The 144,179-nt window shown below is 38.2% G+C and overlaps 1 protein-coding gene across 3 annotated transcripts; it reads left to right on the forward strand.

Annotated features, from left to right (window-relative positions):
- Nucleotides 1-13,965: 13,965 nt before the first annotated feature.
- Nucleotides 13,966-116,206, forward strand: TANK (TRAF family member associated NFKB activator). 3 transcript variants are annotated; one of them, XM_055396906.2, is made up of 8 exons: nucleotides 13,966-14,104; nucleotides 62,951-63,098; nucleotides 84,550-84,661; nucleotides 86,026-86,144; nucleotides 104,961-105,037; nucleotides 105,669-105,784; nucleotides 111,351-111,922; nucleotides 115,349-116,206. In XM_055396906.2, the coding sequence occupies exons 2-8, from the start codon at nucleotides 63,000-63,002 to the stop codon at nucleotides 115,523-115,525; spliced, it is 1,272 nt and encodes a 423-aa protein (XP_055252881.1). In that variant the 5' UTR covers nucleotides 13,966-14,104; nucleotides 62,951-62,999; the 3' UTR covers nucleotides 115,526-116,206. The 3 variants fall into 3 exon arrangements, with proteins under 3 accessions (XP_055252881.1, XP_055252880.1, XP_055252882.1); XM_055396905.2 differs by lacking the exon at nucleotides 13,966-14,104 and adding an exon at nucleotides 33,883-34,019; XM_055396907.2 differs by lacking the exon at nucleotides 13,966-14,104 and adding an exon at nucleotides 33,883-34,019 and having other exon boundaries at nucleotides 84,553-84,661.
- The last annotated feature ends 27,973 nt before the right edge of the window (nucleotides 116,207-144,179 follow it).

Here is a 144,179-nt window from a genome sequence, read left to right on the forward strand (position 1 = left end):
CCCTGGAGAAGGAAATGGCAACCCATTCCAGTATTCTTGCCTGGAGAATACCATGGACGGAGGAGCCTAGGGGGCTACAGTTCATGGGGTTGCAAAGAGTCGGACACGAGTGAGCAACCACTTTCACTTTCAGGTTGAGCACCTAAACTAAGTGACCTTTCCACTCATTCTGATTATTATAGATTCTCTTCTCAAGAAAGAGTATGTTATGTGGTAGAAAGAGCCTGGGCTCCAGAATCAGACAAGCCTCAATTCAAATCCTGGTTCCACTTAGTAATTGTGTGACCTTGCCATCTCTGTTTTTTTCATCTGCAGAATGAGAACAAAATCTACTTAATAGTGTGGTAGAGATGAGTCATTGAGATAATGACATTAATGATAATACAGAGCAGTTAGTGTGGCACCTAACACAACAAAATTGCTTAGTCAATGTGCTTCTTTATCTTCTTTATTAATATTCACTTTTGGCTCTCTTGTCTTTTGCCGTGAATTATTTTGAAGATCTTGGGGGAAGGCCTGGAGTCCTGCCAGTGATGACTCATAATGAGCATTGTCATAAAGTTTCTTTGTTGTATACCTTGGACCATAATTCTTAGAAATGGGTAAGACCAAAGTATTCAATTGTATAGTTTCCTCAAGTTTCTGGGTGGGATTCGATTCCAGAAAAGAAGGAATGTCCAAAGCCTTTCAGTCTCTTTTTTCTGTGAATAAGAGTCTTGTTACTATAGGAAGTTTTTCTTAACATGTAATGCCAATAGGAAATTCTTCCTTTGGATATATCATTAACTCAAATGTATAATTAACCTCATAGGACTTCTGGATACTGTGAGGGTACAAATTATGTGCAAATCATGGCCTCTACTCTCAAAATACATGGAATAATTCTAGAACAATGAAAGAATATATAATATATAGCTAAACTGTGTGTTTCAGAATTTCGGTGCTTAGAAAAGTTCCAAAGAGACAGGAAAGTCTCCCTAATGATAGGGGAAAGTTTCAGCTTAGGGAAAAGGAAAAAGATTTCTAATTCAAGAATAGAATGTTCACAATGAACGTGTCATCAAACACTAAATTAACTATGTTTGTTACCAGTTGGATAATTTCATTTTTTTCCTCAAGAATCTCAGCCTCAGCCTTGCACGCTGGGCAGGAGCCCAGCTCTGCAGCACACCTGCTCTCAGCCAGCCTTGTTCTCATGTGCCTTCCCCACCTTTACCCGTGCTCCACCGTCTTTGCTTCTCAGTTTTCTCCTATGTCCTGTCCCCTCATAAACAAGTTCTGTGTTAGAAGTTTCAATGATGACAAGAAATAGAATGATAAAGTACTGATTGTGTTAGAGCCAGATGTCATTTTAGACATCGTAGATTACCCTTCCCTTCATCCACTGTATACAAAGGACTTTCCATCTTCCACTACTGTTCAGTTATTCATTATTTCACTTCAAAAATATCTAAGCCACCCTACCATATACAAAGTTCCCAGTAACTGTATTTATTGCTAAATCCCATTTTTCCTTAAGAATCTTACTTCTTGCCCCTTCTCTATGTCATCAGTTAGACAAAACTGAGAAATGGATAAAACTCTTTGGTACTCCTAATCTCTTGATTCTTAGCCCACATTCGTCTTCAGTGACCACCCCCATCCTAGTTCCTCAAAAATTTCTCATTTCCCTTATCAATAGTTATCATTAGAGTCTTCAGTTACCCTAAGGTTTAATGGCCCATAACAGTATAACAGTTCTCCCTTATGAATTACATTTTAATTGGGGTAAAAGACTTCTATTACAAGTAAAGGTCTAGCCTATTTTGGACACCAGTCAAGGAGGATTTGGGGAGCCCCAAGGCTTCGGTGGGGAGATGAAAAAACATTTTAGAGCTAACACCTGTTATATCTATCTGCAAGTAATATAGATAATATACTTCAATTAAAGCTACTGTTGAACATTGTCATAAGAAGCTAAAATGAAAAAAATCCCCTACATTCAAAAGTTTCCAGGTTAAACTGTATATTGCCTCCCAGTTCCAAAACCACTCTTTGTTGTATGCCCTATGAAATGGAGCTGAAATGTTGGAATACTTCTTCTTTCAATAAGCGTGATGTCAAGCTTTGTCAGTGTAGAGAACTGTAGAGACACTATGAGAGGAACAGAGCTTCGCCTACTGATTCTGGCACTTTCCATTTGCTTCTTCTTGTTTCCAGCTCATTGCTGCCAGTTTCATGTTTGAAGTTCACCCAGTGGCACTCATCTCCATCAAGTTACTGTGGCACATGTACAGACAGCTTCTCATCAGGTTTCAGCTGCATCCTGATTGACAGCTTCCTAATGAGTCTCATAGGCATCCCAGAAGTCAGTTACCCAGCCTTGGCCCATCTACACTTTGGAAAACTGGTTCCTGCTTGTCCAGTGTTCACAGATTAGTCCTAATCTGGGCAACTGGATTGCAAAATTCTCTGCAATCCAGTGGTCCACAGCCATCCCTTTTCCAATGTGGCCTTAATCTCAGCCTTGGGGAAAAGGAATCTTTTCCACACTTGCTCCCTCTTTGGGTACCCTCCCTGAACCCTAGGCTATTCTTTTGAGTTATCTTTATCCTTTATAAATCACCATCTGTTACAATTGATAATTCTTTATATAAACTTTTTCCTGTTTAAATTACTCTATGGTGTCCATTTTCTCTATTGGCTTCTCACTGATATAAGAAGGGGGAGGAAAAAAATCTTCATTTCTGAGGAATAAACTATCAAAGCATTTGTTTAAAAACTCAAAGAATGCAAAGAATCAGACAGTTTGACTTTCTGCCACAGCAATCTATTGTAAATGAACATAATACCTTGATTATAATAAATGAGATAGAAAAACAACAATGAACATTCAAATCTTAGGGAAAAATTCTCATATTAAGCCTTCAATAAAACAAAGCAAAATAAAAAAACAAAATTAAAAATTCAAACCTAAATACACAAGGGCCCTAATCAATTGTCAAGTTTCAGTATTGTTGTGCCCAAATTATTATGTCCTGTACTTATTTTAAAAAATCATCTGAGGGATCAAGGAAAAGGAAGCCAAACTAGTTAGACTTTTATATTTGTTTTCTGCAAAAATATTAGTACAAAACACGCCACAAACAGGATCTGCTGGAAGCATAAGGCCTACAGTAATGATACTTTGTACATGGTGTCCAGAGTTTCACTGTTTGACTCGTGAGATCCATAACTGTCTCACAGAGTTTTTATAAAGATCAGTACCTAGGACAGTGCTTGCCACATAGCAACTTCTCCAAAAGTCTTTTTTTTTTTTTTTTGATGGCTATTGCTGTTACTCATAATTTCTTTTTTTACTATAACGAGTATTATAGCAAGAAGATTTTGGTTGCCAGTAACAGAAAAGCCAACTCAAATTAGCTTAAACAATTTTTTAAGTGCTATGTAATAGGGAAGTCAAGAGATAAAGGAAAATAAGCTCTGTATTCCAGACCAGAGTTCTGGAACTCACTCAGATTAGATTGACTTGAGTCACCTAATCAGTTCAGTTCAGTTCAGTCGCTCAGTCGTGTCCGACTCTTAGTGACCCCATGAACCACAGCACGCCAGGCCTCCCTGTCCATCACCAACTCCCGGAGTTCACTCAAACTCATGTCCATCGAGTCGGTGATGCCATCCAGCCACCTCATTCTCTGTCGTCCCCGTCTCCACCTACCCCCAATAGCTCCCAGCATCAGAGTCTTTTCCAGTGAGTCAACTCGTCGCCTGAGGTGGCCAAAGTATTGGAGTTTCAGCTTTAGCATCAGTCCTTCCAATGAACACCCAGGATTGATCTCCTTTAGAATGGACTGGTTGGATCTCCTTGCAGTCCAAGGGACTCTCAAGAGTCTTCTCCAGCACCACAGTTCAAAAGCATCAATTCTTCGGTGCTCAGCTTTCTTCACAGTCCAACTCTCACATCCATACATGACCACGGGAAAAACCATAGCCTTGACTAGACAGAACTTTGTTGGCAAAGTAATGTCCCTGCTCTTTAATATGCTATCTAGGCTGGTCATAACTTTCCTTCCAAGGAGCAAGCGTCTTTTAATTTCATGGCTGCAATCAGCATCCGCAGTGATTTTGGAGCCCAAAAAAATAAAGTCTGACACTGTTTCCACTGTTTCCCCATCTATTTCCCAAGAAGTGATGGGACCAGATGCCATGATCTTCGTTTTCTGAATGTTGAGCTTTAAGCCAACCTTTTCACTCTCCTCTCTCACTTTCATCAAGAGGCCTTTGAGTTCCTCTTCACTTTCTGCCATAAGGGTGGTGTCATCTGCATATCTGAGGTTATTGATATTTCTCCCGGCAATCTTGATTCCAGCTTAATAGTTCTCACCAATAGATTTGCTCACCACAATAGCAAAATTCAGGGAAATGTTATATGCTGACTGATTTAAGCCAATCCTAGCTTACCCATGAAATCAAGGGTGGAGTTTTCCCAAACTGCACATAGACTATAAGGGGGAAAAAGAAAAAACAATATGGATGCAACACAGAGATATAAAAAGATCTTGCTTAAATAATTTAATTTCCCTCTGTGTCTAGTTTTCCTGTAAAGCTCGTTTAAATTCACATTGTGATTTTATAGAGACAGTGAATAAACAACAACAAAAATCTCACATAGTCTCATCATGTGCTAAGTGGTTAAATTCTTTAGATACACTAATTCAGAAGACTCTACACATGGACATCACCAGATGGTCAACACCAAAATCAGATTGATTATATTCTTTGCAGCCAAAGATGGAGAAGCTCTATACAGTTAGCAAAAACAAGACCAGGAGCTGACTGTGGCTCAGATCATGAACTCCTGATTGCAAAATTCAGACTTAAATTGAAGAAAGTAGGGAAAACCATTAGACCATTCAGATATGACCTAAATCAAATCCCTTATGATTATACAGTGGAAGTGAGAAATAGATGTAAGGGACTAGATCTGATAGATAGAGTGCCTGATGAACTCTGGACAGAGGTTCGTGACATTGTACAGGAGACAGGGACCAAGACCATCCCCATGGAAAAGAAATACAAAAAAGCAAAATGGTTGTCTGAGGAGGCCTTACAAATAGCTGTGAAAAGAAGAGAAGTAAAAAGCAAAGGAGAAAAGGAAAGATATAAGCATCTGAATGCAGAATTTCAAAGAATAGCAAGGAAAGATAAGAAAGCCTTCCTCAGTGATCAATGCAAAGAAATAGAGGAAAACAATAGAATAGGAAAAACAAGAGATCTCTTCAAGAAAATCAGAGATAAGAAGGGAATATTTCATGCAAAGATGGGCTCGATAAAGGACAGAAATGGTATGGACCTAATAGAAGCAGAAGATATTAAGAAGAGGTGGCAGGAATACACAGAAGAACTGTACAAAAAAGATCTTCATGACCAAGATAATCACGATGGCGTGATTACTGACCTAGAGCCAGACATCTTGGAATGTGAAGTCAAGAGGGCCTTAGAGAGCATCACTACGAACAAAGCTAGTGGAGGTGATGGAATTTCAATTGAGCTATTTCAAATCCTGAAAGATGATGCTGTGAAAGTGCTGCACTCAATATGCCAGCAAATTTGGAAAACTCAACAGTGGCCACAGGACTGGAAAAGGTCAGTCTTCATTCCAATCCCAAAGAAAGGCAATACCAAAGAATGACCAAATTATTGCACAATTGCACTCATCTCACAATCCGATGGATGGAGCAGCCTGGAAGGCTGCAGTCCGTGGGGTCGCTAAGGGTCAGACACGACTGAGCGACTTCACTTTCACTTTTCACTTTCACACATTGGAGAAGGAAATGGCAGCCCACTCCAGTGTTCTTGCCTGGAGAATCCCAGGGACAGGGGAGCCTGGTGGGCTTCCATCTATGGGGTCACACAGAGTCAGACACAACTGAAGTGACTTAGCAGCAGCAGCAGCATCACACGCTAGTAAAGTCATGCTCAAAATTCTCCAAGCCAGGCTTCAGCAATATGTGAACCGTGAACTTCCAGATGTTCAAGCAGGTTTTAGAAAAGGCAGAGGAACCAGAGATCAAATTGCCAACATCTGCTGGATCATAAAGAAAGCAAGAGAGTTCCAGAAAAACATCTATTTCTGCTTCATTGACTATGCCAAAGCCTTTGACTGTGTGGATCACAATAGACTGTGGAACATTCTGAAAGAGATGGGAATACCAGACCACCTGACCTGCCTCTTGAGAAACCTGTATGTAGGTCAGGAAGCAACAGTCAGAACTGGTCATAGAACAACAGATTGGTTCCAAATAGGAAAAGGAGTACACCAAGGTTGTATATTGTCACCCTGCTTATTTAACTTATATGCAGAGTACATCATGAGGAACGCTGGGCTTGAAGAAGCAGAAGCTGGAATCAAGTTTGCCAGGAGAAATATCAATAACCTCAGATATGCAGATGACACCACCCTTATGACAGAAAGTGAAGAGGAACTCAAAGGCCTCTTGATGAAAGTGAAAGAGGAGAGTGAAAAGGTTGGCTTGAAGCTCAACATTCAGAAAACGAAGATCATGGCATCTGGTCCCATCACTTCTTGGGAAATAGATGGGGAAACAGTGGAAACAGTGTCAGATTTTAGTTTTTGGGCTCCAAAATCACTGCAGATGCTGATTGCAGCCATGAAATTAAAAGACGCTTATTCCTTGGAAGGAAAGTTATGACCAACCTAGATAGCATATTAAAAAGCAGAGATATTACTTTTCCAACCAAGGTCCATCTAGTCAAGGCTATGCTTTTTCCCACAGTCATGTATGGATGTGAGAGTTGGACTGTGAAGAAAGCTGATCGCCGAAGAATTGATGCTTTTGAACTGTGGTGCTGGAGAAGACTCTTGAGAGTCCCTTGGACTGCAAGGAGATCCAACCAGTCCATTCTAGAGGAGATCAATCCTGGGTGTTCATTGGAAGGACTGATGCTAAAGCTGAAACTCCAATACTTTGGCCACCCCATGCGACGAGTTGATTCACTGGAAAAGAGTCTGATGCTAGGAGGGATTGGGGGTGGGAGGAGACGGGGACGACAGAGAATGAGATGGCTGGATGGCATCACCGACTCGATGGACATGAGTTTGAGTGAACTCCGGGAGTTGGTGATGGACTTGGAGGCCTGGCGTGCTGTGATTCATGGGGTCGCAAAGAGTCGGACACGACTGAGCGACTGAACTGACTGACTGAAACTACCGTAAGATTTAGGCAAGGAGCTATCCAAGAATGGAGTTAGGATATGGAACCTAGACAATAAGTCTCCATGAACTGTGTGCCTAACACTTCTGCTAGACTACCTCTCAATAAAGCAGTATTTTCCCCATTCAAAGCCTGAAACCCTATGACAAGAGACAAAGCACATAGGCCATTCACTTATAGAGTGATCTAAAGTTTTCAAGTCACCTCCACTCAGCTTCCAAACCTTAATGGCATCCTCATAAAATCAAAGATGATCAGGTACATGGGATCTAGAATCTCTAATTCTTAAAGATAGGAAAGCTGTCAACACTATCAATCAGCTGCTTGATATTGAAAAAGGCAATCTGAATCTCAGTTTCTTCCCCTTTGAAGTAGAGGACTACAACTAGGTCATCTAAAGGACAGCTTGTACACATATACACACAATTGTTCCTACACCTCTAGGACGACCTCAATTTTCCTCCTCAAACAATAGCTTGTGCTTTCACTTGGAACCCATGTTTATTGAATTTTTTATCATGTGTCTGGCATCTCTCCAAATATGATCAAATATAAAAGGAACTTAACTGGTAAACCAAAGAATAAATAACACACAAGAAATCATGAAATCACTCTGCAAGATTCAGCTAGTTAATCCTCCTAACATCCCCCTGGAATCAAGCTAAACCATTTTCAAAGGTCAGATCTTTGAAAGCCTGACTTATTTTATTAAAGCCACAGAAAAATCCAGAGTTTATGGATTATCCTTCCTGTCCCTCCCTCTTTTCTCTTTTCTTCTCACTGCCATCATGTCTTAGAGGTTATAGATGGGGTAAAATGTTTTTTTATTTCCTCATTTATATAGAATTACAAGTTGGAAATATTAATCCTACTAATGTTAGAAACTATATCAGGACTAAATTACTGTGCTGTGTGCTCACATAGAAAATTATTGATGCACCTTAAGCACCTCAGAGCAATTTCAATTTCATAAATTTATAAATCCAAAATAAATATATCTCAGGTAGTGCAAAATTTGCTTTCCACCATTTATAAATTCTTGACCTTCATAAAGAATCCAAATAATTTCTAATTTCTCTGTTCTAATACCTAAACCATTTTCTGGGTTTCTCAGCTTGATAGAAAGTGCCTGTGAGACTCATTCTTTTGGTTGGTGATTCTCATTAACCTCAGACAAGAGAAATCCCAGTACATAGATCAAAATGAAAGGACCAGTTGGCAATAAACTAAATATATTGCTACATTGGCCACTAAAAGAGAAAGTAGAATGTATAATACTGAAACAAACCTTTCTGTGATGAGGTGCCTTCATTCCCTGATGCAATTCTGTCAACTTATAGAGATTTTTTTATGGAGACTTAGATCGTTCACCTTGTATCTGGTAGGAAGTATCATGGATTTTTTTATGAGACTTACTGAGCAATCCATAACAGATTAGAAGGGAAAAAAATTGAAGGCTAAGTAAATCTGCAGAAACAAAATGTGCACTGTCATCTTCCTTAACTAATGGTATTGAATCTGCTCCAAGGCTGCTCTAAATTGACACTTGAGAAAAGGCAGCAAGCCTAAAACCTCCTCCACTTCTCCCCATGATCCCTACTCCTGCCCCACACTCCTTTTGCTGTCTCTAGTAATATCATCCTTACATGCCCATCCTAAGACCAAACTGGTAGATATCAGGCAGGGATCGGCGGTGACACATGCTCAGTTTGTTAACTTCCTGGCAGGCTGGAAGCTTTCTAATTGGACGTGAGAAGAAATAAAAAGTGGTGGAGAACACATCTGAATTTCTTTCTGCCTCTAAGATTTTGTGCTCTGAAGGAATCCGTATTCAGTCAAGTACACTGTAACGGACACCCAGATGTACTACAGTGAAGTTGTTAAAACACGGACTTTAGAGACAAATGTCAGAAAGTGAAAGTCACTAAGCCATGTCCAACTCTTTGCGACCCCATAGACTATACAGTCCCTGGAATTCTCTAGGCCAGAATACTGGAGTGGGTAGCTTTTTCCTTCTCCAGGGGATCTTTCCCAACCCAGGTCTCCCGCATTGCAGGTGGATTCTTTACCAGCTGAGCCACCAAAGAAGCCCAAGAATGCTGGCATGAGTAGCCTATCCCTTTTCCAGCGGATCTTCCTGACCCAGGAATCTGAACCAGAATCTCCTGCATTTCAGGCAGAGGTTTACATTTACTAGCTATGTTGCCGCTGCTAAGTCGCTTCAGTCGTGTCCGACTGTGCGACCCCATAGATGGCAGCCCAGGAGGCTCCCCCGTCCCTGGGATTCTCCAGGCAAGAACACTGGAGTGGGTTGCCATTTCCTTCTCCAAAGCAGGAAAGTGAAAATTGACAGTGAAGATGCTCAGTCGTGTCCAACTCTTAGCGACCCCATGGACTGCAGCCTACCAGGCTCCTCCGTCCATGGGATTTTCCAGGCAAGAGTACTGGAGTGGGCTGCCATTGCCTTCTCCATACTAGCTATGTGCCCTTGGATAAATTAGTTAGCTCTCTTTATGCCTCAGTTTTTGTATCTGTAAGAGAGCACTTTCTTCGTAGGGTACTTCAAACAATTAAATGAGGTAATACATGTAAATCCTTTAGAATTGTGCCAGGACCACAGGAAATGCTACATAGATATTAGTCATTATTATCTTAGCTGAGTCTTTTTATAACCTTTCAATGTTCCCAAGCAGTGGTCATTTATCCTGTGTTGATCTTTCCCCAGACCATGGAACTCATTATCTCCCAAGGTAACTTACTATTTTTCTTTCTTTCTACAGTGAAGCAAAATTGTTATCTTTTTGTCTCCTACTTACCTTGAGGTTTACCTTGGAACTCTACAGAAGAAAGTAATTGATATTTAAATGCTGTTATTTCCTTTCTATAAGCTAAACATCTTCCATTCCTGCAATGACATATACGTAACATGAATGAGTTTATAACTAGTTTGTCTATGGTCTTTCTAAACAGTGACACCTGGAAAGATGGGTCTGGAAGAAGAACTAGTGCTTCCCTCATTCTAGAGGGAATTCAAAGGTCCTATTCATTTTGGAATTTTATTAGCATCCCCCCTATATCCGGGTCGCAGAGAGTCAGACACGACTGAGCGACTGAACTGAACTGAACTGATATCCACCTCAGGTGAAAGTCTTAAGTCTTTTTTTGTATGACTGTTACAAATTGCATCTCATCATCCCTTTCTGACCATATGCAATTTTTTCCTGTTTTTTTTGTTTGTTTATAGGATGGTAGATGGTTGTAGAGTAATGTAGTCTGTAAGTAAAAGTAGTAACTAGACATCTTTATAGTTCAGTTCAGTTCAGTCGCTCAGTCGTGTCCGACTCTCTGCGACCCCATGAATCACAGCACACCAGGCCTCCCTGTCCATCACCAACTCCCGGAGTTCACTCAAACTCATGTCCACAGAGTCGGTGATGCCATCCAACCATCTCATTCTCTGTCGTCCCCTTCTCCTCCCGCCCCCAAATAGTTCATAAGGCATCAGCCTACAACATGAGTTTGTCAAGATATTTTTGGATTTTATTTTTATCAACCTTTATTTCTTTGTACATAAGGAAGTGTCCCCTTTCATTTGATAGCCAAAAATATGTAGCCATCATACAATGAGGATGACTGAGTACTGGGAAAGGTAGAGTCCTACTTTTATTCCTAGTCTTAAAATAACAGGCCTAACATACTTAAATGCTCAGGCTCTCTGGGTACCTCGCAGCTTTGGTTTGTAACAATAGTTACCCAAAACACTAAAATGGTGTCTATCTATCTTCAAGACCGTAAATAATCCTTTAGAATGTTAAAAGCAAAATTAAGATTTTAGAAAATCTTTACTTATAAATCTAATAGAAATGAACAAAAAGCCACAAGGTTAGCCTAAAGGAAATCAGAATGAACTTACTGAGAATATGCAAAAGGTACAAAATTGATTTTTAACCCTTGATCTTTTGCTTGCTTAGTTTGTGGATGTCTAGGCAGGCATCTTCTCATGAGTCGCTCTGGCTTTGAGAACTGCCTCTCTGCCCACACAGCGCCTTGTATGTATCTCTGCTCTCATCTTTGGCAAAGGGCGGAGGAAAATGTTGTTTGCCTGTCTGTCTGTTCCTTAAGATCACGAGTACATCAAGGGCAAGAAAAAGCATTTTAATGATTTTTGCACCCAGCATAGAACCCAACACTTAATAGATAATATATGTTTATTGAATTAGCATGCCTACCTCCTCCCTACTTCCACCAAATCTCCTTCCCCTGGTCACTCTAAGGGCACTTTGATTCTACAAGTCTCTATGACAGAAAATGTACATATCCCTACTGGAGCAATACTTTGGCAGAAATTTATGTTGCAAACTATCCATACCAACCATTCCTCCCAGTGCCGTTTATAGCAATTGAGGTGGTAGTGAGAAAACAGTATCCGTCATCCCCGCAAATGCCAGCCCTGTTGTGGCCATTGGCCAATGAAATCCCAGAGCATCAGCCCACCAGCAAGTAGAGGCTAGAAAATTCTGCTTCTCCCACAAATACCATGCCTGGAATATGGATTTGTACTGCAGGTGTCTTTGTCTCAAGTTTCTCAATTAAACACCTACCCATGCAGCCTGGCTGCCTATCTCCTTGGCCAGAGTTACAGGCACCTGGGTCCCCTCCTGAAGGAAGAAGCCTATCTCTAAATTCCGGTCAGTAATGAGGAACACCAGCTTTTGTGCCTTCCACCTCCTCCAGGGTAGACTCTGCTTTCCAGGAACTCTTCTTCGGGAGGCCTTTCACCCAGACCTGCCTAGAGAACCTTGTTGTCCTATGGTGGCAGTCTCTTAATTCTTTGATTAGCAAACTGTTGGTCGTTCACCTCTGCCTGAATGGGAACCTGACTTGTGACTCCCAACCCCTCATTTGGGCTTGGAGCTCCCCACCCACTGAGTCCCCTCCAGTCCTAAACATAATACTCTAATCCTTGTCAATACCAGCTTGTCTCTCTTGGCTCTCCATACCAATTTGCTCCCTCCTTCCCTGCAGAAATCACTGTATTTCTGTCTGTTCTAGTCACATGGTGTATGACTCTGAGAGGAAAACAGGAGGGGGAGGGAATAGGAAAAGGAACCACTAGAGACAACAAAAACTTCCATCTGCCTCACGTGTTTTGCCTAGAGCCAGAACCAGCATAGGTTCTACATTCCACACACACAGCCAAAATTTCCTCCAAAAGAGTCTCTGTGTCTTCTTTGTCTTGGCCTCAGGACCTTCTTGCAAACAGTGCTCCATCAAGTTGAGACCAATTACCCAGGATTAGCTGGTTCTGCTGTGACTTGGGCTCATATCAAGCTCATACACCAAAGTTAAAAAAAAAAAGATAAGGGAAGGGACCCAGAATGGAGAGATCACTGGGGCATTTCCCAGTTAAAGCATCAATAGCAATTTAAAAACAAACAAAACTATGTTTTTAAAATCCAGCTCAAAAAAGTAAATTCTTGAGAGAAAAGGTTTCCTTTCACCAATGGCTAGTTCACTTTTTTGTTGGCTGTATTTACAGTATTAGATAGGCTTTGTTTTCCCATTACACACAAGAGAGTTTGAGGTTTATATCAGTAAGCTAACTGGACAATGTAAGATGCTAAAGGATATTAATATTTCCTTATATGTTAGATAATTAAATGGAATGTTTTTAATCATAAGCTTATTCATCATTTTAGATTAATTCAGAATTATTCCCTTTTTATACAATAATTTCTTCAGGAGTAGAAATATCTCAGGCTTATTTGACACTTAAGAGAGGGTGGTATTTTAAAGTGGAAAAGAAACTAGACCGAGAATCTGAAGTTCTAAATTCTAGTGTTTTACTGACTGGGAACCTTTGAGTAAGATCTCAGATTTCTCATCCACAAAATGCAGGAGTGGAACGAGGAGAGGGCTCCATCGCCACAGTCCTTTTCCTGTTTAATAACCTGCTACACTGAGAAAAATACACTCAGATTCAAAAAACAGATTTTAATCTGAGTGCTGCCTCTAATCTTCTTGGTGACTTTGAGCATTTGCCCTCTCCTGTTTCCTCATATGTAATAAAAAGGAAATGGAACAGATGGTGTCTAAGGACACCAGCTCTGAAACTTTACAACAAAGAAAAATATCTGGGGTGCATATGTTGCCTTCTATTTGCATGTAGAACTTGATGTTTTGCTCCAAGTAGCCTGAGAAGAATCTATGTGTTTGTAAAGCATTTCCCCAGTGTTCTGGCACATACACTTATCCATAGAAAAGCGAATCTTAATTCCCGGGGAGGAAAACTCTTAATAAAGCAGAAAATTGTGGTCAGACTCTGGAATCCAGCATAAACTTTATTATTATGAGGCTTCATGCTAGTGACCTCTGTAGGCCATGAAGCAAAGATGGCTATACTAAAATCTTGTCTTCACCTGCTGTTTATAATTACACTGCTTAGGTCCAAAAGTGACTTCCTAAAACCTTAAAAAGCCACTTATCAAATAAGCTTTCTTTAAAATTTTCTGACATGAAAATGTGTTTAATCCAAATGTATTTTGGGATTTACAATTTCTGGATTTTTGTTAAAATGTCCTAGCTCTTCAAGTAAAGTATCTTTGCTTCAAAAGGAAGTCAAAGCTACAGTCACGGTGGTTTACAGACATTTCTGGTAGCCTTTGCTTCATTTCAATATCTTGCCACGATTGGCTGTTGATAGTTACAAAAAAGGAAGTCTTCAAGTTGGGGGATTTCTCAGTGGAAGTTCCCAGTTTAACACAAGGGAGATCTCAGGACAGTTTAAGCGACACTACGAGAGCCTGCAGATAAAACTTCCAGACTCTGTAACTGTCTACTTCTGTAAAGAGCAGTAGTCTACGAAGGAAATCTTGTAACCTGCAGAAGAGGTAATCAGAACTTTAGTAGTTCCTACCAATTCACAAACTAGCAAGGTAGCCTGAATGTCTTAAACTGCTGTATTGCAGATTCGCTCTACAATTGATTCTGTTAAGTAATTTATGATATGATTCAATACGTCTTTTGTTCATTGCCATAGTTGGAGATTCAGCCTTTTAAAAAATGTGGTCCCTAGCCAAGATTACGAGAAATTTTTAAAAACTGTGATCCTTTTGCTACTATCTCAACTTTTAAGATAAAATTTATATCTCTATTTGAAATGTTTTTTAAAGTTTATGTCTGGAATACAGCCTTCTCCAGTGAGTGGTTTCTATAACATAAAACTTAAAAGGCATCTATTTGGCATAAGTTAAGTTGTATATAGCTTATTAGGTTGAAAAATAAATACTATATATATATTAATACTTTTTTGGTTAAATTTTAAAAGATCAATTCTGACCTGATTCAATGTGTTCATTCAAGCATTAACTTGCATTTATTATTTTTCCATCTTCTAAGAAATATGTTTATAAATATTTCTTTACAGTGTTTTCCTTATATTAATAGAAAACTTTGCATTACCTATCTTCAACATTTAAATTTACACAATAATAGCAATCCAGTCTTATTTCATTATCAATTGGCCTTTATTTTCACCATCTTTTACTAAAGATTGTGTATTATTAAGAATAAGTTGATTGTTCAAAAAAGATGAAACTACAAGGGTCATCACTACTGTTATATGAACACCTGCCATTTATTGTGTCTGCCCGAGGGAAAATGATCACCGGACCTTCCAACTAGTAACTAGCAGAGCCAGGGCTTAACCATAAATCCATATTACTTCTTTTCTTCTGGCTCTCTGTTACCACTGCCCTGCCTTCTTACAATATTGAAGAATATTTTGAGATATCTTATACAACCTGCAAAAAGATGGGGTTTCGGGCAAGGGCAATACTGGGTCAAGGTCACAGGAAAGCCACGTCATTTACAGAAACTTAGAATTCATTCCTAGGTCTTCCTTGTCCTTACTTGCCCACCCCATCTCCTCACTCCTTCCAGGGTTCGCTTCCACCTGGGCACAGGTGCTCACATTTATCTGCCCCCATGCAGGACAAGGACCTGGGACTGTATTCCAGGTCTAACCTGACTGAAGTTCCTGCTAGCAGTCGACTAAAGTAATGTCCAATTATTTCTCTTAAACACTTGTGACAGTGAAAGAGATGGCCAACTGGAAGATTCAAAGAAATCTCTAAAATTCTTCCCCAAAAGTGTTGGTTGGAATTTCATGAAACTTATGCACTAATTTGAAGAAAACAATCATTCTTAACAGGAAAGAAACTTCCTGGCTGCAAACATTTTTTCTTTCCATGTATTAAGGCCTCAGGAAACAGGTTGTTTATTATAAAATGTATTCCAATGTATTTTATCCTCTTCATGAGGGTAATAGGGATGCGATCTTGATAAGGACATTCTTTCCATTGTATTTTTAACTAAATACTGCTGACATTTAGGAAAGTTCTTGATATAATAATTTTATCTTGCATCCAGTCATTGCATTGATATTTTACTTATTTTAAATTATTCTGGTAATTCACATGCAATGTCCAGATAGGTAAAACATAACTTTGTCTTCTTTTTTTCTTCTGATGGTAACATTGGCCAGAACTTCTAGAACAGTGTTTAATAATAGGAGATAGCAGCCAACCTCATCATGTTCTGATCTCAGTGGGAATTTCCCTAGTGGTTAACATTAAGAATGACGTTGGCTACTGGTTTGAGATAAACACCTTAATCATACAAACCAAATAACTATCAAATATACTCCTAATCCTAATTTGCTAAAAGTGAATCAAGGCTTCATGTTAAACTATATTCATTGTCTTTTTTATATCATTAGAGACAACCGTACAGTGTTTCTACTTTTAAACTATATGGGTCCTGTAGTTATATGATACAGTAATTGCATTTTTTAAAGGATATGTTATTAAAAAATCATCCCACAGTAATAAAAGTAGGTTTATGATTATTAAGTGTATTTTGTTATTGTTCTAGATAATAAATTGGCTGATCAAAATGAAACAAACCAAACCTACACATTTCCTTTTTCTCTTCAGTCCACATGCTTTACGCCTCTCCTCTATTATTTTGGCTTCACAATTCAGTTCACAACTCAAATTAACAGAAAAGAATGAAAACAATGTGGCATAGCCAAGGAACCCTATCAAGGCAGAGCAACCATTACTCAAACAAAGCAGCTGCTCCGACACATTGTGCAAAAAGCTTTCTCCCTATTTCAACAGTGCTATCTGCAGGCCACAGTTCAGCCAACAGTGGTGTGCAAAATGTTTGTCCAAATTGATTTACTGTATGCCAATTTATATTAACAAAATACATACTGAAAAAGAAATGCCTATAATTTATCAAGGGTTTTTGCATTCCTATTTATAAGTGAAATTAATCTGCATTTTTATTTTCTGATAAAACTACCAAACATTTCCATGTTCTAAAAAATTTTCATGGGACTTAGAGGCTCCTTGAGATGTTTAAAGAGAAAATCTTAGCACGTTTGTCCTTGGCACACATTTTTGGAAGTAATTCTTTAAAAGCTTTTCAATGTTTTCTGTTATTGATCTATTCAAGTTTTACGCTTATTTTTCACACAGTTTAGGTTTTTTATGTATTTTATAAGTAAAGTTTTATCAAAGTTTTCAAATGTATTATTATGCAAAGTATTGTATTTCTGATCTTCATAACCATATGCATAACGATTTTCATTACTAAATTTGTCCATTTATGTTTTCTCTCTTTTTTCCCTGGTATGACATGTCAAAGTGTGAATCTCTTGGATGTATCACTTTTATGGTTAACTCTTTTTTAAATAATTAATTTTTGCCTTTATCTTTATTCTATTTTCCTACTGCCCTTCCCTCTTTCTAGACTATTTTGCTTTTCCTTTCCTCAGTTTTAGAGTCAGATGCTTACTTCATTTACTTATATTCTTTCTTATTTTGGAATCAAAGTAAGGCTAGGAATTTTCTGAATACCATTTTAACGACTCTTAAACACGTTTGCTATGTCAATTTCACATTATTATTTCGTTTTTTAATTGCCATTTTATTTCCTCTCTGATCCCAGAGTTATTTAGGAAAACAAAGGGCTTTTTTCTTTAGCTAATAGATTTTTTTAGAACAGTTTTAGATTTAGAGTAAAAGTGAACAAACCCTACAGAGAGTTCCATGTACAACCCTGCCTCTTCCCCATCCTTCCCCTTGCTTCCCAAGACACATAGTTTCCCCTGTTGTTAATATATTAATGTATGGTACATTTGTGGAACAATATTGGTACATTCTGGAGAAGAAAATGGCAACCCACTCCAGTATCCTTGCCTGGAGAATCCCATGGACGGAAAAGCCTAGTAGGCTACAGTCTACGGGGTCACAAAGAGTTGGACACGACTGAGCAACTTCACTTCACATTGATTGGTACATTCTTATTAACTCAGTTTATAGTTCATTTAAATTTCCTTATTTTTTTCTTTTAAAAAATTGAGATAAAATTCACAGAGCAAAATTAAACATTTTAAAGTGAACAATTCAGTGGTATTTGGTCCACTCACAATCTTGTGCAACCAACACATCTATCTCGTTTCAAAGCATTTTTATTACCCCAAAAGGAAACTCTGTACCCATTAAACAGTTGCTCTGCTTTCCTGCTCTCTTAGTCCCTGAGGACAACCAGTCTGTGTTCTGTCTATACAAATATAGCCATTCTGCATATTTCATGTAAGTGAAATCACATATGTGACTTTTTCTGACTTTTTTCACCGAGCATAAAGTTTTCAAGATACATCTATGTAATGTGTATACACAATTTATTAATCCATTCATCTATTGATGGACAAGGTAGCTGAACTGTTTTCCCTTTTTGGCTGTTGTAAACAATGCTGCTATGACTGTGCATTTGCATTGTTTGAGTACCTAATTTCAATTCTTTTAAGTATATGCCTCACAGTGTAATTGTGCATTTGAATGATTGTCTTATGTTTAACCTTCCTTTCATCCCAGGGATAAATCACACTTGATCATGATGTATAATCCATTTAATATGCTACTAAATTCAGTTTGCAAGTATTTTGTAGAGAACTGTTGCATCTTCATCCATAAAGTACTGACTCCAGTGTTCTTGCCTGGAGAATCCCAGGGATGGGGGAGCCTGGTGGGCTGCCGTCTATGGGGTCGCACAGAGTCGGACACGACTGAAGTGAGCAGCAGCAGCAGCAGCAGCCATAAAGAACACTTGTTTTTAATTTGCTTGTAGTATCTTTGTCTGGCTTTGGTATCTCCGTAATGCTGGCCTCATAGAATGAGTTGGGAAGTATTCCTTCCCCCTCTATTTTTTTGAGTTTGAGAAGGATTGGTATTCATTCTTCTCTAAGTGTTCAGTAGAATTCACTGGTGAAGCCATTTGGTCCTGAACTGCTTTGTTGGGAGGTTTTTGGTTACTAAGTCAATGTCTTTATTTGATATAAATCTATTGAGTTTTTTTTTCTAGATTCAGTTTTGGTATTCTGTATTTCTAGGAATTTATGCGTTTCATCTAGATTATCTAATATTTTGGTGTGTGGTTATTCACACTATTCTTTTATAAATAATTCGTTTTTTCTGTTTGGTGTGGTAATGTCCCAATTTTCATTTCTGATTTTAGTTACTTGTTATTCTTTGCCCTTTTCTTAAGTCTAGCTAAAGTTTCTTCTGATTTTTTGATCTTTTCAAAGAACTGACTTTGACTTCATTGATATTATTGTTTTTCTATTCTTTATTCATCTCTGCTCCAATCTTTAATAATTTCCTTCCTTCTTCTGTCTTTGGATTTAGTTTGCTCTTTTTCTCTACTTCCTTGAGCTGTGAAGTTAGGTTACTGATTTAAGATCTTTCTTCTTTTTTAATGTAGATATTTACTTCTATTAATTTCCCTCTGAGCACTGCTTTCACTGCATCCTATAAGTTTTGGTATGATTTAATTTTTTTCACCCATCTCTAAGTCTAATTTCCTTTTTTAACTCATGATTTTAACATGATTTCCTTTTTTAACTCATTGGTTATTAAAAATGTGTTAGTTGACTTCCATATTTATGGATTTTTCATTTTTCCTTCTGTTATTGATTTCCAGCTTCATTTCATTTGGTTGGAGAATATACTTTGCATGATTTCAATCTTTTTAAATATATTGAGACTTTTTGTGGCTTAACATTTGATCTGTCTGGGAGAAGGTTCTATATCCACTTCAGAAGAATGTGTATTTTGCTGCTGTTTGGTGGAATATTCTATTTATATATCTGTTAGATCTATTATTTATGTTACTATTCAAGTCTACTATATCTTTTTTGGTCTTCTGCTTTTCTATCCATTATTAAAAATGATGTAGTGAAGTTTCCAACTGTTAGTGTAGTACTCTCTATTTCTCCCTTCAGGTCTCTCATTATTTGTGTCATATACTTGGTGGAGGGCTCTATTGTTTGATGTGTATATGTGTGTAATTGTTATGTCTTTTTGATAAATGACACTTTTGTCATACATAAGGTCTGTTTTTTTGTCTCTAGTAACAGTTTTCAACTTAATCTATTTTCAGTTCAGTTCAGTTCAGTCGCTCAGTCGTGTCCGACTCTTTGCGACCCCATGAATCACAGCACACCAGGCCTCCCTGTCCATCACCAACTCCCAGAGTTCACTCAAACTTGTCCATCAAGTCGGTGATGCCATCCAGCCATCTCATTCTCTGTCGTCCCCTTCTCCTCCCACCCCCAGTCCCTCCCAGCATCAGACTCTTTTCCAGTGAGTCAACTCATCCCATGAGGTGGCCAAAGTATTGGAGTTTCAGCTTTAGCATCAGTCCTTCCAATGGACACCCAGGATTGATCTCCTTTAGAATGGACTGGTTGGATCTCCTTACAGTCCAAGGGACTCTCAGGAGTCTTCTCCAGCACCACAGTTCAAAAGTATCAATTCTTCGGCAATCAGCTTTCTTCACAGTCCAACTCTCACATCCATACATGACCATGGGAAAAACCATAGCCTTGACTAGACGGACCTTGGTTGGCAAAGTAATGTCTCTGCTTTTTAATATACTGTCTAGGTTGGTCATAACTTTCCTTCCAAGGAGTAAGTGTCTTTTTATTTCATGGCTGCAGTCAGCATCCGCAGTGATTTTGATATCAATTTAGTCACCCCATCTCTCTTCCACTATTTGCATGAAAAATTATTTTCTGTTATTTTACTTTCAACATACCTGTGTCTATGGATCTAAAGCAAGTCTATTATAGACAGTATATTGCTTGATCTTGTTATATTATCCACTCCACAAAATTCTGCCTTTTGATTAAGAGATTAATGTATTAACATTAAGGAATTACTGATAAGTAAGGGTTTACTTCTGCATTTTTATATTTGATTTCTATATACCTTATACCATTTTTCTGGTCTTCACTTCCTCCACTACTGCCTTCTTTTGTGTTTGATTCTTTTCTGTGTACCATATTATTTCCTTCTCATTTTCTTTTATGTATTTTTTCAGATATTGTCATAGTGGTTATCATGGGGATTATAATTTGAAACATTTATAACAATCTAATTTGAGTTAATACCAGCTCAGCCTTAATAATATATAAAGCTCTACTCCTATACAGTTTATTTCCCTCTTCTACATCCTTGTAATCACAAATTTCATCTTTATACATTGTGTGCCTATTAACATAGATTGATAAATTATTTTTATTTTCTTTATATATGTAGGAAATAAAAAGTTACAAACCAAAAACAAAATCATGACAGTCTTTATAGCTACCTAGATAGTTGCCTTAACCAAAGTGTATTTCTTTGTGTTGCTCTGAATTATTGTCTAACGACCCTTTTATCTGAGTGATAGTTGCTCAGTCATGCCTGACTCTTTGCGACCCCATGGACTGTAGCCTGCCAGGCTCCTCTGTCCATGAAATTCTCCAGGCAAGATTACTGGAGTGGTTGCCATTTCCTTCTCCATTTTATCTGAAGGACCCTCTATAATTCCTTTAAGGGTAAATCTATTAGCAACAAACTTTCTTAGCTTTTTTTTTTTTTTTTGGTATCTCAGAATGATATAATTTCTCTTTCATTTTTGAAAAATGTTTTTGCCAGATAGAGAATTTTTGATTGACACCTATTTTTTTCCCCAGCATTTTAAATATGTCATTCCACCATCTTCTGGCCTCCATGATTCCAAAGTGAAATTGGCTGTTAATCCTACAGAGGATCCCTTGTATATAAAGAGCTGCTTCTCTCTTGCTGCTTTCAAGATTCTCTCATTATTGTCTTTGGCATTCAACACTTTGATTATAATGTATCTCAGAATGAATCTATGAGTTTAGCTTACTTGAGTTCATTGAACTGCTTGAATGTGCAGATTCATTCTTTCAACATATCAGGAAGTTTTCAGCCATTATTTCTTTAAATTTATTTTCTGCTCCTTTACTCTCACCTCTCCTTCAGAACTTCCATAATGTATATTTTGGTTTGCAAGATGATGTTTCACAGGTCTCCTAGACTCTATGCACTTTTCTTTATTCTTTCTTATTTTTCTGTCCTTCTATCTGGATGGTTTCAATTATCTTATTATCACATATTAACTTATTCTGCCTGCTCAAATCTGTTGTCAAACTCCTCTAGTGAATTTTCCATTTCACTTACTGTATTGTTCAGCTCCAAATTTCTATTTGGTTTCTTTTTACAATCTTTTTATCCCTTTACTGATAATCTCATTTTGTTCATATACCATGTTCTGACTTCCTTTGGTTGTTTGTCCATGGTTTCCTTTAGCTATTTGGGCATATGTGAGACAATTGATTTATAGTAAGATATTTTTCTACTAAGTACAATCTCTACATTTCCTTAAGGTAAACTTTTAAAGACTTTTAAAATGACAACTCTGACTACTTACTTAAATTAAAAATCAACTACATATAGAACCAGCTACTTAAGTTACAGATATTATCTGTACAACATGGGTTTGAACTGGTGGGGCCAGTAATACATGGATTTTTTTTTTGACAGACACGTACTACAGTACTGCTTCTCTGGTGGCTCAGTGGGTAAAAAAATCCACCTGCAAAACAGGAGACTACCTGCAATGCAGGAGATCTGGGTTCAGTCCCTGCGTCAGGAAAATCCCCTGGAGATGGAAATGGCAACCCACTCCAGTATTCTCACCTGGGAAATCCCATGGACAGAGGAGCTTGGCAGACTATAGTCCATGGGGCCACAGGAGTCGGACACAACTTAGTGACTAAACCACCAACTACCACCACCACAGTCTTACATGATTTGTAGTTGGTTGAATCTGCAGCTACAGAACCATGGATATGGAGGGTTGACTGTAAAGTTATATGTGTATTTTCAATTCCCTAAGGGGGTTGGTGTCCCAACCTTCTGGTTGTTCAACTATCAACCGTATTAGCTAATATTTACTGAGTTCCTCCTATAATTCAGGTCCTGTTCATATATTATCTCACTGTACACACACACATATAGGCACAACATTTGAGGCCAGTAATATTACAATTTATACTTGACAGGAGAAGAAACTGAAGCTTAGGGTTAGTAAAGTCATGTGGTTAGTGAATGGCAATACCAACATATGAACGAGGCAATTTTAATGAGAACTCTCATTTATACTCTGTTTGCATTAGCCTATATCAGCTTGAGTTTGCCTTTGTGAGGGCAATGGCCATCTAGGCCTCAGACTGGTATTGCAAGTTTCTTTAATATCAGTTGTAATAGCCATTCTAACTTCAAAAACATCTAAATATGTGTCTTAGAATTTAAAGTGTGGTGCATATCATAAAGGGAAACGGATAGGGTGAAATATGAACCCATAGTTCTAACCTGGAAGAGAAGTGAAGTGGGGACCTTGCTTTGACTCAGACCATTCAACTGAGGCCTTAACAGACCAAGCAAAATGTGAAGGAAACATGTTCTGTGATGAAGAAAACACACTAGCAAACAGGACAGAATTATTCTGTCTGAAAAGAACAAAACAGGGAGTATTTGAGGTATTGAAAAAAGCCATAAGAGGAGGCAGGATATGAGTCTATAGAGAAGTAAGAAGAAAGTTCATACAATGTTTAGAGTTTGGATTTTATCCTAAGGTTAATAGGAACTGACCTTAGGCGCTAAAGGAACATAATCAAATTTAGACAGTATGGAAAATCATTAAAAAACTAGGAACAAACTACCATATGACCCAACAATACCATTACTGGGCATATACCCTGAAGAAACTATAATTGAAAAAAATACACATACTCCAATGTTCATTGCAGCACTTTTTTTTTACAATAGCTAGGACATGGAAACAACCTAAATGTCCATCAAAAGATGAATGGATAAAGTTACATATATAATATTCCACTGCATATATGTAATGGAATATTCAGTTCAGTTCAGTTCAGTTCAGTCGCTCAGTCATGTCCGACTTTGCGACCCCATGAATCACAGCACGCCAGGCCTCCCTGTCCATCACCAACTCCCGGAGTTCACTCAAACTCATGTCCATCAAGTCGGTGATGCCATCCAGCTATCTCATTCTCTGTCGTCCCCTTCTCGTCCTGCCCCCAATCCCTCCCAGCATCAGGGTCTTTTCCAATGAGTCAACTCTTCACATGTATTGGAGTTTCAGCTTCAGCATCAGTCCTTCCAATGAACACCCAGGACTGATCTCCTTTAGGATGGACTGGTTACTCATCCATAAAAAGGAGTGCATTTGAGTCAGTTCTAAAGAGGTGGATGAATCTAGAGCTTATTATACAGAGCGAAGCAAGTCTGTATCTTACTTCACAGACTAAAGAAAGAGAAAAACAAATATATTAACACATATATATAAGTCTAGAAAGATGATACTGATGAACCTATTTGCAAAGCAGCAATGGCGACAAAGACATAGAGGACACACTTGTGGACACACTCAGGGAAGGAGAGAGAGGGACAAATTGGAAGAGTCACTTTGAAACATATCCATTAGCATATGTAAAATAGACAGGCAGTGAGAATTTGTTGTCAGACTCAGGGAACTCAAACTGAGTGCTCTGTGACAACCTAGAAGGGTGGGATGAGGTGGGAGGTGCAAGGGAGGTTCAAGCGGGAGGAACATATGTATACCGATGGCTGATTCATGTTGATATATGGCAGAAATTAACACAATATTGTAAAGCAATTATCCTCCAATTAAAAATTTTAAAAAGAATTTTTTTAAAAAAGAAAAAAAATAGAATTTGCCAAGATGGAAAGTTAGAGGAAAAGTTAGAAGACAAACATGGTAAATAAGAATTTGATGATGGTCTGAACAAAGAGTGTCAATAGAAACCGTGTGGTGGTGAGGACAGAGGGTGACAATGAGAACGAGTGAAAGTGAAAGTCACTCAGTTGTGTCTGACTCTTTGCGACCCCATGGACTATACAGTCTCTGGAATACTCCAGGCCAGAATACTGGAGTGGGCAGCCGTTCCCTTCTCCAGGAGATCTTTCCAACCCAGAGATCGAACCCAGGTCTCCCGCATTGCATGCAGGCTGATTCTTTACCAGCTGGGCCACAAGGGAAGCCCAAGGACAGAGTATATGCTTGCAAAAAAAAAAAAAACTCAGACTTTCCTGCCAGTCCAGTGGTTAAGACTCTGAGCTTTGACTGCAGGAGGCATGGGTCTGATCCCTGGTTGGGGAACTAAGATCCCACATGCCATGTGGTACAGCCAAAAAAAATTTTTTTATGTTGTAGAGGAATGCTCACAAGAGTTCCTTATTGGATGACTGAAAAACCACTGGGATGAGAGTTTTATATCTTTGTTATCTAAGCAATGTTTTCCTTTCTTTGTTCCTCTATTGAGGAACATAAAAAAATAAGGAATTACCTGGGGGGCCAGTGGTTAGGATTCTGTGCTTTCACTGCCGAGGGTCTGGGTTCAATTCCTGGTAAGGAACTAAGAACCCATGAGCCATGAGACGTGGCAAAAATAAATAAATAAGCAAACATGAAAAAATAAACATATAATTTTCAATTCTATTTGTAATTATTTACTTTCATGTTTTTAAAAAAAACATAAAATAGTATATGTTCAATTACAATGTCATTGTTAGAATGAGAACCTATCATTTCCTTGTTTTCACAAACAGAAAATAAGAAAATGAGGAAATTAGAACTTTCTCCTTCCTGCCACCTCTTTTCCAACCACTTGAGATCTTATTGCTGTAATCAAGAAGTTTAGAACACATTACTACTAAAATATTTATTTATACTTGGACTGTATGTCTTAAAGATCACTTTTAATATTCTCATTATATTTGCAACAAGTTTTTGCCTCATCCAATATTTAAATTATTTCAAATATTTATAGGTATTTCTTTTATATCAGAATTTCATCTTTCTTAGTTTTTGTATTTTGATTTCCTTCCTGACTTACTAAAGTGTATGTTCAATTATTTCTGTACAAAGGTGATATATTTCTGAACTATGAGGTATCTAAGAATGTCTTAGTTTTCCTTTCCTATGCAAATGATAATTTATGTGGGTATAAACTTTGTAAGTCAAATCTATTTCAGGCTACTGTATATGTTATTCTATTCAGCTTCTGAAGTTTAATGTTGAAGATAAGTCTATTTTTCTTTTTCTTCCTTTGAAAGTAGTTTCTTTTTTCCGAATTCTTTTTTTTCTTTTAGCTGCACTGTCTTAGCTGCAGCATGTGGGATCTTAGTTATGGAATGTGGGATCTAGTTCCCTCACCAAGAATTGAACCTGGGCCTCTTTCATTGGAATTGAGGAATCTTAGCCACTGGACCATCAGAGAAGTCTCTTCTCTGGATTTTTATTGAATTGTTTCCATACTTGAGACTGAGAATGCTCTCCCTCACCCACTCTATCCAATGTTTTTTGAACATCCTGTTCTTACCCCCATTGTAATGTTATAATACCACATTGTGTAGCAATTGCCTGTTTCTTATATGCATATCCTCCACAAAAGACACTAAATCCTTTTTTAGGTAGAACTGTGTCTTGGTAGTCTTTGTGAACCTAACGTTTAGCATACAGCAAGCACTCACAAAGTAGTTCCTGAATTAATGAATGAATTGATACATCAAGCACTCACAAAGTAGTTCCTGAATTAATGAATGAATTGATACATCATTGAATAGTAAAATTTTTCTCCGGATAGATCAAAATGTTTGATCTCTTTTTATTGGTATGTTTCAAAACTCACTGAGGTTTTTTTCATCTCTGATTGCCTTATATCAAAGTATTACTTCAGATATATTCTGATATATCTTTAGCTGATAGTTCGGTTCCATTTCCTCAGATTTCTTTTTTCAGAAGATGGAGTATTCTCTCTCCATTATTATTATTTCCATTTAATTGTTTCCATCCATTTATCCTTTCACTGGTAGCTCAGATGGTAAAGAATTCTCCTGCAATGTGGTAGACCCAGGTTTGATCCCTGGGCTGGGAAGATCCCCTGGAGAAAGGAATGGCTACCCACTCCAGCATTCTTGCCTGGAGAATTCCAGGGACAGAGAAGATTGGCTTCTGTCCATGGGATCAGAAAGAGTAGGACATGACTGAGCAACTGACACTTTCTCTTTTTCACTTCATTATCTTTCCTCTAATCATTGATCTAACATTCTGTAGTATGGATTCCTTTTATGTTCAAATAAATATTCAGAATTTGACATTGCATGTTCTGTGTCCTTACAGCCTTAACTTACCCATCTTTGTTATTCTTCCCTTCTTATCTTAGTCTAATATCATGTCTTAGATTTCAAGTTTTGTATCACAGAGAATACAAATCTGATTCTTTCCATTTACTTATGGTTATGGCAAACTATTTTCTAAAGTGTTCAATTTCCCAAAATTTGGGGGGACTTTGTTCTTTCTTTATGCAGCACAATCTTTTCAAAAGGATGCTTTATCTTATAATACACTTATTAATACAAGTTTATCTTATATTTAACTCATTCCAAGTTTTTTGTAACCCTTATAACCAGATGTGTAGATTTTATTTGGTTCTTCTCATTATCTGCCTGATTTCTGCTAGCTCCTCAGCATAGGTCTTGAGCTGGGAGACATAAAGACATGCATAGCTCATATCTAACTTTTGAATCTAAAGCTAACATTTATCAACGTTCTCACTATGAGTACTGGCCTGAGGTGAGATCCCGTACCCTTATTGCCAAGTTATTTTAATATGAAGAAGAGAATTCCTGGTTAATTAGGAAAAAAAATCATCATCTTTTCCTTGACCGGCACCATGAATGAAAATTAAACTCCCAGAGGGTCAAACACACCAGTTTGTCTGCCCAGGCCCTTGCATTTTTTGCTTCACATATCCTTAGATATAGAATATCACATGTGTCTACACCTATTGGAATCATGTTGGTATTCTCCAAACCAGAGCTCCAAACTATCAATAGATAATAAAAAGAAGTACTAATGGGGGAATGATGGGGCAAAAAGATGTAAAAAAAAGGAGGTAACAGATAGTAGTGGAGTTACTACTGTCCATTTCATTAATAGGTGCCTTGAGGCAGATAGCTTGCTTACTATCCTTAAAGTCACAAGTTTGCTCACCTCCAAACTACAAAGCTTCATGTCCATTTTGGCCCTATGGTTCTTGAAAATGGTGAACAATCTTGTCAAATTCTGTCAGTAGGATGCCTGCCAACAGGGTTATATCTACTCTGGAAGACTTAAGTCCCAAGGTAGCAAAGCTTGGCAAGTGAGTGCATATTTCAATTGAGGATCCTGTACTGAGTATAGCTTCTCAGCCGTGTGCAGTGGGTCTGGTCCTCAATCCTGCCTTTTGATGCTATTATGAGTTCTCATATTTTTCTGATTTTTCATAAGGCATTTAATTCAGAGAGTCTGAGACAAACACAGCTAGTCCAGATGTCATCCTAAATCAGAAGTCAACCAGATTCTATTAATAGTGATATTTCACATCAAAGATTTGACTGAGCTCATTGATGCATACCTGACATTCCAAGTTGTAGTAGTATTTATACTGGCAGCTTTCCTTGTTTCTGGATTTATATTCAGAACTCTCAATAAAATACTTAGCAGTTTTGAAAATAGATTCTGAAATGGTTTTAATAAGCCTCCAGTTCTCATTTTCATTTCATCCTACCCTCTAACACTTTCTTGCTAACCTTCAGTTCAGTTCAGTTCAGTCGCTCAGTCGTGTCCGACTCTCTGCGACCCCATGAATCACAGCACGCCAGGCCTCCCTGTCCATCACCAACCCCCGGAGTACACTCAAACTCATGTCCACAGAGTCGGTGATGCCATCCAGCCATCTCATTCTCCGTCGTCCCCTTCTCCTCCCGCCCCCAACCTTTCCCAGCATCACAGTCTTTTCCAGTGAGTCAACTCGTCGCATGAGGTGGCCAAAGTATTGCAGTTTCAGCTTTAGCATCAGTCCCTCCAATGAACATCCAGGATTGATCTCCTTTAGAATGGACTGGTTGGATCTCCTTGCAGTATAAGGGACTCTCAAGAGTCTTCTCCAACACCACAGTTCAAAAGCATCGATTCTTCGGCGATCAGCCTTCTTCACAGTCCAACTCTCACATCCATACATGACCACGGGAAAAACCATTGCCTTGACTAGACGGACCTTGGTTGGCAAAGTAATGTCTCTGCTTTTTAATATACTATCAAGGTTGGTCATAACTTTCCTTCCAAGGAGCAAGCGTCTTTTAATTTCATGGCTGCAATCAGCATCTGCAGTGATTTTGGAGCCCAAAAAAATAAAGTCTGACACTGTTTCCACCGTTTTTCCATCTATTTCCCATGAAGTGATGGGACCAGATGCCATGATCTTTGTTTTCTGAATGTTGAGCTTCAAGCCAACTTTTTCACTCTCCTCTTTCACTTTCATCAAGAGGCTTTTGAGTTCTTCTTCACTTTCTGCCATAAGGGTAGTGTCATCTGCATATCTGAGGTTATTGATATTTCTCCCAGCAATCTTGATTTCAGCTTGTGCTTCTTCCAGCCCAGCGTTCCTCATGATGTACTCTGCATATAAGTTAAATAAGCAAGGTGACAATATACAGCCTTGACGTACACCTTTTCCTATTTGGAACCAGTCTGTTGTTCATGTCCAGTTCTAACAGTTGCTTCCTGACCTGCATACAGGTTTCTCAAGAGGCAGGTCAGGTGGTCTGGGATTCCCATCTCTTTCAGAATGTTCCACAGTCTATTGTGATCCACACAGTCAAAGGCTTTGGCATAGTCAATGAAGCAGAAATAGATGTTTTTCTGGAACTCTCTTGCTTTCTCCATGATCCAGCGGATGTTGGCAATTTGATCTCTGGTGCCTCTGCCTTTTCTAAAAGCTGCTTGAACATCTGGGAGTTCACGGTTTACATACTGCTGAAGCCTGGCTTGGAGAATTTTGAGCATGACTTTACTAGCGTGTGAGATGAGTGCAATTGTGCGGTAGTTTGAGCATTCTTTGGCATTGCCTTTCTTTGGGATTGGAATGAAGACTGACCTCTTCCAGTCCTGTGGCCAGCGCTGAGTTTTCCAAATCTGCTGGCATATTGCTAACCTTAGGTACATAATAATATAAGGAAAATTAGAGTGAAATTATGTTATTTTTAAAGGGTTATTCCTCAAATTCCTAACCTTAATAAAATGTATTTAATGAGTTTATCATTGGGCTTCCCTGGTGGCTCAGTGGTAAAGAATCCACCTCCCAATGCAGGAGACACGGATTCCATCCCTGGTCTGGGAAGACCCCACACACTGCAGAGTAACTAAGCATATGTGCCACAACTATTGAGCCTGTGCTCTAGAGCCCAGGGGCTACAACTACAGAAGACCATGTGCCCTAGAGCCCGGGCTCTGCAACAAGAGAAGCCACCATGATGAAAAGCCATGCACCACAACTAGAGAGTAGCCCCTACTCTCCACAACTAGAGAAAAGCCCACGCAGCAATGAAGGCCCAGCATAGACAAAAATAAAATTTTAAAAAATCATTATAAAAAAGGAAAATGTTTGACACCATTTTAGCACAAAACTCATCCATTTAGCCCAGTATTTATGCATATTTCAGCCATTGGAGAAGTATGCAGCCACTTCTCTTCATGACTACAACATTATGGGAGTGGAAAGATAAAAATATATAGTTAGGAAATGGATATGTTTAATTTTTTCTTTCTTTATTTAAAATGTTTAGCACTTTCATATTTCAAAATGCTCATGAATTCAGTTTTAGATTCTGAGTGTATTATTAAATTCTACTATTTAAATTGGAAATAGTCAAAGTAGCTCCTTCAATTTGCTCAAAAGCAGTGCTGGATAAGTTAGACTTCATTAAAATCAATTTTTTTTTGCTCTGCAAAAGACACTGTAAAGAGAATTAAAAGACAAGCCACAGACTAGTAGAAATATTTTCAAAAGATACATCTGATAAAGGACTATTATACAAAATATACAGAGAATTCTTAAAAGTCAACAATAAGAGAACAAACAATCCAGTTTTAAAATGGATCAAGAACTTTAACAGATAGTTTACAAAAAAAAGATATACAGATTAAAATCACCATGTGAAAAGATGCTCCACATTATATATCATCAGGGAAATGAAAATTAAAGCACAATGAGATACCACTATAATCCTTTTAAAATGGCCAAAATCCAGAACACTAACAACACCAAATGCTGATGAGGATGTGAAGCAAAAATCATTCTCTTTCATTATTGATGGGGATACAAAATGGTATAGCCACTTTGGAATACACTTTGGCAGCTTGTTACAAAACTAAACATGTTCTTGCTCTGCTGCTGCTGCTAAGCCACTTCAGTAGAGTCTGACTCTGTGCGACCCCATGGACTGCAGCCTACCAGGCTCCTCCATCCATAGGATTTTCCAGGCAAGAGTACAGGGGTGGGTTGCCATTGCCTTCTCTGGCTCTTGCTCTACAACCCAACAATCACACTCCTTGATATTTAGGAGTATGAAAGTAGCTGAAAACACATGCAAAAACCTGCACACTAATGTTTATACTAGCTTTATTCATAATTGCCAAAAGTTGGAAGCAACCAAGATGTCTTTCAGTAGGAATGGATAAACTGTGGTACATCCAGACAATGGAGTATTATTCAGCAGGAAAAAAAATGATTTTTCAAGCCATGAAAAGACATGGAGGAAATTCAAATGCATATTACTAAGTGAAGGAAGCCAATCTGAAAAGGCTACATAATGTGTGGTTCCAACATATGACATTCTGGAAAAGGCACAACTATGAAGACAGTAAAAAGCTCAGTGGTTGTCAGAGATTAGGGAGAGGAAGAGATGAATAAGTGGAGAATAGAGGATTTTTAGGATAATGAAATTATTCTAGTACAGTTCAGCTCAGTTCAGTTGCTCAGTCGTCTCTGACTCTGCGACCCCATGAACCACAGCACTCCAGGCCTCCTTGTCCATCACCAACTCCCATCCACCCAAACCCATGTCCATCGAGTCAATGATGCCATCCAACCATCTCATCCTCTGTTGTCCCCTTCTTATCCTGCCCTCAATCTTTCCCAGCATCAGGGTCTTTTCCAATGAGTCAGCTCTTCGCATCAGGTGACCAAAATATTGGAGTTTATGGTACTACAATTATGGATACATGTCAGAGTATATAGAATATACTGGTATCCTCCAGTATAGTATAATACTATAATGATAGATATACGTCATTATGCCTCTGTCCACATTCATAGAATGTATAATACCAAGAGTGAACCCTAATGTAAACTATGGACTTTGGATGACAATGATATGTCAATGCAGTTTCATCAGTTGTGACAAATGTATTACTCTGATGGGAAATGCTGATGGTGAAGAGTCTTATGCGTGTTTCAGAGTAGGGAGTGTATGGTAAATCTCTATATGTTCCTTGCAAATTTTCTGTGAACTTAAAATCGCTCACAAATTCTTTTTTTAAAAAGTACTGTACTGTCATGATTAACTCTATTACTTATTACAAGAAAACTGTTCAACTGGTCACAATGCTCTACCAAAAAGTTTCTGTTTTTAAAAAGACAATGTTTTTAAAATTATGTTTTGGTTTTGACTTAGGAAATAAGCCAAATATTTGAGATAATCCAGTAGAACACACTGTAATTTGGCAAGACTTTAAATCCTTAGGTGTACTGGGCCTAAGGAAGGAAGTGTAAACGTCCATGAATCAGAAGTGTAGGGAGAAACTGAGGCAATCAGAACTTGATCCTTATGCTGTAACAGAGAAAATTATTATCCTAGGAGGAGCAAGATCCTGGACTCCCTTGGAGGGATAGCAGCTTCTAAGTTATATGCAGCAGTACAACTAGAAAAAAAGGAGCTCAAGACTGCAGAGCTAGGCTTGAAACGTTCATAATGAAGAAAGCATCTTGGATAGACTAAAGACCTGTCCAAGCATGGCTTGTCCAAGATCACTAGGACAGGAATGTTCTCAAATTTGGAAATTTCATCAAGTCCGTGAATATAAAGTTATGTTCTAGAGCAGGCTCTGCCTGACAACAATATATAGTATACATGGTCATTTTAATCTTGGTTTTGAAATTGCTATTTTCAACACCCTTTATACACTTGTGCTTGGTGATAAAGTCTTTTTCAAACACCACCAACTCTTATCAGATACATGCAAAAATAGTGACAGTTTTTTAAAATATTGTTTTAATTAAATAGTAGGTCATCACCATGGAAGCTTCTGGAAGTGTTACATGCATTGAGCCAAATTCAGTTATACTTCAATGTGGAGAGTCCCAACCTTCAGTGTTCTCAGGGGAGTCCATATATGTATATGCTGTGGATTTGACTACTCTTTTCCTAAAAGGAATACTGGGAATGAGCTTGATGGTGGGAAGGAGCCAGGATGACATGACTGACTCCAGACAGCCCCTTTCATTTGCAGAGCATTTTGAATTTTACCATTTTTCTCTTTTTTTTGGCTTACATTATCAGTTATCCTGCAACCATCCATCCAGTGAAGTAGGTTATCAATGTCGTTTGCTGTCAGATTTTAGAAAATCATTAGATTAAGCAACTTGCCTGGAGTAGTAGATATCCGAGCTAAAACTTTTCTTGAGGTATCTGTCTAAAATTTTAATCTTGGAAAATATTCAAGCATGGGTAGGAAATGGAATAACGGAGAATCCTAAGTTTGGGGAATTTTTTAAAATAGAGGTCTACTTGCATGTAGCAATCATTCAACTTTAGCAAGTACTTTTAATGATAGGTGTTGCTAGTTGGGGAAAACCCAAATGGGTGTGTGTGTGTGGGGGGTGTCTTTCTCAGCATGTGGACTTTAATAACCCTAATCACATTCACATGAATATCTGCTGAAAATGAGGATTCCTGGAATTCAGCCCAGTTGCTCTTAACTCTTGGAGAAGGGCATGGCAACCCACTCCAGTATTCTTGCCTGGAGAATCCCATGGACTGAGAAGCCTGATGAGCTGCTATCCACTAAGTCTCAAAGAGCTGGGCAAGACTGAAGCGACTTAGCTGCGCTCTTAACTCTGGGGATCTCTAAGGGTGAATCTATATGTTTAACAAGAGACCCTCAGCTGACCTTTAAACTTGACTTCCCGTGCCTTTCCGGGCCTGTGGTTTTCCCCTCTGAGTCCCGGCAGGGCTGCTCTGGGCGGGGCGGGGCTGCGCTGGGCGGGGCTTGGGTGCGGTTGGGGGAAGTGGCGGGAGGGGCACGGTCTGGCTTGGAGGGGTGGAGGGTGAAGGGTTAAGGGATCCACGCGCAGGCGCTGCCCTCTGAACTGGAACGGAAAACAACTTCCGGTTGGAGTCACTCGGCCGGGCGCCGGGCGACTTGAGACTGGAGAGAGCAGTGCGGAAACCCTGAGCTGTGAGTAAGAAACTTCACTAGCGAGTTGCTTGTGTCCGAATGTGTCGGGCACGGCGACGGAGAACCTGTGTGTGTGAGCGACAGGGATACGCTGGCCGTATGGGCGCCGCAGGGAGAGAAGCCGAGGAGCTGCAGAGACAACCAGTTCCCATGGTGGGGAGGGACTTTGAGCGAGAGAAATCACCTGGGCCCCCGTCCCGGAGCGCACCGGGAGGGGCTTTCCGGGCCCACGGCGTCTGCGCAGCAACGACGGCCCGCGCTGCGGCGGCTGCAGGGGAGGGATCCCGCCCGACTCCGCGTCGGCCGCTCTCTGTGACTTGACTTCTTGGCCTGCCAACCGGGGAGGCAGGCCTGTGATGTCAGGGTGAGCAGTGGACCCCGCTGGAGGTCCCAGCCTCCCTTGAGGACCGGGGGCTGCCTTCCAGAAGTTAATACTATCTTTGTTACTCTTTCAAAAACTTCCTAGGTTCTTTCTGTTGATTTTTCCCCAAGGTTATTGCACAGTTTCTCTCTCAGCTCTCCTGTGGGGTGTCATCATAGCCTTGTCAATGAGAAGTTGGGTAACCTCCCCGAGGGTCAAGAAGAAACTGGAAGACTGAGGCGGAAAGAGCAGAAGCAAACCCTGCCCCCAGTGGGAACCGGGCGTTAGGCGGAATCCCTAGCGCGGTGTAAACTGACTAGTGACGAGTTACACGTGTAACAAGCTGTGCTCGTCACGAAGTGAAGCAAGGAGAGGGAAGATAACTCAAACCAAAGAGTCTCTGTGTCTTGCTATGCTGTAGCAAGGAGAAGTAGAGCAGCCTTTGCTGCATAGTGTCATGTGTCTCACACATTCTTTTGACAAGTTGTATCTTAAGAGAGAAATGGTAGTAAAGGAAGTGAAGTGACGCGAAAGTGAAGGAAAATAGCGTGATCTGTTTCCCTACCACGACGGGAACGCACATTTCAAAGAGGGGGAGCAGAGAAGTGAGCTCTGTAGTCTGCTGAAAACATTTTTTGTCCCTCTCATTGGGGAGGAGAAGAGAACCCTCAAGTGCTAACAGTCATGTTTTAAGCAGAAAATGAAACCATCACGGTCCTATCCCCAGCAACAGGTACTCCAACGCCTTGCACATCTCTCGAGATCATGTGTACATAAATAATGTTATTTCGCTTTCTTATGAAAATAAGATTGTATGTGCATACAGTGCTATTGTTTGGTTTTTCAGATAGAATATATACAGCGGAAATCTTACCATATATAGCTCTGCTTTACCTTAATGTCAGCATGGGATTTCTTTGCCTGGATGTTCCAAATATAGTTAAACATCTCTTAATAAGGCCTGTCTATATATTTTTCCCTTGTTCTTCACAATTATTTAATCTATATTTCATTAGGATACAGATATATTAACCCTTTGTGAATTATATGGCGAATATTGTCAAGAACTATCAGTCTTTGGGTTAAAATGCCCAGGTTTTCGCTTAAGAAGATGGTCCTCACTCAAAAACTATTAAAATATTTTCCTGTATTGTTCATTAAATCTTCTTACAGTTTTGCTATGCTTTACTCATTAAAACGTATGAAAATTATTTTTGAACATTGTGTAATACAGGGATTTAGCCGTTTTTGCTGAAATCATTTGCTGAAATTAATTCATTCCCAACTGGCTAGAAATACTACCTTAATATAGTAAATTTCCAGGCATACATGAGTCTTTTTTGGATTCTTGTGTTCCTTTGTTCTATTTGCTTCTTCCTATACAATTACCAATCTCTCTTTAGTTAGGCACTTTGTAGTCACTCATAAAGCAAGTCCCTCCTCAATTATCCTTGGTGATTGTGATCTCTCTCAGGTAAAATTTAAAGTAAACTATATTTCATTAAAACAGGTTTCTTTGGGAAGTTTTGTAGTTGTATAGTTAGTTGCTCAGTCATGTCCGACTCTTTGTGACCCCATGAACCGTAACCCACCAGGCTCCTCTGTCCATGGCATTTCCCAGGCAAGAAAGCTGGAACGGGTTGCCATTTCCTTCTCCAGGGGAGAGATCATTCTAACCCAGGGATTGAACCCGATTCTCCTGCCTTGAGTCACCAGGGACGCCCTTGAGGGGTTTTAACTATTCACTAATATTTTGTGACTGACATGTAGATGATTTATATATCTGTCCAACTTTCTAAAATTACTGGTTTTAATAGTGTCTTGAATTTTCTAGGAAAATAGTCTTCTGAATATAATCTTCTTCTTTATACTTCTTTATTTTGTTTACAAATTTCTAGCTTCTCCAACACAGTGATATATAATAACAGTGATTCTGGCCATCCTTATCATATTTATTCATTTGTAGTTGTTTTTATTGTGTCATCCTTGAATATGAATTTTGTAATAAATTTCAAATGATTTTATTTATCAAAGAAGTGTCTTTAATATTTCTCAGTTCAGTTCAGTCGCTCAGTCGTGTCCGACTCTCCGCGACCCCATGAATCACAGCACGCCAGGCCTCCCTATCCATCACCAACTCCCGGAGTTCACTCAAACTCACGTCCACAGAGTTGGTGATGCCATCCAGCCATCTCATTCTCCGTCGTCCCCTTCTCCTCCTGCCCCCAACCTTTCCCAGCATCAGAGTCTTTTCCAGTGAGTCAACTCGTCGCATGAGGTGGCCAAAGTATTGCAGCTTCAGCTTTAGCATCAGTCCTTCCAGTGAACACCCAGGATCGATCTCCCTTAGAATGGACTGGTTGGATCTCCTTGCGGTACAAGGGACTCTCAAGAGTCTTCTCCAACACCACAGTTCAAAAGCATCAATTCCTCAGCGATCAGCTTTCTTCACAGTCCAACTCTCACATCCATACATGACCACAGGAAAAACCATAGCCTTGACTAGACGGACCTTTTTTGGCAAAGTAATGTCTCTGCTTTTTAATATATTATCAAGGTTGGTCATAACTTTCCTTCCAAGGAGTAAGCGTCTTTTAATTTCATGGCTGCAATCAGCATCTGCAGTGATTTTGGAGCCCCAAAAAATAAAGTCTGACACTGTTTCCACTGTTTTTCCATCTATTTCCCATGAAGTGATGGGACCAGATGCCATGATCTTTGTTTTCTGAATGTTGAGCTTCAAGCCAACCTTTTCACTCTCCTCTTTCACTTTCATCAAGAGGCTTTTGAGTTCCTCTTCACTTTCTGCCATAAGGGTAGTGTCATCTAGCTACTGAGATTTTTGCAGGGAATGGATTTTGGATTGTGTCTGAAGTTAAGGTTTTTTATTTTGTTTTTTCTTTTGCATTGGCTAGCACTTTGAGAGCAGTTTTGAATAGTAGATGTTGAATTTTCATTTGGTGTATATATTTTTTGTTGTTGATGTATTTTCACTGCTACTTACAGGAGTGGAAGTTGAGTTTTGTCATATGTGGCATTTTGGCATCTAATATGGACAATCGTGTGGTTTTCTTCCTTGATCTTTTAGAATGGCAAATTGTTTTAATAGATTTCTACCTTTGTTGTTGTTGTTGCTTTTAATTTTTATTGAAGTATAGTTGATTTATAATGTGTTAATTTCAGGTGTACAGCAAAGGATATGTACATATCAGTTCAGTTCAGTTCAGTCGCTCAGTCGTGTCCGACTCTCCGCGACCCCATGAATCACAGCACGCCAGGCCTCCCTGTCCATCACCAACCCCCGGAGTACACTCAAATTCATGTCCACAGAGTCGGTGATGCCATCCAGCCATCTCATTCTCCGTCGTCCCCTTCTCCTCCCGCCCCCAACCTTTCCCAGCATCACAGTCTTTTCCAGTGAGTCAACTCGTCGCATGAGGTGGCCAAAGTATTGCAGTTTCAGCTTTAGCATCAGTCCCTCCAATGAACATCCAGGGTTGACCTCCTTTAGAATGGACTGGTTGGATCTCCTTGCAGTATAAGGGACTCTCAAGAGTCTTCTCCAACACCACAGTTCAAAAGCATCGATTCTTCGGCGATCAGCCTTCTTCACAGTCCAACTCTCACATCCATACATGACCACGGGAAAAACCATTGCCTTGACTAGACGGACCTTGGTTGGCAAAGTAATGTCTCTGCTTTTTAATATACTATCAAGGTTGGTCATAACTTTCCTTCCAAGGAGCAAGCGTCTTTTAATTTCATGGCTGCAATCAGCATCTGCAGTGATTTTGGAGCCCAAAAAAATAAAGTCTGACACTGTTTCCACTGTTTTTCCATCTATTTCCCATGAAGTGATGGGACCAGATGCCATGATCTTTGTTTTCTGAATGTTGAGCTTCAAGCCAACCTTTTCACTCTCCTCTTTCACTTTCATCAAGAGGTTTTTGAGTTCCTCTTCACTTTCTGCCATAAGGGTAGTGTCATCTGCATATCTGAGGTTATTGATATTTCTCCCAGCAATCTTGATTCCAGCTTGTGCTTCTTCCAGCCCAGCGTTCCTCATGATGTACTCTGCATATAAGTTAAATAAGCAAGGTGACAATATACAAACTTGACGTACACCTTTTCCTATTTGGAACCAGTCTGTTGTTCCATGTACAGTTCTAACAGTTGCTTCCTGACCTGCATACAGGTTTCTCAAGAGGCAGGTCAGGTGGTCTGGGATTCCCATCTCTTTCAGAATGTTCCACAGTTTATTGTGATCGACACAGTCAAAGGCTTTGGCATAGTCAATGAAGCAGAAATAGATGTTTTTCTGAAACTCTCTTGCTTTCTCCATGATCCAGCGGATGTTGGCAATTTGATCTCTGGTGCCTCTGCCTTTTCTAAAGCCTGCTTGAACATCTGGGAGTTCACGGTTTACATACTGCTGAAGCCTGGCTTAGAGAATTTTGAGCATGACTTTACTAGCGTGTGAGATGAGTGCAATTGTGCGGTAGTTTGAGCATTCTTTGGCATTGCCTTTCTTTGGGATTGGAATGAAGACTGACCTCTTCCAGTCCTGTGGCCACTGCTGAGTTTTCCAAATCTGCTGGCATATTGAGTGCAGCACTTTCACAGCATCATCTTTCAGGACTTGAAATAGCTCAACTGGAATTCCATCACCTCCACTAGCTTTGTTAGTAGTGATGCTTTCTAAGGCCCACTTGACTTCACATTCCAAGATGTCTGGCTCTAGGTCAGTGATCACGTTATCGTGACTATCTTGGTCGTGAAGATCTTTTTTGTACAGTTCTTCTGTGTATTCCTGCCACCTCTTCTTAATATCTTCTGCTTCTGTTAGGTCCATACCATTTCTGTCCTTTATCGAGCCCATCTTTGCATGAAATGTTCCCTTGGAATCTCTAATTTTCTTGAAGAGGTCTCTTGTTTTTCCTATTCTGTTGTTTTCCTCTATTTCTTTGCATTGATCACTGAGGAAGGCTTTCTTGTCTCTCCTTGCTATTCTTTGGAACTCTGCATTCAGATGCTTATATCTTTCCTTTTCTCCTTTGCTTTTCGCCTCTCTTCTTTTCACAGCTATTTGTAAGGCCTCCTCAGACAGCCATTTCACTCTTTTGCATTTCTTTTCCATGGGGATGGTCTTGGTCCCTGTCTCCTGTACAATGTCACGAACCTCCGTCCAGAGTTCATCAGGCACTCTCTCTATCAGATCTAGTCCCTTAAATCTATTTCTCACTTCCACTGTATAATCATAAGGGATTTGATTGAGGTCATATCTGAATGGTCTAGTGGTTTTCCCTACTTTCTTCAAGTCTGAACTTCGCAATAAGGAGTTCATGATCTGAGCCACAGTCAGCTCCTGGTCTTGTTTTCGCTAACTGTATACAGCTTCTCCATCTTTGGTTGCAAAGAATATAATCAATCTGATTTCGGTGTTGACCATCTGATGATGTCCATGTGTAGAGTCTTCTCTTGTGTTGTTGGAAGAGGGTGTTTGCTATGACCAGTGCATTCTCTTGACAAAACTCTATTAGCCTTTGCCCTGCTTCATTCCGTGCTCCAAGGGCAAATTTGCCAGTTACTCCAGGTGTTTCTTGACTTCCTACTTTTGCATTCCAGTCCCCTATAATGAAAAGGACATCTTTTTTGGGTGTTAGTTCTAAAAGGTCTTGTAGGTCTTCATAGAACCGATTAACTTCGGCTTCTTCAGCATTACTGGTTGGGGCATAGGCCTGGATTACTCTAATATTGAATGGTTTGCCTTGGAAACGAACAGAAATCATCCTGTCATTTTTAAGATTGCATCCACTTTTTTTGTTTGTTTGTTTTCCCATATAGGCCATAGTCAGTTCAGATGCTCAGTCGTGTCTGACTCTTTGCGAACCCATGGACTGCATCACGCCAGGCTTCCCTGTCCATCACCAACTCCCAGGGCTTGCTCAAACTCATGTCCAAGTCGGTAATGTCATCCAACCATCTCATCCTCTGTCGTCCCCTTCTCCTCCCGCCTTCAGTCTTTCCCAGCATCAGTGTCTTTCCCAGTGAGTCAGTTATTTGCATCAGGTGGCCAAAGTATTGGCATTTCAGCTTCAGCACGAGACCTTTCAATGAATATTTAGGACTGATATCCTTTAGGATTGACTGATTGGATCTCCTTGCAGTCCAAGGGACTCTCAAGAGTCCTCCAACACCACAGTTCAAAAGCATCAATTCTTCAGCACTCAGCTTTCTTTATAGTCCAACTCTCACATCCATACATGACTACTGGAAAAACTGAAGCTTTGACTAGACAGACCTTTGTTGGCAAAGTAATGTCTCTGCTTTTTAATATGCTCTCTAGGTTGGTCATAGGTTTTCTTCCAAGGAGCAAGCGTCTTTTAATTTCATGGCTGCAGTCACCATCTGCAGTGATTTTGGATCCCAAAAAAATAAAGTTTGTCACTGTTTCCATTGTTTCCCCATCTATTTGCCATGAAGTGATGGGACTGGATGCCATGATCTTAGTTTTCTGGATGTTGAGTTTTAAGCCAACTTTTTCACTCTCCTCTTTCACTTTCATCAAGAAACTCTTTAGTTCTTCTTTGCTTTCTGCCATAAGGGTGGTGTCATCTGCATATCTGAGGTTGTTGATATTTCTCCCAACAATCTTGATTCCAGCTTGTGCTTCATCCAGCCCGGCATTTCGCATGATGTACTCTACATATAAGTTAAATAAGCAGGGTGACAGTAGATGGCCTTGAGGTACTCCTTTCCTGATTCGGAGCCAATCTGTTGTTCCATGTACAGTTCTAACTGTTGCTTCTTGACCTGCATACTGATTATGGAGTATTTAATAGATTTCTCTGTGCTATGCAGCAGGTTCATTAGTTATTTTACATAGTGTGTATATGTCCCAGTCTTCCAATTTATCCCTCTCCCCTTTATCTCATGTTAACTGTAAGTTTGTTTTCTACATCTGTGCTCCACTTCTGTTTTGTAAATAAGTTCATTTGTATCTTTGATTTCTAGTTTTTGAACCAACCTTACACTTCATCTAAGCATATAGGTTTCTCTTTGGTAACAGTTTTATTTAAAATCAGTAATTGAGTAGTCATCTTTTTCCCTGTTATTTTGCCAGAGTTCAATATCAAGGCTATGCTGATTTTCTAAAAATAATTTAGAATAGTTCTTTCTTTCTCTGCTTTGAGGCAGTTTAAATAGCTTGTTGTTTAGTTGCTAAGTCGTGTCCGACTCTTTGCAACCCCATGGATTGTGCACACCAGTCTCCTCCGTCCATGGGATTTCCCAGGCGAGAATACTGGAGTGGGTTGCCATTTCCTTCTCCAGGGGATCTTCCTAACTCAGGGATTGAACTCAGCATCTCCTGCATTGTCAGGCTCAGCTCAGCTTGCTGAGCCACCAGTGAAACCTAAAATAGTTTAAGAGCTCTGTTTGAAAGTCTGAAGGAATTAATTCATGAAACCTCTGAAAGTACAGTGGACCCTTGAATAATACTTGGAGGTTAGGGGTGCTGCAGCTCCCAGCAGTTGAAAATCTGCAAGCAATTTATAGTCAACCCTCTGTTTCCAGGTTCTGCATCTTCAGATACAATCAACTGCAGATAGTGTAGTACTGTAGTATGTATTTAGTGGGGGGAAAAATTCACCTGTAAGTATATCCATGCAGTTAAAACCCATGATATTCAAGGTCAACTGTACATTGTTCTTAAGGCAGCAGTAATATTCAGCAGAAAGATCCAGAACTTTAAAAAGCAAACAAAAGCTCTTTAGAGTAAGTCCTTATAATTGAAGGGGTGTGAAGCACCAATAATATAGAGAAGGAAGAACTGCTGTACTGATCCTGGTCATTTCTATTCTCCACCTTTTTTTATTCTTCAGGGAAAATGCTATAGGTAGACTGAGGGTGATAATAAAGTGCTTTACTGTTTTTTCTCTCCTCTACTCCAATTTATAAAGGAAAGGGTATTGCTTCTACATGGGCAAGCTTTTATGCCCTGAAAGAAACAATGAGTGAAACTCAACTGAAAAAGCATCAGTTTCACTTTGTTGTCATCACCTTCCCAATTTTCCCAGGAAATTTCTTGCTTTAGAGGTAGTAACCAAGCTGACATTCTACTCTAGCCAAATCCTATAGGGGAGTTTCAAAATGAGTATGCTGAGAAAATATGCAAGCTCAGCATGCTTTTACTTACTGAATATGAAGTGAAAATCAGTAACAGTCTAGGTATGTACATAGCCTGTGGACACACATAAGAACGAGACTGGCTTCTGAGGCATATAAACCATGTAACCACAGCCCACTGTTTTACTCAGCTAACAAATGGCTTACTGTTAATATGTGCATAGTAGTGTATTATGTAATCTTTGGGAGAGCTATTCACTTTTATAAATGATTATTTGAAATACTTTTTGATTGCTTTCAAGCAAGACTATTACCTTAGAAAATGCAGTTTAGCAATATACATCTGTGAACTGGAGGAAACTTCAAGACACTCATAAATGTTATTTAGAGGAATGCACGTATTCTGTCAGTGTTTGGATATTTGAGTATCTTAACTTAAACATCTGTTAATCTAGAACAAGTGATTATTGGCATAATTTGGGGGCGTGCCCTTCCCTGGTAGCTCACTGGTAAAGAATCTTCTGCCAATGCAGGAGATACTGGTTCCATCCCTGGGTTGGGAAAATTCTTTGGAGTAGGAAATGGTAATTCACTCCAGTATTGTTGTCTAGGAAATCCCATGGTCAGAGGATCCTGGTGGGCTACAGTCCATGGGGTCACAAAGAGTCAGACACAACTTAGCGACTAAACAACAACCTATAACAGACAAAGACTGCATATTTTTAAAAAACATACCAGTTATCTGTCAGGAAATGGTAAAAGAATACATAGCCTCTTGTTGTAAAACACTATTCTAACTACAGTTGGTCCTTGAACAACATGGAGGTTAGGCATGGCAACCCTCTGCTCAATTGAAAATCTGCATATAAAGTTAACCCTCCGTATCCAGGGTTCCTGTATATCTGTGGTTCCACCATATCGGCAATTCCACATCCAGGAATTCAACCAACAACTGATCATATAGTACTGCAATATTTACTCATGAAAATATCCATGGATAAGTGGACTTGTGCAGTTCAAACTGGTGTTCTTCCAGAGCCAGCCATATACTCATGCTTTAGCTGTTGCTACTATATATCCTTTTGTTTTCTAACAGCTTTCTAAGCATGGATATTACTATTCAGTTTCAACTGTGTAATTGTGTCAAACCAAGTTTTAGTTTCTATTTTCTGTAAGGTTTATGTTGTGGCTGCCATTCATCCCATGTTGTCTCTTATGCTCACTGCTATGGTTTTCAATCACGGGTAGAGGAAAAGAGGAGGCTGTTAGCAAGAATAGGTAACAAAATTTCTCTGTAGTCCAAGACCAAGATTCTGAATCATTTTCAGAAAAGGATAACAATATGAATTGAACTCCCTTGTAGGTGGGTGGCAAATTAGCGTATGGAGTCTTTTGAACTGTGTGCATTGTTTGAAAACTGTTCAAAAAAGTTGAGGAGGATTGAAACACACAGTGGTACCAGAGCCTTTGCAACTGAAAACAAGCCTTTGGGACCTATGTTACTGTATATGTTACAGTTTTTCAATACCTAACCTATAAAAACATTTTTAAAAATTGTGGTAAAATACACATAACGTGAAGTTTACCACCTTAGCCATTTTCAAGTGTACAGTTCAGTAGTGTTGAATGTATTCACATTGTTATTCAAGCAAGAAAAGCATTTCTTAAGAGACTTTTTAAATTATTTTAAGAAAACAGTTTGAGAAGTAAATAATAATGATAATTGTTTGTCTCATGGGAGCAGTGTCCTGAACAGTAACCTTGTTTTTTTCCTTTTTAACTTCAGAAATATACTATTTTTAATGGTAATTATCATTACTAAATTATGAGGGTAAACATTTTGACTTACCACCATGCTTTTTTTTTTTTTTTTTGCAAAAAAAGGGTCTATTGAAAATAGGTTGTTAACAGTGAAAACAGTCTGTCTACAAGTCATTGTAGTTATGAATTATTGGAAATTGAGTGGACTAAGAAAAATAATGAGTTCTAGTTTGATGGTTACATAATTGAAGTTACAGGAATCCTTGAGATATTTGCAGTAGAATGAGGTATGGAGACTTGTTCTCTTCAGCGGCAGAATAAACTCGATCAGGTGATTTTGCTGTGAAGAATGATTTGCTCTAAGGACAGAAATCAGGGACTCAAGTCCCTTCAAGATAATAATGATTTAAAAAAAAAATTAACTGTTCTTGTGGGATATGTAAGTGGTTTTACTCTTTCTAGCCAATAAATACATGGCTTTTACCATGATTAATTTCATGACTTTATGTATTTGCTATCCCTAAACTAAAATGCCTTTCCCTTCATATTGATGTTTTTCAGCCTTTTTAAATCTATATTTCCTTTTTTATAAACATTAAAATACCACAAATCCTAGGAGATAAAAATATGTGACCTTTCTTCCCACAAAGTTCTTACACCTCTTCATACTGAATATAAACTTCCCCTTGAAGTTTTCCCCATCCAAGAATGTTCTGTAGAGCCCTACTTTATATGATTTATGAAAGACAGATTTTTTAATATTAGGTAACCATTTTAAACTGGTAATTCTTTCTCCCGCATCTCCAGATTCTAACATGACCCCTACTCAAAGGAAAGGATACCCCTTAACATGGCTAAGCAAGCTAACTGAGCAATGCTTCAGATGGGTAGAACATCACATGTCTAGTTTCCCTTTTGGTGTTACACTATTTAGTTGTGCACTTCAACCCATATAATTTTATACAACTTGAGGGAAAGAGGTGCTGCTGCTGCTACTGCTAAATCACTTCAGTTGTGTCCGACTCTGTGTGACCCCATAGACGGAAGCCCACCAGGCTCCCCCGTCCCTGGGATTCTCCAGGCAAGAACACTGGAGTGGGTTGCCATTTCCTTCTCCAGTGTGTGAAAGTGAAAAGTGAAAGTGAAGTCGCTCAGTCGTGTCCGACCCTTAGCGATGCCACGGACTGCAGCCTACCAGGCTCCTCCATCCATGGGATTTTCTAGGCAATAGTACTGGAGTGGCTTACCATTGCTTTCTCCGAAAGAAGCACTACTGGAGATAAAAAAAGGAAGTGAGGCAAAGCTGAGACGCATGGGTGTGGTCTTTGGCTATGAAGTCTCCTTTTAACTCAGAGAAGGCAATGGCAAACCACTCCAGTACTATTGCCTAGAAAATCCCATGGATGGAGGAGCCTGGTAGGCTGCAGTCCTTATTAAAAAAATGGAAAATGCAAATTCTGACTCTGCTGGATCTATGATATTTAAGTTTCTATGATTTCAGCTACCTGATTTGAAGTGTTACACAGTGTCAGTATAGTGCAGTGTGCTGTGGGTATATCCATAACCAAAATTTACAACCTGGAAAGTGAGAATAGAAATGGAAGCTGTCATTTTGGGGAACTGGCTACTTGTACTAATGGAACTCTCTTAAAAGTGGGAAATGATTGAAAGTAAATGTCAGGAGTGACAGTTCTCTTCCATTTCCTGTTTTCAAGTAAGGAAACACACATACTTTTCAGTGCCGTCAAAGGTTTACCTTAACCATCTAAGACAGAAGATGTTCTTTTATTTATGTGTATATACTACATTATTGACTTTTTTTCTGCTTTTTGCTTTTGTTGCTTCTTGTGGCTGAGGAGTCAAACATAGAGCTAAATAGAAAAGACATGACGTATCTCTCACTCACTCACCTCTTCCTTTGCTAAGATGGCAACTTTTCTGAAGTAGAATGTGAACTGTTATTATTCATACCCCAAGGGGTTGGGAAAAGCAGGTGACTTTCTTTTCTAGGGCAGAGTAGAATAGGTAAACAGTTACTCTAGAATTGCACCATCCTGAAACTGCTTTAGATTTAAACTGGCCTCTTACCACAAGTGTCAACCCTGGTAGAACACTTACCCAGAAGCATAATGATCTCAGCAGTGGGGAAAACCCAGGAGAGGACCCTTTTTCTACTTACTAAATCACCCACACTTGTCTCTACTTGTCCACAAAAAGTAGACCTTGTTAAAGATGCTTTTGAACTGTGGTGCTGGAGAAGACTCTTGAGAGAGTACCTTGGACATCATGGAGATCAAACCAGTCAGTCCTAAAGAAAATCAACCCTGAATACTCATTGGAAGGACTGATGCTGAAGCTGAAGCTCCAATACTTTGGCCACCTGATGTGAACAGCCGACTCATTGGAAAAAACCCTAATGCTCGGAAAGATTGAAGGCAGAAGGAGAAGAGGGTGACAGAGAATGAGATGGTTGGATGACATCATCGATTCAGTGGACATGAACTTGGGGGAACTCAGGGAGATGGTGAGGGACGGGGAGGCCTGGCATTCTGCAGTCCATGGGGTCCAAAGAGTCAGACGTGACTTGGCGACTGAAAAGCAAAAGGGGTGGAGGAAATCTACCTTTAAACGTGATTCTTTTAAAACTTGAAATCCAAATGTGTATAACTAATCAAAGTTGAGCTGCTCTGGTTGAACTGGGCAATTGGTAGTAGAGCATTGTTTGGCTACACACCCACAGCCTCAGTGGAGTTCCAGAAGCACACGATTTTCCTTGATTATTGCTTTTTATTGAGGATTGGTCAGACACCGCTTGTCATCACAGTGCTTGTTGTCAAAGACAACAAACTTAAGATATATGTATCCATGAAGTAAGGGGGTAAATGTTTGTTTAAAAAGAAGGAGGTAGGAGGAGTTCGAGTATCACTTCAGAAAATTTAACATCCTGACAGCAGGAGTCCCAAATAGGCACAGAGAAGGAATGAAATGGCCCAAAAAGTAATTCAAGAAAATTTGCAGCAACTAAAGGATGAACTTCAGATCTTAAGTACAAGAGCAGGAATCAAAATGGCCCTGAACTTCAACAAAAACAAAAGGGAGTGTAGCAAAACTTAACAAAATTCTGAGGAAAAATTACTTCCAACCTGGGACTCTTAACCTGGCGAACTGTCAGTTAAATCTTAGGGTAAAGATATTTTCAGTTATCTGAAATATAATTTCAGCAAGGTCTCAAAAAATTTGCTTTGTAAGCACTTCATCAGAAAGCTACTGGAGGGTTTACCCCACCAAATTGAGAAGTAAAACAGGAAGGGTGGAGATTTGGGATACTGAGAATGAGAGATTCAGCTAGAGAGAGAGAGATGAATAAAGGGAATCACCAAATTCAGGTTGAAAGAAAGTCTCAAGGTGAAGGCTTTCCTCTCTGCACAGAGATGAACAAGTCTAAACCTGAACAAGTGAGAAAGCTCAAGGAGAGATTCTTGTAAGAAAATGAAATTGATAGTAATGTCTGAACTTATTGAGGAGTTGTAATAGTGATAGTAAGAAATAAAGCAATTAAGTTTTTTCAGTGAAAATATTTTTCAGGAAAGGAAAAGGAACCATAGTATATGGCTCAGCAGTGAATACCTTTACACAGTCATAAGAAAGTAAAAGTGGAATGTAAATCTAATCAAAAATAGTACATAACTATTAGAAGGATGAGGAGGATATAAAGGGAGGGGAGATTTTAAAAGAGAGCTGAATCCTTGTCTTGCATAATGGGAAGACAAGTAAAATAGAAATCAGTAGTGACGATACTAGCAAATTATTTAGAAATACAAAGATAAATACCAAAAAAATCAAAAGAGCTGAAAATTGTTGCCAGGGTGAAGCAGGAAGTGGGGAGGGAGGAGAGGAGAGTAAGGTACTACTGTTTTTCTTAAACCTTAAAATATAGATGCACTATGCTTTGATTAAAAATAAAATAGAAATTAAATTACAGTGAAAAGAACTAAGATATTGGTCTTTTCGCATCAAAGAGACCTGGATTTATCTGGGTCTTCCATTTTTCTAATTTGTTGACATTAGGCAACTTATTTAACCTTTTGAACCCCAGTTTCCTTATCTGCAGAGGGAAGATTAAGGTAGTTTATATAAAGTAGCTGGCAAGTAATTTTTATCTCATTAGGTGTAAGACTCTATCCCTGTCCCTAATGTTTCCCAGGAGGAAATAGGGAACGACCACCATTGTTGGGATGCTTACCTTTCAGATATAAGGTTCTTAGTGTTCAGAATCTTCTGGTTCATGGCTGTGTGTGTGTGCCTCTTCAGATTGAAGGCCTGTCACTGGGATCTCTGTCCTTTATCAACTGTCCGTAGATAGAGAATTTAAAAAGAATTAAGATGATTTGGAGTGTTGGTAGCAGGGAGAATCAAGTTATAAGGACTGCTTGGTGTGGGAGAAAAGCTGTGGTCTCAGATTTGTCTTTCAACACGAACTTCAATGCAAATGCCATTACTGGTGTCTCTTCCATTAATAGAGAAAACACTTGTCACATAGACTGGTGAATTGTGGAGATTTCATGAACCAAGATCAGCAAGAGTGTTATTGCTCTGAACCATCTGCCAAAGTATCAAAATACCTTTTTTTTTTTTAAAGAACATCTACCTTAGCAACTGCTGTTTTTGATTCCGAGTTCTATGCACTTCTAGAACAATTAAAAAGCAGATCACTGTAAAACAAAAGGACACTTTATGGAAGCCCATTTCCCTGCCTTGGTACATATTTGTGTAGTATTTTTCAGAGTTCAGTGCTTTCCCATTATGACGTGGCCCTCTGCAGCAGTGATTCGAAATCTCTCACGCTTGTTTCTCTCTTTTTCTACCCTCACCTACTTACCCCCTACTCCACCCCATGCCAAAAAAAAAAAAATTATGGTCCTGGACGTCTTGGACAGGGTTTGCTGATCTGTTTTTTTTTTTTTCTGTCTGTTTGTTTTAACTGCCCTGGATTATTCTGATGTACTGACAGGTTGGGAACCATTATCCTACAGCATGCTGTACCCCAGACATTCTAAACTGGGGCAGATGAGGGAACTGAGGCTCACAGAAAGGTTATAGCTTATTCACTCTCACCCATCAACAAGCGTGTCTAGGTTGGGCATATATTCTGCACTCCAACTCTGGTTTTATCTTTGGTTGACTAGGTTTTTTAATTTTGATTGTCTGATTTGTATTAAGAGAAGCTACTATATTTTACACAAGATGTGGCCTCAGTTAAAAATAAGATTTAGAATTTTTATTTTATAACATCTTTTTATTTTTTCCAGATGCAAAAGGAAATGAAACATCAAATCAAAATTTTTAATAAACTCTTGCTTCTCCACAGTAGGATAACATAGCAAATGCTAGGACTTGCTAGATCTGAGTATTCACATTTGAGAAAAACTGGGGTGGCCCTGAAAAGAGTGGAAATGTGGGTAATTTTGGCACAGAGACAGGTTTGAGAAGTTGCTTTGTAGGGTTCCTCAGAGATTTGGGGTCCTGTATTCAGGAATATATGACAGTAGGAGTAAGAAAGTGTGATACATGGTATAAAAATATTGTATCTGGTTTTAAACTTTTACCATATTATACATTTATAGTCACACACTAAACTTCTTGGGAATGCCTGGATATGGAGATCTGGAAATCTCTGAAACCTTATTTATTTTCTCACTGGAGTTCTCTCAGTTACTTCTAATAAAACAAGTTGTGACTTGGCAAGCATTGGCCCAACAGCCTCTAGGTGTCCTCAGGGAAATTAAAAGCCAGGGTTTGAAGAGTTCTGTGCCAGTGATTAAGAGCACAGAATACAGCTTATAATTATGTAGACTTTTGCCTGTTCCCATTTATCATTGGTAATATTCTCAAGGCTAAATAACTGCTCAGCAATTTAAACTGAAGTTTAAGAGGAAATAGGCCTTTTTGTGAAAAAGGTCCTCTGTCTCCCGAAATTTCATTCTCTTTTCATAGACAAGCTCTCTCCTTTCATAGTGATTATGATTTAGTAAATGACTCAGAGTTGTTGGAGGGGCCCCTAATCTGTTAACTCATGAAATTTTTAACTACTTTTTCAAGAACAACTTTGCCTTTTATGAATCTGGTATGGCCTGTGACATCTCTTATACAATTGTCTTTGGGATGGAGGGACCATTTTTTCAAACTTTTTTAGTTAAAACCAGAAAATAGGTAGAAACTGTTCTACTCCTGTGAAGGATGATTACTAATACTATTTCATTATCATAAGTTTGGTAGAGTAGACTAGAAAGACTTAAGAAAAATCACACATTCAAACGCTCTACCAGAAAATTATTTTTCTTGTTATTTAACAGTGTATAAGGGTTAACACAGCAGAGCACTAGACAATATTCCTACCTATATTTTGGTTTGTATTTGGGAGAAAGAAAGGTGTATATCTTGTGACACAAAGTGGTACAATAATGAGTTTTGCTTCTTTCTCTCTCCACTGTTTTCTTTTAAAACATGTAGAGGTTTTGTTTATTTGTTTTTTGGTAGAAAGATTTTGGCCTGGTTGACTGTCAGCCAGTATCAGAGGACATTAAAAACAGGACTTTAAGAATAGTAGCTGGAGGGAAGGCTTACTTAGCCATCATTTCTTCCTTTAGATTTCGTTATCACTCAGTTGGTACATTTTTTCCTGCCTATTGTTAATTATGTCTCTGTTAGCACTTTTGTCCAAAATTGAATTCAGTATCCTCTCCTGTCTCAGTTTTTCTTCCTATTTCTCTGTGGCTGACTGGCATTGCTGTTTGCCCTATATTTTGAAAAATACGGCTGGCCAACCACCTTTAATAAAATAAAGGTGGTTACTTTGCCTATTAAAATATAGATGGTAGGACTCCATCCCAGGCCAACTTGCTCAGAGTTGCTGAATGCTTCCTTCTTGTCTGTTGTTCACATCTAGTTGGCCAGTGAATCCTGTTAATTTTGCCTTTAAAATGTCTCTTGAACCCATTCATCTTTCATTTCCCTTACTGTAGTTCAAGCCCTTATCTTTTACCAGAAGACAACAATGGTTTCCTATATGTAGTATATATATACATATATGTAGTATATAGATATACTTACCTTATCTCCCTCATTAGTTTGTATTCTGCTGGTATCCGGTTTATCTTTCTAAAACATATTCATCTCCTGCTTGAAACTACCGTAATGTCAGCAGGTTAAAATTAGAGTGACGTTCAAGGTCTAGTGCAGTCTGGCCATATCTAAGTCTGCTGTTTACAGTTTATGTAGTTAGTACACTCTGTAACTCTGTGGTGCTTCATTCCAATTATGGTCTACATGATTGGGACCCATAGGGTTTTTTCAGTGCAGGACAGTCATATGTGGTGGGCCCAACTATCCTGTCTCAGCGCCCTGACCTCCCCATCCTTTCTGTATACATACCTCACTCGCGTAAATATTATACTCACCACCAGTCCCTAAATGCACTATACTAGTGATTTCTCAAAGCGTCTGCTTTTTCAGAGTGAATGTTCATTCTCCTTTCACTCTACTTGTTGAAATCATTCTTGTATTTCAGGGCCCAGTATAAGTGTCAGATCCTCTGCGAAGCCTTCCACAATTCTCTCATTTTAATTTTTCCTTCTATTATACCTTTTTACTGCTTACACGTTTACTTAACAGTTCTTTTCTTCTTCCTTTGAGGTAATACCTATATACAATGAAATGCACAAATCTGGAGTGAACCTTTGGGTGAGCGCATGTGTTTTTGCCTTACTAAATTACAAGCTCTAATTAGAGAAAAAGGCAAAGACTATATAAGTTTATCCCTTTCTCATGGAAAAAAAGGGAACCTACTGTGTCTTCAGTGCTGGGTCAGCCTTGAATATGGTACTAGTTGGGATACAGCTCAGCTTCTCTTTTAAGAACGCCCCAATAGCAGTGGCTTAAATCAACAAGACGGATATTTTATTTCTCTCATGTATGCAATTCAAAGTATAAGATGTCCAGAGCCGATACAGTGGCTCCACAGGGTCAAGGACCTAGGCATCTTTATTCCTGTCGTTCCACATCCCCTTGTTGTTCCACCATCCGGAAGTATTGCCCTCACCACAATGTTTCGGGTGACTCACCACAATAAAGGAAAAAGAAAGGGGAAAAAAAGAGAGCTTGTCTTGGAAGTTATGCTTACTTGCATATGACCAGAACATAGTCACGTGACCACATCAGCTAAAATTCAGGAATACTAGAAGAGTAGAGAATGGATATTGAGAAACAGTTAACAGATGTGTTTCATACATGATCTCAGTCTTCACAATAAACCTACAAACTATATGTAAAAAACTAATACTCAGAGAAACTAAGTAAAGAGGCAGAAAAATTGCAGGTCTGAGATCTGAATTCAAAGCCTGTATCTTTTTTCCATTCTACCCAGTAGAGATCCAACCAGTCCATTCTAAAGGAGATCAGTCCTGGGTGTTCATTGGAAGGACTGATGCTAAAGCTGTAACTCCAATACTTTGGCCACCTCATGCGATGAGTTGACTCACTGGAAAAGACTCTGATGCTGGGAGGGATTGAGGGCAGGAGGAGAAGGGGACGACAGAGAATGAGATGGCTGGATGGCATCACCGACTCAGTGGACATGAGTTTGAGTGAACTCCAGGAGTTGGTGATGGACAGGGAGGCCTGGCATGCTGTGATTCAATGGGGTCGCAAAGAGTCGGACATGACTGAGCGACTGAACTGACTGACTGACCCAGTAAAGTGTTAGGAGGAAATATATAATTGTTAAGACATTAATTTTCACAGTATCATATCATCTCTTCTAGGACATCCCATGTAACCTTATTCCACACTTCTCACTATCATGAAATGAATTGCCATGCTAACTGGTTTTTAATTTTTAACTCTAAGATATCATTTATGAGGAAAAATAAATCACTGTGTTTGCCAAACAAAAGCTTCTGCACTTTGTATTTGTTTAGAAATGTTACCTAATCATAAAGTTGACAAGGATGATATCTTGTCAGTTTAGTTCAGTTCAGTTGTGTCTGACTCTTTGCGACCCCATGGACTGCAGCATGCCAGGCTTCCCTGTCCGTCACCAACTCCCAGCGCTTGCTCAAACTCACGTTCAATGAGTCAGTGATGCCATCCAACCATCTCATCCTCTTTCGTCCCCTTCTCGTCCTGCCTTCAGTCTTTCCCAGCATCAGGGTCTTTTCTGATGAGTCAGTTCTTTGCATCAGGTGGCCAAAGTATTGGCTTTTCAGTATCAGTCCTTCCAGTGAATATTCTAAAGGAAATCAGTCCCTTAGAATGGACTGGTTGGATTTCCTTGCAGTTCAAGGGACTCTCAAGAGTCTTCTCCAACACCACAGTTCAAAAGCATCAGTTCTTCGGCACTCAGCTTTCTTTATAGTACAACTCTCACATCCACACATGACTGCTGGAAAAACCATAGCTTTGACTAGGAGGACCTTTGTTGGCAAAGTAATGTCTCTGCTTTTTAATATGTGTCTACGTTTGTCATAGTTTTTCTTCCAAGGAGCAAGCATCTTTTAATTTCATGGCTGCAGTCATGAAATCTGCAGTGATTTTGGAGCCCCCCAAAATAAAGTCTGGCACTCTTTCCATTGTTTCCCCATCTATTTGCATGAAGAGATGGGACCGGATGCCATAATCTTAGTTTTCTGAATGTTGGGTTTTAAGCCAACTTTTTCACTCTCCTCTTTCACTTTCATCAAGAGGCTCTTTAGTTCCTCTTTGCTTTCTGCTGTAAGGGTGATGTCATCTGCATATCTAAGGCTATTGATATTTCTCCTAGCAGTGTTTCCAGCTTGTGCTTCATCAAATCTGGCATTTTGGATAATGTGCTCTGCAGATAAGTTAAATAAGCAGAGTGACAGTATACAGCCTGATGTACTCCTTTCCCAATTTGGAACCAGTCCATTGTTTCATGTCCAGTTCTAACTGTTGCTTCTTGACCTGCATACAGGTTTCTCAGGAAGCAGGTAAAGTAGTCTGGTATTCCTCTCTCTTTAAGAATTTTCCGCAGTTTGTTGTGATCCACACAGTCAAAGGCTGTAGTGTAGTCAATGAAACAGAAGTAGATATTTTCTCTGGAATTCTCTTGCTTTTTCTATGATCCAGCGGATGTTGGCAGTTTGATCTGGGTTCCTCTGCCTTTTCTAAATCTAGCTTGAACATCTGGAAGTTCTCCATCCACATACTATTGAAGCCTCAGTTGGATAATTTTGAGCAGTACTCTGCTAGCGTGTGAAATGAGTACAATTGTGTGGTAGTTGAACATTCTTTGGCATTGCCTTTCTTTGGGATTGGAATGAAAGCTGACCTTTTCCAGTCTTGTGGCCACTGCTGAGATTTCCAAGTTTGCTGGCATATTGAGTGCAGCACTTTAACAAGCATCATCTTTTAGGATTTGAAGTAGCTCAGCTGGATTTCTATCACCTCCAGTAGCTTTGTTCATGGTGATGCTTCCTGAGGCCCACTTGACTTCCCATTCCAGGATGTCTGGCTCTAGGTGAGTGATCATACTATCGTGATTATCTGAGTCATTAAGATCTCTTTTGTATAGCTCTTCTGTGTATTCTCGCCACCTCGTCTTAATATTTTCTGCTTCTGTTAGGTCCATACCATTTCTGTCCTTTATTGTGTCCATCTTTGTATGAAATATTCCCTTGATGTCTCTAATTTTCTTGAAGAGATCTCTAGCCTTTCCAATTCTATTGTTTTCCTCTGTTTCTTTGTGTTGATCACTTAGGCTTTCTTATCTGTCCTTGCTATTATTTGGAACTCTGCATCAAATGCGTATGTTTCTCCTTTTCTCCTTTGCCTTTTGCTTCTATTCTCAAATATTTGTAAAGCCTCCTCAGACAACCATTTTGCCTTTTTGCATTTTTTTCTTGGGGATGGTTTCGATCACTGCCTCATGTACAGTGTCATGAACCTCCATCCATAGTTCTTCAGGCCCTGAGTCTATCAGATCTAATCCCTTGAGTCTATTTGTTAATTCCACCGTGTAATCGTAAGGGATTTGATTTTAGGTCATACCTGAATGGTCTAGTGGTTTTTCCTGCTTTCTTCAACTTAAGTCTGAATTTTGCAATGAGAAGTTCATGATCTGAGCCACAGTCAGCTCCTGGTCTTGTTTTTTCTGACTGATTAGAGCTTCTCCGTCTTCGGCTGCAAGGAATATAATCAATCTGATTTTGGTATTGACCATCTTGTATTGATATCTTTAACCCCTTCATTTTAAAAACAGGGAAAATCGAGGTCCAGAGGAGGCAGGACTTGCCCTTGATGTCATTACCACCATTGCTTCATCTCAAGCATAGTAAGACAAACACTAGCCTAGGTCATCATTTCTGTAAGTAACTGTTAGTGGTATTCTTAACAGTTGTCTCAGATTTGCAGAGTTGTTCTGATCTGGAAGTTCAGACTGGACAATGCACAAGAAATACATATAATCCTGGCCTGTTTTAGTGACAAATGAGTATTATCTAGCACTAAAAACATCTTTATAGCTATCAGGAACCTGTTTTAGAAAGAATGACTGCTATTTGATAGTCAAATAAAAGGAATGGGTGAAGTCATTGCTACTTATAATTCAGAACCCAAATCAGATGACATCTACCTCTCAAAGCCTTTCTTAAACCTCATAAATATTAGATGTGAGCACTCTGCTTTCCAAACTCTAGCCTTTAGATATATCCAGGTACTCATATATATTCTTTAAATTACAGCTAGTGGTGCCTTCATGAGGGTGGGTTTCGTGTCTGTTTTGTTCTCATAGTGGTGAGAACATCAGTAGTGCCCATAAAACTAAGGTGGCACTATCCCTAAAGCTCCTTGCTGCATCCTGCACAGTGGCTTACATGTATTCAGCAAACACGTACTTTACTTTTTCTCATTTAATTGGATAGTAATGGTATATATTTTATTAAAATTAAATTTGGCCCTTGTAGTCGATACATCTTTGTTGGCACTGGGAAGTTTTACCAAGGGAAAATAAAATTATCACCCTTGTGCATGCTGACTTTCCCACTCCAGGACCCTTGCATTATGCACCAAGGATCATTGAAAAGAGAAAGCAACCTGATGCCCATGAATTTTCTTAGTGCTTCCTCCTGGGCGAGCACCTGCTGGACCTGGGAGGTAGAACAGGAACTTGCTACCCTCTCCATTTTCCATCTTACCGGAAGTACCCAAAGGAAAAAAGGAAATACTGTCAGAGTAATAGAGGTGGATATGACAAGGCTACCTTGGCTTCAGGAGGATTACCCTAGGGGTGGCATGCTTTGTGTTTTGCCCACCCAGCTATAGTGCTGGGCATCAGTGAGTTAATCTCTTCCTGGTGTAAGTATAAGGAAACCAGCAAACCAAACCCGGAAATAAATTAGCACAGAAGGCTTTCCTGAAAATACAGTTAAAAGAGTGAAGCCATAACTAAAAAGAGTGTTTCCATGGCAGAGGTAGCTCTAGCTTGGACCTCCTGTGTTTGGGGGATGGTAGTGGCTATTAGGGGCTTCCCTGTAGCTCAGACAGTAAAGAATCCACCTGCAGTGCCAGACCTGGGTTCGATCCCTGGGTTGGGAAGATCCCCTGAAGGAGAGCCTACTCCAGTATTCTTACCTAGAGAATGCCCACGGACAGAGGAACCTGGCGGGCTACAGTCTGTGGGGTCACCAAGAGTTGGACGCAAGTAAGCGACTGAGCACAGCACAGTGGCCATTAGATTTGAGTTTGAACATGTTTATTATAAATAAAACCATTTCCTTGGAGTCCAGCAACTTTTATAGAAGGGATACCAAAATGTAATTGAAATGTAACTACCTCTTGAATTGTGAAGTTAATTTTACACTTAACAAATGCTTTAAAAAATAGAGGAACAAGTGGCTTTAAAGTTCAGGGTGTTAATATTTGAAATCTGTCCAGTTTAACTAGCTGGGTTCCAGAGACTGTTTCCTTTTACTCTAGTCAGTGTCACTGATCTGACACCCAATTTTCTTCTTGGCTGTGAGATAGGAATTAAATGTATCATTTATTTAGTTGTAGTGACCTGAATCATATCTCCCCAGCATACAGTCTTACTTCAGGAAATAGGATGCATCCATGTGGAATTTATTCAGTAACTCTTCATAGTGACATTGTGTGATCTAATTCAAGGACCTGAAATGAAGACTCCACATGATTTACTTACATATGATGCAGCTATTTTTAGTATTATATTTACATTTTTAAAAACAAGAATGCACCTTCTTGATGGAACAGACATGCATTTTTCGGTTCACAGATGCAAGAGGTGTAGAACAAAGAAGTTTCTTAGAAATCAAATCCAAACATCTTTTTTTGTTTGAAGGGAGAGAAACTTGAGTCCAGAAAGATTTAGTAGCCCTGAAATAAGGTCCCACGCTCAGTCAGTAACAGAATAAAACAAGAAACTAGATGAGTTCCAGTTCAAGATTATTGTTTGTCCCAGATTTTAAAATATAAGTGTGGTTTACACTGACAGTTTATTATGAAATCTGCAGGTTGTTGAGACAGTTTTAGGCAATCAAGTCACATAGCTACTTAAGTTGTCTTAATTTCTGTATGAGCGTATTATAGTATACTATAGTCCCTGTAGCTCCCTACCCTTATTTTTCTTTTCCTGCTCATACACTTACTTTTAATCTCGTGTGCTTTTTAAAGCCACCCCTCATGCGACGAGTTGACTCACTGGAAAAGACTCTGATGCTGGGAAAGGTTGGGGGCGGGAGGAGAAGGGGATGACAGAGAATGAGATGGCTGGATGACATCACTGACTCTGTGGACATGAGTTTGAGTGAACTCCGGGAGTTGGTGATGGACAGGGAGGCCTGGCGTGCTGTGATTCGTGGGGTTGCGGAGAGTCGGACACGGACACGACTGAGCGACTGAACTGAACTGAAATCCTTTTTTTAATGATAATACTATCTAAATAAATACTCAACATGATGCTTTGTGCAAATGCTGATTACTCTGTTTCCATTGTGCCTATGGTGTGTTAGAGATCTGGCAATGTTAATTATCTTAACGGTATTTCATCTTTTCCATCTATCAGAGGTAGCAATAAAAACAGACTTCCTAACTGGAATGCCTAGAAAAGTATCACTTTCATTGCTTCAGGGCTTCCCTAGTGGCTCAGATGGTAAAGCATCTGCTTGCAATGCAAGAGACCCGGGTTTGATCCCTGGGTCAGGAAGATCCCCTGGAGAAGGAAATGGCAACCCACTCCAGTGCTCTTGCCTGGAAAATTCCATGGACTGAGGAGCCTGGTAGGCTGCAGTGCACGGGTTCGCAAAGAGTAGGACATGACTGAGCAACTTCACTTACTTCAGTCACTTCATTGTTTCACAAGGTAAAACCACTGTGATCCCCATGTTGTTCAGTCGCCAAGTCATGTCTGAAACTCTTCATGACCCCATGGACTGCAGCACTCCAGGCTTCCCTTTCCATCACCATCTCCTGGAATTTGCCAGAGTTCATGTCCATTGAGTTGGTGATGACATCCAAACATCTCATCCTATGTTGTCCTCTTCTCCTTCTGCCTCCAATCTTTCCTAGCATCAGGGTCTTTTCCAATGAGTTAGCTGTTCACATCAGGTGACCAAAGTATTGGAGCTTCAGCATCAGTCCTTCCAATGAATATTCAGGGTTGATTTCCTTTAAAATTGACTGGTTTGATCTCCTTGCTATCCAAGGGACTCTAAGGAGTCTTCTCCAGCATCAATTCGAAAGCATCAATTCTTCAGCACTCTGCCTTCTTTATTGTCCAGCGCTCACAACCATATGTGACTACTGGAAAGACCATAGCCTTGACTATACAGACCTTTGTCAGCAAATTGATAGCTTTGCTTTCTAACACACTGTCTAGCTGTGTCATAGCTTTCCTGCCAAGAAGCAGTCGTCTTCTAATTTCATGCTGTGGTCACCACCCACAGTGATTTAGAGCCCAAGGAGATGAAATCTATCACTGCTTTCACCTTTTCGCCTTCTATTTGCCATGAAGTGACGGGGCTGGACTCCATCTTAGATTTTTAATATTGAGTCTTAAACCAGCTTTTTCACTTTCCTTCTTCACCCTTATTAAGAGGTTCTTTATTTCCTCTTCGCTTTCTGCCATTAGAGTGGTATCATCTGCCTATCTGAAGTTGTTGATGTTTCTCCCAGCAGTCTTGATTCCAGCTTGTAACTCATCTAGCCCTGCATTTCTCATGATGTGCTCTGTGTATAAGTTAAATAAACAAGATAACAGTAAACAACCTTGTCGTTCACCTTTCTCAATCCTGAACTAGTCAGTTGCTCCATAGAAGGTTCTAACTGTTGCTTCTTGACTGGCATACAGGTTTCTCAAGATGGTCTGGTATTCCCATCTCTTGAAGAGTTTCCATAGTTTGATCCCCATAATAAAATCCTTGAAAATTGTTGTTTACCAAGTCTAGAAAATGATGTAGGAGGGTGCTGAGTATCTTAAAGACTAGCTGATAGGATTGAAATATTACCTAGGTATTTAAGGGCATTGTGATGTATGGTTAGCTGGTTTTCAACAAGGATGCCAAGGGCATTCAGTGGGAAAAGAATAGCCTTTTCAACAAATGATACCAGGAGAACTCACCAGCCACGTACAGAGGAATGAATCTGGAGCCCTACCTCATACTGTATTACACAGATTAACTCAATACAAATCAAAGGTCTAAATGTAAAAGCTAAAATTATAAAATTTCTAAAAGAAAATATAGGTGAAAATCTGTGTGATCTTGGTTGGATTAGGCAGGGGTTTCTTAGATATGAAAAGCACAAGAACAAAAGAAAAAAGATAAATTGGACTTAAACTTTGTCAGAGGACACTATCAAACAAAAAGATAATCAACAGAATGGAAGAAAATATTGGAAATTATATATATGCATGTACATGTACATAAATATATATATATATATATAGGAGAAGAAAATAGCAACCCATTCCTGTGTTCTTATCTGGTAAATTCCGTGACTGGGAAGCCTGGCAGGCTACAGTTCATAGGGGTCACAAAGAATCGGACACAACTGAGCACGCGTGCACATGTATATATGCACATATATATGTGTGTATATATGCCTTCCCAGGTGGCACTAATGGTAAGGAACCCTGCTTCCAATGCAGGAGCCGTAGAGATGCAGGTTCGGTCCCTGGGTTGGGATGATCCCCTAGAGAAGGGAGGGCATGGCAGCCCACTCCAGTATTCTTGCCTGGAGAACTCCATGGATAGAGGAGCTTGGCAGGCTACAGTCCATGGGGTTGCAAAGAGTCGGACATGAATGAAATGACTTAGCATGCACATATAGGCACATAATAGGCACATATGTGTATATGTATCATATATATATGCACACACATGCACATATAAAGTGAGCAAAGGATTTGACTAGACTTTTGATGTACATACACACACAGATATATATACATGTACATATATGTGTGTGTATATATGCACCTGTATATGAAAAGTACGCAAAGAATTTAATTAGACATTTCTCCAAAGAAGATATTCAAATGCGCAATAAGCACTGTAAAGATGCTCAATGTCAAAACTGTGATGAGGTACCACTTCACACCCCGTAAGATCCTAACATATTTTTAAATGGCCGATGATTATTGGTGAAAATGTGGAGAAATTGGAACTCTTGGGCATTGCTAGTATAAAATGATACAGCTTCTGTGGAAATGACTGTAATGTCTGTGGTAGTTCCTCAAAAAGTTAAACATATCTGTCATCTGACTCAGCAGTTCTGCTCCTAGGTATATATCTAAGAGAATTGACAACATGTGTTCACACAGATATGTATGCACAAATTGTAACTTTATTCAAAATAACCAAAAAGTGTAAACAACCCAAATATCTATTAATTGAGGAATGGATAAATGTAGTATATCCATAAAATGGAATATTATTCAGACAAAAAAGCAGTGAATTACATGCTACAACATGTTTAAAGATTGGAAATTTTAAGCTTTGTGAAAAAAGTCAGACACTGGCATATACTTTATGGTTCTAAACATTCAGAATAAGTACATCCATAGGGTCAGAAAGCAGATTAGTGATTGTCAGGGGTTACAGGGGAGATAGGAATTGGGACTAACTGCTAGTAGGAGAAGGAAATGGCAACCCACTCCAGTGTTCTTGCCTGGAGAATCCCAGGGATGGGGGAGCCTGGTGGGCTTCCATCTATGGGGTCACACAGAGTCGGACACGACTGAAGTGACTTAGCAGCAGCAGCAGCAGCAGCAGCTAGTAGGTACAGAGTTTCTTTCTGTGATGATAAAAATGTTCTGTGATTAGATTTTGGTGATAGTTGCACAACATTGTGAATACAGAAAACCACAGAAGTGTATACTTTAGAATGGTGAATTTATTTTATATGAATTATAGCTTAATATAAAATATGGAAAGCAGGTATACTCAAAGATAAAGATGTTATGAAAGAGACTGATATTATGAAGGATTTCCAGTCATAAAGGGTGTGAAATAATTTGGTATCCCCAAAATCCCCTGTGACTGATAGACAACTTTGTCTATTCTGTGGCTTTCAGAGGATTAAGAGAAAGGCTCTATGGTGTGGTTTTTACAGCTTGACAAGAAAAATCAGTCATTAGATAGATGATCCTCTGCTCAGAGTCAGGGAATGTCTTTAGAGATATAATGCAAATTGAGATGATAAAACTAAATTACCTCCACTGAGGAAATCACCTGTAGTTCAGAAATAGCAGAGAAGTCAGAAAACTAATATAGAGTAGGGGTAAGACTGATGGGGTGTGATTTTTCTTTTTTAATGTACAATCCAGTGGCAGTTTTCCCTAGATTTTGTGCTAAAATAAGAGCATTTTCACACATTTTAATTGCTGTGTGATAACAACAGTGTGAACTCCATCCACAAACATTTATTATCTACTTAATTTTGCTCTAATTTCAGTATAGCAAGCATTCACCTTATAAGTGCAAGTAACTGTCCATTTAGTAGAAAAGAAATCCCTTCTCACGTTGCTAAACCTGTTGTGCATTTCTATAATAAAAGGTTAATAACTAATGGCCTTTTATATTTTTCCATTTTTAACTTGCATTTATAGAATACCATTTGTAAAGTAGCATCTTTATGAACTGGAACCCTGATTGCTTCTTAAACATTCATAAGGAATATTTCAGAATTGTAGAAGTTAAAGTTTCACAATATTCTAGGATTAAAATATGATCAGGATTTTATATGAGACTTTTTTGCCTTTATAAAGCTGTTTTATATGGGGACTTCCTTGATGATCCAGTGGTTAAGAATCCGCCTTGCAATGAAGGGTTCATGGGTTCAATCCCTGGTTGGGGAGCCGAGATCCCACATGCCACAGAGCAGCTAAGCGCACACACCACAATGACTGAAGGCTGTGGCTCAGGAACCCAGGTGCTGCAAACTAGAAAGTCTGTGTGCTGCAATGAAAGAACCCATGTGCTGCTACTAAGACCTGACATGGCCAAAGACATAAATAAATATACTTTTAAAAACTTAGCAGTACTTGATTCCATAATGTTCATGATAAACAATACAGAACTGTCTTTGAGGCACATTTTAAAAATGATTTATACTCCTTGATAGCTGTCTAAATTGTTCAATTATTTTCCAGATCTGTCGTTTACTCCATCATTTATAGTGATGCAACAGTACATGGAGGAATGGATAAAAACATTGGCGAGCAACTCAATAAAGCTTATGAAGCCTTTCGACAGGCATGCATGGATAGAGATTCTGCAGTAAAAGAACTGCAGCAAAAGGTATGTGGTTTTAGTTTTGAAAGTTGTTATTTATCCTGGTGAATGGAATTTGGATCTTTTACAATGGAAAATATTATATTGTTAGAACTAAAGAAAGAACTTCTTGCAGAACTAAAACAGGGATATATTAATAGATGAAATTTGAGGTTTTTATTTGCTAACTTTTTAATGAATATTGTGACCTATGGAAGGAATTCATTTTAAGATGATTGTATTGAGGAAAGATAAGTATGTTATCTTCCATGAATAATTTTTAAGTAAAATGACAAATTAAAAGTCAGAGTATCACTATCTCAGCTAGTTTTTTTGTTTGTTTTTTTCATATTGTTACTTGGCTGACTGGAAGACTATACAGATCTTAAAATATCCTGGAACTATAATTTGTTATTAATTTATTCTTTAACTATAAGTTAAAAATAAACTATTATTTCAGTGAAATCTCTAATGTCTTACCAGAAGTTTCAGATTTTTAAAATACTCTTGTTCACATAAAATTTCCGCTTAGTATTTTCAGTTTCTGAAGAAAGTAAATTGGAAGAAAGGTATATCCAGGCAAAAATTGCCTGGTTAAGTAGTTCCTAGGCATGTCTGTTAATGGTCCTTGATAAAGTTTTCACCAACCTACAGTAAAATGAGAAAAATAAGAATAAGGTAGTGAACTTCTTATAATGCTGAATTTATTCCATTTAAAATTCTATGCTTTATTCTGATATTGTTTCTATGATTCTGTACTATCAGAATAAAGAGCAAAATTTTATTAACATAATTTGTCAAATGATGATCATAGAGTTTTTGGTTTTTATTTTTTTGCTTAGTATCATTACTTATTGTTTCGGGAGTCCCCAGTATACCCAGACATTCTGCAATTCTCTAAAAGGATTCACAGGACTTAGTAAAACTCTCATATTAAGAGCTAAGATTTATTACAGAGACTAGTAAAGAAACACAGCCAGATCATTAATGGAAAAAGACACCAGGTGGAGTCTAGAGGAATCATGTGCAGGTTTCCTATACTCTTTCCCTTCTGTGAGCAGTCATACAGAGTGCACCCTCTCTCCAGCTTTCAGAAATTCACCCAGCATATATGCAGTGCTTTGGCACAGGAAACTCCATTTGAGACTCAAGAGCTTGGGGTATTTTTAAGGGTTGGTTACATAGGTACCCTGTGTCAGAAGGAAAGTAGTTTTTCACCATAAAGCTCATGGTAGTCTAAGTAGGCTGGCACAGCACTTAGAATCTTATCACTTAAGAAATGTTTTCAAAGATTACATTCGCAGATGCCAGTCAAGGGGCCAGCCTTGCAGATAGGCTTTTCTGACGATAAATAGCTTAAGGCCTGCCGTGTTAAATTATTCCTGTAAGGCTGTTGAAAGTAGAGGATCTTACGTTGGTTCCCTCAATTAAAAAAAATTTTTTTTTACTAGTCTATGGTATTCTGAAGCCTGAAGAAATATGCTACCCATGCCATTCTTAGTTTCCTCCATAAGTATAGAAATACATAATTCCCCTTCTTTCTATTTGATACATCTACTGTAAAACTAGTGTTATACATACTGTACTCCATTTCTCAAAAATTATCATTTTTTGTGTGTGTGTGATTCTCATGTTGATTTACAAAAGAATACTCCCAGTTATATAGGTAAACTTAATGGTCTAGAGATCTTCAGTAGCGGTGCATAAGAGAAACAGAGATAGGATAATGATAGACACTTTCTTGATTATTGAAGTGAAGTTTAGAATTTGGATTTGTTTTCCTTTCCAATTCATGTATAAAGCATAATCACTTTTTAAAAAGAGTAACAACAATTCCCAGCTTTTATTCTTATTTTCTCATTAGGTTCATTCAGAAACTTCAACAATGCTGTGCCTGTTCTAGGAACATTGGGAAATACAGAATTAGGGAATAGGAATATTGAAATATTCTTGCAATAAGACAGAGAGAGGTATTTCTCTGATCTTTCTGCCCTGGCCAGTAGTAAGCAACAGAAAACTCATAAAATTTAATCTCTGCCGTGGAAGAAACCTTTATTCACTGTGGCACTTACCCTGAAGAGGGGAAAGGGAAATATTTTTTATGTTTCTCAAAAATAGAAGAAAAAATGTTAAACTCTAGACATTCTAATTTATTTAAGAAACATTATTGAGTGTCTGCTAAGTACTGAGCTCTTAATAAGGTTCTGAGAATACTGAAATAAAATATGGTTTATGCCCTTAAGGACTTTCAATAAGTAAAAAAGGTTAGTAATTATTACTATAGCATGCTAAGTGCTGTAGTAGAGATCTGTACAGGATAACATGTGAGCACAGTGAAGAGGCACTTAACTCACACTGGGAGGATCAGGTCATAAGCTTACCACTAAGCCCAGGCCTTGAGTCAACATTAGGAGGAGCTGAGTAAATTAGGGAAGATGGATCCTGAAAGCAGGGAGAGAACTCACTCTGGGAGGATCAGGTCATAAGCCTACCACTAAACCCAGCCCTTGAGTCAAGATTAGGAGCAGCTGAGTAAATTAGGGAAGATGGATCCTGAAAGCAGGGAGAGAAATATATATAGTAAAAACTCAGAAGTGAAGACAGTACAGGAAAAGAAGCTGCGAAGATAGATTAGGGCCTTATCATGATGATTATAACTAAGTAGTTTTGAACTGTATTCTTATTTATTCAAAATATATTGAAGGACTTAATATGTGCTTAATATGGATGTGAGAGTTGGACTGTGAAGAAAGCTGATCGCCGAAGAATTGATGCTTTTGAACTGTGGTGCTGGAGAAGACTCCTGAGAGTCCCTTGGACTGCAGGGAGATCCAACCAGTCCATTCTAAAGGATATCAGTCCTGGGTGTTCATTGGAAGGACTAATGCTAAAGCTGAAACTCCAATACTTTGGCCACCTCATGCGAAGAGTTGACTCACTGGAAAAGACTGATGCTGGGAAGGATTGGAGGCAGGAGAAGAAGGGGACGACAAAGAATGAGATGGCTGGATGGCACCACAGACTCGATGGACATGAGTTTGAGTGGGCTCCGGGAGTTGGTGATGGACAGGGAGGCCTGGCGTGCTGTGATTCATGGGGTTGCAAAGAGTCAGTCACGACTGAGCGACTGAACTGAACTAAACTGAATATGTGCTTTAGAAAAGTCTTCCTGACAATGGGATAGAGGATAGATAGAATAGAGTAGTGTGGAATTGGCTCAACAAACATACTGGTGCTAAGCAGTGGTCTAAGATCAGGAGTATAAAAATAAGTGGCAACCATCAATTTGCACTTTATTATGTATAAATATATAATTATATGCCTGTTGATATGCCATGCCTGTGTGCTTAGTCATGTCCGGTGACCCTTTGAACTGTAGCCTGCCAGGCTCCTCTGTCCATGGAGTTTTTTAGGCAAGAATATGGATCAGGTTGCTATTTCCTTCTCCAGGGGATTTTCCCAACCCAGGGATCAAACCTTCATCTCATGTGTCTCCTGCATTGCAGGCAGATTCTTTGCCCCTGAGCCATTGGGGAAGCCCACCTATTAATACACATATATTACATACATCATGAGAAATGCTGCACTAGATGAAGCACAAGCTGGAATCAAGATTGCTGGGAGAAATATCAATCACCTCAGATATGCAGATGACACCACCCTTATGGCAGTAAGCAAAGAAGAACTAAAGAGGCTCTTGATGAAAGTGAAAGAGGACAGTTAAAAAGTTGGCTTAAAACTCTGAATTTCTTAAAATTCAGAAAACTTAAGAACATGGCATCTGGTCCCATCAGTTCATGGCAAATAGTGGGGAAACAATGGAAACAGTGACAGACTTTATTTTGGGGGGCTCCAAAATCACTGCAGATGGTGATTGCAGCCATGAAATTAAAAGACTCTTGCTCCTTGGAAGAAAAATCATGAACAACCTAGAGAGCATATTAAAAAGCAGAGACGTTACTTTGCCAACAAAGGTCCGTCTAGTCAAAGCTACGGTTTTTCCAGTAGTTATTTATGGATGTGAGATTTGGACTATAAAGAAAGCTGAACGCCAAAGAATTGATGCTTTTGAACTGTGGTGCTGGAGAAGACTCTTGAGAGTCCCTTGGACTGCATGGAGATCCAACCAGTCCATCCTAAAGGAAATCAGTCCTGAATATTCATTGGAAGGATTGATGCTGAAGCTGAAACTCCAATACTTTGGCCACCTGATGCGAAGAACTGACTCATTGGAAAAAAGCCTAATGCTGGGAAAGATTGAAGGTGGGAGGAAAAGGAGACAACAGAGGATGAGATGGTTGGATGGCCTCACTGACTTAATGGACATGAGTTTGAGTAAGCTCCGGGAGGTGGTGATGGACAGGGAAGCCTGGCATGCTCCAGTCCATGGTGTTGCAAAGAGTCAGACACAACTGAGCGACTGAACTGAACTGAATATTACGTTTCAATTTACTGAAGAAAAATGAATGGCAATCATTTGGTTACCTCTGGGACATACATGTGAAAATGTCCTGAATTGGAGATTATAGATATAGATTATAGAACAACAATTTTATTGTAGCCCTGAGTGTGTACATTTCCAAATTATAATGTGTTCAGTTCAGATATTTGAAGAACAAAAGAGGAAGAGGAAGGAAATATGGCCAACCAGTTGGTTTCTAGAGATTCAGAAATAGGTTAAGGAATTTACTCTGAACATGAAGAAACACCCATTCCTCTGAGAATTGGAGGGCACAAGAGAGAAAAATAGCTGCAAATGAAAATCAGTTTGTATGTAAGAAGTGGAGATGGCAGGAAGTTTAAAGGGATTATCATGTATTACTTATATCTGGAATCCAAAAAAAGTCAAACCTGTTAAAAAAAACAGTAAAATGATGGTTACTTGGGAGATGGAGAGAGGCAGAGAAGATTGGTGGTGTTTAAATTTATAACAAGTAGTAAATAAGCCATGGAGATCTAATGCACATTATAATGAATATAAACAGTAATATAGTATAATTATTTAATGTGTTAAGTATGACTACAACAATCGTATTACAAAATAAATGTATCAAAGTAACTCACTATGCACCTTAAACTTACATAGTATTATATGTCAAATTTATTCAATTTAAAAAACCAAACAAAAAAAGAGTAGATTTTCTTATGAGAGTCCGTTTTTTTCCTGTGAAATACAAGATAAGATCATCTACTGAGTGAAATGATTTTAGGATTTTAGGATAGTCTGAAAGTGATAATAAAGACTTGAAAGCTTCAGTTAAGTGAAAGAAGAAAAATGTGGCATCCAGCCTTTATCATGAATTTTTGGTGGTGTCAATCCATGTTTACGGGTTATTCTTTCAGCAGCTTTCTTGATGTAGAAGTAATTGGATGGCCAGATCCAAGATTAAGAGATTGCAGAGTTAAAGAATTTTTGGTTAGGTGATGAGAAAGTACATACAAAAGCAATTGAAGTTACGTACCTTGAGATATAAGCTAAAGAAAGAAGCTAATCCAGAAGGAATCTAAGACTAAGAACAAAAAGTTTATGGATGAAGTGTTGATGAAGTGAGAGGACAGATACAGAGGGAGTAGAAGAATGTGAGTTCAAAGGATGAATTGTCAGTAACCAAAGATTGATGCTTAGTGTCTTCTGTTTTCATAATGAGTCATGAAAGTGGATAGCTGGAATGAGACTGAGGAATTCAGGAAACTCTTAAGTGAAGACTAGAGCACTTCTCCTAGAATGGTGCTAGATTTAAGAACATTTAGAGAGATATTGTGAAGGGAAGAGCAAAAATTCTTGAATGTAAGGAAATGACTAGTGTCTTGGAAGATAACTGTTTGGAGGAGAGACTGGTATACCTTTTGAGTGGCTTTTTGCTTAAGTTTAAAGGAATAATGGCCCAGAAGTGGCAATAATGAAGCAAATGACTTATCTTTTTGTTCTCCTGCATCTAACTCCATTGCCCAATCTCTGTTTGATATAACACTAGACAGCTTCATATGAGGGGGTTACAGAGGCATCTATAATTACTAGAAGACAACATAATTATTCCCATTTTAATGTGAGATGCTAGACTTGCTGAAATTCACTTTTATTGGCCATTACCTTCTCTATAGTACAATGAAATAAGAGTTTAGAAATTTGATCTCATTCATTACTTTTTTAAAAAATTAACATTTTTTCTAAAACATTTTTTTGAGAAAACATTTATGCACCCTTTTCACATTTTTTGGATTTTATTTTATGGAGCATTTATTTTTTAAAATTACAGACTCAAATGTACCAAGTGTAAATCACTAATGTCTCCTTATCTGTCTACTCCCAGAAGTGAGATTGAACTTTGAAAAGTTCAATCAAGTTAGGTATTCCCCATTCATAAACTTTAGTAATAAGATATATACACATTCTCAAACTTGTAGTATGAGAAGATAAGAACAAATATCACTTCCAAGATTTTTAGCCTGGATAAATGGAAGACTGATGCAGGCACAGAAAAAGAGAATGCTGATTTTGATAAAGGAAGTTATTTGGTTTTATCTGATATTTTGAGTTCAAGAATTAGAAGATCATTGGGGAAAATTATCAGCAGACTATTGAGTTATGGATCTTTGAAGTAAAGTACCAATTGAAAATAGATGATACTTGGAGTGATAGGAGAAGGAGATAGAGAATAGAGCAAAGGAGGAAGGGAAGCAAGAAAATAACCCTGGAGAGGTTGCCTGGCCTCCTGAAAAGGCCCCAGGAGCTGTACTCTGAGTGAGCTTGGCTGTGCTTCCGAACGTTAAGCTTAAAATAATTGGTCTGTTGAGTGACATCAGCAAGGTGACAAAGTAGGAAGTTCCAATCCCCTGATTTTCCACGATAACATCAAATAAACAGACTGAAAAATTTTTTTTAGGAATTCTGGAAATCAGTCAGTGATGCATGGCAGCAAAGTAAACAGTCAAGAAAAACCTACATTGAAAATAGAGAAAATTTAACAGCATTTTACTCACCCTTGACCCACCTCATGCCCAGTACGGCATGGTGCATTTGGAAGGAAGCAGCCTAGTTCCCGATTCTCTCAGGAGGGAAGAAAGGAAACAAAGTGGAACATTTTTGAAACATCCTGGCCAGTCTGGGACTACCCAAGGGACTGCTTTCTGAATTAATCTGAATTGAAGCTTGGAGTTGGGAATGACTGCATAGTTTAGGTCTCAAACTGGCAACTGTGGAAAGCAGTGGTGGGCATCATAATGTATGGAAACTCCAGGGAGGGGATTGCAGTGAACATGTGGTGCAAGAGATGTGGGAAAAGGAATATAATGGAACATCTGAGGCCCCGAGCAGACACTTCCAAACAGCCAGGAAAAATCAAGAGGGAAAAAATCACAGAGAACCAAACAGGATACACACCCAGAAAATACTTGAGAAAACCGTGAATCTTTACTCTGTACTAATGTCAAGGTTAAAGGACCTGCTAATCAGTGAAGATCATCCACACGAGGTTGCAGGCTTGGAGAGTGACTGTTCAAACACCCAGTTTTCAACCATAGCAATGCATTCAAAAGAATGAGAATGTGGCCCTTTCAAAAGAAAAATGTAAATTCCCAGAAACAGCCCCTGAAGAAATACATGCATCAGATTTACTGGACAAAGACTTTCAAAGAATTGTTGTAAACATGCTCAAAGAGCTAAAGTAAGACAGAATCAAAGAGCTAAAGTAAATCAGGAAAGCAATAATATGAACAAAAGGAGAAATAAAAATTTTACCCTAGAGGTTCAAGAATATACTTGAACAAGCAGAGAAAAGAATCAGTGCGCTGAAAGACAGGTCATTTGAAAGATTGGAATCCAAAGAACAAAAAGAAAAAAAGAATAACGGAAAGTTAGCAAAGTCTAAGGGAATTAAGAGATCAATCCTGGGTGTTCATTGGAAGGACTGATGCTAAAGCTGAAACTCCAATACTTTGGCCACCTCATGCGACGAGTTGACTCACTGGAAAAGAGTCTGATGCTGGGAGGGATTGGGGGTGGGGGGAGATGGGGATGACAGAGAATGAGATGGCTGGATGGCATCACCAGCTCGATGGACATGAGTTTGAGTGAACTCCGGGAGTTGGTGATGGACAGGGAGGCCTGGCGTGCTGTGATTCATGGGGTCGCGGAGAGTCGGACACGACTGAGCGACTGATCTGAACTGAAGGGAATTACAGGGCACTGTCAAGTACAGCAGTATGCACTATGGGAGAAGAAGAGAGAGGTTCTTTTGAAGAAATAGACTATTAAATAAAGCTCCTCAAATCTGAGGAACTATATATATATACATATGTAAAAATCCAAAAAGTTCGCCAGACTTCATGTCGGGTAAATCTAAAGAGCCCTACATCAAGACAAATTGTAATCAAACTGTTGAAAGACAGATATAGAATCTGGAAGGCAGCAGGAGGAAAGGGACTCATGTACAAGGAAGCCCCAGTAAGGCTGTCAGTGGATTTCTCAACAAAAAGGTTGCAGACCAGAGCGCAATGCTATGTTGTATTTAAGTATTAAAGAGGAGGCAAAACTGTCCTTCAAAACTGAGGGAGACATTAAAATATTCCTCGACAGACAAAAGTGGAAGGAATTCATTACCCCTAGACCTGACCTATAAGAAGTGCTAAGTATTGTCCAAGTTGAAGTGAAAAGGTACTAGAGAGTAAGTTGAAGCCAAGTGAAACTACAGAACCCTTTGGGAAAGGTAAATAATAGACAAGTCTAAATATCAGTATTATTGTAATTTTGGTTTGTAGCTCTGCTTTTTATTTTCTACGGCCAGATTTAGAACGCAAAGATATAAAGATAGTTTTAAGTCTATATTAGTGGGTTTACAATATATAAAGGTGTAATTTGTGACATCAGTAACAAAGTGGGGTGCAGAGCTAGAAAATCTGAATAGGCCAATACCTGGTAAAGAAATTGAAGCAGTTACCAAAAAGTTTACAACAAAGAAAGCCCAGGACTTAATGGCTTCACTGGTGATTTCTACCAAACATTCAAAGAATTAACACCAGTCCTTCTCACACTCTTTCAAAAAATTGATCAAGATAGAATATTTCCTAACTCAATTCTGTGAGGCCAGCATTACTCTAATTTCAAAGCCAGACAAAGGCACTACAAGAAAACTACAGGCTGATATCCCTTATCAACAGTGATGCAGAAATCCTCAACAAAAAAATTGCAAACCAAATTCAACAGTGTGTTAAAAGGATTATACACCTTAACCAATTATACATCTTATTCCTGCATTGCAAGAATGGTCAAATCAGTGAATGTAATACACCACTCTAACAGAATGAAGAGGGGGACAAAAGCACAAGATCATCTCAGTTGATGCAGAAGAATTTATAAAATTCAGCTCCGTTTTTTTTTTTAATGTAAAAGCACTCAACAAACGGACATTATGGAACTATTACAATATATTAAAGGCTCTGTGTGACTGTTTATAGTAGTCAGGACATGGAAGCAACCTAGATGTCCATCAACAGATGAATGGATAAGAAAGGTGTAGTACATATACACAATGGAGTATTACTCAGCCATTAAAAAGAATACATTTGAATTCTTTAGAATTCAGTTCTAATGAGGTGGATGAAACTGGAGCCTATTATACAGAGTGAAGTAAGCCAGAAAGAAAAACACCAATACAGTATACTAACACATATATATGGAATTTAGAAAGATGGTAACAGTAACCCCATATGCGAGATAGCAAAAGAGACACAGATGTATAGAACAGTATATTGGACTCTGTGGGAAAAAGGTGAGGGTGGGATGATCGAGAGAATAGCTTTGAAACGTGTATATTATATATGAAACAGATTGCCAGTCCAGGTTCGATGCATGATACAGGATGCTCGTGGCTGGTGCACTGGGATGACCCTGAGGGATGGGATGGGGAGGGAGGTGGGAGGGAGGGTCAGGATGGGGAACACATGTACACCCGTGGCGGATCCATGTCATTGTATGGCAAAACCCACTACAATATTATAAAGTAATTAGCCTCCAACCTAAATAAATAAATTTAAAAAAAGAAAACCCTTGGCTTCTAGCGAACAGCCAGCCACTTGTTTTGGGCCATAAATAACCAAGTTTAACAAAAATAAAGGCTATGTGTGAGAAAACTGCATCTAATATAATACTCCATGGTGAAAGACTGAAAGCTTTATTTTTCTGAGATAAGGAACAAGACAAAGATGTACACTTTCACTACTTTTATTCAACGTAGCACTGTAAGCCCTATCGAAAGCAGTCAGGCAAGAAAGATATCTAAATTGGAAAGGGAGAAGAAAAATTATCTTTGTTTGCTGATTTCTGGATCCTATGTATAGAAAACTCTAAAGGTTCCATCAAACTGTTAGAAGTAATAAATTCAGCAAAGTTGTAAGACATAAAACACACAAAAATCAACTGCATTGCTATACATTAACATTAAACAAGCTGAAAAGGAAATTAAGAAAATTCAATTTACAATAGAATCAAAATGAATAATATACTTAGGAATTGACTTAACCAGGTAGGCGACAGACTCATACACTGAAAACTACGAAATGTTGCTGAAAGAAAAAGAGGGAGTTCCCTGGTGGCCTAATGGGTAGGATTCCAAGCTTTCACTGCCATGGCCCAGGTCCAGTCCCAGCTCAGGGAACTGAGATTTCACAAGCTACATGGTGTACTCAAAAAAAAAAAATGAACATTTGGGGGAAGGTCTGTGTTCATGGGTTGGACCCTTACCTTTCACCGTATACAAATCAACCTAAACCTGACCAAAGACCTAAATGCAAAAGCCAATACTGTAAAGCTCTTAGAAGAAATCATAGGGGAAAGGCTTCATGACATTGGATTTGGGAGAGGGTTCTTATCTGTGGGCTTCCCTCATAATTCAGTTGTTAAAGAATCTGCCTGTAATGCAGGAGACCCCAGTTTGATTCCTGGGTTGAGAGATCTGCTGGAGAAGGAATAGGCTACCCACTCCAGTATTCTTGGGCTTCCCTTGTGGCTCAGCTAGTAAAGAATCCACCTGCAATGCAGGAGACCTGGGTTCAATCACTGGGTTGGGAAGATCCCCTGGAGATGGAAAAGGCTACCCACTCCAGTATTCTGACCTGGAAAATTCCATGGACTGTATAGTCCATGGGGTCACAAAGAGTCGGACACGAGTGAGTGACCTTCACTTTCACTTTCTTAGCTCTGACACCAAAAGCACAGACAGCAAGAGGAAAATTAATAAGTTGGACTTCCTCAAAATTAAAGCTTTTGTGCATCAAAAGACACTATCAACAGAGTGAAAGGCAACCCAAGGAATGTGGGGAGATAATTGCAAATCATGTATCTGATAAAGGATTGATACTTAGAGCATATAAAGAACAATGCTCAAAAGCAACAAAAAACAACCTGATTAAAAAATCGACCAAGGACATGAACAGACATTCTCCAGAGAAGTTGTACAAATGACCAATAAGCACATGAAAAGATGCTCGACATCATTTTTCAATCACTCAGCCGTGTGTCCAGCTCTTTACAATGCTAATGACTGTAGTCCACTAGGTTGCTCTGTCCTTGAGACTTTCCAGGGATGAATATTAGAGTAGGTTGCCATTTCTTCCTCCAGGGGATCTTCCCAACCCAAGGATTGCCTGTGTCTCCTGCATTGGCAGGCAGATTCTTTATACCACTGAGTCACCTGGGAAAGTGAAATTCGCTAGGTTGTGTCTGACTCTTTGCGACCCCATGGACTATAGAGTCCATGGAATTCTCCAGGCCAGAAAACTGGAGTGGGTAGCCTTTTCCTTCTCCAGGGGCTCTTCCCAACCCAGGGATCGAACCCAGGTCTCCTGCATTGCAGGCAGATTCTTCACCAGCTGAGCCACAAGGGAAGCCCAAGAATACTGGATTGGGTAGCCTACCTGGGAAGCCATCATTAATTTGACATCATTAAGGAAATGCAAGTTGAAATCACTGCGCTTAGTTGCTCAGTTGTGTTCTGACTCCTTGTGACCCCATGAATTGTAGCCCACCAGGCTCCTCTGTCCCTGGGATTCTCCAAGCAAGAAAACTGGAGTGGGTTGCCATGCCCTCCTCCAGGAAATCTTCTCAACCCAGGGATCAAACCCAGGTCTCCTCATTGCAGGCAGATTCTTTTTCATATGAGCTACCAGGCAAGCCCAAGAATACTGGAGTGGGTAGCCTAACCCTTCTGCAGGGGATCTTCCCAACCCAGGAACTGAATCAGGGTCTGCTGCATTGCAGGCGGATTCTTTACCAACTGAGCTACCAGGAAAGCCCTGAAACCACACTAATCCAATTCCCATTGGTATGGCTATTATAAAAAATAAAATTTTTAAAAAAGTATTGGTGAGGATGTAGGGAAATTAGAGCTCCTGTACATTGCTGATGGGAATGTAAAATGGTGTATCAACTGTGAAAAATAAATGATGCTTCTTCAAAACAAAACATAGGATTATTACCATATAGTCTAGCAATTCCACTTCTGGATAGATACCCAAATGAACTGAAAGCAAGTCAAAGAGGTATTTGTATGCCTATGTTTGTAGCAGCCTTATTTACAGTGGCTGAAAGGTAGAAGCAAGTCAAGTGCCCCTCAGTGGATAAATAGATAAACAAAATATACATACATTTTGTATATGTATATATAATATGCAAAAAAAAAACATATATACATAGAATGGAGAGAATAGCTGGCTTCAAAAAGACAGAAGGTAAGTAGTAGAGTGGTTCTTAGAGGCTGGGGGAAAGGAGTAGGGAATTCATGTTGAAAAGGAGAGCATTTCAGTTGGGGAAAATGAAAAAGCTCTGGAAATGGATGATAGTGATGTTTACACAACAGTGTGACTGTACTTAATGCCACAGAACTATACACTTAAAAATGATTAAAATGGCAAATTTTATATGCTATATATATTTTACAAGACTTTTAAAAAATCTGTTACTAAAATATTAGCATAGGTTCTCTATGTTTTATTGCTCTTCACCTGTCATTTGTTAGTTTATACTTGCCCACCTTTTACTACTCAGCTGTCCATACTCCAGGCCAATTCTTCTCACAGTGTTTCTTCTAGTTCACTTCAGTTTAAGATTCAGAAGCTCCTCTTTGAAAAGTCAGTGTGCTACGTCCATTTTAGAACATTCCGTCAAGCAAAGACATCGAGTATTCCAAATCAATAAAAGAGACAAAGACAGACAAGACAGGTAAGTGATTTTTTAAAAACATTACTAGCCAAAATTACAAAAGCAGCACATGCTTATTGAAAAAAATGCAGATAATCTAAGATATGCAGGGTATAAAGTAATGATCCTCTCCCTCATTACCCAGAGGTAACACTGTTAATAACATACCTTTATCCTTCCAGAATATGTGAATCATATCTTTTCAAAAATGGAGTTGTGCTAGTTTGAAAAAGGTTTTAAAATTTTAAAACTATGTGTATCTTCACCATCATCATCACTAAGATTTATTGAGGCTTATGTTTGGCAAAGTGTTACAGTCATCTCATTTAATTATTATGTGGCTCTTATGAGTAAGTTGTTATTTAAATTTTTCAAATGAAACTGAAGTGCAAAACAGTGAAATAACAAGCACTCCACTAATAAGTAGTAGAACTATGATTTGAAAAAAATTGCTTGACCACGGATTTCGTGTCTATAACTTCTTTGCCTAAAATCATTGATAGTCTTTTCAAGTTCACACATATAAAACTAACTTATTCCATTTAATAACTGATTGTATTTGTTGTGCTACCTCTTCCTTAAAGCACTATTTTCCCTTAACATTTCAGACACCATATTTGATTTTTCTCATTCCTTTTTGGGTTGCAATTCCTCATTTTTCTCTGTAGGTTTATTCTCTACCACCAGGCCACTAAATGTTAGACTTATTCAAGCCCTTCTTTGTATCTTACTTTATATTCTTGTATGAGCTATTTCATCTTCTATGGCTTCAGATACTTATGACAGTAATGCCTAAATTTATCTCCATACTCCAGATTTACCCTCTGAGCTGTAGATCCATATGTCTCATTGTCACTTGAAAGCCATATTTTACTGAATGTCAGACCTGAGCTTATACATCCACTATTTTTTCCCACCTATACTATACTAAAAGAGTAATGAGTCTTATAAGCTGCTGTGTGGAATAATAGTGCCTTTTATTTATCCTAAATTATCTCACTTAAATTTCCAAGGATGATTCCTGATACTGCTACTGATGTCCTGTTGGTCATCAAGTATATTCACTTTCCCTGGGACCTGAGAGGTGTTCTTCTCAATACCAAATTTTCCATTGTTATACCTGGACACTCCTGCCACCATGACATTAAATTTTTTGTCTAAGGAACTCTAGTCTTTATGAAAACTTGACTGTTTTTAGCTTTTCTTCACAGGATAGCCTTTATCCTCAGTCAGTTCAGTTGCTCAGTCGTGTCTGACTCTTTGCAACCCCGTGAATCGCAGCACACCAGGCCTCCCTGCCCATGACCAACTCCCGGAGTTCACCCAAACGCATGTCCATCGAGTCGGTGATGCCATCCAGCTATCTCATCCTCTGTCGTCCCCTTCTCCTCCCACCCCCAATCCCTCCTAGCATCAGACTCTTTTCCAGTGAGTCAACTCTTCGCATGAGGTGGCCAAAGTATTGGAGTTTCAGCTTCAGCATCAGTCCGTCCAATGAACACCTAGGACTGATCATTTTTATAATGGACTGGCTGGATCTCCTTGCAGTCCAAGGGACTCTCAAGAGTCTTCTCCAGCACCACAGTTCAAAAGCATCAATTCTTGGGTGATCAGCTTTCTTCACAGTCCAACTCTCACATCCATACATGACCACTGGAAAAACCATAGCCTTGACTAGATGGACTTTTGTTGGAAAAGTAATGTCTCTGCTTTTTAATATGCTATCTAGGTTGGTCATAACTTTCCTTCCAAGGAGCAAGCGTCTTTTAATTTCCTGGCTGCAGTCAGCATCTGCAGTGATTTTGGATCCCCAAAAACTACAGTCAGCCACTGTTTCCCCATCTATTTCCCATGAAGTGATGGGACCAGATGCCATGATCTTAGTTTTCTGAATGTTGAGCTTTAAGCCAGCTGTTTCACTCTCCTCTTTCACTTTCATCAAGAGGCTTTATAGTTCCTCTTCACTTTCTGCCATAAGGGTGGTGTCATCTGCATATGACCATACTAAAATGTCAGGTAATCCCAGATAATACTGAATCAATTGTATCCTCTTTGCTCCTTCGGTCCTTAAATTCATATTACTCCATAAAGCAGAAAGGAGAATTAACTTTTTATGAATAAGTATATTTTACAAATGTCACATCCTTTACATGTAAATATGCCCAGCCCTACAAAGTTGGCATTATTAGCCCCATTCTCAAATGAAGAACTTGAGACTCAGAAATAAATGAATATTGCAATGTAAGTGGCAGAATCGATACTGAAACTGAGCTTATCTGACTCCTCTAAGTTCGTAATCATTATAATAACCTAGTTAAATCACAGCCCTTCCCAGGTATTCCATCTGTTTCTTCCCATTGCTACAAATAACAAATGCTTTTTCAGTAACTTGGCCACATAAATAGAGAATTCAAAGGAGAGTTCTGCTGGAAGGAGAATTTGAAAGTCTGGCAAATACCAACCACTGGGAATGAGATTGCCTGAGGGGAGGGTTGTTTTTCAGTCACTAAATCATGTCTAACTGTTTGGGACCCCATGGACTGCACTGTCTCCTAGAGTTTGCTCAAACTCATGTCCGTTGATTCAGTGATACCATCCAACCGTTTCATTCTCTCTCGCCCGCCCTTTTCCTGCTCTCAGTCATTCCCAGCATCAGGGTCTTTTCCAAGGAGTCCGCTCGTCATATCAGATGGCCAAAGTAGTGGAGCTTCAGCTTCAGCATTAGTCTTCAATGAATAGTCAGGGTTGATTTCCTTGAGGAATGACTGGTTTGATCTCCTTGCAGTCCACAGTGATTTTGGAGCCCAGGAAGATAAAATCTGCCGCTGTTTCCATTTTTGCCCCTTCTGTTTGCCATGAAGTGATGGGATCAGATGCCATGATCTTTGTTTTTTGAATGTTGAGTTTTAAATCAGCTTTTTCATGCTCCTCTTTCACCTTCATCAAGAGGCTCTTTAGTTCCTCTTGGCTTTGTGCCCTAAGGGTGGTGTCATCTGCATATCCAAGGGGAGAGTAAATAGCAAAAAGAGGATCTTGGTACAGCTAGCCTGTGCCATCTAGTCATGGCAATTATTCAAGGGGCTTGGGCGTTGCAGTCAGGCTAACTGGATTCAAATCCCAGCTCTACTTCCTACTGAGAAACTTGGAGCAGGTTATTTTCTAGCTCTTTGCCTCAGTATTCTCATCTATAAAATGTGGAAAATAATCTCAGGAGGTTAATTTAATGCTTTTAAGTGAAATAGAGAAAGCTGATTGTGGTGCATAGTAGTCAGTGAAATGATCATATAATAATGTGCTGAAAGATACATACACACGTACACTGAAGTTTTGAAAGAACACATACCAAAATGTCAATAGGAATTACCTCTAAGGAGGAATGGAGGGCAAAGTAAAGGAAGAGACTGTTATTTTTTTACTTTGTACACATCTGAGGTTTTGATATGGTTGTGATGGTGGACATTTTGTTGTTGTTTACATTGTTTTCAACAATTGTGCTACTTTTGTAATTTTTAACAACCATTTTCTTTCTTAATCATTTTGAGCCTATTTTGTCTCTTTGTAAACTTTGAACAACCAGAGTTTGTTTATTAATTAATTTGTTTATTGCTTCATAGAATGTTTTTGATTCAATGAAGATACCACACTGATTTTTCAGAGAAGAAGCTTCTGAGTCTTAAATTACAGTGAACTATAAGAAGAATTGAATAAACTGGCATAGAGCATGGGGTGGTTGTGTGGTAAGTCTGGTGGCAAATTGTATATGTAGTGATAATCAGTGATAATCAGAGCTTTAGTTAATGGACATATGCACACGTTATAATAGTATGTAGAAACCTTGTTCATTATTAGAAGAAAGGAGCTAACATTTGCAAAGAGCTCACTACATACCATACATTTTATACATGCCATCTACTTCAGTATTTCAAGTAAATATTATTTTTATTTCAAAGTGAAAGAAACCAAGGCTCAAAGAACCTAAGTAAATTAATCAGGACCAAAACACAATATTGTAAAATAAAGATAGTTTACCATTTGGCATACAAAAAAATTGGTGACAGCACCATCACTTAATAGTACATAATCAGATTGATAATCTAATGTCAGACTGCAGATCTCCTGTATAAGTCTTGGTATCAGGAGGGTGGGAGAGGGCAGGATTTATAACTCCCTAGTTATAGGAGAATATAACAGAGTTTGGTTTAAAAATGAGCTGTAGAAACCAGATCTCCAGTTGCTAATCCTATGCAGTCTCTCTTTTTCTTAACCTAAAATTGAAGTTGATGTTTTTAGTTTACCAGTTTCAAGATAGTTTTTGTCTAAAATGTTATGTATTGGAATAATTAATATTTAATTATCTTCCTTCATGAACTATGGAGTTCCCTATTAAGAGGTTTTGTAGTAGCCAAGGAAACCCTTCAATAAAGCTTTTGTCCTCTTTGTTAATCTTGCAATAGTTTGGAAGGTTTTTAAACTTTTTCTTTGAATCCATTCAATATTTACTAAATTTCTATTCTTTTTTATACTTGGAAGGAAAAAAATGGTATTTCTCAGAATATTGGGATTCATTCTTGAGGATGAGAGAGATTATGTTTGACCTATTTAGAGTATAATGGATGACTGAGGACACTTGAACTTTTTTTCCCATTTAGGAAATAAGTGCTTTGGAAAATATGAAAAATGAGATTTTCAATGTCAGCAATAGAAAAAATTCAGTTTATAGAACCCTATTTTAATATTTATGAAACCCATGAAAACTTGAGCAGCTGTATGTCCAAAATTATAGAAAATATGCTGCCTTAATTTTAAAGATGGATTGAAATTTTGCCAGGATAAAAGGACTTTTCTTAAGCTTTTTGCTTTATTTATGATAGTCAAGAGAGTGTATGGACAACCTTTTTTAGTAAATTCAAGGTCTGTGCTATATTTGATCACCATTATTATAAGTTTTGCTTTTGAACACTGAGAAAGGATATAAAGTATATTCTGGCACAAGTACCTCAGTACCTGTTTACCTCTTTAGATGCTGGTAGACCACTTGTTTTGCTAGTCTTTGGAATTGGAAGGAGTGTCAGATACACAGAAGCCAGAGTCATCTTGGCCAGATGGTGTTTGATACAGATGGATGGTTAGTTGTCATGCAGATCTCCTAGTTGGTAACTTGTTGCTGCCATCTGACTCAAAGAATCATTCACACACACTGGCTGTCAAAAGCATCTTCTCTTCTGTCTGTTTTAGCTGTCATGTCTGTGCTCTGTACAGAAGTGTTGACAAGACATTGCTGTTGTACATTTTCAATGTGGTTGTTAGTAATTTTTCTGTTTTGTAGGGTCTTTGGTAGTGCTAGAATGTACTTGCTTTGTAATTGTACTGATTTTTGTGTGTGTAAATACTATGACAGTGCAACAATTATCTGACCTTTTAAAAGGAGTTTTCAGATAATAAGTTTATATACATCTGTTCAGTGAACAAAAAGCATTTAATAAAAAGAATAAGAAGAAAAGCCTCTTGTTTCTGTTAGTTTCCAAACATAGCAAATAAACTCAGTTCTGCTGGTTATTTCCCAATTTGATACAATATCCTCTTCTGGACTTTCCCTCTCATGGTTTTGTGGTCAAAGTCTTTATACTGTTTCTAAATATTTTCTCTTCTCAAATTAGTAATTTTTTTTTCTGACAGTATAAGCTTCCCTTTTTTTCCAAAAAAAGGAAAAACGAAAAAATCTTCAGACATAGCCAATTTTTTTGCATCTATCTTCTGAAACTTAATTTTTTTTTGTCTTATTTACTTACTGACTTACTATCTCTATTTTCCCTATTTTTCTTCAGAAATGTAAGCAAAACCTTGTCTCCATTCCTTCAGGTTAACTTCTGAAGACATATCTATTTCTCTTATATTTTCTTAACTTAATTAGATTATTTATTTGACTAATATTTATTGAGCATTTCAGTATGTGCCAGGTACTCTGGAGATATCAGAAGAAAACAGTCTCTGTCCTTGAGGAGGTCATAATCTAAAGAGAAATCATACATATAAACAATTAGGCTAGACTAATAATTGATATAATGAAAGTGTGTGGAAAGAACTTAAAAGAACATGGGTTATTGCTGTTCTGTTTCCCCTGCTATACTTCCAGAGTATCAGTTTTTTAAATTATTACAGAATTTGCTTAAGTTTATAAAGTACTTTGTTAAGTGGTTTACTAAATAGTGGAAAACCTCAACTTGAAATTGTTGATCTCTTGATTTTTTTCCCTGCTAATGAAAACATTTTCAGCATTTTTCATTTATGATATGTTATATGGATAAAGTATGTTTTTAAGCCAGAAACTAGAAGATGAAAATTACCTGTTAGAGGCTTTCTGAGTTGGTTCCAAAAGAAAATATAGATCATTTGTTTTTTCATTAAGGTTGGGAAAAAATATGAGTAGATAGAGAATGGGCTGAGGTTTGAATAATTTATACATTTATTCTGAATGTGTCTCTAACTTAGTAAGCTTTTTGTACTGGTCATTTAATGCTAGATAGTAAAATATATATACCTGTCAAAAAATAGTGAAAGAATGGATAATTTTTGCTTAATGTTTATGAAAAGCTTGGAGTTCTTTAGAGGAAGTTCTAAATACACAAAAGTAGAGAGAACAAACCATAATATCAGGCATGTTTGCTGATTCCTCAGCCCTGGTAGCTCTGTGTAGACAGGCAAATTTAAAGTGTTACAGAATTAACATTAGAGGTTTAAATAAACCCTTCTTATAGTCAACCCACCCACTCTTTCTAGGGGCTTAGATGCAAATTTATGTATGAATAAGTCTTGTTCTGGGAAGCCTGGCCCTAGGCTGGAATTTGGTATCCAAGGTTCTATTATCACACTCCTGGTCATAGGACGTATGGTTCAGACAGATCCAAAAGATTCATTCTTATACTTATAATAATAAAATTTATTTGAATTTTATTTTAATTGGATTCTTTTTTTTTTTCAATAATCTTGTACTGAATATGTCCTATGTATAAGTTACTTTGCATAGGAATATCAAGTTACATGAGACTACCCTCAGGCAACAGGCAAGACAAAACACCACTTGGATTACTTACCAGCTTTGTCAGTTACTCATGTTTAAAATGTAATACAAAATTTCACCTTTTATTTGGGAAAATGTGCTATTTTGCTTTCATTTCTTAAGCTTATTTCTTTTGGGACTCTAGAAACAGCTGTGTCATTTATAAAGCACTTAATGTTTGTAGATCTCTGAAAATACTAGAGCTTCACTAATTTTGATCATTGATTAAGAATCACTTCAAAATCAAATATTTAGTATCTACTGAAGGACATACCAAGATTATTAGAACCCCATTTCATATTTCACAAAATCTACAATTTAGTCATTTATATGTTCTAGTGATAGAAATTGGTAAAGAATTCTCTATTATTTTTTGGTTGTATATTTTTCAGACTTTGTGCTAATTTGATAATTGTAATGGAGTGTTTTCGAATATCAGGTTTGCAACATTTGTATGCTGCATTGCGAACTTGTGTCTTCTTTCACTGCTCCCATCCAAGTACTAACTAGGCCTGACCCTGCTTAGCATCCAAGATCAGACAAGATTGGGCGCATTCAGGGTGGTATGGCCATAGACTCTTTCATTGCTTAATTCTCACAGCCATTGCAATAGTAGTAAGGTGACTGGATTAAAAATATAAGGGAAATTGTGGTATATAAGATGTCCATTAGCAATTAACCATGTGGTTTCTTGACTTCTTAAATCTTAATCTTGGAAGTTTCTGATCAATGTAATTTTATAATTTGTGCTTGTCCCTTTGATTTTCATAATGTTTTAGCTGTAACTACTTCCTTTGTGTTTTTGTACTCTAAAAATAAATTCAAAAGTGCATTTATTTTAAGAACATGAAATCTTAATCTTTTAAAGTTAGTATTTTTATAGAATAACTTTAATATAGCATCCATTTTATCATTCATGCTTTTTTGTTATCATTACAGATTAAATTCTAAATTATTATTTTTATCCAAGAAACTACATTGAGCTGTTAACTGAAATTTCTTTAAGGTTATTTTTAAAATTTTACAGTGCTTAAAGTGTTTTAAATCATTTTTTTGTTTGTAATGATTATAAGTACATGATTGAATCATGTTTTCAGCTCATAAATAAATGCCCCTGTACCTGGGAAATGGCAATATGGGTAACTCATACCTCTATGTAATTACTAATGGCCATTAAATATATGTGCATGTCTGTTAGTAAATATCAGGCTAACTGATTTTTATGTCAGCAGACTGAAAACTATGAGCAGAGAATACGTGAGCAACAGGAACAGCTGTCACTTCAACAAACTATTATTGACAAACTAAAATCACAGTTACTTCTTGTGAATTCCAGTCGAGGTATGTTCATGTAAGATTTTTAAGTATTTCTTAAACCTGTGTGGAAAAGAGAGATGGAAGTTAAGTTTTTCTGTTTTACTTCTCCTGTGTCTTTCTCAGTATTTCTGGTATCTTAATAACTGTGGTGCAGTTAAGTTTTATGTGTATTTAAGAAATGAGTGAAATGAATCGCTAGTTCAGGGTCGATGCATGTTATAGGATGCTCGGGGCTGGCATGCGGGGATTACCCAGAGGGAGGATAAAGGGAGGAGGGAGGTGGGAGGGGGGTTCAGGAGGGGGAACTTATGTAAACCTGGGGCGAATTCATGTCAATGTATGGCAAAACCAACCAATATAATATTGTAAAATAATTTGCCTCCAAAAAAAAATAATAATAATAATAAAATAAATTAATTACCAAAAAAAAAAAAAGAAATGAACACATGTAGGAAATGGGAAAGTGGACAGCCACATGTACCATATGGTGGCACTCTTAAGTTGGTAAAACTTCCTAAAAGACAATTTTTCAGTAAATAACAAAAACTTTTTAAATGCGTGTGCCTTTTAAACCAAAAATTTGAGTCCTAAGAGTGTATCATAAAAAAATATTTCTTCAGGTACTCAAGGTATATATTACAAGGATGCTTATCACAGTAATAATTTCTAATAACGGAATGTTTAACCGTTAACTTATGTCATTCATGTAGTGAACAGCTGTGTAGCCAAGTAAAGTGATGATAATAGGTGTTCACTTACAAACAGGAGACATATTCATGGTATATAGCAAAATGAGAAAAGCAAGATAAAAACCATGTAATTTTATCTATGCGAAAAAATTGTTTCTTGTGAATTTATATATATTGAAAAAGAATTCTGGTAAAATATAAACCAAAATGTTAATAGGAATCATTCACAGATAATAAAAACGGTCAGTAGCTTTTTATTTATTCTTTTCAGCATGTCTGCATTTTCTGATTTTTTTATAATAAGCATAGAGTCATTATACAAGTAAATAAACAATAAATGCATACCTGAATATATTTCTTAAATAAAAATTTAATTGTGGTTGCTGATGATAAGATACAAACAGCATACTTCTAGTTTTGTAAATTCTACACATTCTGTATACTGCTGATACTGGAAGTGTAGGAATTTTGTGTATTTATTGGTAATGAAAATTTAAAAATAAGAATCAAATATACCCAAATCTAAGTGGGCAAATCTAAATTGTTAAAGTAACTATTATCTAAAGAATTTTTAAAACCCATAGTTCAAAATCTCTGCTCTTTAAAATTAGGGGTTTGGGTATATATTCTTTTTACTTTTCTAAGTGGTACCCAAAACAAGGATTTCCTACTTAGGTCCAGGAGGTTTTTGTCTTACAGATAACAGTTGTGGCTATGTTCATCTGCTTGAAGAAAGTGAAGCAAGGAAGAATAATTTGACTCTTGATCAGCCTTATGATAAAGCAAAATCAGGAATACCAAGAGAAAAAGAATCAAAGGTAGACTGTGCTGCCATTTTATTCCCTAAAGGAAATAAATGAGAAATCAAACTTTCTAAATTATTTAGTCAGTATTCTGTTTCATTTGGGGTGGGCAGGAAAGTAGGAGAAAGCGGACAAGATTCTTTTCAACCCTAACACTGTTATTACAAGAAGTAGAATTTAATTGCTAGTATATAACACATCTTCCTCATTTTGTTTTCTTGAAGTGAATCCACCACTGGAATTCTAAACAGAAGTTCTTTATATACAAGCAAGTAACTTACATGTTCCTAAATGTATTTGAAGCATTATTTCCAAGTAAAATAAAGGCTTAAATTTCTTATTTTCTAGTATTCACGTTTCTATATCACAGGTGTTTACCCAAGAGATAAAAGATTTAACAAAGAAAGATAAAAATAATATAGTAAGACACAGATGATTCTGGGCTAGAAAATAGCATTTTTGTTTTTTCATTTGCCTGTGCTTAATTAAAAAACAAAATCCACCTAACTAGATTAAGCAAAAGTCTTCATTGAAGCAGTGTAAAAATGAATATTGCATATCTGTGGAGGAGACATGCCCAAGGGGGTTCATGGTACTTTGATTAGAAATAACCTAATCATCCATCAGTAGCACAGTGGTACATCATTACAGTTAAATGTTTTAGAAAAATGAAACTAAATATTTACATATTACTATACCTGAATTTCAAAAGCAGTGTTGAATAAATAATGGAGATTACAAAATGATAAAATAGAAATCATTTATTTAGATTTTTTTTAATGTAATGCATGACATCATTTATAAAAACATAAATGCATAATAAAAGGAGAAAAATACATGCAGGAAGGGTACATATTTTCTTAAGAAAAATAAAGATTGGGAGAACTAAGGCTATCTTGTTTTTATTTAACATCAAATTGAGAAATCCTGTTTGATACTTCCCTATAAATAAAAATTTTAGAATGAAAAATTTCCTACAGCATCTCTCAGTTCATAGTTCTTTATTAAGAATCAGTATTGGTTTTTTATTTGAATCATTGAGCTCTCTTCACCCTTACTCCAATTTCCATTTATCTAAAACTGCTAGTAAACACAAGAAACCATGCCATTGGAATATGTTTAGGTTTATTTTGCCAAACACAAAATTCAGAAACAGTGATTCTGACTTTTAGAATACAGTTTTGTGATAGAGCCTGCTGCTGCTGCTAAGTCACTTCAGTCATGTCTGACTCTGTGCGACCCCATAGACTGAAGCCCACCAGGCTTCCCCATCCCTAGGATTCTCCAGGCAAGAACACTGGAGTGGGTTGCCATTTCCTTCTCCAGTGCATGGAAGTGAAAAATGAAAGTGAAGTCGCTCAGTCGTGTCCAAATCTTAGCGACCCCATGGATTGCAGCCCACCAGGCTCCTCCATCCATGGGATCTTCCAGGCAAGAGTACTGGAGTGGGGTGCCATTGCCTTCTCCTAGTAAGTACATTTTAAAATCATTAAACTACTATAAAATGCTGACTTATAAAGGTAGTGCTTATGTAAGTAATATTTGCAGACCATTTTCTTGTTTCAAGGACTTCTAAATGTCATGATTTCCTATTAATTTTTAGTCACAATTCTTGTTTATTCTAATTATAATATCTTTGAAGATAGTAAAATATCTCTAGTTCAAAATACATAAAAGGTATTTTTGAAAATAGCAATCTTGATTAGAACAAAAGGGGTAATGTGAAAAACTCTAAGATGTGTTACTAATTAAGTTTATTTTTAATTTGGATAATTTATCATTATTTGAAAGTTTTAGCATCTATCAGTTATGAACACTTGAGCTGAAATTAAGTGTAACAGGAATCACGTCAAAGGTAGCTTATTATCAAAAAATTAATAATGTTTCATTGATTATATTTGTGGACAGATGATAAGAGGAAAATATATAAAGCTCCAAATAAGAAATAAATCTAAAATTCATTGAGTTCTCTTAATTCTCCTTACTATATTTGACAACTTTATATTTAATGTAAGCAGTTGAGCACACACATACATTAAAAATGGGCTTCCCCAGTGGCACGGTGGTAAAGAATCCGTCTACCAATGCAAGAAATGCAAGCAATGCAGAGTCAACCCCTGTGTCGGGAAGATCCCCTGGAGTAGGAAATGGCAACCCACTCCAGTATTTTTGCCTGGAGAATTCCATGGACAGAGGAGCCTGGCAGGCTACAGTCCATGGGGTCGCAGAGAGTCGGACACTACTGAGTGACTGAGCACACACATGTATTTAATACTTTGAATAGCTCTTCAACTCACTCTTTTTGTACTGTAATAAAAATTAATGATTTTACATTTCAATTTTTTCACCTCCTTTTATATATCTAGAGCCAAAGTGCTAATAAGCACTAAACATATAAAGGATTAAAGAGAACAAATATATTCTAAAGGAATGAATAAATTGGATTTATTATTTATTGAGTATTTAAGAGCTAGATATATATTCATTGTAAAACCTTAGACCTAATTTAGAGAAATACTGGCCAGTTGAAATTAAAATCTTTTCCATTGGCATTTATGTTGGTCTATGCTTATTAAGTTATAATTAAACACACTTTTAGCTAATACAAGTGAAATTCTTTCCTAAAAACTTTAAATGGTATGGATACATTTAAGATTTTTCCAAAATGAAAAAATTCCATCTTGTTTGCTTGCCGTTTTATAGAAGTATGCATGTATACACAAGATAAAACCTAGCAGGTAATATTCAGAAATGGCTAAGATAGAAGTACAATTTTTTTCCTGTTTTCAATGGGACTTTATGTTTATTAGCCTTCTCAAAAACTAATTTTGTTGTTTTTTTTTAAATTGAAGTATAGTTGATTTATAGTGTTGTGTTAATTTCTGCTAAGTCACTTCAGTCGTGTCCGACTCTGTGTGACCCCATAGACAGAAGCCCACCAGGCTCCCCCTTCCCTGGGATTCTCCAGGCAAGAACACTGGAGTGGGTTGCCATTTCCTTCTCCAATGTGTGAAAGTGAAAAGTGAAAGTGAAGTCGCTCAGTCGTGTCCGACCCCTAGCAACCCCACGGACTGCAGCCTACCAGGCTCCTCCATCCATGGGATTTTCTAGGCAAGAGTACTGGAGTGGCTTGCCATTGCCTTCTCCGTGTGTTAATTTCTACTGTACAGCAAAGTGACTCATATACTGTAAACATTCTTTTCTGTATGTTCTTTTCCATTATGGTTTATCATACTGAATATAGTCCTCTGTGTTATAAAAAAACTAATTGATTTCATTCCCAATCAGTTGGCCAAGTCTCTAATGAATTAGTGACTTAACAGAAATGTTTTAAACTAGTAACAGAAGGAAGCTGCTACTAACCTCTCACAGCCCTTTCCTCCTCCTGTCTGGTGGATAGTTTTGAGGAATATTTGTCTTGTTTAGCACTTGATTACAGTATTTAAAAAGGGAAAGATCTCTGGACATTATAGTAAATGTCAACTATGGCTGCCTTGGAAAATGAAACACAGGGTGAAGGGAAAAGAGGCCCTTTTAGAAAAATGTATTTGAGAAATACGAAATTTATAGTTCAGTCTCTGTTTATGGTAGTCCTGCTCAAGGAGCCTGACAGCCACAAGTCCATGGGGTCACAAAAAATCAGACATGACTGAGGGACTAACACTGTCACTTTTTTTACACAAAGAACATGCAAGAATCCTTTGATTTCTAAAAGGATACAAAGAGTCAAGATAGCAGAACCTGTATGATTGAATGACCCTTAGTACTCTGTTTACAGTTTAGAGACATTAGGGGAGAAGTCCTCAGTTTAAAGGAAAACCTGAGTTTCACTTCTTGTTCACCACAGTAGTTTATCCAGTGTTTCTTAATGAGATAGAATTCAATATATTATCTATCATATAACAAACCACCTCAGATTTACCCTAGTACTTAGCAACAACTATCACTTCCTGTGAATCAGAAATTCAGGAGTGACTTAACTGGGTGGTACTGGTTCAGGATCCCATGTTACTGAAGTCAAGATGTGGCCAAGGCCTTCCAGTCATCTGAAGGCTTTACTGTGGTTGGAGGATCCACTCCAAGATGGCTGTTGACAAGAGACCTGGCCACACAGGCCTCTCATCACACTGACAGGTATCTTACTCAGACTAAGAAAGAAAGAAATACAAGATATTAAGGAGGAGGCCATAGTGCTTTCTAAAATCTAGTCTCTAAAATCACACCTTTGCCTCTACTTTATTCTACTTCCGTTCTGTCGCTCAGTCGTGTCCGACTCTATGCGACCCCATGGACTGTAGCCTACCCGGCTTCTCCATCCATGGGATTCTCCAGGCAAGAATACTGGAGTGGGTTACCATTTCCTTCTCCAGGGGATCTTCCCGACCCAGGGATCGAACCCGGGTCTCCCGCATTGGAGGCAGACGCTTTAACCTCTGAGCCACCAGGGAAGCCCTGCTTATTAGGAATGAATCACTAAGTGCTCCAGAGATAAGAAAATAAGTTCTTCCTCTTGAAAAAAAAATACCATCGAAGTTTTTGTAGATCTGCTGTATTTAAAAGTATCACAGGGATTGTAGATTGTGGTGTACAGAAGAGGGTACCAAAAAGATCAAGGGTGTGGGGGGGGACAAAAAATTTTGTCATATTTCTCTTCCATTTGTGTGTGTGTGTGTAAGTTATACAGAAGTCTAGAGTGTTTTGACACAGTATATAGAAAGCAATAATGTAAAATACATAAAAGAATTCAGCAATATTAGTAAATGTTTTCACTCATTCATTTAGTACCTCTAAACTGCCCTCTCTTTTAAAGTCCTGATTTAATAACCAAATAGACATTATTGAATGGTCTAGGATCCAGGATACAAAGTAGATATTGTATGAGTTTATTTGAACTTTTAACTAATTAGAGACCATGTATTCACATGTATAAAGAGCTGTTTTTCTGCTTTGTTTCTGATTTTATATAATTTATTCTTTATGCATCTTTTTTTTTACCTGAGGTATTTAAACAAAAGTTTAAAAATATAAAGAACACAGTTATTGCTGAAAGATGCTAGTTAGACACTTGGCAAATTTCTGATGTAGCTATCATTGTGATTAGATCAGCAAATATATGGTAGCTTTGAGGAGCAGGAAAAATTTTGTAGGTTCAGAATAGTAAAACAGTGATGGAGCTGTGGAGCTACCATCAGAGCTAACGTTAAGGAAATAAGATACGCTGTACCTGGCAATTACAAGCATATATAGAAGCTATGACATGTTTGAAGAAAACTGATGTCTAAAAATTCACTTGTCAATCACTTAGACAAGAAGTATTTATTGAACTCCCTTCTATTTTCCCAGTCTTGCTAGTCTTTGATAGGAATACAAAAAAAAAAAGAGAGAGAGAGATAAGATTTGCCTCCTTTAAGGAGCTACAACCTAGTTGGGGAAACAAAGATTTGCAGATCCACAGTAATAGCAAGCAAATTATAAGACAATATGAAACCCTAATTACATGACAAAATGAAATCCTAATTATCATTTTATGGTGCAGATAAATATGTGTGAAAGTCGCTCAGTTGTGTCTGACTCTGCAACCCCATGGACTATACACAGTCCACGGAATTCTCCAGGCCAGAATACTGGAGTGGGTACCCTTTCCCTTTTCCAGAGGATCTTCCCAACCCAGGTATTGAGCCCAGGTCTCCTGCATTGCAGGCAGATTCTTTACCAGCTAAGCCACAAGGGAAGCCCACAGATAAATATATAGAACCTTAATTTAGAAATAAATATTCTCAGTGTGCTAAAGGTAGGCTTGATCAGGCACTCAATATTTAGTTTAAGTAGGGGGGAAAAAAACAAATTCTTAACTTGCTTATATCTTAATAGTATATGCATAGACATGTAAACTTAAGTTTTGTGCAGTATTTTAATGGAAAAATAATAATTTCTAGGCAAGGACCAATATTATTCCAGGCTACTGTGGAGAACATAAACGGAAAACTAAAACTGAGGGTTTTGAAAAACCAGTTTCATTTACTATAAACTTTTTTAAATGACATAATCATGACTTCAGAGGATAGTGCTTCTTTTAGTTTCTTTATTCTGTAGACAGTTCTTCAGTGAGAGATATTTACCCATGGTGTGTTCCTCCATTTATTATGTGTGACAGTTTTGGCAGGCACTGTTGCTTATAAAATCTTTGCCTCACAAGGTGGCCTTGGAAGGTTTCTATCCTTGAACTGTTTATATCTCATATACTCTGGACTTCAAGTACACCTCTCACTTCGAGATCTCCATCTGAGTTTTAGGCCCCCATGGCTTCTCTCACCACTGTAGATATTTTCTCTGTTGTAAGTCTCTTAAACTAGATTTATTTGTTGGCTAGGTTGCTATATATTATCAGGTACCTGGTTTTATATACACAGTAAATGCTTTAAAATAAAAGTTATCATATACAGGTATATGATAAATATTGTTTTATTATTTGAATGGAAATTAGACCATTAGTCAAGATAGGTAACTATCAAGTGATTTCCATGAAAAAATAAAATATGATTTACATCACCAGACACACAGTACCTTTTCTGAGAGAGGAACTTTAAAAAAAATATGACTTCTTACGTTTGTTCTTTTGTAAAAAGTATATATATATATGTATGTGTATATATATATTTATATATATATATAATTCCATTAAGGCTTGATTCATCTTTTATTAGATAGAAATGCCCACTATACAATGGCACATCACAGCCTAGCCTAGGGATTACAAAGAGTTGGAGAAAACGTGTTTGTGTATAGTAACTTGCCTTCTCAGAGCAAATGTTCCATTCCCCCTGGTTTTATTTTTAGAGATTGGATCAAATATGCCTTCTTTTTATATGTAACACTTCTGTATTACTTTCTTTGATGATTAGTCTTTGTTTATAGGCTTTCTGGTAGAATAATAATTAGAAGGTTGCTTTCAACAATTTATTCTTTAAAGTTTTCCCTGTCATAATATATCACAAGCTCTAAGAAAAAAATTGATAACCATATCATTTTAATATTTACATTGAAATTTCTGTTGTAAAAATTGAAGAACTGACTCATTAGAAAAGACCCTGATGCTGGGAAAGATTGAAGGCAGGAGAAGAAGGGGACAACAGAGGATGAGATGGTTGGATGGCATCACTAACTCAGTGGACATGAGTTTGAGCAAGCTCCAAGAGTTGGTGGTGGACAGGGAAGCCTGGCGTGCTGCAGTCCATGGGGTTTCAGAGAGCCGGACACAACCAAGTGACTAAACTGATTCTGACCAGTATGAGGTGGTACCTCACTGTAGTTTTGATTTGCTTTTATCTAATGATTAATGATGTTGAGCATCTTTTCATGTGCCTGTTGGCAATCTTACATCTTCTTTGGAGAAATGTCTATTTAGGTCTTCTATCCATATACTTTTTGAATTTATTTTGCTGCTGCTGCTAAGTCACTTCAGTCGTGTCCGACTCTGTGTGACCCCATAGACGGAAGCCCACCAGGCTCCCCCGTCCCTGGGATTCTCCAGGCAAGAACACTGGAGTGGGTTGCCATTTCCTTCTCCCATGTGTGAAAGTGAAAAGTGAAAGTGAAGTCGCTCAGTCGTGTCCGACCCTTAGTGACCCCACGGACTGCAGCCTACCAGGCTCCTCCATCCATGGGATTTTCTAGGCAAGAGTACTGGAGTGGCTTTTGAATTTATTTTAATTGGAGGCTAATTACTTTACAATATTGTGGTGGTTTTTGCCATACATTGACATGAATCAGCCGTGAGTGTACATGTGTTCCCCATCCTGAGCCCCCCTCCCACCTCCCTCCCCATCCCATCCCTCAGAGTCATCCCAGTGAACCAGCCCTGAACACCCTGCCTCATGTATCAAACCTGGACTGGCGATCTATTTCACATATGATAATATACATGTTTCAATGCCATTCTCTCAAATCATCCCACCCTCACCTTCTCCCACAGAGTCCAAAAGTCTCTTCTTTACATCTGTGTCTCTTTTGCTGTCTCACATATATGGTCATCATTACCATCTTTCTAAATTCCATATATATTTCTGCCCATATTTTGATTGGGTTTTTTTTTTCTGTTGATGAGTTGTGTCAGCTGTTTGTATATTTTGGAAATTAAACTCTTGTCAGTCACATCATTTGCAAATATTTTTTCCCATTCTGTAGGTTATCTTTTCCTTTTGTTTATACTTTCTTTTGCTGTGCAAAATCTTATGAGTTTGATTAGGCCCCATTTCTTTGTTTTTGGTCTTATTTCTCTTGGGAGACTGACCAAAGAAAACATTGGTACGATTTATGTCAGAGAATGTTTTACCTATGTTCTCTTCTAGGAGCTTTATCGGCGGGCGGGGGGGGGTCATGTCTTATATTTAAGTCTTTAAGCCATTTTGAGTTTATTTTTGTGTATGGTGTGAAGGTGTATTCTAACTTAATAGATTTCTGTCTTTCCCAATAACCACTTGCTGAGGAAACTGTTTTTTCTCCATTGTATATTCTTGCCTCCTTTCTCGAAGATGAATTGACTGTAGTTGTGTGAGTTTATTTCTGGGCTCTCTGCTCTGTTCCATTGATCCATCTGTTTGTGCCAGTACAGTGCTGTTTTAATTACTACAGCTTTGTAGTATTGTCTGAAATCTGGGAGGGTTATACCTCCAGCTTTGTTCTTTTTCCTTAGGATTGCTTTGGCAATTCTGGATTTTTTAGGGTTCTATATAAATTTTAGGCTTATTTGTTCTAGTTCTGTGAAAAATCTCATGGGTAATTTGATAAGGATCACATTAAATTTGTAGATTATTTTGAGTAGTACAGCCATTTTAACAATACTAATTCTTCCAATCCAAAATCATGGAATGTCTTTCCGTTTCCTTGAATCATTTGATGTTTCCTTTATTAATGTTTTTTAGTTCTCAGCATATAAGTCTTTCACCTCCTTGATCAGGTTTATTTCCAAGTGTTTTATTTATTTTGTGATGTGATTTTAAAAGGGATTGTTCTTTTATTGATATTGTTAATGTAAAGAAACACAACAGATTTCCCTATATTAATCTTAGTGAGTCTCTGGTTTTTAATTTAATGTGTAATTTTAGGTTTTGCTTTGTTATTATACTGGAAATAAATTTTGAGGGGAGAAGATAATGAGATGTGGCATATTATTTTTAAATCTTTTTCTCTGACTTCTAAGCAAATTTAAATGTCTCAAATGTGGCTTTTCTCCCCTTGTTTCCCCCTTTTGTACACTTTCTTACATGTCCCATTTTTCTTTTTTCTACTCTTCTCCAGAGTCCACAAAACAGAGTTACTATATTCTATTCATCCCTGATCTGTCTTGACCAAGGCAGGGATCAAACCTATGTGGCTTGCAGTGGAAGCATGGCGTCTTAACCGCTGGACCACCGGGAAAGTTTCTATTTTAACAACTCTTATTGAATTTGTAGTCTTCTTTAAGATATTGCTAGAATTTGATGGGAAAGAGATGAGAAGGGCACACCTAATTTATCATTTGTACCTAATATGTTACACTCTTTCAGTGTCTTTGTTGCTTGCTTAAGGCACTCTTGCCCTGTTATGAAAGCTGACTTTTTCCCTGAAAGATTTTTTTTTCTTTGCCAATTAAACATCTTTCCATACACTTGATATTTTGCTCTAAAATAGAAAGATCCTAGAATCCTAATAAAACTATTGTAAATTGGTTCCTGGGTATTCTCTAAGCCATTGAATGTGATTTTTTTTTTTTTCTCCTTCTCTGGTAAGTTCCCTTTGGAAAACCAAATAATTCTGAGGTGGCTATCATTTGTTTTCTCTCTCCTCTTTTGTTTATCAGCAGTGATTTTTATATTCCATATTGGATGGGTTTACCCACTGCTGTTTCTACCTCTAATTGCTCTTCACTATAACATTAAGGCAGCATGTTTCCTTCTACATTTCATCCAAGTAATGCTGCAAGGGGTCACTGACTTGTCCAGATTCCCTGACAGTGTAATTTAGGCTGCATCCCTGCTGGATGGTCAGTTGCCACAGTGAATCTTGCTTTCCTTCTTGATGCTGCTCATTGAACCTTCTCTCCTCCTCCTCTTTTCCCATGTTGCAGTCACAGAATCCCTGTTCTTGTCCCAGCTCTTGTTTCTTATCTTGTCCTGAGGACAGAGTGAAAACTTGTTGGTAAAGCTAAATCTAAACCTCTCCCTTCTACTTTTTTGATAAATGTCCATTTTTTCCTCTCTTTCTAAAATTTATTTGGTTACACCAGGTCTTAGTTGTGGCACGCAGGATCGTTGGTCTTCGTTTACAGCATGTGGGATTTTGAGTTGCGGCATGTGACCTCTTATTTGCAACATACGAAATCTAGTTCCCTGACCAGGGATCAAACCCAGGCCTCCTTCTTAGGGAGTGCAGAGTCTTAGACACTGGACCACCAAGGAAGTCCCTCAATTTCTCATTTATATGAAAAAGATAATAAATCTTTATAGTTAGTTATTTTTACTAAGCTTTTTCATGGCAAAATAAAAAGTTGGTAGCACTTTATCAGACCTTTAGTTTTGTTTTGAATTTTACTATTCCAGGAAAACCTAATCTCAGTTTCCTTAAGGTTTTATCTTTCTCTAAGGTTTTTTGATGCTAAGGAGAATGGCCTTATATTAATAAAGGAAAATGAAGATTAGAAGTGTGAATCAGATTTGAGGAAATGGTCATTACATTATATGTTAAATTGTGGTGCTCTACAGTAGGCAACAGAATAGGTAAAAATATATTGGATTCAAAGACAGTTGAGACTGGCTATCAAGAGAGACAGTGAGCCTGAAGATTGACTTTAAGAAATGAATACTCGATAGACATAACATGAGAATGAATAATAAGAAAGGTGTATAGTGAGGGAAGAACAGTATACCCTCATGTCCTAATCTTAGAGAATACCCACATTTTTAGTCTTGGAAGAATAAGGACCAGTGAAAACACTAAATTTAAGAAAACCTAAATATTATACTGGTAGCCAAAAAATTATCAAGAAAGAAAAGCTGCTCACTAGGGTGAAAAACTGTCAAATGAGCATTAAGCAGAAGGTGAACTTTAGGAACAGTCATTGGATTGGTGATGAAGACATCTCTAGAAAACCATGGTGAATCCTCAAAAGAATGGAGGGGTTAAAAGAAAATTGAGTTTGGAAGTTCATCTTATATTACAGTGAGGAATGAGTACTGAGCAAACCAGTCCTCTACAAATAACAGTAATAATTGTGCAACATACAAAACAATTATCTGAGGACTTTGGATATGAACTTTGCATATTTTGGAGAGGAGTCAAAATGTGGAGCATATAATTGGCTCAGAGTAAATTCACAAATTTTCTGTGGTTTTGTCTTGAGGGTGGCCACAGTTCTAGTGGCTGAAATTCCAATTGAAAGCCTACCACCATCCTGGCTGTAAGAACCAGAAAAGAAAAGGAGCCCAGAATAACAACTGTCACCAGAGAGGGAAGGAGCCCCGTAGAGGAGAGAGCCAGAGAAAATGAACTCAAAGTTCTGTGTTTGAACTGAGCCTCAGTCTCTGGATCTTCCCAAAACCAAGGATGTGTGGGCGCACTGAAAGCAGTTTGCAGCTAAAGCATAAAGGAGTGAGCTGAGATCTGAGCTGCTGGTCTTCAGAGGAGTGATAGTGTGGAGTCTGCGTCTAAACAACTTAATTACCTGGCGAAAACAAACATCAACACCCTTTGGCACCATAAAATAGTGTCTCCCCAATGGAATATTCACAATGTTTGGGGTATAGTCCAAAATTATTCAACATATGGTGAGTCAAGAAAATATCACCCAGTTTCAAGGGAACAGATAGATAATCAAAAGATAATGTACCAACTGAGATTATCAAACAAGGATTTTCAGTCAGCTACTATAACTATGTCCAGTTGTCTATTAGGAGGTATTTAGGGAGGCAGGTAGAGAAGTAAGGTTTTGAAAGGATAGAATTAACAGTAAGGTACTCCAGTTGTCATGCGTTGTCAGATGTTAGCTTTTAATGACAAGGTTGAGAAACACTTTAAACTGAAATTTTGGTTAAGAAACTGTTGCCAAATTGCCTCTGAGAATACATGAACTGGTTTGTAAAGCTTCAGTAAATCTATCCAGGTGAAATTTCTTCTTGACATTCTTGAGCACAAAAAAAGGCCATACCAAAACTTTATTTCCCCAGGTAATATTTAAACATCAAAACTTGGCTTATAACTATGCCTCACTGAGAACTATATTTGTTATATGACAGACAAGTTTTAGAATCTTAACATTAGTTTCCATTGGTGCAACGTGTTGGTGTTATCCATCTTCCTCACCATGCTAGATGAAGTGAAGTGAAAGTCACTGAGTAATGTTCAACTCTTTGTGACCCCACGGACTATATATAGTCCATGGAATTCTCCGGGCCAGAATACTGGAGTGGGTAGCCTTTCCCTTCTCCAGGTTAGATAACCTTACTATTTTACTGCTCTAGCTATTAAGACCTATAAACCAAGAAGCTGATAGCCTGGGGCAGTAAGACTTGGGTTCCAGTTGTAGCTTCTCTTTCTACTAGACAGTAGACAAATTATTTGACCTCTCCAAAGCCTTAGTAACTGTTGTTTAGTCACTAAGTCATGTACGACTCTTTGCAACTCCATAGACTAGCCCTCCAGGCTCCTCTGTCCATGGTATTTCCCAGGCAAGAATACTAGAGTGGGTTGCCATTTCTTTCTCCAGGGGATGTTCTGGACACAGGGATCGAACCTGCATCTTCTGCCACCAGGGAGGCCTCTAGCAAAGCCTCTAGCAAATGTTAAAATCAAATTCAAGTATTAATACTTAATTCACAAGATTGAGCATCCTTGGTGGCTCAGTGGTAAAGAATCCATCTGCCAATACAAGAGATGCAAGTTCAATTCCTGGGAAGATCCCTTGTAGAAGGAAGTGGCCAACCTACTCCAGTATTCTTGCCTGGAAAATCCCATGGACAGAGGAAACTGGTGGACCACAGTCCATGGGGTTGCAAAGTCAGACACGACTTAGTGACTAAACAACAACAATTCACAAGATTATGTGGATTAAGTTAAATAATATATGTAAGTTGCTTAAATAACAGCTATTTTCATGAAGATATTCTCTCTTCACCGTGGTAATTATAAAACATAAAATGAATAGATAATGAAAAGAATTTTCCCAGATTATTTTGTTTTAAATGTAGTGTTAGGCAAAGGGGTGAGGGAAGTATGGGAAACCTTACTTTTAAAAATTAATCATTTAGTTTCTGTTCCACATAAAAAGGCATTCCCACAGTTATAATTATTTGTTAAGAAAATTCAGCAAGACAACTTTTTTTAATGTTTTATTGTAACATTGAGTTGATAGAAGTTTGGGGGTATTAACATGAACCCAAAATCCTATGAAGCACTTGGAACTAATTGGGATATTTAGTATTATTTTTATATTGTTTATTTTCTTGCCACTTGCTTCAGAACTCTGGGATGGATCCCATCTTGCCCTGGAATTGTTCCTGCACTGGCAGTGGATCTGCCTAGCACACTGCATCATACAGAACCAATAAGGCTCCTAGAATTTGTGCTCCTCTTGCTTTTCTAGATTTTCAGTAATACTACTGAGAGTGAGAGAACCATAGATTTCATATGGCCATAAGTTCTTATAATTACAATTTCTCTGTATTTTTTAAAATTCTACTTTGTCTTCAAACTTGTAATATGCTTTTATATTCTTATCAGATCTCTTGTAACTTTTTTGTTCCTTTTTTCTACTTTATGCTCTTCCCTTTCCCAGTCCATTTTTATCTCAGTATATCTAAACTAATAAATGCAACCTCAGTTTCTCCTTTAACATTTCATCCTTAGTTTCAGAAATCTAAGTGATAAGTGAATCCTTATTTTCAGTTTCTTTTTCCATTGCCCATTTTTCTTTTTCTGTAGTAAATTTTATTAAGCTAGTGTTTATAGCTATTCCACAGTTTATATTCCCTTTACTGATCCATCCCATCTCACCTTGACTTCTTGGTTGATATTGATTCCAAGTAAAAACTTAGCTCTCTTTTCTGCTTTAAAAGCATAATCTTGGAAGTAAAATCAAATATAGCCTACACTCAGTGGCCTGAGATACCGGAAAATAAATATTCCTTTTTCATGAAAGGATCTCAGCTAAATTTAGAGAGAATCTTTGATATGAATCCTAGAATAAAATGATAGTCATTGCTATAGTTCAAATACGTATCATTGAAGACTTACCACCTTTATTCAGTATTAGCCTTGTAAAGTTAATATTCCTTCCATATGAGAGAATATACCCTAAATGTATTGAAGAGTTTGAAATAACTCAATTTAATTTTGCTGACTTTAGTTGTTCAAAATTTTAAAAAACTAATGATTTTTAAGAAAAACTAATAAGAGTCAACTCGTTGCAGTTGACTCACTGGAAAAGACTCTGATGCTGGGAAAGGTTGGGGGCGGGAGGAGAAGGGGACGACAGAGAATGAGATGGCTGGATGGCATCACCGACTCTGTGGACATGAGTTTGAGTAAACTCCGGGAGTTGGTGATGGACAGGGAGGCCTGGCGTGCTGTGATTCATGGGGTCGCGGAGAGTCAGACACGACTAAGCGACTGAACTGAATAAGAGTCAACTAATGATTCTGATTAAACTTGTTTTTTGCATTTCTTCTCCCTTAGCTTTTTGGAGGTATAAATTTGACAAATAAAAATTCTATATATTTACAGTGTGTAACATGTTTTGATATATGTATACATTATGAGATGATCACCACAGTCAAGCTAATTAACATATCTATCACTTCATATAATTATTTTTCTTTTTTATTGTGGTGAAAACATTTAAGATTTATACTCTTAGCAGATTTCAAGTATACAGTATAGTAGTATTAACTGTAGTTGTCATACTCTGCTTTAGATCTCCAGAATTGATCCATCTTGTGTGACTTAAACTTTGTACTCAACCTCTCCCCCCTACCTTCCCCCAAACCCTGGCAGCCACAGTTCTACACTGCTTCTATGAGTTTGACTTTTTTAGATTTCACATATAAGTGAGATTGTGCTATATTTGTTTTTCTGTGCCTGTCTTATCTTATTCTACATAACATAATGTCCTCTAGATTTATCCATATTGTCTCAAATGACAGAATTTTCTTCTTTTTTAAAGCTGATATCTTCAGCCTTAAAATATGTGTGTGTGTGTATACACACAATATTCTATTGCATAGATACCATGTTTTCTTTCACTACTCATCCATCATCAGTTGACACATAGGTTGAATTCATATGTTTGCTATTGTGAATCATTTCTGTATTTTTTACATTGATTTAGAAAAAGAACAAAATACTTTTAGTGCCAGATATTAAAAAGGCAGGCATTAGGGGAAATATACATTTCTTTCTTTGAAATGTTGATGTGTGACAAATCTTGGATTGCAACACAAAAATATTTGCTGTTATCATATGCATTAAGAATAAGAAGGATTTGGACTAATGAAATATTAGCACTTTTTTATTTTTCTCCTTCTTAAATATCTTTGCATATTTAACTAGGTCTTGAACAGAACATTTTTTTATATATACTACTCATCTGTGAGAAACCTAAATTGATTTACACTAAAACAAATTCTCCCAATTTACATAAGAGGAAATTTAAGGAATCATTTCACAACGTCTTCCAACTGTTTCAAATGGGTTTATCTTAATGATTTAGTTGAATGACTTATCCAGTGCCATACTGGAAGTGTAAATGAAAAGTACGACGTGTAAAACTCTTATTTCAGTATTCATTCCACAAGTTCGCCATTTCCAAACTAGTACTTGGAACAGTTTATAATGTTAAGTATTTTAAGTTTTAGTACCTCAAAATAAATTCATTTGTTGAATGATTTCATGTTAAAGTCTCCTAAAATATAACGTTCAGAGTTTTCTTGCTTCCTTATCTGAAGTTGTAGTAACTTCAACTTCCTGCAATGCAGGACTCACCTGGATAATATTTGAAAATAGCAAAATATTAGTGATCTCTTCTAATGTTTAGTTACTCTCTGAGATGCTCACAAAACTGAGTAGTCTTCATTAGGTAAGATAATTTTACCATTTAAAAGAAATTCTGAGCTTTTGAGTTGCTACTAACTCTGCTAATCTTAAATCCTGTGAGAAAATAGATGATCTTTTTCAGAAAACTGCATTTGATTGCTACAATGGAAAATAACATTAACTTTCTCTACCCATTCTAGATAAACCCTGCTTCAAAATGTCAGAGAACTACTTTCCTTTATTTTTTTAACTAACATGTTAAGATCTCTTGAATTTTCTCTTGGGATGTGGGACATAAAAATTTCATTTGAAATATAACAATAGTAACAAATAATAGTAAGTAGAGCTATTCCTAACTCCAAAGAAGCTTGAAGTCCTTAATTTAGATGCTTCAGAGATTCCTCAGTAAGTCTGTCTTCCTTTACCCCCTGCCAGTACAACCCAGGAATCTTTTCCAGATAAATTCAGAAGTCGACACGAGTTTTTTGACAAGCCAAACAAAAATTCATCGTTCTTTTCCTACCTTTTTCTTCACCTCTTTCTCCCCGCCCCCCCACCCCCGACCCGTTAGTCTTCAGGCTTCAGTTTCAGAAGCAGTCATTCCTACTTTATGTCTGAATCAGTATACTTTGAAAACTGGAATAGTCTTCATACTGTTTTCTTTAACTTCATTTTCAGGCTAAAATATAGGAGTTACTTCTCTTTGGTTATTTCTAGCTCCTAAGAGAATTTTTTTTTCTTTTTCCATGTTGAGAATTTCAGATACTAAATTTTAAAAGGAGATTATTAGTCAGTTTAATCACCTTTTTTATTATTTAAATTGTCAGATGTTTCTGTTCTCTTAATATTACCTCTTCTCTATTTTGTTGCTATAGATTTAATATAACCTTTTAAGAGGTTTTTATTCTTGTAGTGTCCTGACATGATTGGTTAGCTTTAAAATGTTGCCTTTTTGCCTAGTCTACACTAAAATCTACTGAGTGTTCTAATTGCACATAACACTAAAGAAAAACCTTGTCTACCACTTTTAAAAACAAACTGTTAATGTGAAAATGTCTTTTATATGACTGCTTTATAAAGCTCAGTGTGTGCACACTTGCATGCTTAGTCACTTCAGTTATGTCCGACTCTTTGGACAGTATCCCACTAGGCTCCTTCGTCCGTGGGATTCTCTAGCCAAGAATACTGGAGGGGTTGCAATGTCCTTGTCCAGGGGATTTCCTGACCCAGGGATCAAATCCATTCTCCTGCATCTCTAGCTTTGCAGGTGGCTTCTTTACCCACTGAGCCACCTGGGAAGCCATAAAGCGCATCAAAGCAGTTTTAATCCAGAAGAAATGGGCTAAATATTGCAGACAAAAAGTATGCATCAGCAAATGATCTTTGTTTTACATTAGTATGAAAATATAATATATAAAATTGCATATGTTTGTGTTGCCAAGATTATATTTTACTACTTACTATAAACTAATAACACTATTTTAGAAATGTTAAGCAAACACTAGTATTTAGAAAAAGCTGGAAAAATTGAACAATAAACTGAAGAAATTGGAGAAGATACGAATTTTAAGAAAAACAAACTAGAATCAGATTTTTCCCTAAAGAACAAACAATACTCTTAAGAAACTGAAAAAACCTATTGGAAAGTAAGGGTATAAGGGAGATGTACTCAGGGGCTAAGCAATGAAGTAAAATTATCCATGTTAGTAATAGCTACAATGACCTTAATTGAATGAAATCTGAAAAGTTACTTAATACAAAATATTGGTTTGAATTTGAACTTAAATTTAAGGTCCCATGCAGTTTTGCCAAATTATAAATAATTGAATAATATTAAGATTTTTTCAGATATTTGAATTTATCAATTTGTAGTTTTAAAAGGTACAGAAAGTTCTCTAGGTGTGATTTTTAAAAAATCGAAACTATGCTACATGTTCCTTAATGTTGACTTGTGTCATGATAAGTGTAATACCAGTGGAAGCCACAGGGTGGTGGCAAGAACTTGTGTTAAAGGAGCTTAAATTCATAATTGCACTGTCTTTAAAAATGCTTGTTAATTGCTAAAGAGCTGTAACTTGGTTTTCTTTATTCCTCTTATACAGCTGCATTTCTCATCAAAGAATCTATAGCAAAATACAAAGACACTGATTTAGATGTATAGGCCAATAATGGAAAAGAAGTAAACTCACATGGATTTTTTTCCTAAAGTTTCTAGTCATGTCAGATGCTTGGTGATCAGAGTAGCAATTTCATCAAGATATGAATTTGAGGAAATTCCTTGAATTATCAATACTGGACATAGTATTGAAGTTACAGAAATATTTCATGACTTCATCTTATTTTTCTACTTTCATTTTCCTTTTTCCACTGAATGTTCTCATTCTTTAAAAATCTGTTGTAATATATACATATATATGGGGCTTCCCTGCCTGATGCCTTACCTTTGAAGTAAACAAAGAATCTGCAGCAATGCAAGAGACCAGGGTTCAATCACTGGGTCAGGAAGATTCCCTGGAGAAGAGAATGACTGCTCACTCCAGTATGCTTACCTGGAGAATCCCATGAACAGAGGAACCTGGAGGGCCACAGTCCATGGGGTCACAAAGAGTTGGACATGACTGAGGGACTAACACTTTCACTTTAATATATATAAACATATATATGTAAAACTAACTAAACTTACTTTTCAGTGAGGAAGATAAATTTTCCATTGTTTTTCTCATTTGAGTTTGGAAGCAATTTAAAGTGGTAATCATTTATATCTTTAAGGTAAGAAGACAAGAGGTTTCCTCTCCAAGAAAAGAAACTTCACCAAGGAGTCTTGGCACTCCTTTATTTCATGAAAGGTATTTCTGTATCCTTTGCCACTCTACAAATTATAAATATTGAAATACATTTTTATTTACATATTTAAGTTTTTAGCAATTGTAAGAAACAGCAACCTTTTAAAACTAGAAGAGATGAACTCGTCTTCTCCATGTTAAAATGACCTAAATAAGTCATACAGTTAATATCAGAGATGGTTCTAAAAACTGAATTCTCTGAAGTTCTCCTGTTTCAGTAGAACAAGTATTATGGCCACATCATTTTATATGGATAGATCTTTAATCTTTTCAATGTGAAAAATAAAAAATTAAGTTTTTTCTGTTTAAAATATCCACAGAGGACAAAAAGTCAATACATTGCAGTTTCTAATGTAAGAATGAGACAATCAGCATAAGTGGAATATATGAATAATGAGACATGCTAGTTTGTGCAATATGTGTGTATTAGAACTTTATCACTTACTTTGTGCCTGGCTCACCAAATATTAAAGTTGTTTTAGGAAATATTGTCTAGGAATTGAAAATGATATTTTTAAACTTGTACCTTTCAGTAATTATTTTGTGGTACATTCAAAGGAGCTTGTAAATCAATCATGATATTTAAAATTTGAAGATATAGTCTTTACATTTTAAAATGTTGATTTATTTTTAGAAGCTATATAGAGAAGACTTTCTGGGATCTGAAAGAAGAATTTCATAGAATATGCTTGCTAGCTAAAGCACAAAAAGACCACTTAAACAAACTTAATGTACCAACCACTGCAACTGGTAAGGTTTGATTTAATATACAATAATGTTAATTTTATTGGTTGAAATTGATTTCTTTTTGATTGTGAAAATATTTCTAAATGCTTATTAAGTGCTGAGGATTATGACTTGTGCCTTTCACCACTTACAATGGGTAAGTACTGTTTAAATTCTGTAATTATTTCATTATATTTTTATTGCCCTCTTCCCTCTCTATTTTGTATGGCGCTATACAGATTGAATTGATTGACATAATTACTAATCCTCTTAATAAGAAGTCCTATCTTGGAAAAATAAATATAGGATATATCTCTCAAAATCTTCAGTTGCTATTGGGTATCTTATTAAAATTAATTGATATGTTAGTAAACAACCTAGAAGCTACACTATCATTTATGAGCTAAATAAAATTATAACATTAGATTTGTTTCTTAACTTCTGCTGAAAGTTAATTGGACACCGTAGATACATTCTTCTAATTTGATTAAAGAAATAAACATTTCACAGTTCATGAGTCCAGTTCTGTTGAAGGCACAAAGTGCAAATTTAGTATAAAATACAACTCAAAAGAAATATCTGTTTTACAGATATAGTTTGGTGTGGTTTTTAAAAGCTCTACCCTTCCCTAAAACCCCAGACAGACTTCTTGGTATTTGCTTCAGTAGTTAAATATGAATAGCAAAATACCAAGGATTGAATTTCGCTACCAAACACCTCTGTAAACAAAAGGAAGATAAACTGATCATTTATAATGATAAATTCTCCTTTACCCTTGTGATTTGAGATATTCTGCATACAGTTCTGAAGAGATGTGATTTACAGTTTTCAATCTGAAAGATGTTGCAGCAGTGCTAACACCCCTTTAATTAAAGATCACTTCCTATCTCTTAAAACTCATAGCTAGGCTACTTAAGAAATCATTTTATTGTGTAAATTTACTTTTTGCTTACTGCTACCATTTTGTTTTCAGAAAAGGTACACAGTGTTCTGTTGGAAAAGCAAAACAATCTTTGTAGATGGACATAGTTTACTTCCTTCCCTTTGCTGTACTTCCCCAGAAAGAGCTCTGATTTTTTACACTTTAATTTCTGTCATTTTCATGAGAAATTGATATTTTCTACAGACTGAAAACCCTAGGTACCTCTGAAGTAAAAGAATTATCTTTATTTAAAATCTACTAGCTATAGAGATACAGTACTTAAGAATTCATAAACATGCCTCTTTGAACATCAGCATCTTATCAAAACATTGTAATGGTGACATATTCATTGTTACACAGAGAACCTACCCATTATCAGTGGCATAATACTTTGACCATTTTTGAGTTACACAGGTCTAAATCTGAGTATGTATCTGTCAACTGGAATACTTAACAAGTGGAGTGTTTAACTTCAATTTCTTTCCCACTAAAACTGCTTCATAACAATATTCTTACATTTTATATTAACTGTGTCACAAATAATAAATACAGCATTATTCTTGAAATATTTTAGGTCTTTTGTGCTACAAACTCCTGTGAAGTTTTCTGACACCAAACAAACCACAATATCAAATATTATGCTTCTGAAAGGAGTAGATCAAAGGGGAAAAGAAGAAAAAGAAATATTTGGAGATGGGTTGGGGAAGATGCCTGCCTGTTCAGGTTTATTTTAAGGGTGAACACTATGTTGAATACAAATATGAAGTAACTGTTTTAATGTGATTTGCATAATATAGCTGGAAAGAGTATATTAGACATGATTGTCCCCTATGTTATTTTTTGTTAAAATTTGATTTTTGCTTTTAAGAAACAGATATAATTCATAAATTGCTAAGTTAGTAGAATTATAAATTTTCTTTTAATTTTTTCTTCTCATCCACATATGACAATAACCTTGAGCAGGATAAAGATGAAATGTATGCTTAAGCAATTACGGCTTCAGGAAGAGGTACTATTTGGTCCATGTTTTCAATGGGGATCAGGAGACGAGGATATAGTACTATAAGTTAAAACAACCGTTAGATCTTTTTCTTTTGTCATATACCAGATAATTAAACTGAGAAGTAGTCCAAATGGACAGCCTGTTCTTAAAATCTAGAAATCTAAAATTTAGAGATAAGTGTCCTTGAAGTAAACAAAGTAGAAAGACAATTAGCTCACCTAATCATGTTTCTTAGTATAGTGTCAGAATGACAAGTGCTTTCATGCAGCTTGAGTTTTAAATTTTCTAAGCTTAGATTTCTAGTAGCCTTAGAAATCTTGGGTTTAAACAAAAAAAATTTTTTTGTAAATAGTAACTCTCATTGCTTGAACAGATTAATTCAGAAGATTAATGTGCCGAGAGGTATGCCAACTAGCTATACTGAAAGAAAACATATGCTTTTCTACACTTGTTTGGGTTTTCTATGTTTTGTTCACAAAGGAGATAGATATGCTTCTGGAAAAGAAATTTAATGCACATTTCTATCATTTTAGAGATTCTTTTCTATAACGTAGAAAGCAGCACGTTCAACAGGCTCTAGAGTTAGGCCGCCTGAACTCCAGTTCCAGATCTACCGCTCATTCACTAGCTGTGTAGCCCTGGAATTAACCCCTGAATTAATACACAATGGTTATAAGTTTGTAGCACCTAGAAGTTCTGTTAATGTTAGTGGTTGTCATTAGCAGCAGCAGCAGATTCTTTCTCATTCACCCTGTTCTATTGAAGAACATTTAGATTAAGTGTTTCCTCCTTCTCAGGTGTTAACAAAATTCAGTTACCTCAAGAGGTGGTTTTCCTGATATATTATTTGCAATTAGTAAGTATAATCTACAAAGAAAGTACTATTTGCTAGAATTTCCTACCATTTTTTAAGTCTACTACCAGGAAAAATGACGAGAGTTAATGGACTTTAAGAACCTCAGAGGACAAAGAAATCCTGCCAACCAGTTGTGCTTGATCTTAATTACTATACCACTTCCCTTGTGGCTCAGCTGGTAAAGAATCTGCCTGCAATGCAGGAGACCTGGGTTTGATCCCTGGGTTGGGAAGAGCCCCTGGAGAAGGAAAAGGCTACCCACTCCAGTATTCTGGCCTGGAGAATTCCATGGACTCTATAGTCCATGGGGTTGCAAAGAGTCGGACACGACTGAGAGACTTACACTTTCACTTTCACTCCTAGTTACAGACAGATTATCTAGCAAATGTAGATTATTATACTAAGCTCCATGGAAAAGAGAACACAGATTCATTCAGAATGCATTTATTGAGGGCATACTACGTGCAAGTTCTGAGCAAGGTACTGGAGAAAGTAGGAAACAAAACATAGTTTAGGACCTCAAGAAATCTACCTTAATGGGAAAAAGAGCTAATTTGCAAATAAAATGAGAGTGTTTAGTCCTCAGGGCACCCACAAGTCATTACTAAACTAGTCATGGGAAGCCAGAGCCAGCCATCCAGAGAAGTGAATGCCGAAGCCAAGAAATGAAGAGCATATAAGAGTGAGGCAAAGAGTAACAGAGTGGGCAGTTCAGATAGTCTCACAGCATGTGCAGAGACCCAGAGACAAGAGAATATGGCCTTTTGGACAATTGTACCAAAGTTCATTAAAGCTGGAGTAAGGAGTGGAGCAGGTGTGGTGAAAGATGACAGCATAGAGAGGTGATCAAGGATCAGTCATGCCCAGTTTTATATGAATTTTAGGGCTGAAGGTCTTGGAGAGCCATGAAAAGGTTTTATTAAGAAAATAACCTGACCAAATACGTATTTTAGAAAAACTAAGGCAGGGTAGGGGAAAGCAGTGTAGATAGTGGAGTGGATATGAGAAAAATTTAGATGCAAGGAAGCGGTTCAAAGGCTGCTGTAGTTAATCCAGTAAGAGAAGATGGAACATACTAGAGAGAGGCAGAGGTATGTAACAGGATGAACTGAAGAAGCTGTTGGCATCGTACTACAATCATGTCCAAACAGTAAACATCTTGTGTTGGAATGTAGCTTGGCAAAGAAGAGAAAGGTGTTATGAGACTGTAAACACCAAAAGGAAAGGAAAAGAACGACATTTGTTAAGTGCTTACTGATCTGGGCCAATGCTGTATTGCACAGTGCTCTCTATACCCTGTCTGCTTAAATTGGCATCATTGGTTAATGTACAGCTTCACTGATGACTACCTTTTTAGCATGCTGATGAAAAAAAAAAAAATCACCAGGCTTCCCTGGTGGCTCAGATGATAAAAGCGTCTGTCTGCGATGCAGGAGACCCAAGTCCAATCCCTGGGTCAGGAAGATCCAGTGGTGAAAGAAATGGCAACCCACTCTAGTACTCTTGCCTGGAAAATTCCATGGATAGAGGAGCCTGGTGGGCTACAGTGCATGGGCTTACTAAGAGTTGGACACAACTGAGCGACTTCACTTTCACTTAAAAAAATTTTTTTTTTTTTTTACCATTTGTCCATTTAATGAAAATATACATATTACCAGTCTCCACTTTCACTGTCTTCTAGAAGTAACATTGTGGGGCATAATTTAGCTTTTTCTAATCTCTCGATGTCATCAACATGGAGAGTGCTTTGATCATTTATTTTTTTTTTTGCATTGAAAAACGTCACCCTTGTTGGCCCTTCACTGAACTGTAGTGTTTTCTGAGTTCTTATATCTGAGTTCTTGTCTCGTGCTTTCAGCTCTTACTGATAACTGCATCTGCTTTCAACAATTCAGGTCCATACCTTGTAGTTTGCTGCTTTTAACCAGCTATGAACTAGGCAGACATCATCAAGCTTGTTAGAATGAATCTAAAATGAGAATAAGAACAAAATTCATCTGTGGACCTTGTGGCTCTAAACCTGACTCCTCAAAAGCACTATTTTCTTATTCTCTAGCTTTTGCCTATGTCCTTGAGAGCTGAATTTGTTGGAAAAGTATCTTCTAGATAAATGAGCTTTGGAGTTTCTAATATGTACCTGATAACTACCTGTTATCTAGAGAGGCCTTTTCTAAATGAGAAAATCCTATATTCACATAGTTTTCTGAACATGCATCCTAAAATTTCATCCTTCTTTTGCTTCCAGTCTTTTCTCTCCCTAACACCTACCACCACCACTCCCTCACACAGAGTAGACAGTGGCTAAGCTGATTGGTGATATATTAATATTTGTCACACAGACATGTTATAGGGGAGTAAATGACCTAATTCATATAGATTGTTAACCTGTACAGTATATTAATATATATATGACTGGTAAGGAGTTTCCCTTTTAATAACTAAGCAAGCTAACAGTTACAGTTTCCATTACTGACAAAATGTTGAAATGTATATACTATAAGCAAATGTTTTTAAGTGTAGAGCAGAATAACTGTGAACAAGACTGAAGGCTTACAGCACAAGACCTAGGAAAAGACAAAATAGTTAAACTGTGACTATTAAGTTATATTATTCCAGTTCACCCACTGGAGACTGCTAATATTTCTGTGTAAGATGGTTGCAAATGTAAAAAAAAAATGCCAGTTGTCTTCAGTTACTATAAAAACCAATAGAAAAAATAATACTCATCTATCCAAAGCTAATTGAACATTCAGATTTTTAAGAATGATTGAAATGCGACTGTTTTCCTTTTGTGTTTTTTTCACTGCAGAGACACAGTGCTCTATGCCTATACAGTGTACGGATAAAACAGATAAACAAGAAGTGCTGTTTAAGCCTCAGGCAAAAGATGATATAAATAGAGGAGCACCGTGCATCACATCTGTCACACCAAGAGGGCTGGGCCAAGATGAGGAAGACACATCTTTTGAATCACTTTCTAAATTCAATGTCAAGTTTCCACCTACGGACAATGACTCTACTTTCTTGCATAGCACTCCAGAAAGACCCGATGTCCTTGGTTCTGTCACATCTGAGAATGTGTGCCAGGATCAGTTTAATATGGAGCCCAGAGACAATCCAGGAAACTTTGTCAAAACAGAAGAAACTTTATTTGAAATTCAGGGAATTGACCCCATAGCTTCAGCTATACAAAACCTTCAAACAACTGACAAGACAAAACCCTCAAATACTTGTATTAGGACATCTCTGGATAGAGCTCCGTGTTTGCCACCTGGAGACCATAATGCATTATTTGTAAATACGTTCCCACCTCAGGACCCATCTGACGCACCTTTTCCTTCACTCGATTCCCCAGGAAAAGCTATCCGAGGACCTCAGCAGGTAACTGTTGTGCATTAACAAATATATTATGTGTGAACACACATTTTGCCATGCATGCACAGATACGCATCTCTTTCAGGTTATCAGACATCTTTTTTAAACTACTGACTAGCCAAGTTAAGCTTTCAACTAACAAAATCCAGGTCTTATAATAAATGACATGAAATTTAAAAGATGATTATGGCAAAGGTCTGTTTTAAAGTACCTTAAAATCTATGGCACATTTAAAAATACATGTAAACCTTATCTATATCTAGTGTGTGTCATTATCTTACCTAGTCCCATACTCAGATTTTTACTCAGTATCATTGTTATAATAAGATTCTTTATTAAATTTCATTCTGTGAAGCAGATGTCATTTTTTATCAAAAAGTTATATATATCATATATCATTTTTAATAAGTAAATAATCACGTAGTATGTTTCTATTTCTGAAAATAAGTGAACTGTCTTTCAAATAATACTTTTGTTGCAGTCTCATTTATGCAGTACTTAGGATCTGGAGGGTTTGGTTTTGGTTTCTAATCTGGCCCTGAACATGCAGCCTAATATATTTTTTAAATAATCTCTACATATGTATAATTTTTATCAAATTCTTTACTGTTTCTAAAGCTTGCAGACTACTCTCAGCCCACCCTTACGCCACCCCAGTCCCCTCCTACCCTCCCTTTTATTCAGGTGCTATTACAAAATGATTCTTTAAGTTTAAAAAAAATGAGGGGGGCGGGTGTTTAATGCCTGAAGACAACTGAAAAATATACAGTTGTTAAACAGAAGCTTGTAAAAAAAAATGCAGATTGATACAAGTGTCTAAAACAACTTGAGGACATTTGTTTGATTTCCTTTTGCCTTGAGATATTGTACTGAAAACCAAAACACACCAACAATTTGATTAATACTCTTTGGCTTTGTCAGTATTTTTATAGGTTATAGACTTTTAAATCCACATACAAAGAAGGCAGTAGTCAAGCTGTGGTATAGTTTAGCAGTGGAGAAAAGGAGGCAGCTCTGACAATAAGCTTTAATTATTGACTCACTTATGTTCTACATTGTACCTTGTTTTACATCATAGTCACAGTTATAGTTACTACTTAATGAAACAAATTAAACAATTTCATTTATTGCAAGTAGAATTCCTGTGGAGCTGTGAAGTACATCAGTTCTAATGCTTGTTACTTTTTTCTCCATTATATCTCTTGCTTGTTCTTTTACTAGTCTGTACAGTCATGTTTCAGTAGATGGCACCCTGCATTGTGCATTTGCTTTCTATGCTACAGCAAGGGAAACAGCTGGTATGTGATTACAACTTGATGGAAAAGTATTCAGCTTAAAAAATGCAGGAGAATTGGTGTTGAGCTGTCACAAGACATGGGGCATAAGGTTAGATAATTGATATTTTGGCAGAAAAGGCAGAGAAATTCGTTTGTTTTGAATGCTGTGTTACAGTTTAGGATTCAAAGGATATTTCTTAAAATGGGTTTTTTAAAACATTTTGTTTTATTTGCTTTAGTAAAGCTACTATGAGGAATACAGAATTCTTGAGTTGTTGATAACAAAAGGAAGTGAAATTTTGGTTTCATAATTCAGATTTTTACTTTTATATATTACTACTTAACACCTTTTTTATACATTCAGCTATCATAATAAAGCCTAAAATATATCTGTTTATTTTGCTCTATGTGATTTTCTTTTCTTCCTACTTTTGCTGAGTCAGTCATTGGGGTCCCAACCGAATTCTGTGAAAAGATCAAATCTGAACTAATAGCTCCTAACAGAAAAGGATAAGTATGGACTTTGAAAATAAATTGGCAGTAGAAAATTGGCTTATCAAATTTAAAGGCTAGTTTGCTCCTGAGCCTGTTACTGTTTTACTGATTTTAATTAAAAGTATCTTTAACTTAATAATCTTTTATTTATATCCATATCAGTTTCCCATTAGAATGGTACCTGTTAATTGTACTTTTTGTTTAAACTGCCAACACTAAAATTTAAGTCTAGTTAACTCTTACTTACTCACAGTTAGCACTGCTTTTATCATGGGAGAAAGGAAATTATTTCACCCCAATTTTCAAATATATATTTTAAATATTACTGTTTTTTGTTATAAAATTGCCACTTCTCACAAAAGGATTTGAGTCAATGTTATAAGCCCTCTGTACTGCTACTTGAATGTATCTGGGTGCTTAGACAGACTTTGTATATTTACACCAACTGTACACAGCTGTCCAGTAAAATGTTTATAAGAAGACAGTGATGACGTGAAACCCAAATGCTTCAATTAGTAATATACTGTTTACGTAATGATTGATTAACCAGGATGAAAGAGATTGGTTAAGGGAATGAAAACTAACACTGTGTCAAGAGTTGGATTAGGTTGTTATTTTAAAAGCAAATTAGTAATAGGAGCCCAAACAAAGGGCTCCTATTACTCTCTTTAAGTTGGCTTTTTGAGATGATTTTCCTCAAAGTGCCAGAGTTTAGTTATTTTAAGATAAGAAAGCAAATTTTAGAAATAATTTGGCTTACAGCATTTCAGAAAAACAAGATATTCTAGTCAACAAACATTTACAGAGCACCTACTCTTGAACTAAATGCTTTTCTCTTGCCCTTCTAAATTTTTTTTTTAATAGTAAATACAGTTAAGAGTATGTATGTGCTGCTTATTATACTGGAGGTAGTTCTCTTGAATTATGCTTTTCCATAATTCTTTAATTGGGCAACTGTTGACAGGCTTCACTTTATTTAGCCACAAGAAAGGGTAAGAAGGCCAAAGTATGCACTGTATAACAGAAGCAAAATAAGAAGTCAAAAGAATGCATCCAATGTTGGATTTTGTTGAATGGTTAAATATTTGAGATTTCAAAAAAGAACTGATCAATAGAATTCATTTCATACTTTAAAAATATTTTTTCAAAAATTAAAGTACTTATTTCTATGATTTATTCATTGTGGATTTGCTGGTAAATAGTAGTAAAATTTAAATTACTCTTGATCAAAATGCATGTTCACACACATCAGGTCTAGTGTGCTGTGTATTAATAAAGGTCCTATAACTGAAAGTTTCCAATTAAAATAAAAAATATAGAAGTTTAATTTTTTAAAGTCTCAGTATTGACTGTTGCACTAAAACTATTATCACTGTGGTAATGGGTATTAAAACATGCTGGTGTTAAAGCTGAAAGATTTTTTAGTTTGTGAAGCTAAAGTGTGTGACTGTGTATTTTAAGTGATTCTTTAAGTTAAGCTACACCCTTTATGAAAAAGAGAATTGAGTCATGTCCTCATGCCAATTCTATGGAAAGGTAATTTGCTTTCATATTAGGGAATTTCATATATATGTATATATCCCACTCAGAAAAGTTGAAATTCAGTGCAAGTTGATTTTAAATACAAATAACAGAAGATGTTTTTATTTGTTTCCTGCAGCCCATTTGGAAGCCTTTTCCTAATCAAGACAGTGACTTATCGGTACTAAGTGGCACAGGCTCCGAACTGCATATACCTCGAGTATGTGAATTCTGTCAAGCAGTTTTCCCACCATCCATTACATCCAGGGGGGATTTCCTCCGGCATCTTAATTCACACTTTAATGGGGAGACTTAAGATGCATTTGAAAACAGACATGTCAAGTTTTACGTGATGATTTTGGGTTTGTAATATTATATATTAATACTTCATTGCAAACTTAGCTCAAGATCATTTACTTAAAAATCCAGCCACTGCTATTTGAATTTTTTTCTAAACTTAATATTGTAACTGTCTTTTATTGCCTTTTAAAAGATTGTTTTGTACAAAGCTGTAATTCATTGTATTCATGTTTACAGTGTTTATTATGTATGGGATTATGCAATTGTATAACAATAATTTATGTTTTTTCAAATGTCTAAGCTTATTACTTGGATTTCTAGTTAGATCTATTGAATGTGGTGATGTCAGATGTTTATAGAGTTTTTTTAATTTGTTTTCATTTTAAAATTTAGATTATTTATGCATTGGGTGTTCTTTTTGAATAGACCTATAATAGAGAATATCAGACAAGATAAATATCTGAGTAAATACCAAACTTAAGACATTTGTTGCTCAGTGATAAAAATCACTGCTGGGATTATTAAAAAACTTTAGTTTTTTTTTTTTCTTTAATAATGACATAGGTTTAATTTTTTCTGTATGTATAGCTACATGATGAAGTTAGTTAAATATTAAGAGTTACTTATGCTATGATAGTTAATATGTTCTTTGTTCCTGAATAAAAAAATAAATCACATTTGGGGGAAATTCATAAAATTCATGTTTCTTTCCAATAATCTGAAAGAAGGGTGATACCAGATCTGGTGACATTTTATTACAACTAATAGATCACTTTGAAATTTAAAATTATTTTTCAGGCTAAACTTTCTAAAGGAACACATTTGTCTTTAATGGGAGCAAATCTAAAACCTTGTAAGGATTATTCATATTCATTAATTTATATTAGAAATGTTCACATTCTTGTTGAGAAATTAATTCATTGTTAGCAGCCTGATTGATGACCAGTGGAGTATATTTAAGAGAGAGGATATCAAATTCAGAAGGCTGCAGAATTTTGTTTAAAATCAGACTTCCCTATAATTCTTGTCATTTAGGTTTCTCTTCCCTTCCCCACCCCACTCTCAATTTTTTAAATTGTTTGAGGCATGGCTTCTCTTTTATGAAGTAAACACTGATTTGCAACTCTCAAAACAGAAATGTTTTGAGAAGAAGAAGCCTTCTTGGGAGCAAGTGTTTTAGAAAGCTGGAGGGAGGGAGGGTATCTGATAAGGGGTTGGAGCAGTTTGTTCATATTTCACCTGTGCCATGGTGAAGGGCCTTAGCTTGTGGAAGAATGAGAGTGGTGCCTCGACTTCTCAGGGTGCCAAGCACATCACATTGACATCTTCCTCACCAAGGTGACTGATTATTAGGCATTCACTGTGAAGGGTTCTGAGGCGCGTACATCTTTCATTGCCACTGGGGCTGAATGGAAATGCCTAGACAATCATCCAAGTCTCTTCCCTTCCCCCCTACCTCCCGCCCACCCAACCTTCCCTCTCACTCACTCCTCCCACACACAGGCAAAATTTAAAAAAACTTCCCAACGTATTCCAGCCAGAATATACTACTGCATCTATCTAGTGAAAGGGGATTCTTTTTCCTTCTCTTTTTCCTAGGTGAGGAAGAGTTCCTCTCTCACAGTTGACATCTACTAACCTACTGACAACGGAAGGAGATTATGGCCCTGAAGGGGACTCAGAGTGTATCATTGACTCTTCCAGTCCACCCCTTTCCCACCTCCATCACTTCTAGTAAGCGGGGAACTCTTGTTTTCTGGTAGGTTCCAGTGCTACCCCAATCTCCAACTTGTAAGGGCCAGAGGCCTGCTCAGGCCAAGGGACAGGCCGCCTGCAAACCCAGGCTCCAAGCCCGCATTGCAGAGGTGGCGCTGTCTGCAGCCTGATAAGTGGAGCGGGCACCCGCCGGGTCCCCTCTCTTAATCCTGAGTTGTGTAGGGGCTGCATCTTGGCATCTGCTACGCGTGGCCGGGTAAGAACAGCTCCCAGGTAAAAAAGCTTCACACGCGAAACGCTGAGTCTGAAAAAACCACCCCCGCCGAGGCGAGGCAGTTGTGAGCGGGATGCCTGAGAAGTGGGAGGTGAATGTCCTCGGGAGGGCCCCCGTCCCCCTCCCCTCACCCCCCCACCCCGTGCAGCTTTCCCTGGAGGCTGAGGCTGCTGCCAGCGGGGACATCTGCTTTCTTACACTCCAGCCTGGCTCACCCCGCCCCCTCAGCCCCGGGTTGCGTGGTTATTTTACCAACACCAGGGGAGGGAGAGCTCGAGGACGTAGAAAAAGGGTGGATCGAAGCTCGGGAGATGTTCTTCCCACTCCCCCACGCCCCCTCCTTTTCTCTTCACATCTTTTAACCTTCAAGGTAAAGACTATAAATATGAAACGATCAGCGTGTCCGCTGGCTCCCAGGCCCGCCTTCTGCTCGCGGGGCTCTCGGGTGCGGGGCCTTGCCCTCCTCTCCAGCCTCCCCGGAGGTGGCCCTGGTTTCGGCGGCTCTGCCGTGCGCAGGGGCCGGCCGGGTGTGCTCAGCCTGTGGCGACTTTTCTCCCGGGCTGCTGCCTCGACAGCTGCTTGTAGCTACAGTAATTAGACTGTCAGTGCTTGTTAGAGGAGAGAGGGGGAAACACGCTTCTGACAGCAGATTCCGAGACTCCCCAGTTTGTTAATTTCTAAGAGATCTTTAAAGCATTAATTGAGGTCTCCCCAACTCTCCCCTCCCGTCCCTCTCCCCAACTCCTCCCTTCCCAAAAATATCTTTAGGGGAAGAGAATTCTCTCCGCGTGGAAGCAGTGTTTTCCGCAAAACTGCCAGCCCGCCCCCGACTCACGCACACGCACACTATTTTACATATACATCTATATGCACACATGTATACGCAGAAGGTTAACTCGGCACAGGCCTCGTCCAAATAGGAACCAGGATTGCATTTAAAATAATAATAATAAGTAAATAAATAAACTAGGAAGGAAAGGGGGGAAGGGAAGCAGAAGTCGGGAAGAAAAGAGAAAAGCAGCAGGCTGATTACGAGGTGTCAAAACTGCCAGGAGCAAGAAGGTGATAGCAATCAGGGGTGAGAAGAGTGCGGCATTCGTGCGGGGCAACTAATTATCCGTCTCATTTGAGAAGAGCAGCATTTGAGGCAGCAGCGTTCGCCTGCTGAACGGTGACAGATTGGCGCGGAGGAGAGGGGAGGTGTTAAAACAATGGAGCCGGGCGCGCGAGCGCTGCTGCATGCTAATCAGCCCTCCCTCCGCCTGCCTGCCGCGCTCCCTCCTTCCTCCCGGCCTCCCTCCTCCGCGCTCCCCCTCCCGCCTGCGGCGCTCCCTCCTTTCCAGCGGGCCCGCCGCCGCCACCCGCTTCCTGCTCCCTCGCTTTCCCGCGCGTCCTTCCCGCCGCTGGCGAACGGAGCCCGGGCCGCCGGGCCCTGCGCGGCCCGGGAGCCTCCACGCTGTTCCCCGCGGGCGCCCTCCCGGGCCCGGGCCGCACGCGAGCCACCGGCGAGCGCTGCCTTGCGCGGGGCTCCGAGGGCGGGCCCGCTCCCCGCGCGCTACTTCGGGGGAGTGGGGCTCGGAGGAGAGGCCGGGGAACCTGCCTTCTCGCGGTGGACAGCGAGTGGGAAAGACAAGCGAAGTCAAGTAGGGCGAGGGGCAGCCTGGGCAGGGAAAACAGTCGGGGCCAGGAAGGCGGAAAAGTTTGCCCGGACCGACGGCAGGCCCCTCGACGCGGCCCTGCAGCCGCCCCCAACCCCTGAGCAGAGTCTCCCCCGGGCAGTCTCCCCCGCGGTCGATCTCTCCTCGCCAGCCCGGCCAGAACTAAACGGACTTGGTTTAATATGCACCTCTGCGAGGAAGACAAATAAAAGGGCCTGAGCGTTAGTTGTGCTGCCTAAGGCTTGACCTCCTGACCCCAAGACCAGGCTTAGGGGCCTCCGGACCCCTAGAGATACACCATTCCATTGTCGCCGGGGAAAGAACGCCTTTAAGGAACCGTCCCCCGCCCTCCGCCCTCCGCCGCAGTGACCAGAGGCCGACGGGGTCCGGGCCATCTCTCAGCACAGCTCCCCGCCGGGCTGCTGCGCTCCGGCCTCGGGGAAGCTGGTCGAAACCGCCGGGCCGTGCCTGCCCCTGGACGGAGACCACCGGAACCTTTCTGCTGGAAAAGGTCCCTTAGACCTGTTGAGGCAGGCCTGGGACCTGAGTTTCTTTATACTTTTCAATTTAAAAGCCCATTGTTGAGCTACACTTTTATTCGTACGTTTTTACTATTACAGATTTACATAAACTACCCTTAAGAGACTGAAACACATTGAAACACTGACGTTCTTAAGTAGGTTAAGCGAAACACAGCTACGGAGAACTGATAGGTATTTACACTTGAAGGAGAATGCAATTCCTTGCTAACGAGTTCCGTACTACTTAGCTAACCAGGTGTCTAAATTAACATAAAATACTTTCTTCCCCCAGTCATAAATGGAAAAGGAAAGCAGTTGAAAGATAATCCGTACAGTATAATTTTTGTTCTGCTGAACTTTACCACTGCATAACTTTACACACACAACTGTTTGTTTAAAAAATAAACATAAAATGTGAAAGTTTGAAAAAAATTGTCATATATATATACGAGGGTTTATAGCATTCTCTCTACCCTTCTCTATTTGTAATGTTTTCACTTAAAAAAGTACAACACAAAAAACAAAATGACCTGAGTAAATTTTGGTATTACTAATCTTCATCCCTGATCTAGTCCTGTGAAAAACTACACAAACATACAGAATGAATAATTTTTCCTTTTAGAATGTGCTCCAGGCATACCAATACAATAGCTGAAAGCAGAATTGTTAGAATCTACTGAAATTATACAGAATGTTTAAAAGTTTTAAAATTGAGATTTCTTAAAAGACTCATATAAAGAACTGTGTGTAGATAAATGTTAATGCTTTTTTGTTTCCACTCTGGAAAACCACTAAGCAGGCCTCTCTGCCCTTAGTACATCACAGACATTTTAGTGCTACAGTATTATCTGGCATTTAGAAAATTCCCTGGCATCTGAATCTGTTAAAATAGCAACCTATCTAACAGGAAAAAAAAATAATAATTACATTTCTTAATGTAAACTTGGAAATTCAGATGCTCCATCTGTATCAAAATTAAGCAGTTTATTAACTATTCATCAGCCTTTTCTTCATTAACCAACTCTGTGTAAGCCAAGTGTCTCTCTCTGATGCAGTAAACCTTTAGAGTTCAAATAAATTTAGTTCGATTCTATGTTATGTATTTCTAATACATAATCAAATTCTTTACTGTTTAACAACTTGGTTATTATGGATTTAGTGTAATTTCTTCTCAGTCTATAGACTTCACCAATTTGCATGATTGTTTTAATGGTGTATTTGCAGATAAGTTTTTATTTGCACATAAGGACAAAAAGGTGAAGTGAAATTTGGTCCCAATGGAAACCTGTTAGGTTCCCTGAACATATGGCTCATTGGGCTGTTACTTCCTTTTTGAGATCACTTTCCAAGATTTTTTAATATATACATCAACTTGACACCAGTTATAAAGAAAATATATTGACTTTGTAGATGCCTCCACCTGGGGAACAATCTCTCAAAAACAAACCATGCAGTCAGGTGCACCTTTAAATGTACAGGTGTCCAGTCTCAAGAACAGGGCATCTTTTGAAATTAGTCAGAACTGACAGTTGATTTTACACTGTCTTTGAAATTATGTAGTTCTTTGGATTCTTAGAATGCCACAGTGACTTGATTAATACAATTAGGGGTGACTAGTTAAAACTACTTTTTTACAGAAGGCTGTGCATTTGGAATCTACAGTATTACAATGATTTCTCTCAGTAAATACAAGTGATGTAAGTCTCATTTATTGAAAGTGTGTGGTGCCAGCTTAAGACTTAAGGGGAAAATCACAGCACTTTGAAAAAGATGTAAATGCTCAATTGGTACAAAAGGGGGGGAACCATGCTAAAACATGTGCCTAATTCCATTATGCTTAATTTACTATTCAAAACAAGTTTTTCCTAATAAGCTCTATTGTTTCTTTCTGTTTTGTAAAATTTAATATGTGTGAGACAAAAACCAGATTCAGAATGTGAATGAAGTCTGGTTAGCGAAAGCTTGTTGGAACTTTCAGTTCAAGAAGGGCCTCAAATTAAAAGACATATCACATTATGACACTGATAATATATAAGGAAGAGAAGTGTCTTAGGTTGTTTCCAGAACCAGTTACAATTAGATTGCTAAATTCCTCCAGCCTCCGAGCGAATAAAGTGCAGCAAACACCAGAATATTTGGAATGATAGTGCTGCAAATATTTACTAAGTAACTTTAATTTTTGCTTTATTGCAGTTCTCTTCTTTCTGAGATCGAGATTCCCAAACAGGACTAAAATATAAGTTCTAAAACATGTTATCCCCTTGTCTTATCTGTACAAGGTGGTTTGTCTTTAAGTCAGTCACACTCTTCCAGAGTATTTGCACCTGATTATGGAAGCCCTTGATGCCTAACTACTGGTCTCTCTCATTTGAATATCTCCTCTGGATCTGAAATGCCTGATAACCTGGAGTGTGCCCATGCCTCCTTTGTTCTTTAGGTCTATATCATGGATACATTTTAAAAATATCCTGCTTATACCCTATGGAAGCACTGTACAAAAGATGAGTTATCACTTATTAATTCAAGGAATGATTGCTTTAGAAATAACCAAATCTTAAAGATTGCCTTCTTTGTGTGTGGACCAAAAACGTTAAAAAAAAAAACCTCTAAAAAACAAAAAGACTGTGTCTAAAGAGAGTGAATGAGTCCTTCAAACCTACTCAAGAACCCATCTCAAGCTCTCCTGCCTTTCAATCCACTATTTTTTCCATAATAATCCTTCACCTCAAGATGGAAATAACTTTTTCACTGTCTTTGTACTTGCCTTCACAGGAAGCTTAAATCACTTTATATCTGGAATCTTTTGTACCCAAAGAAACTAACTAATATGCTGAACCACAGAGATATTAGAGAGCCCGGCATTCCCTGACCATGAGATGGGGTGGCTATTGGGGTGATTATCAATTTATCACCACCCTAACACAGGGCCCCAGAACTTGTTTGCTGGGAGAAGCATCTTAGCACACTGAGTGTGAGATTCCCCATACCTCCTCCGATGAGCAAACAACAAGTGTTGGAATGTATTTTGTAGCGTGAGACACAATCTGAGGTAGGAGAAAAGGTAAAAAGGATTTATACCTCTAAAGCATGGAGTTAAACCTCACCGTGACACCCAAAGCACAATGCTAATTGTTTCATAGCCCAAATTCTAAATCAAAGGTTATAGTTTTTATAGGAAATTAAAAGAAAAAAGTCAACCAGTATGAACTGGAAGTGAGCCTATATATTTTCTAAAACTATTAATCTGGAACTGAAACATTTTCTAAACCAAACAAACACTTCATTTGCTTCAAGAACTGGCCTTTGCTTGTCTCCTTGGACTTGAGACTCAGGAGGAGGTCTCAGCTTTATATTCTCTTCCCTAGAGTGTTGGTGAATCAACTCTGAAAACAGCTCTCATTAGACAAATAATTTCTCCATTTGCAGTTGTTAAATGGCACTAATCGCCAGTAAGAAAGGAGCATCCTGTGTGAGTGTATTCATACAACTTCAAGCAATTGGTTTAAAAGGAAGGCAAGCTCACTAGGAATCTGAGGTATCAGTAAGGGTGATAAAGCTTGCTGGAAAAAGCTCTCTCTAACCAGGACTGAGGAAGAAATGCAAGCAGCAGGCTTCCTCTGCTAAAGCAGCTTTGTGACACACTCACACATACACACACACACACATACTCTCTCTCTCACACACACACACAGAGACACACACACACACTCACTCACTCACTCCAATATCCTGAGGTTTTATTACTGGCATTTTGAAAGTCTCTTCCTTCAGCTTCCATAAGGCAAGACCAGGATGAGATCTATTTGTAGGTTAGGGCACTTGGTGAATTTTAAAGCAGATTTTGCTCCACTTTTCCATCTTTAAAGTTATCAAGTCCCAACTTAGTTTATTTTGAAATACAATTAATACCAAGGAGTAGTGTGGCTCTATAGCAACAGTTAGAAAAAAACATATGAGCCCAATTTGGAAGTACCATTGTAAGTGACACTCCACTTTCAAAGGGTGCTAGCTATAGTACCCTGGACTGGTTTGGAAGGAAACTGGCCACAGAGAGGGAGCACTGGTCCATTGTCTAGTCAAGAGTCAAAAAACTCTGCCACTTCTGCCAAAACATAAGGATATTTCCAAACACTTCAGTCATTTCTTCCTGGTTCACCCTACAATATGCTTGGGGAAGTGTGCTGTGGGGGTAACTCACTCCCTTTCCAAGGCAAAGCCCCACTAAAAATGTCTCGAATATCCCAATTAGTATGCATCAGAGAATGACCCTTGCTTCCTCAATCTAGTATTTTTTAGTTAGGATTGCCTGGTTTAGCAAATAAAAGTACAGGATGCCCAGTTAAATCTGTTTCAGATAACTAATAAATAATATTTTTTGCTGTAAGAATGCCCTGTGCAATGTTGGCACTCCTATTTTTAATATCTTGTTGACTAAAAAGATGTGAAATCAAGTCTTAACAGATATTTCTCTAGTTTTTTACTTTTTGTGGATTTGGGGGTGGGGCGGGATCAGGTACAGATCAGATATCCCTTTTGCGCCTGGAATTTTCTTTCTTCCTTTCTCATTCCGCAGGGAAAGTCTCAGGGCCTCTTAAGCATCTCTCAGCCTCTGCTCTACACGCTCCTCTCCTTGCTTTTGATTATACAAGGTTTTGCGTTGTATTGAAATATGCGTGTGTTTATCTAGTCTCCTCTAGGATAATGTGAGCTTTTTCAAAGGGAGAAAGACCTTATCACCTGGCTTCCACCCTTCCACAGGCTTCCCTGGCGCCTGGCTAGACTCTGCTTCCAGGCTGCCCAGGTGCACGAGGAGACGCGGCGGGAATTCTCCGCTCCCACCTCGGCCCCAGGCGCCGAGGGAAGCGGAGAGTGGGCAGTTGGGCCCCTGGAAGCGTGGGCAAGGAAAGGGAGAGGACGCAGGAGCGCTGGGGCCTTCCAGCCCCGCTCTGGGAAGGGGTGTGGGCCCGAGCAGGCCCTTCCTGAGGCCCGGCCTGGAGGCCTTCTCCCGCCGCCCGGGCCTGCCTGCCTCCCGGCCCCCCGGCCCGGCCCCGCGAGGTCGAGAGCTGGGCCGCCTGGGCCCGGGGCCCCTGTGGGCGGCGGGCGGCGCGGGTTCCGACGGCTCGGAGCGCCCGGGGGTCGGGGAGGCCGGAACCCTCGGGCCCGGGCCCTTCTCCGCCTGGCCGGCCGCTCGGCGCCTCGCTACAGCCGGGCGAGTCTTCCCCTCATTTGTTGCATTGTTTGCATTAATATGAATATCTTGTTCTGTTTGTTTTGTCTCCTGGGAGCCAATAAAGCTGTGAGTTTTTTCTTTACACCAAATGCAGCTCTACGGGCGATCAATCAATGGGGTAGTCTTCGGTTAATCTGTGAGAGTGAGAAATCTAATAAAACTAGCGACTAAAAAAGGAAAACAAAATCTATTTTTCTCTTAGGTTCACTACGTCAGGATGAGTGTGTTCCACTTCTGCTGCTTGAGGTGGGTTTAATTTTTTTGTTTGTTTTGTTTGCTTTAAACAAATAGAGTTAAATGTCAAGATGGGAGGGGAAGGGATTTGAGGGAAGAGTGAGAAGAAGAGGGATGTTGGGGGGCTTCTTACATTTTTCTGATGATTGGGCGGTTCTTGCAAGAAGAGAAAAGAAACTATTTGCTAACATCCCAGGGAACCAGAGAGATGCACTTTGCATCTAATAAGAGGTACTTTGGCAAAGAGGACTTTCCTTAGTTCTCCAAGCACACACGGAATGTAAATTAATAAAGAAGTTAACTAAGTAGGGATAATAAACCAGGTTATTTTCCGTGTCCCCTGCCCCCATCCCCAGTTTCCTTCTGCTAGACACTAAACTCCCCAAACACATTTTGGGAAGGCCCCTCAGCTACCCTGAGCAATGCAGGGAGGATGAGAATGATTGGCCTGGCTGCAGCAGCCTCCTCATAGCACAATGCAACCTAAATCATTTATAAACAGATCAAAATAACAATCTGAATTATCTAACATTAACAGCTGAACTAAAGAGCCCAAGATTATGTGATGAATTGTTAAATTGCAGTAGCATTGTTTTGGATTGCTAATTAAAAAAAATAAGCAAACCCCATGACTCTAGATATGACAACTGAAAATACCCACAAATTATTTAATAAATGAAGCGTCTAACAACTTTAACACTTCCTGGTCGCCTTGTTAATAAATGTAATTTGAGGTAGATTTTTTAAATCTTCAATCTAAACAGTGAATTCATTACGCGCCATTCAGATCTCTGGATGCCTATGGACTTCTTGGAATTAGGTGTTAAATAGACAAAAGTGAACCAAACTGCCTTTAAAAGCACAGCATGACCATGTAATTCTTTTTCCAGTTTGTGGTAAAAAATGATGAAACTTCTTTCCAAGTAGCTATCACCCAGATTTAGTGTGAAAAGTAGTGTAATTGTAATTCACGCCATCAGGGTCTATCGCTGATAGACGATCAGCTGTTCTCTAGTGGGGAGAGGCTTTCTTTTCAAATAGGAAAGCTGCCAAGTGCTCTGCGATACCTCCAGCAAGCTTATCAGATTGAGTTCAGAGCCAAAACAGCAGCTGCACACATATGCAAATTGGCAATTAATAGTATAACATTCTGCAAAAAAAAAAAAAATGTTTAAAAAATTTTTTTAAGAAAATAGAAAGATGCTACCTGAACATTAACCTTAAGTGTAACTGGGACTTCTAGGATGAGTGACTAATGATTAATTACCCTCTGGAGAGGACTTGCTCTTTATTACCTTCTCTCCTACAGATCAAGTCTTTGTTGTCTTGCTGAGTTTTCTGTTATATGGAACACAATAATGGACTCAAAGGAAGAAGTTTAAAAATAACTAAAATTCCTTATATTTTGATTTCAGAAAGATGGAAATTAAGCCCTTTCCACTGATCATTCTTTCTCTGCACAGAGAACACAAAGCAAGAGCTTTCGCATCCTCGTGAGAAAGACATTTTGTTCTGGATGTCATCATCTCTTTCCACCACAGCTTGCAGTAGGAGCAAGCTTCACGTCCTGGGGGTGCTGCCTGTCTGTGTCTTGATTTCTGTCTGTCTCTTCCTCCCGTTGACAGAAATGCCGTTTGTAGGCTTCACGCAGCAGTTTGCAGAAATCCAGCAAGATTTAGGGTTTATGTTGCCCAGCATGAATAAACACAACACTCTCAAATGTTTAAGGGAAAAAAAATCATATGAATTTGTTAAATTTCTTAACATCCTGGCCCCCCACCTCACCCCAATTCTCACACACGAGTACACTGTTTCCCCTGATACAGTCATACGATGGTTGTGGCTGGGATTAGGTTGACAACCTAAACCCCAAGAAGGGCCTGGCGTTTTCACAGCAGCCTTTTCCCAATCCTCTGAGTCTTCCTCTCTCTCTCTCTCTCTCTCTCTCTCTAGCACAGGGATGGGGTGATTAGCAAATGTTTCGGATAATCTGTGAATTCTTAATAGTCATATTTCCATGGTTGAAGATCTGCCTGTTTCTGGTATGTAGCAGGTTTCAGAAGTGTTGGTGTTGAAGATTTTACAGATATTTCCAAGTTCCGGGAGTTTGAAATTTGGGTCAGTATCCTGATTCCCTTCAGTGTGTAAGGATGAAGTAGGTTTTATTTTGCTTTATTTTCTGGATCTTTCAGGGTGAGATTGGGTCACTCCTGACTGTACCATATATCATACTTGCAGAATTGTGACCGTTATTTCTGTCTTTTTCTCCTTTGATCACCTACACGTCTGGCATTAGTACTTTCAGTTTTATTGCAAATCAAGTGTGCATTTGGCTTAAAAATATTCTTATTCTTACACCCTAGGAACATTTCTTTTATAATCTGAGACAAGTTTTGGATTGTTAACATTCTAGTTGAAAGCATACTGTACATTTTCATTACTAATATTGGCTTTGAATTTTGAATATTAAATTTTTAATAAGAACTTCACTCATGTAGATTTAAATGTTTGTTTATATTATTTGGAAAAAAATTTGATAACTGTCAATTAAACAACCAATCCCATTTGGGGTACAGAAAGATGTCAGCCTTTAATAAAAAGCACAAAAATCCTAACCTTTGGGTCAGTAGATTACACTTTTCTAAATATTTATGATTAACAGAACTCTTTTGGTCTGATTCCAATAAAAGTAGCCTATGTTCTGAAGATTATAAAGTATAGAAGAAAATTATCAAGCCTATATTTTATTCATAAGTATTATTTTTCTTGATTTGCTATCGAATTAGAATGCAGTTAGACTTTTCTTATGACTAATGAAAACTGATTTAAAATGCTATATAGCAAGTCAATTGAAAAGTTGCTTTTCAATAAAATAGAACAATGGGAATGCCAACTTTCCTTCTCTATAACTTCATTAACATGGTTGTATAGACATTTGCATGTAAAATGTAGTTAACAAAAATTACATAGAAGTAAATTTAGTCCTTTAGTGCGCCTACCTCTATGGTAAAATCAGACCATTTGGCATAGTTTGAAGTCTTCCAAGAAGCCTGGTTTCCACCTGGAAAATAAATTACTAAATTTGAATGTGTTACTTATACTATGATGAGTTGTCTATCTGTTACATTTTATTTTAGTACATATACTAGAAATTGTACTTAGAGTTTTCTAAAATTGTCATCTGTTAAGGTAGAGAATTATAATAATATAATTATACCCAGAAGAAAGTGTTCTGACTTTAGATTATTTTGGTACTGTTACAAATATGATGCATTTTTAAAATTTCAGAATGTTTGTCACAACTTCATTTGTTTCATTGTCAAATTTTGAGTTACCTTAGATTAGCTATAAGTGTTCTAACCCAAGTTTATTTTCTTTGCCTTTATTGATACATAGATTATGCTTATAAATGGGCTTCAGCTTTACACATATACACTATTGCACTATCTAGCTGTACTTACTTTGCACCATCTTTAAATGAAACTTCATCTCAAAAATTTCTCAGTTTGATAAATATGAGATGTTTATCAAAATCATCATTTCTCAGTTCAATATATCCTACTATTTTAAATCATAAACAATTTTGCATTATAATAGCTATTTTGAATAATCAGAATTCCATGCTGTATGACTGAGCATCATGAGATGATTGGTGAGATGCCACAGACAGAAAGGACAGCGCTCAGTTAACTTCTGCAGATAGAAACTGCTTTCCAATGCTGCAGGTGTGCGCAGTGGGAGTAGACGAAGCCGTGGGACGCATGGCTCAGTAAAAACTCTTCACAACAATCATGAGAAGGGGAATCACATCTCATTAGAATGTGTCTCTAAGTTTTTCTTCATCTTAAAGAAAAGTGCATTTGTCTCCGAAAGAAAGCAATATTTCTTCCTGAAGTGTACATTTTCTAAGTTGAATTAAATAATCAGAATGGGTATGGTTGTGGAACTCTATATTCTCAAACCCAGAAACTTTATAATTCACTGCAAAATACCCAGGTATGTCTCATGCCCCTGCCACGTTCATAATAATTATAATTTTTATCTCTGACTTTTTTTAAACTCTAAAGTGCTTTGTGAATCCAGGTGAATATATAATAGATACCACCTTCTGTGGGAGTGAAAAGAAGAAACCCTTGATTTGTCTTTAAAAGTACTGCGTTTAAGCAATATAATGTTAAAATGTTTTGTCTTAGCACAAGGTATTCGTTTTGAAGAATTTATCTGGAGGACTCTATGTAGGAAGCTGAATGAAGGAGCCTTTACTTAATGTGATAAAAGAATAGTATTTTTAGAAAATCATGCTTCTAGGAAATCTACTTGGCCGTTGGATTACTAGTCTAGAAAATGATGGTGATAGAGTAATAATAATTCTTGGTTCTGGCCAGGCACTTTACATACATTCCCTCATTCAGTCATATCCTTGTGGACCAGCATCATTATTTTACTGATGAAGAAAATGAGGATAAGTCTGATAGCTAGTAGTGGACAAGCCCCTGTGGAACCCTGAAGACCGCACTCTTATCATATAAGGCATTTCCATTCTGATGTCTAAAGGATAGAGGCCTGGAGGTTGGAAAACCATTTTACCCTCTTAACATTCCATTTTTCCTTTACAAAATCAAAGAAAGTCAATGAAACAGTTCCAGAATTTTGCAGTGTAGTCCAGGTTCCTTTGATTGGGAAGACTTCATATGACTAGGAACAGCACTGCTTTGGCACATGCATGAAGAAGACTCAGGCGATCTACACACCCATCCTCAAATTTAGCAATTCGAAGCAGTTAGCTACACGGACAGTTTTGTATGCATTGCTAAATGCAGACACAAAAACTGCATTTGCAAAAAGAGGAAACCCAGTTAAACTAGGTTGCAAATTTGGCCCTAATTTAGCGTAGCATTTGTGATACATATAGGTTAGAGTGACATTTATATAATGGTGTGAAATATGAGAAAGTTCCAATGCTAGACACAAAGACTTTTTAGAATTGCTTTTGCCTACTTTGGTTAGTTTAAGAAGCAGGAGGGAGAATTTGGTTTTTCAAGTGATGGGAAGGCTTTAAGGATGTTGGAATACTGTTCAGTCCCCTGGGGTTCTGCCTGCTGTACAATTTTAAATGTCTTTTAGCTAAAAAATTGGCCAACAAGGGAAACATAGAGATGAAATTTCTTCTCCCTTCTCTGGGAAGTAAGACGCTATAGTTGGCTAACATAATCCAATTGTCATAGTCTAATAGATGGTCAGCTTAGGTGGTCAGATGCCATAATCATTCCTCCTATTTAATATTTCTATTTAACTAGAGTAACTACCTATATATTAGAATTTACTCTGGAGGTTCTGTCCTTATACTCGGTTACTCAGTTGCAGATATAGGTTTCAGCTTAAGAAACATAGCCAGAAATAAGACTAGGTAAATACTCACAATGTTTTACATAATTGCTGCAGTCATGGTACCTGAAACTATTTCCATTTCTCCAGTGAAGACCACTGGAGGGCAGTGTGTTCTCCTTTGGGACCCTCACCAAGTTTCAGATGGAGAGTGTGTTGATGTGTGAAAAAAGTCTGGGTTAAGGAAGATGAGTTGCACTTCTTATTCAGACAATGCTTGGGATTTACCCCCTCCAGTTTACCTATTATACAGGTTGTTGCTTATCGTACTGCCAGACTAATTAGTCATATCTAAAAATCAGGTCCTAGAAGATCATATACAGTATTTGCTACTTGGGAGTCTTTTAATATTTTATATTATTTTGCCCTTTGAGGATTGTACAAAGTTGTTTTATTAATATAAATGGAAAATGATGGGCATATGAGCAAGAATGAGTCCTTTTAACTAGCTGCTTTGAACGTCATAATTTCAATATTTTGTTAAGTTTAGGTTAATTTTATTTTCAGTATAATATATGTACATATGCTTGTCACAAAATCAGTGTCAGTATTCTAGAAAGAACAAATGAAGACTTTTCCTGGAAGTTATATGCCATATTTTATGGTATGACTTAGTCTCTAGGGATAGTAGATGAGCAAATATTTAGAAATTTTTTATTTAAAAAATGATCTGTTGCTGAGTGTCAAGTTATAAAATTATACCTATTTGTGTCCGATGTTAAAAAATGAAACTGAATTGCATAATGTGTTTTGATGAAGAGCTATTTAATCTTTATTTAAAGACATGTAATGGGCTGGATGGCATCACCGACTTGATGGACATGAGTTTGAGTGAACTCTGGGAGTTGGTGATGGACAGGGAGGCCTGGCATGCTGTGATTCATGGGGTCGCAAAGAGTCGGACACGACTGAGCGACTGAACTGAACTGAACTGAATGCTAATTGAAGCCTTTAATTATACTAATTTGTTTCATTTAAAAAAAATGAAAATATATTCTAGGTCTGTGGAACAAAGATTGCAATTTTTTGAAAAAAAAACATAATTTTATGATACTGATCTATTTTTTTAAATGAAATGCCTAGAAACTGGCCTCAAATCATGCCTAAACAACATTAAGCAATGCAAAGCTACCAGTCCCTTGAGAAAAAACATACATTTTAATATCTACATCTCAAATAATTGTTTAACGTATTTTATTTTTATAACATTATTTTTGGTTATAAAACTAATATGTGTTTATTTTGGCAGTTATAAAAATAATATAATGAAATAAAATCACACATAACCTATCCAGTTAGAGAGAGAACCAGTTAATTTTTTAGAGTATATACTTATAGCACATTTTCCTATGCACTAATATAAATTAAAAATAACTATAATACATGAACTATACTTTTCACTTAAAATATATCACAAATATTTCCCCATATCATTAAATATTTGTTAACAGAGTTATTTTGAATGCCTGTATAGTACACCATAATTTGCCTAACAAGTTCTCAAAGACTATTTGATGGTTTCTAATTTTTCAGCATTATAAACAATGCTATGATGAACATCTCTAGAGACAATACTTGTATACATCTATGTTTCCTCCAGATGAATTTCCAAAAGGAGAATTTTAAAGTCAAAAGTTGTTAGTTTTGGGGTTGTTTTTTTTTTTTTGCAATTTTTGATACTTAAGGTCAAAGTGTCTTCCAAAATGGAAATGTATGAGTGTCCACTTATCCATACCCTTACCAACCCCAAATGTTATTAGGTTTTTAATCTTCTCTATTTCAGTGTGGGCTTCTCAGGTGGCGCTAGTGGTAAAGAACCCGCCTGCCGATGCAGGAGACATAAGAGACATCGGTTGGATCTCTGGGTCAGGAAGATACCATGAAGGAGGGTGTGGGAACCCACTCTAGTATTCTTTTTTTTTTTTTAACTCACTCGAGTATTCTTGCCTGGAGAATCCCATGGACAGAGGAGCCTGGTGGGCTACAGTCCAGCATCACAGAGTTAGACACGACTGAAGTGACTTAGCACGTATGCACAAATCAATGTATGGGCTTCCCTGATGGCTAAGAATGCAAAGAATCTGCCTGCAATGCAGGAGACTGGGTTTGATCCCTGGGTTGGGAAGATCCCCTGGAGGAGGGCATAGCAACCCACTCCAGTGTTCTTGCCTAGAGAATCCCCATGGACAGAGGAACCTGGTGGGCTACAGCCCATGGGGTCACAAAAAGTTGGACATGACTGAGCAACTAAGCAGACACAATTCAATGTATAAAAAAGATTTTTGTTCTTTTAGTTTTTGTTACTTTGGTTATTTGAAAAACAATATATTTCATGCATTCATTTGCTATTTATATTGTCTCATTATGGCTTGCTTTTTCCTATGCCTCACCCTTATTTCTCTCGGGATGTTTCTATTTTTAAGTTAATTTTGATAGTTCTTCATATATTAATAATAAGGATACTGACTCTGTGCCATACATTTCACAAGTATTTTTCCAATCTGATATCATATTTTGTTATTGACTTCATTTTTAAATTATTAATTACTTGAATGTTATTAAAATTTCTATCCTTGCTTATCACATTTAAAAAATATTCCTCACCAAGATTATTCACTTATATTTTTCTCCTATACATTTGATGACTTTGTTTTATTTCTGTTTTGTTTTTTGTTTTCATTTCATGCATTTAGTGCTTTAATCAATTTGTAATTTACTTTGGTATATCATGGGAAGTGAGGATTTGATCATTTTTTCCAGTTGTTAAGCAATTGCCTCTGAAAGATTTTTTGAATCAGGTTGATAGATTTTATGTTCCAGGGTCCAGTCCTTAGACTAAGTTCTGCTCCACTGATAACTCTTCCACTTCTATCACAATATTTACTTAAAATTTTTTTTATTTATCATTTTGTGTGTTTGTTGTTTGATTGTTTTATCTGAGGGTCCACATTGATCTATGGATATACTTAATAGTATGTTTCTTTATATTATTTATTTATATATTTCTTTGGTCATGACTGCAGTTTGTGGGATCTAATTCTTTAACCAGGGATTGAACCCACATCCTTGGCAATGAAAGTGAGGAGCTTTAACCACTGGACCACCAGGGCATTCTCACAGTATTTTGATTATACATTTTTACATTTGGTGTTGCAGGTCCCTCTAAAGTAGTTTTTTTCTGAAAGTTTTCTTTGTTATTCTTGCTAATTTATTATCTTCTTCAGAATTACTTTATTAAGTTAAAAAATTCACTTGAGAACATATGTTTTACTATGGAAAAATGCCCAGGATATATTAAGTGAAAAAAGCAAGTTGTAGAACAGTGTGTATAATATTATCACTCCTAGGGAAAAAAAAGTCAGAGCATGTTAAGTGTGTGTGCGTGCCCATACGTATGTGACTACGTGCCATATTGTTGTTGTTTTGGTCGTTGTGTCCAGTTCTTTTTGTGACCCCATGAACTGTAGTCCGCCCAGCTCCTCTGTCCAGGGAATTTCTCAGGCAAGAATATTGGAATGGGTTGCCATTTCCTCCTCCAGGGGATCTTCCTGACCCAGGGATGGAACCCACATCTCCTGCATTTCGGGCAGATTTTTTATCGCTGAGCCACTGGGGAAGCTCACATGCCTTATATATACACACAACATTTCTGGAAGAATAGACAAGAAAAATTATTAACAATGATTGTCTTTGGGAAATAGGAATGGACCCTGTGGGAAAGAGAACTTTTTTCTGTTTTACTAAAACATAGTCTTCTTTAGGCAGTTTGGATTTTAAAATATTCCTGAAATTCCAAACAGAACTACATTAAATTTATAAATGAAGTGGGACACCCTTCTAATATTGCCATTTTCCCATATAAGAACACTTTTCTAAAAAATGTATGTTCCTTAGTATTGTGATTTTCTTCATATATGGGTACTACACAAGCCCTGTAATTTATTAGCTTACCCCTGGATTCTATGTATTGATAGTTATATGTTAATTATATAGCTATAACTATACACTGATATATAAACATGTAAAGTTATATTTCATAAATGGATATATTGCATAATTGCTATTGTTTGTAATGTTAATTTGTCTAATTGAAGACTATTTCCTAATTGTTTTTTCTTTAAATAACTGAAAGAAATGGCTGATTTTTAATTTTCTTGACTTTATAGATAATCCTAAAGTAACTGGTCAGTTCAAGTTCAGCTAAAATTATTGATTTAGTTAGAAATATTCTAATTTTACTTAATATAATTTTTTAATTTGTATGACTTTTTTAGTCATATAAACATGGTTTAAGAAAATAGAAATTGTGAGGATCCTCTAAAATAAAAATGACTACAGAATATAAATATAATACCTATCATGTTCTGAAAAGAAATTTCAAGTAATGAAAGAATAATTATTAGTATAGATAGAATTTCTATAAATAATTTATGAGGACCTGGACAAGGAAGAAACAATAGATATGACCTGTTTGGAGTTTTGTAGACTTTTTGCCATATTTGTAGTAGAAGATACTCCTAGTTTTTATATTTTTTCTTTTCAAAAGGAAAGTATTTTATTCCTGACTGTAATATTCTCACTTTAAAAAGGATTCAAATATTATAGAAAAAAATATTTTCTTTTTTGAAGATCAGCCATAACCCTATCATCCCCAGAAAAAAAAAAAAACTATTCACATTTTGCCTATTCTTCAAGAATTAATTTTACTCATATGTATTTCATATATTTATAAGTGAGATCACGCTATACTTACTGTTTTATAGCCTGCTTTTTTCTTTTAATGACTGCTGTTGCTGCTGCTGCTGCTAAATCACTTCAGTCGTGTCCGACTCTGTGTGACCCCATAGACGGAAGCCCACCAGGCTCCCCCATCCCTGGGATTCTCCAGGCAAGAACACTGGAGTGGGTTGCCATTTCCTTCTCCAATGTGTGAAAGTGAAAAGTGAAAGTGAAGTCGCTCAGTCATGTCCGACCCTTAGCGACCCCACGGACTGCAGCCCACCAGGCTCCTCCATCCATGGGATTTTCTAGGCAAGAGTACTGGAGTGGCTTGCCATTGCCTTCTCCGAATGACTGCTGTATTTTCTTTTAATCACTGCTGTATTTTTATGTCCATAAATGCAGATCTTCATAATTCCTGCTGCTGCTGCTAGGTCACTTCAGCCGTGCCCGACTCTGTGAGACCCCATAGACTGCAGCCCACCAGGCTCCCCCGTCCCTGGGATTCTCCAGGCAAGAACCCTGGAGTGGGTTGCCATTTCCTTCTCCAAGGCATGAAAGTGAAAAGTGAAAGTGAAGTCGCTCAGTCGTGTCCGACTCTTCGCGACCCCGTAGTGCTTGCCAAAGAAATGTACATTTTATTTCACAATGTTCCATAATTTATGTGATCAGTCCTCCATTCGTCAACATTTTTTAATATTTATTTTTATTTTATTTATTTGGCTGCACCAGGGCTTAGTTGCAGCATTGCAGGATCTTTGATCTTCATTGCAGCATGCAGGATCTTTTAGTTGCAACCCACAAACTCTTAGTTGCAATATGTGGGATCTAGTACCCTGACCAAGGATCAAACCCAGGTCCGCCGCATTGTGAGTATGGAGTCTCAGCCATTGGACCTCCATGGAAATTCATTGATCAATATTTAGTTTTCAGTATTTTACAATGAATATTCTAAAACATTTTTTACATTTGACACATTATTTTCTTAAGAAATAGAAATGGTAGATCAATGAGTCTGCATAATTTTAAGACATTTGATGCATACTGCCTCTCTGTCTTCCAAAAAGTCATAGTGATTTTATTCTCAAGCCTTCCCAATACTGTGTTAATATTATTTTAAATATCTTTTATAATCTGATCGGTAGGAAATGGTATTTTATTGTTCTTTTAATTTCCAGAATTTGACTAGCAGTGATTTGATTAGCAGAAGCAGAAGCAGTAGATATTCAGAAGAGGTGGCAAGAATACACAGAAGAACTGTACAAACAGATCTTCATGACCAATTACAATGGTGTGATCACTCACCTAGAGCCAGATATCCTGGAATGTGAAGTCAAGTGGGCCTTAAGAAGCATCACTACAAACAAAGCTAGTGGAGGTGATGGAATTCTAGTTGAGCTATTTCAAATCCTGAAAGATGATGCTGTGAAAGTGCTTCATTCAATTTGCCAGCAAATTTGAAAAACTCAGCAGTGGCCAGAGGACTGGAAAAGGTCAGTTTTCATTCCAATCCCAAAGAAAGGCAATGCCAAAGAATGTTCAACTACCACACAATTGTACTCATTTCACACGCTAGCAGAGTAATGCTCAAAATTATCCAACTGAAGCTTCAATAGTATGTGAATGGAGAACTTCCAGATATTCAAGCTGGTTTTAGAAATGGCAGAGGAACCAGAGATCAAATTGCCAACATCCGCTGGATCATCAAAAAAGCAAGGGAGTTCCAAAAAAACATCTATTTCTGCTTTATTGACTATGCCAAAGCCTTTGACTGTGTGGATCACAATAAGCTGTGGAAAATTCTGAGAGAGACGGGAATACCAGATCACCTGACCTGCCTCTTGAGAAACCTGTGTGCAGGTCAGGAAGCAACAGTTAGAACTGGACATGGAACAACAGACTGGTTCCAAATAGGAAAAGGAGTACATCAAGGCTGTATATTGTCACCCCTCTTATTTAACTTATATGCAGAGTACATCATGAGAAACGCTGGGCTGGATGAAGCATAAGCTGGAATCAAGATTGCCTGGAGAAGTATCAATAACCTCAGATATTCAGATGACACCACCCTTATGGCAGAAAATGAGGAAGAACTAAAGAGCCTCTTGATGAAAGTGAAAGAGAAGAGTGAAAAAGTTGGCTTAAAACTCAGCATTCAGAAAACTAAGATCGGCAGACGCGAGAGACGCCCGGCTCCCGGCGGCGCAGACGCGAGAGACGCCCGGCTCCCGGCGGCGCAGACGCGAGAGACGCCCGGCTCCCGGCGGCGCAGACGCGAGAGACGCCCGGCTCCCGGCGGCGCAGACGCGAGAGACGCCCGGCTCCCGGCGGCGCAGACGCGAGAGACGCCCGGCTCCCGGCGGCGCAGACGCGAGAGACGCCCGGCTCCCGGCGGCGCAGACGCGAGAGACGCCCGGCTCCCGGCGGCGCAGACGCGAGAGACGCCCGGCTCCCGGCGGCGCAGACGCGAGAGACGCCCGGCTCCCGGCGGCGCAGACGCGAGAGACGCCCGGCTCCCGGCGGCGCAGACGCGAGAGACGCCCGGCTCCCGGCGGCGCAGACGCGAGAGACGCCCGGCTCCCGGCGGCGCAGACGCGAGAGACGCCCGGCTCCCGGCGGCGCAGACGCGAGAGACGCCCGGCTCCCGGCGGCGCAGACGCGAGAGACGCCCGGCTCCCGGCGGCGCAGACGCGAGAGACGCCCGGCTCCCGGCGGCGCAGACGCGAGAGACGCCCGGCTCCCGGCGCAACCGACCACGTGCAGAATCGTGGCTGAGAGGAGCTGCCCCGCACCCAGGGTTAGGGCGGTGGCCGAGAGGAGCTGTACCACGTCCAGGAGGCGGTGGCTGCTTGGGCACCGGAGGGCCGAGAGGAGCTGATCCACATTCAAAGCAGGAGGGGCGGCCTTGAGGATATACCCCTCGTCCGAGGTAAGGTACAGCGGCTGCGCCTTGCTGGAGCAGCTGGGAAGAGGTACTCCACGACCAAGTGGAATATAAGAATCCAGTGTTCTGGGGAGGAAGGAACAAGATGGCGGAGGGATAAGACGGCGAGACCACTTTCTTCCCCACAAATTCATCAAAAGAACATTTGAATGCGGAGTAAAGTCCACAAAACAACTTCTGAATACTGGCAGAGGACATCAGGCTCCCAGAAAAGCAGCCATTGTCTTCTAAAGGAAAGAGAAGAAATCAAGCTCCACCCACGAGAACACCGACACATGCCTCCCTAACCAGGAAACCCGGACAAGTCACCCGTCCAGAAAACTAAGATCATGGCATCCCCATCACTTCATGGCAAATAGATGGGGAAACAGTGGCAGACTTTATTTTTGGGAGCTCCAAAATCACTGCAGATGATGACTGCAGCCATGAAGTTAAAAGATGCTTACTCCTTGGAAGGAAAGTTATGGCCAATCTAGACAGCATATTAAAAAGCAGAGACATTACTTTGCCAACAAAGGTCCATCTAGTCAAGGTTATGGTTTTTCCCGTGGTCATGTATGGATGTGAGAGTTGGACTATAAAGAAAGCTGAGCACCGAAAAATTGATGCTTTTGAACTGTGGTGTTGGAGAAGACTCTTGAGAGTCCCTTGGACTGCAAGGAGATCCAACCAATCCATCCTAAAGGAGATCAGTCCTGGGTGTTCATTGAAAGGACTGATGTTGAAGCTGAAACTCCAATACTTTGGCCACCTGATACAAAGAACTGACTCATTGGAAAAGACCCTGATGCTGGGAAAGATTGAAGGCAGAAGAAGGGGATGACAGAGGATGAGATGGTTGGATGGCATCACTGACTCAATGAGTTTGGGTAAACTCTGGGAGTTGGTGATGGATAGGGAGGCCTGGTGTGCTGTGATTCATGGGGTCGCAAAGAGTCAGTCACAGCTGAACTGAAGCAACTGAACTGAAGTTTATCATGTTCTCATATGTTTATGATTTATTTTTATCAGGTTCTCATGTGTTATACTCTTTTGTTATTTCTGTGTTTGTGAATTTCCTATTCTATCTGATTCTTCCTCTTTTTGGAGTATATAATTGTTTTTGAATTATAAATGGTTCTTTAAAGATTGAAAATATGATGATTGTGTTTGTGATATGTATGCCTTTAAGTATGTCTTTAGTCTTTTTACCTTTTTTGTGTCATTTTTTGGGCTTTCCTGGCTCAGCTGGTTGTTATACAGTTTTGTATGCAATCAAATACAAGATATCACTGAATTCAGAGTCTTTGGTATCGTTATTAGAAAGACATTTTCTGTGATATTAGTAATAAAAATTCTGCTGTTTTACTCTAACTATAGTTATATTTTCATAAATTGCATTTACATCTTTAACCTATTTAAACTTTCTTTTTAAGATGTAAGTAGAGATCTAGCCATATTTTTCCTCAAATCTTTTGTTAATGTCTCTATGCCACTTTTGAGCAACCTACATTTTCTTCACTAAGTTATTGGATATCTTGGAATCTAGGTCCAGATTTTATCTTCTGTTTCATTCATCTGTATTGAAGTGAGTGAAAGTCACTCAGTCGTGTCCAACTCTTTGTGACCCCAGGGACTATACAGTCCATGGAATTCTCCAGGCTAGGATACTGGAGTGGGTAGCCTTTCCCTTCTCCAGGGGATCTTCCCAACCTAGGAATCGAACCCAGGTCTCCTGCATTGTGGGCAGCTTTTTTACCAGCTGAGCCACAAGGGAAGCCCTACCATGATCCTTATTAGTGAGATTCTGAGAATATTGCTCAGGCTAGGCTGCAATAGTTTTGTGTAACAGACACTCCCCCCAGATCTCTGTGACTTACAACAAACATTTATTCCTCCCTCATAGGTATCTGGGTCAACTGTAACCCTGAAGTATTCTGCTGAACATGAATGAACTTTGCTCTGGGCTCAAGTTTATGACTTTCACTTGCCTCTCTTTTCAAGCTGAAGTAGTAACAGCTCCCTAGAACATATTCTTCTCATGATAAATGGCAAGAGTTCAAAATGGCTGGTGAAAACTTAGTCAGACTTCTTAAATCTCATCCAGTGGAACTGGTCTGAGAAAAATCACCTGGCCAAGTCCTAAGTGAATAGAAAAGGAAAATATATTGGGATTTTCCTGGTGGTTCAGTGGCTAAGACTGCACGCTCCCAATGTAGGGGGCCCTGATTCTATCCCTGATGAGGGAACTAGATCCCGAATGCTAAGAGTCATATGCTGCAACTAAAGATCCTGCATGCCACAACTAATATATGATGCAGTCAAATAAATATAAATTTAAAAAAAATTTTAAAAAGGAAAGTATAGTCCCTTCACGGTCAAAAACTTGGGGAAGATGAAGACTTGCAAATAAATGATACTGTCTACCACATTGGCTAGTTATATTTCTTAAGTCTCTGGTTCCTTGCTATTAAAATGTGACTATTGTAAAGATTCAATGCCACGCTGAACCTGGCATCTGGTAATTTAAAAAAAAATGTATATTTGCTTCTCCACAGTATACTTACTGTAGCTTTGCAGGATATAATTCTTTAATATGTGGAAAAGTATAATAGCTCCTACCCTATCACTCTTTCTTTTACAGGATTTTTATATTTTCTACCATTTTTTTCCAAATAAATACATAGACATTTGATCCCATCACATATATTCTTCTCATTAATAACTGAGGAAAATATATTCTCAATCATACTACTTTTATAATGATGAGCAAGTTGTTTCAAGGCCTTACCAGGAGAAGGCTGAGGGATTATTTTTGGGCCCCATAATAGTCAACATATTTTCTGTTTATTCTAAAGAGTCAAAACTATACAACTTTTCAAATGATATAAAGTAATTGCAATGACCAGAATCCCCCAAAATAAAATTCAATTTAGGATAATGATCATATAAAAAATGATGCTTAAGCAAATGCTCATAACTGTTCAGTGCCGTATACGTTTAGACAAGAGTGTCTAGGCAAAAAAGACAGAAGAAAAATCTTTAAGGTTTGCTGACAAAGTCCAAATGGTCAATGATGTGGGTGAAAGCAAACATTTTTTATGATTTCCTGATCAGCAAAGGACAGTGTCTCCTCTTGTCAAATATTAATTTTACTTTTGATTGAAAATGACTTCCTGTTTTGGATCACATTTTTATAGGATGTGGAGAAATTTATGAGAGTTGAAAGGAGAAAAAAAAAGCTAAAGATGTATTTCAGGTCCTTGAGAAAAGCTAAGGAATTGCCATTAACCAGTATTAACAGGCTAAGGTGTGACTTGATTGGTATTCAATTGTATTATTTTCAGAGAAAAGATGCTGACCAGGGGTTCTTCATGTCTAAATAGTAAAATGATGTTTATTAAAACAGACAATTTTATGTGACTTTTATGAGGAAGTAGTTTTTGTTAGGTCAAGGAAACAATACAGATGAATACCAAGAAAGATTTTTAAATTTCTATTTCTGGAAATGCAAACATTCTAATTTATAAGTAAGAGGGTAGGTAATTATGAGTCTGGTTTAAACAGTCATTTGAACATCAGTGACAGACCTGAGGAGTGCTTCCAACACCGTGAGCCTATGAATTTTTCTCAGGATAAGTTGCCTAACAATTTAATCTGTATTATTCAGGAATGAATAATGCAAATATTTATTATATGGTACTGACACATTTATGTACATTTGAACATAAAACCAAATAGCACAGTTGTGTAACTTACTCTTATTTCCTCTTAATAAATAGCAATTAATATATTAGAAATACATCAGTTATGCTATGTGCACCATTTTAGGCTATTATAAGCATACAATAAAATATCGCTAAACTATACTCATTCATTTTTTATTATAACATAGAAATTCAGAGTTTTAAATATACTTTTAAGCATCACTTTGAGGATTAATTTTAGAGCCATATATTCAAAGTTGTCCTCCAAACACTCAAGTTTTGAAAATGAAATGTCGTCTTCAATGTTATTTGCTAGTTCTGAAAAACTGAATTTTGAAAGGGGGCATCTTCAAAACTTTTGAAAAGGAGTCTATAATATAAAATGTAAGAAATTTTTAGTAAAGGGGCAATTGGGAAGAGCTGAGACTAAAAACTTTGCTTTTAGTATTATGAGGCACTGACTGTTGTGTGTGTGTGCATCTATATATATATATATATATATATGAGATGTGAATTGTTTTGAAGATTTATTTAGTTTTGGTTATGCTGGATCTTTGTTGCTGCACAAGGGTTTTTCTCTAGTTGCAGAGAGTGGGACCAACTTCTGTTTGCAGTGCACATGCTTCTCATTGCAGTGGCTTCTCTTGTTGCGGAGCACGACTCTAGCCTCACGGGCTTCAGCAGGTGCAGCACATGGGGGCAGTAGTTTGGGCTCTTGGGCTCTAGATCACAAGCTCAGCAGTTGTGGTCCATGGGCTTAGTTGCTCTGCAGCATACAGGATGTTTCCAGACCAGGGACTGAAGCCCTGTCCCCTGCATTGCAAGGGAGAGTCTTAACCACCAAACCACTAGGGAAGCCCTGAGAATTTTTGAGAAAGAATCAATGTCACACTTTTCAAAAATATAACACAAATCTGTCAATTAATTGAGATCCAGTCATAAGAAATGTGTTTTGGTGAAAAGCAAGAATGAAGTAAAGTGGTTTTGTTTTTGTTCAGTCATCTGTGAATGATCCTGATAAATGTGTATATACATATGTGGAAAGCCACATTAGTTTATTCCCCAGTCTTAGCTCAGTGGTGTAAACTTTATTTAAGAAAGCAGTGCATTTGCATATTCAGTTCAGTTCAGTTCAGTCGCTCAGTTGTGTCCGACTCTCCGCGACCCATGAATCACAGCACGCCAGGCCTCCCTGTCCATCACCAACTCCCGGAATTCACTCAAACTCTTGTCCATAGAGTCGGTGATGCCATCCAGCCATCTCATTCTCTGTCATCCCCTTCTCCTCCCGCCCCCAACCCTTCCCAGCATCAGTCTTTTCCAGTGAGTCAACCCGTCACATGAGGTGGCCAAAGTATTGCAGTTTCAGCTTTAGCATCAGTCCTTCCAATGAACACCCAGGATTTGATCTCCTCTAGAATGGACTGGTTGGATCTCCTTGCAGTCCAAGGAACTCTCAAGAGTCTTCTCCAACACCACAGTTCAAAAGCATCAATTCTTCGGCAATCAGCCTTCTTCACAGTCCAACTCTCACATCCATACATGACCACGGGAAAAACCATAGCCTTGACTAGACGGACCTTGGTTGGCAAAGTAATGTCTCTGCTTTTTAATATATTATCTAGGTTGGTCATAACTTTCCTTCCAAGGAGTAAGCATCTTTTAATTTCATGGCTGCAATCAGCATCCATAGTGATTTTGGAGCCCAAAAAAATAAAGTCTGACACTGTCTCCACTGTTTTTCCATCTATTTCCCATGAAGTGATGAGACCAGATGCCATGATCTTTGTTTTCTGAATGTTGAGCTTCAAGCCAACCTTTTCACTCTCCTCTTTCACTTTCATCAAGAGGCTTTTGAGTTCCTCTTCACTTTCTGCCATAAGGGTGGTGTCATCTGCATATCTGAGGTTATTGATATTTCTCCCGGCAATCTTGATTCCAGCTTGTGCTTCTTCCAGCCCAGCGTTCCTCATGATGTACTCTGCATATAAGCTAAATAAGCAGGGTGACAATATACAGCCTTGACGTACTCTTTTTCCTATTTGGAACCAGTCTGTTGTTCCATGTACAGTTCTGACTGTTGCTTCCTGACCTGCATACAGGTTTCTCAAGAGGCAGGTCAGGTGGTCTGGTATTCCCATCTCTTTCAGAATGTTCCACAGTTTATTGTGATCCACACAGTCAAAGGCTTTGGTATAGTCAAGACAATCACAATGGCCTGATCACTCACCTAGAGCCAGACATCTTGGAATGTAAAGTCAAGTGGGCCTTAGAAAGCATCACTATGAACAAAGCTAGTGGAG

Source organism: Moschus berezovskii, chromosome 2 (assembly GCF_049115385.1).
Source record: "Moschus berezovskii isolate FMDL1 chromosome 2, NW_MosBer_1.0, whole genome shotgun sequence".
Lineage (NCBI taxonomy): Eukaryota > Metazoa > Chordata > Mammalia > Artiodactyla > Moschidae > Moschus > Moschus berezovskii.

Bases quoted from the DNA above. Each gene is read 5' to 3' on its own strand.
- TANK (XM_055396906.2), top strand. From the start codon at position 63,000: ATGGATAAAAACATTGGCGAGCAACTCAATAAAGCTTATGAAGCCTTT. The intron at 84,662-86,025 runs GTATGTTCATGT...TTTGTCTTACAG, and splicing joins TCTTGTGAATTCCAGTCGAG to ATAACAGTTGTGGCTATGTT. The intron at 86,145-104,960 runs GTAGACTGTGCT...TATATCTTTAAG, and splicing joins CAAGAGAAAAAGAATCAAAG to GTAAGAAGACAAGAGGTTTC.